The 138,466-nt window shown below is 44.9% G+C and overlaps 2 protein-coding genes and 2 pseudogenes across 4 annotated transcripts; 1 reads left to right on the top strand and 3 right to left on the bottom strand.

Annotated features, from left to right (window-relative positions):
- Window positions 1–19,805: 19,805 nt before the first annotated feature.
- On the bottom strand, window positions 19,806–36,699 carry Rbm17 (RNA binding motif protein 17). 2 transcript variants are annotated; one of them, NM_001013058.1, is made up of 12 exons: window positions 36,585–36,699; window positions 34,459–34,596; window positions 32,286–32,402; window positions 30,815–30,981; window positions 29,602–29,699; window positions 26,986–27,042; window positions 25,097–25,238; window positions 23,396–23,559; window positions 22,166–22,239; window positions 21,314–21,412; window positions 20,193–20,265; window positions 19,806–20,089 (listed from the first exon to the last, which is right to left on the bottom strand). In NM_001013058.1, exons 2-12 carry the CDS (start codon window positions 34,579–34,581, stop codon window positions 19,986–19,988), a joined length of 1,218 nt encoding a protein of 405 aa, NP_001013076.1. In that variant the 5' UTR covers window positions 34,582–34,596; window positions 36,585–36,699; the 3' UTR covers window positions 19,806–19,985. The 2 variants fall into 2 exon arrangements, with proteins under 2 accessions (NP_001013076.1, XP_006254267.1); XM_006254205.4 differs by having other exon boundaries at window positions 36,529–36,667.
- Window positions 36,525–42,030, bottom strand: Psmc6-ps1 (proteasome 26S subunit, ATPase 6, pseudogene 1; annotated as a pseudogene).
- Window positions 42,031–75,164: 33,134 nt separating this feature from the next.
- Il2ra (interleukin 2 receptor subunit alpha) lies at window positions 75,165–123,838 on the top strand. 2 transcript variants are annotated; one of them, NM_013163.2, is made up of 8 exons: window positions 75,165–75,345; window positions 107,033–107,209; window positions 109,608–109,718; window positions 112,646–112,861; window positions 114,550–114,621; window positions 115,316–115,387; window positions 117,092–117,158; window positions 121,635–122,318. In NM_013163.2, exons 1-8 carry the CDS (start codon window positions 75,282–75,284, stop codon window positions 121,657–121,659), a joined length of 804 nt encoding a protein of 267 aa, NP_037295.1. In that variant the 5' UTR covers window positions 75,165–75,281; the 3' UTR covers window positions 121,660–122,318. The 2 variants fall into 2 exon arrangements, with proteins under 2 accessions (NP_037295.1, XP_038951327.1); XM_039095399.2 differs by lacking the exons at window positions 75,165–75,345; window positions 107,033–107,209; window positions 109,608–109,718 and adding an exon at window positions 109,731–110,821 and having other exon boundaries at window positions 121,635–123,838.
- Window positions 123,839–136,108: 12,270 nt separating this feature from the next.
- Window positions 136,109–136,869, bottom strand: Arpc5l-ps2 (actin related protein 2/3 complex, subunit 5-like, pseudogene 2; annotated as a pseudogene).
- Window positions 136,870–138,466: the final 1,597 nt, after the last annotated feature.

Here is a 138,466-nt window from a genome sequence, read left to right as displayed (position 1 = left end):
GCCGGGGATGGAACCCAGGACTTTGTGCATGCTAGGAAGTACCCTGTCAACACAGCTACAAGCTACATCCCTAGCCCACTGTCAGACATTGTCCCCTCTTATCTCACTAGCCCTGGGCCTCAGACCACCCTAAAGTCAACTGCTTAGTGCTTTAATTATATCCGCAAAACTCTTAAGTCAGCTGCTTTGGGTGACTGTAATGGAGGATTGGGGATGTGGAGGTCATTAGAATCCTACCTTCTTCTGAGAGTGATTTATTCAAGCAATCAGCGATCAGTTGGCAGCTGTCCACACCGGGAGGGAATGGGCTTATGAGAGCTTGTGGGCTTCTCCACAATCATCTTCAGTCAGCCTGCCCAGGCCTAAGAACGCCTTGCATCGGGCACATCCTTTCTCCCTCAATTCCTCTGGTTTAACTCAAACCATATGCCGAGGTACATAGGGTTTCAGAGCAGCCTGGGCTACATAGCAAGTTAAGGTCTTTTTGGGATGCACTTCGAGATGCCGTGTCAGTAAATCAATTCATCCATATTATATCCACCCACCCATGACAACTTTGTACATCCTGGCTGGTGGGATGTGACTAATTATCCTTTCTCCTCCCCTCTGACGAAGTTGAAGAAGTCAGGATTGGTCTCTAGAGACAGTTTTAAACAGAATTACTTACGTGTATGTGTGTGTGTGTGTGTGTGTGTGTGTGTGTGTGTGTGCCTGTCATGAGTTACTGTGCTCGAGGTGGGTGCTGAGAGCTGACTGAATGCCGATCCTGGAGAGCTGTAGCCCAACCGTGTGCTGGTGGGAATGTGTGCCCCTGGACCACCACCCCTGCTTCAGAAAGAAAGAACACCTACAGACGGCTCTTGGGAACTCTTTACAGAGCTAACCTTCTCCAGACCACAGGACGGACCACTGTAAAGAAGGAGCCATCATGAGGAGTAGAACACACAGGTCTTACAGTGCACCCCTGACTATTCTTAGGAAGCCTGCCTTAGGTCAGAATGTACCATGGTTTCTCTTTCGTATGTTAATTATCATATACTGATTAATAACCATATTGATTATCAATTAACATTTAATTGGGACATAGAAGCTGCACACGGTAATGGGTCACCTGATGTCTTGACCCCACATACGGTGTGAGATGCTTACCTCAGGTTTGACACGAATGCCTCCTTTTCCATTTGCTGGTTCCTTGGGATTTTGTTTTCTTTTTGGAGAAAACGTTTCACTATGTAGCCCAGGCCATCTTGAAATTCCTGGCAGTCCTGCCTTGGCCTTCAGAGTGCTAAGATTACAGACATCCACTTCCACATCTGGGTCCGCCCCTCTCTTCCTTTCTTTTTTCCTTCCTTCCTTCCTTCCTTCCTTCCTTCCTTCCTTCCTTCCTTCCTTCCTTATTTTAAAAACAGGGTCTTGCTATGTACCCTTAGCTGGCCTGGAACTCACTATGTAGACCAGGCTGGCCTTGAATTCACAAAGTTCTACCTGCCCCTGCTTCCCCACTTGGATTAAAGGCATGGGACTGTATATCTAGCCACTTGTCATTTCTTTGTGGTGAAAACTTTTTTCCAGCTTTATGAAAGGTGTAGACACTGTCTTTGCATGGGTGTAATTACAGAGCAGAACCTCTTGGCTTCTAACTGGTATTGTCACATTGATGGACCTTCCCCATCCCCTCATTTGAGGCTGACAAGTATTCAATTGTGGACATGCACCCCCACATTTTTGTTATCTGCTCATCGGCTGGCAAGCTTAAATGTCTACAGGAAGTAGGACTGCAGAGAGCACAGGCGAGCGGGCGTGGTTATCTCGTCTACACCCTGAAAAGCAGGAGAGATGGCTCCGTGCTTAAGAGTATTTGCTGCTCTTCCAGAGGACCCAAGTTCTAGTTCCAGCTCACAACTATCTGTAACTCACAGACACAGGCAGACAATATACAAAAAATATAAATAAATAAATCTTAAAAGAAAGCAAACAAACCTAAAACATTGATTTCAACTAGCAGTAGTGGCATGTGCCTGTAACCAGAGCACTGGAGGTAGAGACAGGAAGATCAAGAGTTCAAGGCCATCCTTGGCTAGCCTGGGTTACATGAGACCCTGTCTCACCAAACCGTTACCAAGACCCTTGTGGGCTGGTACACGCCTTTAATCCCAGCCCTTGGGAGGCAGACAGGTGAGTTTATGACCAACATGGTCTACATAGTGAATTCTAGGCCAGCCCAGGCTACAGAGCAGGATCCTGTCTAAAAGGAAAATTACCAACAACGTAAAACAAGCACAAGAATACTGATTTCAACAGGGCACAGCACACCTGTGACGCTGACACGCTGATGCAGGGACAGCAGGAATCACTCGAGGTTAGTCTGTACTGCCTTGTTGAGTTCCGCCCCCGCTTGTACGTCACAGTGTGAGCCTGTCTCAAAAATAAATGGAGGTCTGGACGACAGCTTAGTTGGTAAAATGCTCGCCCTGGGTTTGACACCCCAATACCACATGAATGGAACATGGTAGCACTTGCCTGTAACCCAGCATTTGGGAGGTAGAGGCAGGAGGATCAGAAGTTCACAGTCATCTTCAGCTGCAGAGTAAGTTGTGTCCAGGCTGGGCAATAACAAACAAAAAAATACAAGGTACCTAAATACCACTTCCATTTTTATTGACTAGATATCACTGGTACTGGGAATGGCAGATCCTACGGTAGCTCTGTTTTAGTTTTTAGTAAACCTCTACATTATTTTCCATAATGGCTGACTCGTAACCCCACTGATAGCACACAGGGCTCTCCTTTTCTCTGTGTCCTCACCGACACAGATAGTTCATCTTTATGGGAACAGCCGTTGAGACTGGGGTGAGGTGGCGCCCCCTAGTGGCTTTGGATTTCATTCCCCAAGGTGATGTTGAACTTGTGGCATCTACTTACATTCTCTTTGGAGAAGTGTTTACTTAGCTCTGCTGTGCCTTGCTGGCTGACTGTGCTTGCTTTAGCGTTTGCTGTTGAAGTTTGGGGGCTCCTTAGACACACAATGCCTACTTCCTGATGACATGGCATTGGCACACATTTCCTTCCATTGTGTGGCCTCGAGTTTGCCTGTTTTCTTTGTTGTGCAATGTGCCACAGAGACTTGATAAACGGCTTCTTTCATAGAGTTACAACAACTTAAAAAATTATTATTGCTATTGTTGTTGTTGGTGGTGGTGGTGGTGGTGGTGGTGGTGTGTGGTGTGTGTGTGTGTGTGTGTGTGTGTGTGTGTGTGTACTTTGGAGCAATAACTAGGTTAAGAGGCAGTTTTAAGGGCAGACTTTCAAAAGGGGGCTTAACACCCTTAAGAGGAAAAAAACAACCAGTACCTGTCCACGCTCTCCATAGCCACACACTGAGGAATGATCACATTAGCACAAAATAGAAGATGGCTGTCACCTAGCCAGGGAGAAAGCTCATAGCTAAGAGGCAAATTTGTTGGCTTCTTGATCCTGGAGTGCAGACGAGAGCTGGTGTCTACAGAGATAAGAGAGTATCAGATCCCTGGAGCTGGAGTTACAAGCTGACTAATGTAGGTGCTGGGAACTCTGGCCCTATGCAGAAGTGAGTGCTCTTAACCTCTAAGCCATTTCTCCAGCACTTATTTTAAACACACACACACACACACACACACACACACACACACACACACACATACGGGCATACGTGTGTGTGTGTGTGTGTGTGTGTTTTCCAAGGTTCTAAGAACCCTGGGTCCTGAGTTCTACCATTTATTTGCAACCCCAGGATACACCGTCTATACTCTTTTCCTTTTTAAATTTTGAGACAGGCAGGCTTTGAACTCCCGACCCTTCTGCCTTAGCTCTCAAGTGCCTGAAATGACAGGTCTACCCCATGAAGCCTGGTCCTGACAGTTTTTGATTGAGAGACAAGACTTCATCCTGTTTTCAGAGCTGGCCACGGCTAGAGAAGTGACTTGACCTGAATATTCAGCCAGACAAGGTCATAGCAGAGTCCCACATCTAGGTCTCTTTGCTTGCTGTTACCACAGCGTCCTTCTCTGGGCCACTTTGTCCTCTCCTCCAGCCACATGCCAAGGTAAAGACGTCATGGTCCTTTGGGGTTAGCTCCCCTGGGAACCCAGGGCCTTCAGTCTTAGCAAATTGAGTCTTAATGACCTATTTACAGCTAAGGAGCCTGACTGCCTTCTCCCCAGAAATCAGGCTCACTATCTCTGGGGTGGAGCTGCTGATCCATTCTGCTGTGTGGCTTCCTAGAGGGATGGAGCCTGCTGGGGAGGAAAACAGCCCTGGAGCCTCACATGCATTGCTCACCACTTCCACGAGGAAAAGACATTCTTTATGATGAAGTCTCCCTCCACCAGAGATAAAGAGACTTCAGTGATCAAACTAAGTGACAGATAAAAAAACAGACCAATCAGGCATGCCCAGCTATGTATGTAATCTCAGGACTCCAGGGGCAGAACCGGGAGGATCAGGAGTTCAAGGCCAGCCTGAGCTACTCAAAAACAAAACAAAGGAACCAAGCCAGTAGAGGGAGAGATCTGACCGTGCTGGTTCCAGTAACAAGACCAGTATAACATACCCTCCGGCAGTGATTCTCAGCCTATGGGTCACTACCCCTTTGGGGTTGAAATATCCTTTGCCCAGGTGTGATCTAAGAGCATCAGAAAACTCATTACGATTCATAATTGTAGCAAAAGTATAGTTATAAAGTAGCAACAGAAAGAACTTCCTGGTTGGGAGGTCAGTACAATTGTATAAGAATCAGCATTATACTGGGTTCGGTCCCCAGCTCCAAAAAAAAGAAAAAAGAAAAAAAAAAGAATCAGCATTATAGGGTAGCAGCATCAGGGAGGCGTTGCTGGGACCACTGCTGTGGTCACCTCTTCCTGAATTTACCCGAGTGTCTTTCACTGAAAGGTGCAGAGAGCATTTGTCACTGGCCTTGTGTCAGGTTATTTTTACAACACTAAAATAGGTCAAATTACAATTTCCATTAGGATGGAGGGCGGCCTTTATGTAGGCAAGATTGCTCAGGATTCCTTTCATCCAATTAGTATTCACTTTATTCAATTTCAACGTAGAGATCATTTTAAGCCTTTAGATTTGACTTGGACACCACGTTTGTACCTATAATATGATTGGAAAATGGAGGCCTTTTGAGGCTCACTCAGAGGGAGTACCCTCACTAGGCATGTGTGAGGCACTGGGTTCCACCCCGGGACATTAAACAACTTTAGCGTCATTGTTAGAAAACGCTGGTGACTGATCCTATTCAGAAACGTAGTTACTTAGTCCTGTGTGGTAGTGCAAGCCTGAGGTCCAGCTTGTGGAAAAGGACAGTAGGAACGTCGGGAGCCCAAGGTCATCGTCAGCAACACAGCAAGTTCAGAAGTTCAGATCAGCCTGGGCTACAGAGAAAGATGGGGAGGGGGAGAGAGAGAGAGAGAGAGAGAGAGAGAGAGAGAGAGAGAGAGCGCCTCAGCACTCAGGAGGTGGAGGTAGGAGAATTGGGAGTTCAAGGTCACCCTCAGCTACAAAGGAAGTTCATATGAGCCTGGGCTACTGGGATAGATAGATGGATGGATGGATGGATGGATGGATGGATGGATGGATGGATAGATAGGTAGGTAAGTAGATAGATAGATAGATAGATAGATAGATAGATAGATAGATAGATCAACAAGCTTCCTTTAAGAATTTAGACCACATTTATAAAATTAATTTTTAAAATGCCTTTTTCTTGGGCTGGAGAGATGGCTCAGTGGTTAAGAACACTGACTGCTCTTCCAAAGGTCCTGAGTTCAATTCCCAGCAACCACATGGTGATGGAAATCATCTGTGATGAGATCTGATGCCTTCTTCTGGTGTGTCTAAAGACAGCTACAGTGTACTTACACATAATAAATAAATAAATAAATAAATAAATAAATAAATAAATAAATAAATAAATAAATCTTTTTTAAAAAGCCTTTTCTCAAAGCATTCTAAATATTTACAGAAATTTTAACTCCTTATTTTTCTATAGTATTGATCTGGACTTACCAGATTTGTCGAAAGTTTATGTCAGTTACACAGCTACACATTTTAAATTACAACCATAAGTCTTTCCACTGTATCCTCAAGTTCACTCTCCTGTCCAACAAAGTCTCTAGAGCCCATGCTCGCATCAAATCTATAGCAATCCTCCTGCATCAGCCTCCGAATTTCCAGGATTACAGGTGTGAACCAATATGTCTGGCTAAAATTACAACTTTTTAAAATCACACACACACACACACACACACACACACACACACACACACACTCTTTCTAAATCCAGCCCCTAAATATCAAAACAATGAGTTTCCTTCACTAAAGAAAATGTTTCCAAGGTCAAAAATCAACTCCTGGCCCAATTAAAAAAAAAAGTCTGAGATGGGGATTAGCTCACTGGTAGAACATGTGGCTAACATGGCTGGGCCCTGGGTTCAATCCTCAGTACATTAAAAAGAGGAGGAGGAAGGGGGAGGGGGAGGAGGAAGAGGAGGGGGAGGAGGAAGAGGAGGGGGAGGAGAGGGAGGAGGGGGAGGAGGGGGAAGAGGGGGAGGAGGGGGAGGAGGGGGAGGAGGGGGAGGATGGGGAAGAGGGGGAGGAGGGGGAGGAGGGGGAAGAGGGGGAGGAGGGGGAGGAGGGGGAGGAGGGGGAGGAGGGGGAGGAGGGGGAGGAGGGGGAGGAAGGGGAGGAGAAAGAAGAGGAGGAGGGGGAGGAGGGGGAGGAGGGGGAGGAGGGGGAGGATGGGGAAGAGGGGGAGGAGGGGGAGGAGGGGGAAGAGGGGGAGGAGGGGGAGGAGGGGGAGGAAGGGGAGGAGGGGGAGGAGGGGGAGGAGAAAGAAGAGGAGGAGGGGGAGGAGGGGGAGGAGGGGGAGGAGGGGGAGGAGGGGGAGGAAGGGGAGGAGGAAGAAAACAGGGAGGAGGAGGGGGAGGAGGGGGAGAAGGGGGAGGAGGGGGAGGAGGGGGAGGAGGAAGAAGAGGGGGAGGGGGAGGAGGGGGAGGAGGGGGAGGAGGGGGAGGAGGGGGAGGAAGGGGAGGAGGGGAGGAGGAAATTCAGGTGTGTGGCACACGGCAGCATTCTGGAGGTACTGGCAAATCACCCTAAATATTGAGAGTTCAAGGGCATCTGGAGTTGCCTCAACACAGCAACAAAGAAAAGAATCCTATTCTCACATGAAAGCTAGGGAGATGTCTCAAGGGCTGGATTTCTCCATATTAGAAAACCCTGCCTGGATCAGCCCGTTTAAGGAGTTCTTGTTACTCACTGCAGAGATCTCCAGCTACTTCCAGAGCCTCCTGACCTTCATCCATGTCCCGAGGCTGGCTGGCTTCGCCAGGCACCGGGTCAGGTCTGAGCCAGGGCGGGTTGAGTCTGGATACAGGTGGCAGGGGATGAGCTGCTAACAGCGGCTCTCTAGAAAGCACACGTTAGGGCTCATATTGAACCTTACTTACTACAGGACTGCTTCAGTGAGTGCACATCGGAAACCCAATACCCTCTCTGCAGTAGCTACAGGCCTGTAATCAAGTCTGGCATAATTAAGTCCTTGCCAAAATTCTAGGTAAGCCGAATTCTGTCTAAATAATATTCTCATGTTCTGATCTGGAATTAGGAGAGTACTCTTCTTCACTGACTGTACTGGAGTAGGGCTGCTGAGATTTTCCCATCCATACCCCCTTTTTACCTGAGAAATCTTCACATAATTCCAAATAAAATATGGCTATATATAAAGTATGGATATAAACCAAATGTTTACTGAGAATGAATATAAGAGACTTAATTTGAAACACCTATAAAACATTATATATGTATTTTTAACATAATATTAAATAACATATTTAATATATTATATAATTTAACATTTATTAAGGATGATAATAAATTTGCCTACTAACAAGACTAGGGTGCTAATTTCAATTTAATTTTACATGAAGAATTAAATATCTGAATATTTGATACTATAGAAATTGGAGCACCTTCAAGGCTTTTCAGAGTTAACCAATTTTGATTTGATTTTAGACATGTTGAGAAAACTACTCTGCATGAATGTGTACTACAAAAGGGCAGAGGAATGCTTAGGGCCTGGGAGAGGAGGCTCACAGAGTGAGAGCACCGGTCTGCTCCGGCAGAAGACCCAGCTGTAATGTAACAATTATGTTACTGTAAGGGGGGAACTTTCCCATGGACATTAAACACTGAACTCATACCATACAATAGTCTTAAATCTAAACTATAGTGTTTCAGGCAGCACTAGCTAGTTTGCATGGTGTGGGGGCCTATCCTGTACAAACTGAGCACACTGTGTGTTCAGAATCAAGCCTGCAGGGCAGCGTGTGCTGCAAAACCAGCGAGCCTCCTAGAAACCCCTGGAGTCATTACAAGTTTGACTCTGAATAAACTTTTGGTTGTGGCACGTTCAGCTGCCATTCATCACTGCTCCCTTTTACACTACTGTCATTCAGCTACACAAGCCCATGTATACTCAACAGTTTTGGAAGACAGGGATTAGGGCTGGAGAGATGGCTCAGCAGTTAAGAGCACTGACTGCTCTTCTGGACGTCCTGGACGTTCTGGAGTTCAATTCCCAGCCACCACATGATCACTCATAACCATCTATAATGAGATTTGGTGCCCTCTTCTGGCTTGCAGCCATATATGCAAGCAGAACCCCGAATACACAATAAATAATCTTTAAAAGAAAAGTAAAAATTAAAGGAAAAGAAAACAGGGATTCGACAGTGAGATGAGATAAAGTTGAGCATGAATATCAGAGCTAGAAGTGTGCAGGAGACCCTGGAGTGCCTTCACGCCTCTTGTAATCTTTCCTGTCATTGATAGGCCAAACAAGGAGCTAGTTTTCTCCTTAAAGAAACAGTAGGTTTAGTAGGGAGGGAGGGAGGGAGAGAGGGAGGGAGGGAGGGAGGGAGGGAGGGAGAAAGAGAGAGAGAGAGAGAGAGAGAGAGAGAGAGAGAGAGAGAGAGAGAGAGAGAGAGAGACTCCCTAACCCTCCTCTAGCACCTCAGATGCTAGAATATTCCTTCTCAGACAGACAGGATCTCGCTGTGTTGTTGCTCAGCCTGCCCTCGAACTTGTTGCCCTTTATCTTGGGCTCCTAAATAGCTGGGATTACAAGCATGAACCGCAAGCCCCAGCTTGGATTTCCTGTACAAGAAAAGAAGCTCCTTTGTGTTAAGTAACAGGAAACTGCAACTTTGTTACATCCTTAGCTGGTAACAGAACTTGGTGTCCAAGAATAGCGGAGCCCTGTGAGTGGGTAAAGGTGTTGCTACCAAGCCTCATTGACTGAGTTCAAACCCCAGACGCCACACATTATCTTCCCATGTACATAAAACACTGTTGTCCTTTGCATACCTGCATACCATAACACACAGGCACACCATGTCACACAAAGCAAGTGAATAAATGCAGTGAATGAGTGGCTCCAGAGAATAGACCCTAAAACGTGGAATTACTATGTAGAGGAGGTAGAGGGGAGGCAGTCAACTGGGAAATCAGGGATCCTGGGCACTCAATGGTAAGTCGTGACTTATCACCTGCTAAAAGACCCAGACGTCAAAGGCATTGCAGTTTAACAATAAAGATGGGGAAAACGTACACTGCTGTTTTACTGTATGTATATATATATTTATATATACATATATTTATTTATAAATGTATTATATATATATATATTTTATCAAACAGCATCTTGCTAGATAGCCCAGGCTAGCCTTCAGTACACAGTAATCTTGCATCGGCCTCCTATGGGCTGCCATCTGCCATCCGGTTGTACACCACCAAGCTTGCTTGTCTGCAATCTGATATGGAGACTTGCAGGGATGAGAAAAGCCACTTGAAATGCCCTACTCTGGGGCCAGTTGGGCAGAGTGAACGATAGGTCATCATTCTTTATTTGCTGCAATGGGGACAAACAGCCTCTCAGCTGTGACCGGCACAGACCCCAGACAGGCAGGAGTTTGGGTTGAGTGGCATCCTGTGCTGTGACTTTTTAAAGGTCTGTATGGATTTATGTCAGATACCCAAGGAGGCCAGGAGAGGATGTTGGATCCCCTGGAACAGGAGCTGTAGGCAATTATGAGCCTTCATGCCATTGCTGGGTCTTGAACCTGCCTCCTCTGAAAGAGCAGCCAGTGCTCCTAATAAGCTGAGCCATCTCTCCAGCCCTTGGATGTTATGTTTTTGTTGTTTGTTTCTTCTGTATTAGAGGAGACAATGTTCTACACAAAGATTTAGGTAAGAGTAGAGTTGTGAAACATCCAACTCAATTCCCATTTTAAACTTTGTTCAATTTTACTTTTTTGTCCTTTTGTTTATTAGTGTTTTGAGAGAGAGAGTTTCTTTTTTTTTTTTTAAGATTTATTATATATAAGTACACTGTAACTGTCTTCAGACACACCAGAAGAGGGCATTAGATCTCATTACAGATGGTTGTAAGCCACCATGTGGTTGCTGCGATTTGAACTCAGGACCTCTGGAAGAGCAGTCAATGCTCTTAACCACTGAGCCATCTCCCCAGCTTGAGAGAGTGGGTTTCATATAGCCTAGACTGACCTCGAACTCACCACATAAATGAGGATGACCTTGAATATCTGTATTTTGTAGATAGGCTGAGAGATACCATCTGTCTGTCTGTCTGTGCGGCTTATGTGCCTGTGTGCATTGAGTGACCCATCTGTCACTCTCTACCTTATTCCCTTGAGATATGGTCTCTCACTGAACCTAGAGTTAGGCTGGTTGGCATCAAGATGTAGTGACCATCCCCCCCCCCCTCCAGCATAAAGTTATAAGTGCACACACGTATGAGGCCTTGGGAGACTTTTTACTTGGGTGCTGGGGATTCAAACTCAGGTCCTCAAGATTTCACAGCAAGTGTTTTACTCACTAAGCACCAAAATTGAAATCTTTAGCTTTTCTTTTTTCTTCCCTATCCTTCCTAGACTTCTGAACCCAGGACTATACCCATGCTAGGCCATTGAAATATATCCTTGGTCCTGCATCTTCTAACATTAGATAAAGCAAATTACAAGACTACTCTCTCACCCGGTATTTTCAAGTTGGTCGAAAAACGGATTCAGGGTCTTTCTTTTTTTTTTAAAAGATTTATTTTATTTATTATATATAAGTACACTGTAGCTGTCAGACACACCAGAAGAGGGCATCAGATCCCATTACAGATGGTTATGAGTCACCATGTGGTTGCTGGGATTTGAACTCAGGACCTCTGGAAGAGCAGTCGGTGCTCTTAACCACTGAGCCATCTCTCCAGCTTGGATTCAGGGTCTTAATGGTGACCTCCTCTTCCCCTTTATACCCTGCAGAGATGGAATATTTCAGCACACATAAGCTTGCTCTGGGCCCTCAAACGACACAGCAAATGTGGTAACACTGCTCAATTAGAAATGCTGATGTTTCCGTCTTTGGATGCAGGATCTGGGTTGCCCTGAAGGTTGTTATTAGCAGGAAGAGACTTGCTATGCAGAATAAGGGGCTGTGTGGGTGACTGGTGGGAAGCCTGAAAGGACATGAGGAGGAAGGCTTACTTTAGTTTTAAAAGTGGGCTTTGTCCAAATGCTCACCGCAAAGTGTTGCTTCTTGCCTGCAGTCATTGTTATAAAAATAGTATGGTCGGTAAACTGCAGCAGAAGTGGAAATCATATACACCACCCAAACTGAGAATCACAAGCATCTGTCCATGAGATGCTTTTTAGCGAAAGGAGTTGAGACATGTTCTCATGACTAGCCCAGGCTGGTCTAATTCAAGCCTCCCATATCTGCCTCAGGTGTTGGGATGACAAGCATAAGACACCACCTGAGACTCTCTTTCTTCAGCTAAATCCATTATGGTGGACAAATCCTGTAGTCTAGATAACGTGGAGACTAAGTCAGCAATATCACAAGTTCAAGGCCAACTTGGGCTATGCCTTAAGGTTTCCACTGCTGGGAACAGACACCACGACCAAGGCAAGTCTGATAAAAGCAAACATTTAACTGGGGCTGGCTTACAGTTTCAGAGGTTTTGTCATTTATCATCACAGCAGCATGCGGGCAGACATGGTGCTAGAGGAGCTGAGAGTTCTACACCTTGACCCAAAGGCAGTCAGAACCCAGACTCTTCTGCCCTAGGTGGAGCTTAAGCAGAGGACCACAAAGCCCACCCCCGCCATGACACATTTCCTCCCATAAAGCCACACCTCCTAATAGTGTCACTCTCTGTGGGCCAATCATTGAAACACACTTATTCAATCCACTGCAGGCTATATGCTGAACCTTAAACAGAGGTTAATCAAAAGGTATACTGCTGGGCAGAGGCAGATTTCAATGCCTGAACTGTCATCAGGTTACTTCTGAAACGATTTTGTTTCTTGGTTCCCAGACTCTGACCCTTGGGGTTGCGGGTTACAGCGACGTGTGTCTTTGCTAGTTCAGTTTTCTCCCTGGCAGAAGGGGGCAGAGTATCAGAGCCTGATTGCGTTAGCTTCTTAGTTTTCTGAGAGAAAGCAGCAATACAGAGCTTATAGATTCCAGTCTTACTAGCCTAGTTGCTTTCAGGTAAGATGAGGTTTTAGCAATCCAGGGACCCATGAGGATTTACCACAACCCTATCCGTGGGTGGGTCCTATCTTAGCTTTTCTTGACATGGCAAGCATTCTCTGCTTGGAGAGGAGACTTAAGTATGTGAGGAAAATTTACTGTATCCTTAAAAGATACTAAGAGTCATAGCACAGTAACTTTTAGAGGGGCATGAATATGACAGTCTTTCTGTTCTTATAAGCCGCAGGGAAACAGGGTCACTTCCCTTAGTAGCATCATACCACACAGAATAGGGGGGCTGGGGGCCCACTCTGATTGGTAACTCACCCCAACCAATCGGCAGCTTTATGCTCATTCACCAAGATGGGGGACTGTACCAGAAGCTAAACAGTCACAAGTGTGGTGAAACCGGAGACACAATTCTCATGTCACAGTCCTCATGTCAGAGAGGGTCTGAATACCTTAGGACCTACTGGTCATCAGGAATGGGACCTTAAAAAACCCAAACCCCCCATTACAGTCAGGCATCACCAGTCTGGGCCCTCCTTGTTCGAGCGGTTTGTTTCCCTTGCCAGTAAACTCCTCTGTAATTCTGCCTTCTGCCCTGCCTTCCAGTTATTTAACTGATAGAGGAAAGAACTGGACTACAGCCAATTCAAGGCATCCACATTTTTTCTCTAGTCTCTCCCTGGCGCCAATAAATACTAGTTTCAGGGTAGGTCACCAGTAAGGCTCAGGACTCCATAGCACACACACAGCGCATGCACACTAGGTAGACCTGGCTGACCCGGAACTCGGAGATCCTCCTCCTGCCCACGTGTCTAACTGTGCACGACATGCATGCTTGCTGCCTAGGGAGGTTACACAGGGTGCTAGGTTGCCTAGAGCTGGAATTAGAGATGGTTGGGGACCACTGTGGGTGCAGCTGGGAACTGAACCTGGGGCTTCTGTAAGAACAAGTAATCTTAGCCACAGAACCATCTCTCCAGCTCAGAAATCTAACTTATAACAGGGTTTTAAAAAGTGAAAGGTTTTGGATGCTAGGAAGGCGGGTCAGGTGTTCAAAGGGACACCAGGCAGAGTGTTGGGAGTAAGATTGTTGGTGATAAGGAAGAGTTACTAATGAGCCCGGCACGGTGGCACATGCCTTTAATCTGAGCACTTAGGAAGCAGAGGCATTCAGATCTCCAACTTCCAGGACAACCAGAGCTAGAGTGAAAACCAGTCTCAAAACAGAACAAAACCAAACCAAACCAAAAAACCCCCAGCTGTTATTGTCACAGACAGACAGACAGACAAGTACAGAGGCACCTTCTAAGGAAAGAAGTCAGGGCCCCAAGGCCTGTAGGAGCCTGCAGCCAGGTTGATTCCCTGCAGGGGGCAGGACAGGGAGTGGGGAGGATGTGCGGCTGACCACCAGCACTCACATTGAGGTAAACTCATTTCCCAAGCGAGAGATCTTGGTCCTGGGAGGTCTGTCAGGTAGGGACTCAGGAGGGGATGCCTGTGGGTGTGGTGAAGGGGGAAAAAGCTGCTGTGGGTATGGTCTGAGCAGCAGCTAGATTCCAAAACTACAAAAATTAATGAGGTGGACTCGAGTGGGGCATCGCGTAGGTCCAAGAGACGGGAGGGCTATGACCTTAAGTGTAGGTATCATTTTGTTCCCAAGTAAACATAACTTACTGTGCTTGACGTCCGGAAAGGCATCATCTGTCCCCAAAGGAGCAGAAGTTATTGCCTTTCACAACTGCTTGGAAAACACATTGTCTCTATTGTGGCTATTGCATCTCCTGCTTTTCTCTGCCTAGGACTCCACTGGGACCTTCTGCTGGGCGTTTTGAGTGCTGAATTTGATGGTGTGTGTGTGTCTGTCTGTCTGTCTACTTATCGTGTATGTTTTTATGTTGGCCTAGTGTATACTCAACACAAAGTGTATACATTCAAAAAGACCGACTCTCATAGATCACTTTCCCAACTGAATAAATTAACTCGGTAATGCTGGGGGATTACCTTTTCTATTTGAGTCAATAATGTCTCTCTCTGGATTTGTTCTTTGGGTCACTGGGAGTTGAAGCATGAACGGCAATGAAAGGCCAGGTACAGACTGTCATCTGAGACATCTGCTGAGAAAGAGGCAGACCTCATAAGGACAGATTTAGAAACAGAGGCAGATATCAGAAGCAATCCAGCAGAAATTTAGAAGTGCTTACCAGGGGGGAAGTTTAGGGTGGGAGCTTTCTTCATTATACCAAAACCCTTGCCTGACTAGCGTCTCACTAGGCACAGGATGGAAGAACGTTAGGGACAATATCCTAGGTTGAGGGAAGGATAAACAAAAGTAGCCAGTGGTTTTCCTTGCCAGAAGTGAAGGTGAGATTTTAACTTTTTTTTTTTTTTTTCTTTTTTTTTCCGGAGCTGGGGACCGAACCCAGGACCTTGCGCTTCCTAGGCAAGCGCTCTACCACTGAGCTAAATCCCCAGCCCCGAGATTTTAACTTTTTTAAACCCTACATTTAATGATGGTCCTTAGATGCTTTAAGCTCCCTTTTAGCCCACCACCCAGCAGAGGTAATGGGAAAGAAGGGATACGAGGGAAGCAGACCTGTTTAGAAAGCTTCTTTAGAGCAGCTCCCATCCGTGTTGTCAGGAAATCGGCAGCTCAGATCACAGGTCAGCAGCTGCAGCTCCATCTGCGAGAAGACACTTCACCAGCAGTCCAGTTCGATGGAGTCGGGATGGCAAACAGGAATCAGCACTGGTGGCCCTACTTGGCATACAGCTAGGCCTCAGCAGAATTAACATGAGTCAGCAGGAGGGATTTGAACCTGCAGGGATTCCAGAAGTTCTCCACTGTGCCTTTCTCAGCAAAGATCTGCGAAGACGTGAGACCACAAAGCGTTTCACAGCTAGTTCAACCAGCAAGCCGAGCGCAGTCGCCGTCACTGTCCCCCGAGTTCTTTTTATACTCCCTCCAAACATTATGTGTACGCCATGTCTTGCCTCAGTCTGTGAGTCCGTTTGCTGACGTGACTCTGCCAGTTAGCAAGAAGCAGTGAGAAACTGTAGCACACTACCAGAAGTCCCCTGGTGCATTTCTCTCTATGGAGTCCCGACAAATAGAGCTCAACTATGCAGTTTAAGGTGGACCAATACATGTGCGTCGTTAGTGAAGTCCCTCACCATGTGTTTGCTTTAGTAGAACCTTTCACCTGTGTCTGCTTCAATGAAACGTTCCTTCACGTATTTATTTTAGCAAAAACACAACCCAACACAACTGACTTACCAAAGAACCCGTACGTTCCTTCATGAGGGTGTCCTAGAGCATCGATAAAAGCCAAAGGTACCAAAAACCACTCCTGTAAACCTGGGGTTGGCTATGGAGAACGAGAGATTTTTTATCTATGGGAGGGAGATCAAGGCCTGGCCAGAGAACAGAAATGAGGGGGTATACAATCCACTGGGCTAACAGGAAAGATGGAAAGAAAACCAATGTATCTTGACTGCTACTGGGACTGAGGTTAAAGGGGAATTCTGGGAAGATCCCTAGGTTTCTCAGAATAGATGCTTTTCTCAAATTAGAGCTTATCAGAAAACTTGGAGAAAACTTAGCCAAGTGTGAGGCATACAGCGGTAATGAGGGGTTGAGGTCTACCATGTAATGAGACCTCCTTTTGTAAGGAGGACTGGAAAAAATAGGTCTGAAGGTCAGGAGAGTAGGTTTAAGCTTGTTGTCTTCACTGATCTTCACTTTGCTGAGAGAGGCGCAGCCAAGAACTTCTCCTGGAGTCCCTGCTGGTCCAAATCCCTCCCGCTGCCTCATGCTGATTCTGCTGAGGCCTGGCTTTCTCTGCTAGGTAGTGCCACCACTGCTGACTCCTGTTTGCTGTCCTGACTCTGCTGGACTGGACTGCTGGTGTATCTGAAAAATATTTTCAAGTGGATTGAGCTACGGCTGCTGACCTGTGATCTGAGCTGCCGATTTCCAGACAGCACAGACGAGGGTTGCTCCCAAGAACCTTTCTAAACAGGTCCACTTCCCTTTCCCACTGCCTCTGGTGTGTGGTGGGATAAAAGGGAATGTTAAAGCGTTTAAGGAGCATCATTAAAGGTACACCTTGAAAAAAAAGATACAAGGGGTAAGAAAATGCAGAGATGGAGGCAGGGAATAGAGGATTCTGAGAAGTCGAGGAAGACACTAAGAGCTAAAGTTCAAGACTTTTCCCGTAAATGGGTTCTGCTAAAGATGAGTGACACTTGGGTATGTTTCTGTACCTGTGTGATGACAGATAAATAGTCTTTTTGTTTTTAAAGGTCTATTTGTTTACCATGCATACCGTGTTCTGCCTGCATACAGGCCTGCGAGTCAGGAGAGGGCACCAGATCTCATTACAGATGGTTGTGAGCCACCGTGTGGTTGCTGGGATTTGAACTCAGGACCTCTGGAGGAGCAGTCAGTGCTCTTAACCTCTGAGCCATCTCTCCAGTGACAGATAACGGTCTTAACCACACTGCCTGACAGTCAAAGTCCCAACAAACTACAGCCTTTTCTTTACTAACTGCCAAGAACTAGAAGAAACCAAGATGTCCTTCAACAGGTGAGTTCAGGGCAAGCTGCTCAAAGGAAAACTGCTCATGAGAAATTAGCTCTGAGCATGGAAAGAACTTAGTCCAGCACTGGAGGCAGAGGCAGGAGGATCAAGAGTTTGAGGACGTCTGAGACTCTCACAAAAAGCAAAACCAAAGCCACAAAAAGGCTGTCAAGCCACAAAAAGATATGGATGGTTCTTTAAAACAAGCAGAATCTCACCACAGAATCCAGGCTGTGCTCGAATGCTATGATGGGATGGATCACCGATGTGCAAAGCCCCACAATGCTAAGTGAAAAAGGCCAGTCTGGAAAAGAGGCACATACATGATTCCAATCACATGATACTCTAGAAAACATAAAACTCTTAATGCAAAACAGCCAGTCATTACCAGGATGGGAGTGGGGCTGGGTTTGAAAAGGTAGGGCAAGCAGAGACTTTTTTAGGGTAGTGAACTGATCCTGTAGGCCATGATGAATACACCACAAGATGAACAAGAACAGGGTCACACCTGGTGACAAGCTGCCGCCTTGACTTTATATCCCAACCTCATCATGAGGAAAAAAACCTTTAAAAACTGTTTAAACAGAAAACGGGTCACTTACTGAATTTCCCTAATAATTTTAAGTTGACATAACTATCATTTCAGATAGCTAGTCAGTCAGCAGATCTGAACCCTGCAGGCTTCGGTTGATACTCACCAACATTCTGGTCTCATTTCCCCAACGCCACTCTTCTGAACTCCTGACCAAAGTAAGTTTGCCTAAATGGTCTGGTTTGGTTTTTGAGACAGTTTCTCTGTGTAGCCCTGACTGTCCTGGAACTCGCTCTGTAGACCAGGCTAGCCTCGAACTCACAGAGACCCTCCTGCTCTGCTTCCTGTGTGTGGAATTAAAGGGGTGCCTCACCAGCACCTGGCTTGGCTAAATGTTTTTACCAAGTAACTGGGGTCACCAGATTTTCAGTCTAGGGAAGGTGAGTCCTTGCCAATCTCATCGCACCTTTCAGGATTTGTCATTTGAAAGTTTAGCTGTCAGTCACTTCTTAAGTCAAAGTCAGGAAAGACAAACTCCTCGGTGCTTTTCTCAGCACAAGTCCTAACCTAATGGGAAGATGCTCTCTTAGGACGGGGAAGTGAAAGAACCCCTTGCACACAGGAATGGTTTTGGAAAGATTACAAAGGGAGAGCAAGGTCAAATGTCAGGGCCAGTGAAATGCTCACCAAGTGAGGCACTTAAATGGAGCCTGAGTTTGATTCTTGGTACCCACATGGTAGGAAGGAGAGGCAACTTGTATAAATCGTCCTCTTGCCTTAAAGCTCCTGCTGTAGCATGTGAACCCCTCCACTGTAAACTGAAGAACGACAGATGTGCGTCACACTGAACCAACCTTATCTGTTGTACAAACTTTCAATCATTCCAGTCACTCATCACAATGCCTCCTGCTGACCATAGCAGAACCTAACTGCAATCCTGGCTCTTGGGAGCCGAGGGAGCTCAAGGCCATTTTCAGATATAGATGAGTTCAAGACTAGCCAGGTTTCATGTACCTATGAACCTGTCTTAAAAACACCAAAGTTAACCATCTAAACAAACATTCTTACAGGAATGCATTTGGTAATAGTTAGGGGTGATTTATACAATTATAGAGAAACAAGGGGAAAGATCATGAAGTTACGTCGTACTAATGAAGAGGAACCTCTTTTGTCATTGGCACCCTCTAGTTGCTGCTGCTGAGAATGCCAGGAAAAGCAACTTAGTACAAAGGATCAGTATCAGAAGGCACAGGGCAGGCGCTCAAGATGGGAGCCTGCACCTTCCGTGCATTAGAGACAGAATTAGCCGTCGCTCAGTAGCCGGGCAGTTGGAAGCCCACAGGGATATATATACACATATATATATCATACATATTACTATATATAGTATATATACATATTATTAATATGCATGCTGGATTTGAAGATAAAGCTGCCATAGACTTCACAGCTGCTTTTGACTGTCCCAATTACAAAATCACAAAAGGTCCCAATTACAGAATTCTTTCATCTTTATTCTTTAACTCAAACTCATACAGTAAGTACTTTGATCACAAAGCCCACCCTAATTGGTTTATTGTTTTGTACGCATTCTTCCACTCTGTGTGTGCACCAACAGTTTCAGCTTTTGTGAGTACCAACATAGCTGGTACTCACTCATAACGCACCTTCTGGGTTTGAGTTAACGATGTTTCTAATCCACCCTAAAGTGATTTCCACAGCCGTATTCCATAATCCCACAGTAAACCCTGTAGCCTGGCTTAAACAGCAAACAGCTCAAGCCAGATCACTTGGGCTCTTGATTCCTCAATCGTAATTCAGGCTGAGTTTTCCCCGCCCGGAGTCACTAGACTTCTCTACTAGAGAAAGCACGCATTTTCACCTCAAGCAGAGCGCCAAGATGACTTCATTACATGCTGGATGGAGCTAGAGCTCCACAGTGTGAGCTTATCAAGACGAGGAAGAGGATGATTTAATACACACTGCATTCTAAGCCTTTCTAGACCCTGTAGTGCCAGACACGCCGCACGGCCAGAAATTCCGGCGGAGACCATCAACAGAAGCAGTGGAGAGAAACAACCAGAGAGCACACAGATTTTTAAAGGATTTTTATACTATATTAAAAAAACACAAAATAAAAAAGGGATCCATCAACATATATCTTAGAAGTCCATCCAAGAGTTTCAGTGTCCAGCAGCCATGGAGGCTGACGCCTGTGCCATTGCTCAGTCTGCAGCTCGTGTAAGGATCAAGGAGGTGACTTTAAGTTACAATCACACTTGCTCTGCTAGATCCAAGACCCTGAATTTATCCAAATTGTAGAAACAGGCTTTAACCACCCGTCCACCAAAATACCTCCCATTCAGATCGACAACAGCTGGAAGGCAAACAAAGTGACAATTGGTCAATACAGGAATCTTGAAAGACATAGAAACAAATAGTAACTCATATATGTTAAGTTCTTCTACAGTACAACAAACCTTTAATTGCCGATTCGACTCTCTCAAATTCTAGAAATATCCGTACTGCTTCATCATCAGGGGCACCAGGAATCTAGAATGGAAAGGAACACAGTGGTAAAGATGTGTCTGTACACATACTCTAACTTCAAGTATTAATATACGTGTATATCCACGCACACATGACATAAGTGGTCAGCCATGAAGGAAATGAACTGTTCATATCAAAAGCTGTTCTAATGTGGTTTAGAGGGCATAGTGTTAAGGGTTGGGAACATAACTAAAGCTAAGTAGTGCAGTCTGATTTTCTGGAGGAAGCAACTAGGACATAATCAAGTGTCACACAGGCAGCAGCCAGCCTCGTGACGCAGCAGCAGCAGCATTAGCAGCAGCAGCATTAGCAGCAGCAGCATTAGCAGCAGCTGCAGCGAAAGCTATGGCTACACAGCTGTACTCAAACGGTTTGCATTTTCACTAGCTTTGTTCAGGGGTCCCAGCCTTCTACAATATAGCTTCATGTCATATTAGTCTAGCTAATTCCCAGGAGTCCTCGCCCAGCCTAAAGGCCCTTCCTCTGCCACGCCTCACACTCTATTCAAAGCCTGGCTCACATGAGACAGTAATAAGGCCTCCTCCATTGTTCTCAAGATCAGTACTCATAGCCAGTACTGTTAGGTCTACTATTTTGTATTTCCTGGTTGGTTGCTATGTGCTGTCTCTTCCTCTGAACATATCCTTGAAAGCACAACACATTTCTGGTATCTTAAATGTTCTCAGTACAGAATTGGCTCCAGAGGCACTAAATACTTACAATATGATGTAAGTTATACTACTAAATAAAATCTACTTTTGTTTTTACAGTTAAAACTAACACATAGCCAGGAGTGGTGATGCATTCCTTTAGTCCTGGCATTTAGGAGGCAGAGGCAGGAAATCTCTATGAGCTCTAGGTCAGCCTGCCTACAAAGAGAGACCTTGTCTTAAAAACAAAATATACAAACAAAAACCACCTAGCATTACGAGAAGTCTAACTGATATGCATTGGCTTTTATAGGGAGACAATTTCACTAGACCGATGCCACTTGTAGAGGGAGATTTAGAACCCTCCAATTATAAATTATATCAAGAGAAAATCTTCCTACCTCAAATATCACACATTTCCCAACTTTGCCATATTTTTCACATTCTTCCTTGGTTTCAACTTCCAAGTCTTCATCGACCTCTCCTGCACCGACCATGTTCTATATACAGAGAAACAAATACAAGCATAATTTACAAATGTCTTCAGAAATAACATTTTCTTTTATAAAGGCAAATGTCTCTCCCTTCTACCCTACCAGAACTAGAACCTTGCACATACTGGGAAGTGCTCCAACACTGAGCCCCATCCTAGAAGTGGAATATGTTCTACTCCCAAAAGACAGAATGGAAAATTCTGCCTCTAAAGTACTTAAGCTAGAATTTCTGTAAACAGTCAGGAAGCTCTGAAAAGATACAAGAGTATCTGTGCACCGAAGACCTAAGAGAGTGCTTCAGAAATCTCTAACCATTTTAACTAATTAGTCACTGCAGTTTCAATGTAATACTTTACTGGGAGGATAACCTAGAACCCGTCTGTAAGGATCTACCCAAAGGTATTACTTGCAAAAGTATCATTTCAGTATTCTTTCCAAAAATTAATTACTTATTTATTTTAATGTATGGGCGTTGCCTGAATGTATGTCTGTGTACCATTTGAGTGCCTGGTGCCCTCAAGAGGCCAGAGGAGGGTAAATCCCCAGGAACTGGAGTTATAGTCAGCAGTGGGCCACCATGTGGGTGCGGGAATCAAGCTCGGGTCCTCTGCAGGAGCACCCCAGGCCCTGAACCACGGAGCCACTGCTCCAGCCCATACCGTCAGTATTTTATAGGGTACCAGTAGGACTTTGTGAACGCCTGTAAAGACAGGTGGACAGGTGACACAGAATCAAGGGACAGGTTTTTTTACTTCTTACCCTCAGCAAGACCACTTTAGTAGGGCACTTAAGAATTTCAGTTAATGGATTTGAATCCGACTTCTTGGATGCATCTGTATCAAAACATGAGACACTATGATCGTTAGTTAAATATAGACATAAAAAAATCTAGACATAATTAAGCCTAGAAGTCCTGAAAGGTCTATGAGAGTATCTGTGAGATATTGTATCAGTCACATTCATTGAAGTGGATACCCACAGTTCAGGGGCCTAGACCATACAAGGATGGAAAAGTAAACTAAGAACTAGGTAGTGTGAATTCACTCATTACCCTCTGCTCACAACCAGGTCATGTGACCAGCTGCCCTGACTGCCCCTCGGGAACGAACTGTAGACTGGATTTGGATTGAGCCAAATAAACACCTCCTCTCGTGAGCTGCTTTTGTCAGGTTATTTTACCACAGCAATGGGAAGGAAATGGAACTAAGAAGTGTTACAGACTCCCAGTACAAGAGACTAAGTCAACTGCAATGCCAACTTCATCACTGCTGTCCTAGAGTCATTTACAAAAGCATCTATGCAAGCAGTCGCTGCGGTACAAACACGTTCTTCTTTGATAGATGCATCCACAGCATTTTCTCAACGTCTCTGCCCTCCATCTACCATCTGTTGCCCATTTCATCTCCTAGAGGGCTGGCAGAGCATTTATAATATCTGCTGATAACCCTTGTTATGTTGCTGGCCTAGACAATTAACTATCTAGCTACTAGCTGAGCTGACTTTAGACACTACTGTAAACTGGGATCACCTTCCCCTAGCAGCTAGCGCTCAGGCGACTGGCTGCTGCTGAGGCAGTACACCAACAGGACTGTTAGTGAGTTGTCACCAACAGGACTGTTAGTGAGTTGTCGCCATACTTTAGAAAAGGGAATTCAGATGACCTGCTGATGGGCCTCACCAAATGAACAGTAAGTGAACCAAAACCACGTCTGTACTGAAAGGCAATGAAGATGTAGGGAAAGCGAACATAGTCACTAAGTACTTTATCAAGCTATAAAGAGTCTTTGCCCAATCAAAGCAGCTGGCACGTTTGTTCCCACAAGCTTATCTCACGTCTTTCTTGGTTCTGAAACATAAAGACAAGTCTCAGGGCTTCTTGGTGTCCTAAGACAGAAGTGGAACCCATGTTATAACTGGAAGTCACTGCCTCCCGAGGGAGGATGCACCTGCCCTCTGGAATGAAGGACCCATAGTGCTCTGTGAACGTACCCTGAGACTCGCCCTTCTCTGTGGCGTCACCAACAATGATCTTGCCGCCACGCTTGCTGGTCTTCTCCACGGACAATGCAGTGCTTAGCCCTTGCTCATGTTTCCCCAGCCCCTGACCTTCCCGGAAGCCATACTTCTGCATGATCTTATGAGCCACGGTGCCACTGCAAGGAAAGGAAAGGATCCGTATAGTTGATGCCACCGACCCCAGAACATGCTCATCTATGCTGCTTTCTGCAAGAGGGCAACGATTTACTCCTGATGTCCAAAGGTCTCAAGGGTGTCCCCAGAGGCACCATCTGGTTGGCTTTGGATCACGAAGCCCAGCTTCCATTAGATCTGTACCTGCTTATGTTCTGTAATTCCTGTCAGGTTTCCTTTAGAACAAACTATTCCAGAGCAAAGCAAATGACTACAAATGCTAAGCTATACTATATTGGAACTTTCTTAAGTACAAATTAAAAATCCAATTCTTGTTTAAATGAAAATCAAACAAAGTGACAACTTTTATGGTGAGCAGGAAGGACAAGAACCAGAAGCACTTCCTCTGCCCTCTTCCCCTCCAGTGCAGCGCTGTCACTGACACGACACCGCTCTCTAGACAGTGTGGTGGAACTGCGCCAACATTTGCACTGGTAAATGCAACTTCCACTAGCAACCTGTTTGGCAGCAGCTGAAACAGTATGACTGAAGAAAGAGCTTCCATTATTTGAAAAGTCATCCTGCTGTTCATGAGGTCTACTCCAGCTCTTTCTTTAGAACCTCTTGAGGGTCCTCAAGACCCACACTGCAAGCAGCAGTCTGTTCAACAGCATGGGATAAAAAATGTAGGGCAATGCCACCCAAGCGGCCTTTCACAGCATCAGAATACAAATATTGTGGCCCTCACTCCTGCAATCCTAACGTCAGCACCCCAGTGAGTGAGGCAGGTGGCTAAAGAACAGTGAGTCAGCCTGGGCTATAAGGAGATACTACCTCAGAACAAAACAACACCCACTAGTCTTACTCAAATGGCAATCTTGATTTTTTTTTCCAAACCATGGCAAATACTATAATTAGGATGACAAACGATGTTTCTTGTTTTGAGGGGAGTGGTTAGGGACAAAGCCCAGGGCTAATGCACAGCAGACAAACCTTTCACACTGAGCTGCATCTCCAGTCTACACGGTTTCTTAAAACCAAAGGTGTATGACCATAGTCTAAGGCAAATGACCCATTTCTTCAGGAAAACCCAGTGCCCTTCACCCTTTGGAGAGAACACGAACCATCTCTAATTCCTATGAGTTATTTTATTTGCATGTTAGGAGAAATGACGTAATTATCAGAAACTTCTACATAGCAAAATGTGTCTAAACCATCCATGACTTGTACTAAAAGGCTGCTTTGTACAAACTTGCACTGGTTTGGAAAACACTCAGCACGGTATGAACACTAATCCTTATAGAGCAACATGTGACCAAACAAGCATGTCTCTAGAAATCCAAGTGCCTTCATTTTCAAATGAGTTCTGCCTGTGGGAAAAACAGCCAACACTCACATTGTATCCTAGTCTCACTGTGTAGCCCAGGCTAGCCTGAAACTTTGACCCTTTCTGCCTCCATCTTCAAGGTGCTGGGACTGCAGGGCTGAGTCACACCCCCAACCTCTGAGTCTTAAACCACTTCAACCTTCTCTCCGCTAGATAGGACACTCAGCACTTACCCCATGTTAGCGAGGAAGGAGTTGCTGGGGCCGGTTGGAGACCTTGGTCTGTCCGGCTCCTCATACACTGGGGGAGGAATAGCAGCTTTGGAAGACTGTGATCGAGGTCTTGAGTCCTCTTCATAGGGAAAATCTCGGGGTACTGTTGAAGAAAAGTAAAGCAGGCTCAGCACAGCTCTGTCAAAAACCCCAGAAGCTTCACTAGCTTCCACTCTTGACCCTGAACGGACTTAACCTACATTTTTGTTATGTTCTCTCTTCCCTAAAGAACACTGCCCACATCTGCTCGGTCTCCACAGCTACCACAAAATGTTCTGACATCAGTGTTTAGATCCTGTCACTTAGGTCGTGTGGACGCCTGAGGGTATGCTGGACAGGTGGTTGATGCTGGAAACGTAACCATGGCCTCTGGGAAGCATTAAGCTCTCTCCATAGGTGAGCTGTCCATCTCTTCACTCCCAGCATTTTTTTTTCCCCTTTTTCTTTTTTTCGGAGCTGGGGACCGAACCCAGGACCCCACTGAGCTAAATCCCCAACCCCCACTCCCAGCATTTTAACAATTAAATAATAAAAGTTATAAAATCAGCATTCAGGACAGTGGGCTACCTTATTAACACACATGCACTTTGCTGCCCTTCCGTCCCTGTAATGTTTTTGGTTTAAGTGGAAGAGGATTCTTAGTTCTACTGGCCATATCCTCCCAGCATCCTTTTTCACATCTTTCTGAAATGCTGCTCACCTGTCAAAGCACTCACTTAAATGACAACTCTTGCCTGACTGTAAGATTTCTGTGTGCTCCAAGGAGATGCAATGTAAGTCTCAGGCGTACTTGCTGTGGACACTAACTTAGCTGCACATACCATTAAAAACCCACTTGTGCATTAGCATCAACAGGAAGGTTTAAAGGTATCGGATAGGGGTTGGGGATTTAGCTCAGTGGTAGAGCGCTTGCCTAGCAAGCGCAAGGCCCTGGGTTCCGTCCCCAGCACCATGTGGTGGCTCATAACCTTCATAGATCCTGTTCCAGGATATACAATGCCCCTATTCTAACCTCCACATGTGCCAGGTATAATGCAGACAAAACACTTACATACATAAAATTAGAATATAATAAATATTTTCAAAAGATTATTGATGGCTTTTAGTTTTCATTTACTTATTTTTGTTTTATGTGTAAGTGTATTGCCTGCATAAATCCCTCTAGCACAAGCTGGCCTGGAAAACCACTGTATAGCATAGGCTATCCTTGAATTTGAGTTCTTTCTGCTGTTCCTTCATGCTGGGCACGTGCTACTCTTTACTATTGCTTGTACTTACTTCAAATGAACCTATCGCAAACAGGAAACCTTATGAAAAGAATAATAAAAATCTCCACTTCAGGCTGGGCACTTAATCCCAGGACTCAGGAGGCAGAGGAGGCAGATCTCTAAGTTCTATGCCAGCCTGGTGTACAAACTAAGTTCCAGGACAGACAGGGCTACACAGAGAAACCCTGTCTTGAACCTTACCCTGAAAAGGAAAAAACAAAACAAAACAAAACAAACAAACAAAAAAACACCCAACAACAACAACAAAAACAAAAACCCCAAGCCAGCTCTGTATTTCCGAGTCTGGTATTAGTCCCACTCGTGGGGTGGGCACGGTGGCTGCATGCTCCGACCCCAGCATTCAGAGGCAGAGGTCACAGCCAGGCCAGCTGAGCCCTTGCTGCAGAACAGAGGAAAGCAAAGCATCGAGAGTGCAGCAGGCAGCCAGGCCACTGTGAAGTCAGTGGGGACAGCCAGGCTACTTTGCTCTAAACTCAAGGACGCTAAGAGAGTTGAGCTGAGGGTCTTCACTGTCCATAAACACCCGTATGAGAATAGGTAATAAAAGAAAGGTGTACATACACTCTTTGTCTTTCTCTACCAGAGAGGTCGGTGGGGCGATGGCAGCTCCCCCCATACCTGTGAAGACATAAGGACCATGGTTAGCAGTACAGTTTAAGGAAGAAAGCCAAATCAGCACACTCAATTTGCCCCTGTGTAGTTATGGCTTTATCCTGGCTTCAAAAACCTTGGGGAGTAATTCAGCTTCCTGTTTCCAATTGAGAAAACAATCAGAGAATGAATCTGAAGAAAAGGAATAAATCGAGTTCTGATGCCAAAGCCACTGTTCCACCAAGCACGTGCCTGACACCTCTCCGGAGTATGAGTCCCTAGGGGCTCTTAGGAACATGCTAGGCAGTGCCTCTGTTCCTGCTGTGTCTGCTGGCCAGGTAATATGGACAGAAACTGAAAGACAAGACAACTAGAACATCGTGAGCAGACTAAGGAATTCTTTATTCTATGAATCCCCAAATACAGAGTGTCCTGGCCATACCCCTAGCATAAGCCCTCCGGGAGTCGCACCAGGAAACCCTGTGTCAAGTGTCCCACCCAGATGTATTGTGACTTTACCAGTGGAACAGTAAGATCAATTGAAATTGGTTATAAAACCATGCTGTATCAGCCCAACATGTTTCACAAAAGAAATTAAAGCCAGTAGAGATGAATTATGATGAACAGATTGGGTGACACACATCAACAAGAAATATAAACCTAGAGAGAACCTCAACAGACATCAAAAACGTCATTTTCTGTTTTGTATGTTCAGACTGGCCTTGAGCTTGTGGTCCTGCTTCCACTTACAAAGTGCGAGGACTACAGGCACCAGCACTGTGTCTATCGATGAGAGTCCACGTCATAGATTAAGCACAGTAAGAGAATGACGACAATCACTAGTAATCATATCAATCTGCCAATAAGAAGTCAGCAGATGTGGCTCCTCTCAGAATATTCTATTGGTCTATTCTGCATTTTCAGACTTCAGTAGAATATGAGCAACTAAAACCTTGAAAAGTTTAAAGCTATTGAGAGAAGGTAGGATCACTGTGTACATCACAGGTTGAATACTGCTGGTTCTCTGGCAGTTACAAGTTCAAACACAAAGCCTCTCACTGAAGTTGCATACTTCCTGTGATTATTTAAGGGAGGAAATTTTCTTGCTATACAGAAAGCACACCTTACAAAAAAGAGAGCAGTCACTTTATGGGCTAGGAAGATGAGACTTGAAAGTATTCAACAAAGAAAAAATGTTAATCAAAATCAACAAGTGGCTGATATCACGTATCAAGTATACAACACTGCCAGACCCTTGGTGCATTCAATGAACATTAACATTATTTTAAGTAAGAAAAGCAATGGAACTGTGATGGTGTACTGTAATCTTAGCATTCAGAGGGCTGAGGCAGGATGAGGGTCGTGAGTTTAAGGTATGACTGGGTTAGTTTCAGGGCTCTATAAGAAGATTGTCTCAAACACCACCCCTACCAACTCCACCACCAAACTAAAAAGCCAACAACCAAAAAATAACAATACAACTACATTTAACTCCCTCGTCCACCTAAGTACTAAGATTTTTAAATCAACATTCTTTCCCACTTAGCAGATATTTTCAAAATTTAAATTACACCCTACACAGACTTTAGCACATAGCTGGGAGACTATTACTGTCATAAAACACAGTTACACATACAGCAGTTACCAAGTATTACAGCACATAATCTTTAGTTTTTGTGTTTGAGACAACAAATTACAATGAGGGCTTTAGGCAAGTAAAAATCAAGGGTAAGACCAACGTGGGCCTGTAATACCCAGAATGTACTGTCTGTGAGACTCACTGTAAGCTAACAGATTCTGTCAGAGCTGTGAAGGTCTGAGATGCTCAGTCAGTGGCCAATTGGTAGGAGACAAGTAGAGGATCCTGCCAATTAAGCCAGCCAAGTAACCCCAGCAACCACACCACAATGAAGCCAAAAGATTATTCTGTTCTTTCAGTGTCATTAGCTACTGCTTCTAATTGCTGCTAAGAATGTATTTTAAGGGGTTGGGGATTTGGCTCAGTGGTAGAGTGCTTGCCTAGCAAGCGCAAGGCCCTGGGTTCGGTCCCCAGCTCCAAAAAAAAAAAAAAAAAAAAAAAAGAATGTATTTTAAACACAACTAAACCCCTTCTCCTAAAACTGTAGGTAGGCAGGATGGTCCAAAGCCCCCAGTGCAGACTTTGATCTCCCTGCTCTCTCAGGTAGCAGGTGAACAGGAAAGGCCTGATGGATACTCAGATGCAGCCGAGTTAGTGGCAAATGTGCTCTGGATGTGGTGTCTCCCCCTCCACCCAGGGCTGACCGGAAATGCCCTGCGTTTGTGAAGAGGCAAGATAAACAGGCCAAGTAAGGAAAAGGGCAGAAGTAGAACTAATGCTGCTTTCAAGTGGACAGCAGTTGTCTTGCTGTGTTTATAAAGTTCAGAGTGGGGATATATTAAACAGCATAAACCAAAGCAGCTATGGAATGTAGACTGGAAGGAAGCTAGGGTGCCAGCCCAGGCCCCCAATTACCCAAACCAACATGAAATGAACCCTGTTCAAAGCAAAGGGAGTGCAAAGCTTGCGCTGAGTTTAGGGCAAGCTAGTCTCTGCTCACGCCTTACTTCTTTTCCTCCGCTCTCGCTCATAATCTTCATCCTCATCCGAGTCCGGGTCTGGGCGTCTTGAAAACCCACTGGCTTCATGTCTGTCTTTACGCCTCCTATAAACAAAATAATAAATGCTCGTCACAGACAGATTAGGATAGACTGTAAGCTTAAATGTCCCTGTGGTTGCCTCTTGGCAAAACAAACATGCAAACAAAGAAACAAACCCAAAGAGGAGAAAAAGAAAAGTGTTCTTAGAGTATGAACTGTTAATTTTTATATATATTCCAGGAATGGATACAACAGAAAAATTTAAAAGAAAAAAATTAACAGCTTTAACTGATACATGGGTATAATTCATAGGAAAAAAATTTGACATCTAACTTTTGATATTACAGCATACGATTTCAGGAACTGGGAGGGGAGAGGGAGAAAAAACTAGAGTCAGGATCTAATAAATGAGAGTATAAATTAAATTAAATAAAAAATTAATTAAGTCCTATTACCTATAGTTTTAAATTATAAGTATTATAAGTCAATTATAAGTAAATTAAAAAACACATGTAACTTCACTTGGCTCAAAAATAGGAAAGGAAGCCAGGTGTAGTGGCCCAAGCCTTTAATCCTAGCACTCAGGAGACAGAGGCAGGTGGATCTCTACATTTGAGGTCTACAGAATGATTTCCAGAACAGCCAGTTACAGAGCAGCCCTGTCTCAAAAAACCAAAACCAAAATATAGTAAAGGAACAGCACTGAAATACTGTAAATATTGTGATTCTAGCAGTCACGAACCCTGCAAAACTTTCAACAATGGTTTCTGTTGTTTTGATTTTGAAACAGGCTGGCCTTGAACACTATGTGGGTGGGATTACAGCCATGAACCACCACACCTGGATACCAGTGGGCTTTCTAAGTTCTTTTTCTAATCCACACAAAGTCTACGCTTTAGGTCTTCAGAGTCTACACATACATTTCCTCAAGTGTGCTATCAATGTGGGATGGAACGAAAACAAGGAAACTCTTGGTGACTGAAGCCATAACCTCAGGCCCAGAGACCATACTAAAACTCACTCAGATTCTAATGCACACTTGTTTCCACATCAAGATGAAGCCTGGGTTGGGGATTTAGCTCAGTGGTAGAGCACTTGCCTAGGAAGCTCGAGGCCCTGGGTTCGGTCCCCAGCTCCGAAAAAAAGACCGCCCCTCCCCCCCAAAAAAGATGAAGCTTACTTTTCTCTTTCCTCTATTTCCTTCTGTCTTTCCAGCTCCCGCTGCCTCTGCCGCTCTTCTCTCTGGCGCTTCACCACTTTCTCATAGTCGTTAGGAAACATTGGGTCATATTCATCAGCCAAGGGGATCAGGACTTCCCCTGCAGAGAACCCACTGGGCACAGGGTCCTGGGGAACAAGAACACCTGAGTGAGTGCCGTATCACATCCTGCAGGGTTATCAGAGAAGCAAAGGTCCCAGGATGAGGCAAGAGAGGCCTTCCAGATTATCTAAGGATCCTTTATTTCCTGGTGAGTTGAGGCCTCCCCTCACCAGATGGCAGCACAACCTGGCAGTTAGGCAAAAGCTTATGTTGGGAAAAGCACTGACAATCACGGTAAGTCTTAAGTGAGGTTTAAACTGGCATCTGAGTGACATCTGTACATGTGAAAATGGATTACCATTTTCCAGACTTCCCGTGCTCCCTCCAGAGTCTCACAGTGCTACAGACACATAGCCAAGGATGACATGAACAACTCCCAAGCCTTCGGCTTCATAATAGGAGCCCGTTCTATTAACAACATGCAGCATTACGCCCCCCCCCCCCCTTTTGCCTTTCTTTAAAATGACTTCTAACACTGGTAACAGACAGTTAGAAATAACCTTACGGTTTACATTAGAAGAATGAAGTTATAGCTAATCCACTGGAGGCAATCCACTGAAACTATTAACACTGGCCATACAGGGACTGGAGATAGGCATTAATAAAGTCACTGACTGGCTTTCCAGAGGACTCAGGTCTCACTCCCATCACACATACAGTGGCCCCCAACTGTCCCACCACCATCCTAGGGATGCATCCGCACAGGCAAGAGGAACACATGCAGTGTACTGAAACATGAGGACAACACACTCACACACTCATAAAAGTATGTTTAAATGACCGTGTAGTTCTATTGTTTTGAAAAGGAGAAATGGACAATCACTAAACACAAATTAGAGAGCAGAAGGCCGAGAAGTTACAGAAAGATATTCTAAAATTATGTAATTTTGTAATGCATAGAAGGTATGTATGATTAAAAAGATAGACTTTTCATTTTTACCCATCTTTCATTCCTGAAGTTTCCATAATAAACTATTTTAGGTAATAATACTAGCTTTCAGTGGCCTACTGAAGAGACCCTTGTGGGGGCTGGAGATGGACAGAGGTTTACAGTGCTTACTGCTCTATCAGAGGATGGCTGGGAACTCGGTTATCAGCACCCACACAAGGTTCACAAATGCCTAACTCCAGCCCTAAGAGATCTAAGGCCTCCTCTGGCCTCCATGGGTGTGTGCATGAGTGAGCAAGCACGCTCAAGCACTCGCGCGCGCACACGCACACACACGCGCACACACACACACACATGAGATAAATCTCATAAAGAGAGGAACATACATGTAAAATAAAGAAACGTGGAAAATGCTTCAAACCACAGGTGGGTACGGCTTACCTTCAGCCCAGCTGCCACATGAGGTGGCGTGTCTACGATCTGTCGGTCATCTGAGGAGCCTCCTCGCTTCAGGTCGATGACTGGAGCGAGGACTGTACTTTGCTTTGTCCTTTGGCTCTGACACCAGAAACAAGAAAAATGCACCAAACATCCAAATTAAAATTCATGGTACTTGCAACAAAGACACCTTTTCTGGTCTCTGTAACAAACCTTTGGCTGAGATAAAATCATCCTTAAAGCAGTTAAGAGTCTAACACAATCAGTGTGCTTACTGTTTGCTGAGGGGTCTTAGGGAGCCCAGGCTGCCTCCAGTGCCCTCTGCAGCCGATGATGAACCTGGACTCCTGTTCTCCTCCCTCCACCGCTGAGTGCTGACTGAGCAGCAGACCCAGTTTATACACAGGGGCTTCAACACAGGCCTTCCTGGAAACTAGGCAAACACTCCCAACTGAGCTACAGCTTCATTCCCTTTTGCTCTTTTTTAAAAGCAGATTTCCTCTATCTATACAGTTTATAGTAAGTGTGGCCACTTTATGGCTGGCCTTAAACTTACAGACCTACCTGTCTGTCTCCAGAGGGCAAGCCCTATCCTACTTCTTTTAGAATGACTACCCCAACCAGACAACAATTATTCAATCTGTCTGTCTGCCTGTCTATATGTATGTTTGTATGCATGCATACTTGGGTGTGCATGCATGTGTGAGGGCCGGGTCTCTTCTTACACTATAGGGTTCTAGGGATCCAACTTGGGTCATCAGGCGTTGTCACTCACCGAGCCGCCTCACCACCCCTCCCTGTTTCCTAAACGTGCTTTTGATTTCCAAATCTTCAGCACACACCACCTCCATCTTCTTTGTTTTTCTCTGGGACACTGTTATTACAAGTGCTGCTACATATGTCTCCCTAACTTACAGCTCTAAGTTCTAGCAGATCTAAAACCTGTTTAGGTTGAGGTTAAAGGTAGTAGACAAGAATATCGTACAGCAAGCTGGTGAACACCACCAAATCCTCAGGTTGCCAGGATGCCATGGCAGATCATGCGGACGGACTGACGGTGATCACCAAAGTTTAACTTCTCGGTTTTAAAATTTAAAGTGGTACAAACTTTCATTCTTATCAGGAAGTCTGAGCTCTCTGGATTTTAATGGTGCTCTAGGCAAACAGCATATCATCAAGGTATTATATACAAAACCACAATATAAACCCTAACTTTCCATAATGGGCATTATGTCAATCACTTATTTAGTCATTTTAAAATTTAATTTTTCAAAAATGAAATACAAATGAAATCAAACCTTCACCTTTCAGATACAGGTAAATTTTTCCATACCAAGTATTTTTAAAAGTTTGGTTAGTACTCTGAGAAATTCACCAAAGAGCCCAAGAGAAACAATACAATGTAACTTCACTTCCTCATAAGAAATCAACCACACAGATGATAGTCCTCAAAACTCATGTCAGAAGGTTAGCAGATGGTTTAAAGTAATGTTCCATTCTGACTGATTAAAATCTATGTGCAATCTCAAGACAATTGCTAATAGCTGACATTAAAATATCTGCACAGCTGGGTGTGGTGGTACACACCTTTGATCCCAGAGTTTGGGAGGCAGAGGCAGGCACATCTCTGAATTTGAGGCCACCTTGGTCTACACAGACAGCTCAAGGACAAATATTGAGATCTTGTGTCAAAAAGAAACATAGAAACAAAGAAATTTTAAAGACAATGCCATGTCTAACACAGATGAGCAATTCCCACCTATGACTACACATGCTGGGTATGTTCACAAACACCAGAGCCTTTCGTGGTGCACACTGTGGCGCTGATTATCGTGCAAAGCTCAATTCCAAGCTTCCTACAACAAACTAGGGGGACCCAGCCTAGACCAGAAGTGCCAGAGGATATTAGGACCACGGTATGAAAGCATCATCTGAAAACAGTTCAAAGTCAGTCTCCGACATCCTCCGGTCTAAAGCCAGTCTTGCGACTGAGTTTCATTCCTACTCCATGAAACTGTCCTGTTAGTTCCAAGAGCCAAGAGAAGTAAAGTAATCAACTCTCCACCCCTCTCCCCATCCACTATTTTGCATTTATCCAACAAGGGGGCAAGCTTAAACTAAGCTGTTCTCAAGGAGCTCAGTGGACTTTCCCACTCCTGCTTGGGCCTGCTTTTACCTTGGCTTGAGTGAGAGCTGCCTTCTTCACCTGGAGCTGGGACTGCAGAAGCTTGAAGTTTTTGGACCAGCCTTCAGTTTTTGAGTCACTGGTCTCCACTCCCAGGTCATCATATAGGGACATCTTTTTGGTTTAATACTGAAAGACAAGCAAGGGCAGAGACTAAATAATGCAAAACAGAAGCAAGTTATGAACATCTCTGTTAAAATAGCTGTACCACGGTCCCTGCTGTCACAAGTGCAAGGTTCTTTCTAACCTGCAAAACTATTCCTAGGCACTATTTTAAAAACAGTCCTCTAGAGTAAAACCTTCAGTTACAAAATAGATAATGAAGTAAGATGGACAATCTCTGTTTGGGGCATTATTAATGGTTATTAACCAGGTGGTAGAGAGATGGCTCCGTGGTTAAGAGTACTGGTTGCTTTTCCAGAGGTGCTGAGTTCAGTTCCCAACAACTGAACTGTAATGGTGGCTCAGAACCATTTCTGAGTCCCATGAGGGCCAAGATTGTTACAAAAAGAAACCTTGTCTCAAAACAAACAAACAAACAAACAAACCACACAAAAAAATCCCTCACCAGTGTGGCCAGCCACTGGGTTTTAGTAAATTCTGGAGGTAGCCACAATCACAAGTCTACCCCTGTTAGCTTGATCCACAACACAATTTCTATCTTATACTTAGGGCTTAAAAAAAGGATGACATTTTACAGAATCATTTATTCCCCTCCACATGTAACTATCTCCAACAGTTTAAATTTCCCATCCACATTACCAAGATACCATAGGCCACAGCCTATCAAAAGCAGAGCAATTCGTAACTGAAGCCAACGGCAGAGCAGATTTCTGTACTGTTCTGACTTGTAGAATTACCTACTAGAGTGAACTGTTCCCTGTTGGAAGGATATGTGAAAAATTCATGTTGGGGGGAGGGGAGGTTTGTAATAACAAATGGGGGGGGGTGTCAATGAGAACCCATACGGTAGGAGAAAAATGACTCCTGTATTTTCCACATGTGACTTGTCCTAAAACTCCTGATCTGCCTGCACCTTCTAAGCACTGGAGTTCCAGGCATATGCTACCCTGGGCTAGGTTACTTTATTTACTAAACTTTGTTATCTCGAAATGCTTACAGCTTATCCCAGTATAAATGTGCTCACGTGATCTAAAAAAGACACCTGTTGCAGAGAGACAGGCCTCACCTATGCTGAGAACAAGCGGAATCATCTAGAAAACCATACTTTCCACCCTTATATACCCTTACCAATAAGAATTTATGTCAACGGTCCTCCCTTCCTGACTTCTCAATGGATGGTCACCCCTCTAAACCCCTCTTCATCCCTTGTCACCGTCTAAAACTGCAGAATACTCTACAGCGCTCCTCGGCTGTTGCTTCCCCACTCCCTCATTGGTGCAGCCTTTCCCGATCTGCCCTTGTAAGAAAACTCCTCTAAACTGAATAAACATCGGCTCCTCTTCCAGGTCTTTCCAGCTTGTACTCTGGTTCTTCGGATCAATCCAGCCCTGGGTTTTCGAACACGCTTCTTAAGAGATCTAACCCCTGGAGAAGCATTGAGCTTGAAGCACGCAGTCATAGTGCAACTGGTCCAAGTAGAAGAAGCTCAAAAGCTAGCGGAGGGACATGAACTTCCCTTAACACAGACCTGAGCATGCCGGGGGTTACAACTGTCTCTCTCTAGCCAGGTGAGACAACGTCCTCTACCCTCACTTAAGGTGCTCTGGAGGAAACAAGTTTGGGGGTTTGTTTTTGTTTTTGGCCTCTCCGTTCATGAGGCCCGAGGCACCTTGGGTTACTGGGGTCTAGCGACTCAACACCTTGGTCTGGACATGGGCCATGAAGAGGAGAAAGGAACGTTCTTCCTGTCAAGAGGACCGCGACAGGTGGAGGGGAGATCTAGGCGGCCCAGGGGAGCATGGCAGGCTGAAGGAGCCTACCGTGGAGGGCTGGGAACCCCCGGGTAGCTCGGGGTGCCGCGCCCGCATCCCCGCGCCCCTTACGGCGCGGCCTAGAGCCGCGGCCTCGCGTCCAGCGCATCCGTGAAGGCGCGCTCACCCGAGTCTCCGTTCCAGATCGGAACCGCCTGCCAGGGCCGCCGCGGCGCCACTCACCCGGCCTTCCGAGACGACTGTGCCCATGGGCCACGGCGGCGGCAGCGCCGAGCCCGGCCGCCCTGCGCGGAAGCCCGCCCACCGCCGGAGCCCGCCGCAGCACCGAGCCTCCACCGAGTCCGCAAAGTGATGCACCGCGCGGGGTAGGAGAGCGGGGGCTGCCGGGAGTACACGTCTGCGCCTGCGTGCGACTCGCGGAAGCAAAGCTGCACTGCCCAGGTCGCACTGCACCCTGCTGACCGGAGGACTACACTGCATCCCGTCTCTGCCGGCCAAGAGATGGCGCCGTTGGCACAAGGTTTCGAGATTCATGTGCCTTCAGACCTTGAGTTCAGGAGCCAAGAGAATCCCTTCCTAAGCTCTAGTTATTCATTCTCAACCACTCTTTTATATACTAAACGGTGGAAATACAACTCTGAAGGCGAGATATTGCAGAATAGCATTGAAGCTGGGTCTTCAGAGAAAGAATGTAAACACTATAGAAAAACCAGGGCTCTGTGTAAACGTGTTTTTTTCCCATGGGTAAATTTTATTTCAACCTATAACTGGGTGGTCGTGACCTACGCCTTTAGTCTCGCACTCGGGAGGCAGAGGCAGACAGACTGGTCTCTAAGTTCGAAGACAGGCTGGTGTCTACACAGTGAGTTCCAGAGCAGCCAGGACTACACAGAAACCCTATTTTGAAAAATAACAACAACCACAAAGAAAAAGAAGGAGAAGGAGGAGAAGGAGAAGGAGAAGGAGAAGAAGAAAAGAAAGAAAGAAAGAAAGAAAGAAAGAAAGAAAGAAAGAAAGGAAGAAAGATCAAGCTAATAAAACTGTATTAGTCAGGGTTTTCAATAATCAGAGAGTTTATGGAATATCTCTATGTATTAAATGAATTTATTGCAATGACAGACAGTCTGTAGTCAACTAACCAAACAACGGGCAGCTGTGAATGGGAAATCCAAGAGTCTAGTAGTTGCTCAGTCCCACAAGGTAGGTCGTTTAAGCCGCTCTTCTCTATAAGCTGCAATCTGAAGAAGGAGGTCCCAACAGAGGTACTGGCAAGTAAGTGCAAGCAGGCAAAGAAGAAGAAGACTGAGTCTTCCTTCTTCCATTGTCTTATGTCCTCAAGCTCTACACCTGGATCTAAAACTTGCTTTGTCCCAGACTGGCCTTGAACTCAGGACTGCTTGCCTCAGTCTCCTGGGATTAAAGGCATGTACTATCTTGCCTGGGCCTAAGCTTTTCATAGACACTGTCTCATGATCTCCATGCCAAGATCCAAGTCAGAAGCCTGTGTCTTCCAGTCTCAAGATCCAGATCACAGGTGTGTCCTCCATTTCTGGGTTGTGGTTCATTCCAGATGTAGTCAAGTTGACAACCTGGAACAGCCATCACAGAAACTGTGGAGGATTAGGTGAATCCTGGCACGAGTGAACACGCCAACATTATAATCTGATTTATAAGAATGCATTTAAGTAATTCTGAAAGTCTGAAAATGCAAGACTGGGGAAATGCACCTGTTTATGGCAGATAAACACAAAGAAATCAAATAGCAACAATGTGTGCGGGTTGATTTCTGGACAAAAGTTTAAAATGACATTTTATAACACAGTCCCGATTGCAGGAAAAAAAAATAAGAGGGGGCTGGAGAGATGGCTCAGTGGTTTAGAGCACTGACTGCTCTTCCAGAGGTCCTGAGTTCAAATCCCAGCAACCACATGGTGGCTCACAACCATCTGTAATGGGATCTGATGCCCTCTTCTGGTGTGCATGAAGACAGCTACAGTGTACTTAATGTAATAAATAAAATAAATTAAAAAAAAATAAGAGAAGTCTATGCATCAAATAACACAATCTTATTATTCATAGTAAACACTATAAGGAATAATAAATAGGGAAGAGGAATACACACACACACACACACACACACACACACACACACACACACACACTGGGATTTTGTTTTTGTGAGACAGAAGGGAATAGCTAAGATCACTGCCTGCTCTTTCCGAGGACCTGAGGACCTTTGTTCACTATCCAGCATCCAAGACTTATATGCAGACCAAGCACCTGTACTCGAAAAATAAAACACATTAAGAAAAAGAAAACTGGGGTTTTAAAATAAAATCAATTTGGTAGGTCTACTATTATAGGCGTCCTTTTGTGTTTTTGTTTTGTTTGTTTTTTACTGGTTTCTGTGGGGTGTTGCTTGGATTTGGTTTTGGTTTCTTGAGACAGGGTTTCTCTGTGTAGCCCTGGCCATCTTGAAACTCACTCGGTAGACCCGGGTGGCCTCAAACTCAGAGATCCCCTTGCTTCTGCCTCTTGAGTGTTGGGATAAAGGAATGTGCCTGGCTTAAAAAAAAAAACCTTTTGTTTGTTCTATTTCTAGTTTCATAATATTTAATATTTCTAGTTACATAACTTCTTAGCTCAATGCACTTGTTCTAAACTTTCAGCGAACACAATGTTTATATACGAGAATTTTCTTCTTCCTGCTAGGAAGAGGAACAGTATGAGAAAGGGGAGCTACAGAACCAGCATACATGGGAACCCCAACACAAGTAAGTTCTGTGAATTTTCCCAGCAATATCAGCAGCCTGGAGTGGGGACAGCAGGAAGCAAAAATACGACATTGGTTAATCATAGCCAGAATATTAGGAGGGCAGATGTTCTAGAAGAAAGCAAGAGGAAGGGACATTTGAAGCCAGGTAGCTCAAATACCCTGGCAAGAACAATGGACAGAAACTGGGGGCTGGCATGAAGAGTGCTGGGTGCTCTCAGAGGAAAACAAATCGGTTTTCAATTAGCATGATTTGCATAACTTGTAATTTGATTGCAACTGTGTGTAGTGTGTATAGCAATGCTTTTGCTGTTGTTTTGAGACAGGGTTTTTCTATGTAATCCTGGCTGTCCCAGAACTCACTACCTAGACCAGGCTGGCCTTGAACTCACGGAGATCCTCTTGCCTGTTTCCCAAGAGCTGGGATTAAGCTGGGATTAAAGGTGTGTGTTGTGGGGTTGGGGATTTAGCTCAGTAGTAGAGCGCTTACCTAGGAAGCGCAAGGTCCTGGGTTCGGTCCCCAGCTCCAAAAAAAAAAAAAAAAAAAAAGAACTAAAGGTGTGTGTCGTATACACTGTCACTGTCTTCAGACACACCAGAAGAGGGCACCAGATCTCATTACAGATGGTTGAGAGCCACCATGTGGTTGCTGAGAATTGAACTCAGGACCTCTGGAAGAACAGTCAGTGCTCTTAACCACTCAGCCATCTCTCCAGCCCCCTTATCCCACTTTTTTTTTTTTTTTTTTTTTGGTTCTTTTTTTCAGAGCTGGGGACTGAACCCAGGGCCTTGCGCTTCCTAGGCAAGCGCTCTACCACTGAGCTAAATCCCCAACCCCCCACTTTTTTTTTTTAATGACAAAGAAAACAAAATATAAAATAAGTCCTAAGAAATACTATTATCTCAAACTGTCTTGAATGATGTACAAAATGCTCACAAAGCGTATGAAAAGCATTTTCAAAATATAAGAAGTGCTGTGGTTTGCCCTGGAGTTATCCGTATTTTGATGCTAATTCCACTGCGGCAAGGACAGCTGCCTAGTCACATACTCAGGAATCAGGTGACTTCACCAGAACCTCCCCTTTGAATTTGTAAAATACAGGTGAGGGGCAGGTACAGGAAAGAAGGAGGCCTATCATTGGAGGGAGGAGAAGGAAGGATGGGCGGGAGAGAAGTTTGAAGGAAGAGGAGGAGACTGGAAAGGAAAGGAAAGGAAAGGAAAGGAAAGGAAAGAAGAGAGAGAGAGAGAGAGAGAGAGAGAGAGAGAGAGAGAGAGAGAGAGAGAGAGAGAGAGAATTTACAGGTTATTAATGTTTTTAAGGGAAGGATGGTACTGGGCTTTATATGTTTATGTGGGCAATTATATCTTACCAATTGGGCCAAAGATTATTGTGTTGTGTGTCCTTTTACGTAATGGTTTGAGTGTAGGTAAATGTGCGGCGGCTGGAGACACTGAACCGCTGTTGGGATGTGTTTCCACCAATATATCTAGCAGATATCTTGGGACACCACGGTGCTATACCTAACGAGGTAAAAGACAACAATACTTTTTTTATTTTTTGTATTTTTACAACAACAATGAAGAGCTTCAACGTGTCTTTTATAAATTCTGTTGCAGCAAACGCAACATTAGCAAACGTACTACTTTCTTCTGAATCAACATTATTGAATTATATACTATTGTGTATATAATAAACATAATGTGTTGCTGCTCATACATATCAGCCCCCTTTCTGACTGCTTCCTAAACTTCTGGTCTTCCTGAACTCCAAAATCATGATCCGCAGGAATTGCAAACATACCCGAGGCTGTGCACAGGTTTCTCTGGTATGCTCTGCAGAACCATCTGAAAGCTTTCCAATTACCTCGGAATCTACCTCGCCGTGCTTTGTAACAGGGCGTGGATTATTTTCAATATATCTAATTGTGCTTGTTCATTTGGAAAATCAATATGTATTTTTCTACCCAGTCTTCCTGGACGCAGCAAAGTAGGATCTGGTCTGTTTGTAGCCATGACCATTTTAACTCTATGCAGCATACCAAATCCACCCATTGGATTTAGGAACTTCACCAAACTTCTCTAAATCGCTGTCAGCTGATGTACCCTCAGAAAACCAACAGCCACCAACAGCCCCGATTTCATCCATAAAAACTGTACATGGCTGCCGATCCCTGGCATGATTAACCATTTCTCTAGTCAAACAGGCATTTTCACCAATTCACTAGTCTGCAACAGAACTAGATGCAACAGCTGGCAGGCAACAGGTCAAGCCAAGAGTGTTTCCCCAGTGCCTGGGGGTCTATCCAGCCCTTTGGAGTATTATGTCCTGGAGTAATACTTTGGATTACTTCTATTAATTCCCAAATCTGTTCTGACAGCCCTCCAATCTTGGAATAAGAAACATTTCCGGTATTCTCATGAGACATATACATCAACGAAGCCACCTCTTCCCCCCCCCCCCCCCCCCCGATGGTTAGGGTAGTCATGTTCAAAGCCACTCTCCTTCCTGGCATCAGCCGGCTTCTATCAATGCCGCCCACGACAACCGGCAACAGGTCTTGGCCCATTGCTCTAACAATGAGGTTTTCTTCTGCTAACTGTTTAAGCACTTCATCCACAATCTGCCCTACCTTTGCTAGTGCCTTCAGATGGCTTTCAGACTTCCATGCTGCTTGCTAAATTCTAATTGTTCCTTAGCTCGCTAAGCCGGTCATCGATCTCCTTGTGCTCTGGCCTCTTCTTGCTGGAGTCCTGAAGCGCCTTGAGTTTCTGGTCCGCCGTGATGAGAAGCCATCGCCCCTCCTGTTCTGTATTTTTTTAAATTATTTTTTACATCGGGACCGTAGTTTCCCCTCCCTCCTCTCTTCCCAGCATCCCCCCCCCTCACTCCCCATCTAGCCCCCTCCCAGTACATTTCTTTTTAGAAAAGGGAAGACGTCCTGCTTTTATTTTGAGACAGGGTCTCTCACTGAACCCGGAGCTCACGGTTTGGCTAAGTCAGATGGCCAGTTCCTGGACTAGGGTTGGACATGTGTGGTCACGCCCAGATTTTCTCATGAGGACCTGGATCCAAACCTAGGTCCCGAGGCTTGCGCATCAAGTGTTCTACCCACAGATCCACCTCCCCAGCCCCTTCTCTCCGATTCCTTCAAACACCTTTGTCCATTTTCCAGCATTTTTCTTTCTTTTTTTTTTCTTCTTTTTTTTCCGGAGCTGGGGACAGAACCCAGGGCCTTGCGCTTGCTAGGCAAGCGCTCTACCACTGAGCTAAATCCCCAACCCCTCCAGCATTTTTCAAAGTGCTTTTGCTATACTATTTTTCGTGTGTGTGTGTGTGTGTGTGTGTGTGTGTGTGTGTGTATTTTTAGACTTTATGTGTATGAGTGTTTTGCTGGTGTGCGTGTCTGTGTACCTTGCGGAGGCCTAGTGACCAGGGAAGCCAGAAGAGGGCAACAGAATTTCTGGGATGAGATGGAGCCCAGGTCCTCTAGAAGGGCAACCAGTGCTCTTAACCACCCAGCCACTTCCCCAGCCCCCTTCCAAGTCAGTTTATACACTCACTACCCATCTGTGATGTTTATAATAGCCAAAAAAAAAAAAAAAAGTAAAAGCTAACCGATACCCCACAATGAAGACTCACAAAATCTAATTTTGTTGGATAAAAATAATTTAATTGAGGGATCCTGCTTTGGTTCTAAAACTACAGAAAATATAGCTAAAATATATTTGCCAATTTTATTTCTTTTCTAGCTAGATGACTTTATCAGGTTTTTTTTAAACTTTTTACTTGCCTTTATTATTTTCAAACAAAAATAATGAAATGATCAACTTTTAAAGATGTAGGACTCTCTGGAATTAAACTTATCTGTTCGTTAATGCCTCTTTTGCTTGTTTAACAATATTGCCATCAGGTTGGAGAGATGGTTCAGTGGTTAAGCACACTGACTGCTCTTGTTGAGGTCCTGAGTTCAATTCCCAGCAACCACATGGTGGCTCACAACCATCTGTAATGGGATCCGATGCCCTCTTCTGGTGTGTCTGAAGACAGCGACAGTGTACTCATATACATAAAGTAAATAAATCTTTTTTAAAAAATTTCCATCAATTTTTAATTACACGGATTGGTTGAAATTTAGTCTTCTCAAGTCTCCCGCTCTAGCTGCAGTTTTCCCCTTATGGTTTTGAAGCTGAGAGCCTAGGAGAGCCCACCACCTATACCAGAGCCAAAGACATGCGGCTAGCAGAGGGCATTGCTCAGTGATAGCACATCTGCTCAGGAGGAGCCGGTCTCTGGATCTCCCCTGCAACACCCGGAAACAAAAATGTAATTCCTGCGCAGGCTTGATGGCTTTCCTGTGCTATTTTTCTTTTCTTTCCCTTTAAAAAAAAAGATTACTATTCTCTCATAAATTACATCCTGACCACAGTTTCCCTTCCAAGTCCCTTCCCTCCAGCCCCTCTCTCCCTCAGATCCACACCACCTCAGCTTCCCTTTAGACAGGAAGAAGCCTCCCAGGTTTATCAACTGAACACCTCATAACGAGTAGTAAGACTAAGCACATACCCTCACATCAAGGCTCGATGTGGTAACCCAGTAGGAGGAAAAGGGTCCCCCAAAACAGGCAAAACAGTCAGAGACAGCCCCCATCTCACTGTTAGGAGTCCCACAAGAACACCAAGCCACCCAACCATAATATGTATGTAGAGGACCTAGCTCAGTCCTCTAACCCATGCAGGCTTCCTGATTGGTGCTTCAGTCTCTGTGAGCACCTGGGAGCCCCGCTTAGTTGATTCTGTGGGCTGTGTTCTTGTGGCACTCTCGACCCTTCCTTCCTCTCTTCTGTAGGATTCTGTGAGGTCTGCCTAATGTTTGACTGTGGATCCCTGCATCGGCTCTCATCTCTTGCTGGGCAATGCCTCTCTGAGAACGATTGTGCTAGGTTCAGGTCTAGGAGTACAGTAGAACGCCAATCCTTTCGTTCTCTCTCTCTCTCTCTCTCTCTCTCTCTCTCTCTCTCTCTCTCTTTCTCTCTCTCTCTCCTATGTTTACTTCTATCCTAGGTCTCTGGGTTATCCAGCCTCTGGGTTCTGGCCATACAGACGGTGTCAGGGTTGGGCTTCCTCTCATGGTATGGGTCTTAAACTGGACCAGTCATTGTTTGGCCAGCCCTACACGTTCTGTACCTTATGTGAAGCTATCTTTGATTCTAAGTTTCTGTATGCATACACCCAAAGTGACACAATAAATGTCTTTATCCTTCCAATCAGGAGGTTCCCGCCCCTCAAACAGCCTGAGAAAGCACTTGGCCTATCATTCTTCCCATAGTGTCCTTTACTTCATCCACCATGCACATGAGCAGAAGCGAGTCTTTGATGGGGAGTACAGCTCTGAGTGTTGACCTTCATGTGGTCCCCAGAGCATGTGATCAGGTCATCAAAGTCATGTAAGCCAAGATGGGGCACGGTCGGGAAATGGGTTTATCTGTAATCTGAGGGTTTCGAGGGATTAGTAACCCTTTGAGTCACACACTTCTCACTCTTTGAGGTGATGCAAGGTGGCATGGCTTGGCTCAGACGTTAAAACACGGTTAGGATGGTGGCAGGGGATTGCAGCTAGAAACCTTAGCATCAGCCGCCATATTTATTCCCAATCGCATGGGAATTAGGCCCACTTTTCATAATGGAGAAGTAAGGCTCACAGAAGTTAGAGAACTCCCTGAAGTTATACAAATGGTGAGTACTTAGTTGTAATGAGAGCTGAGCTCTGCCTGGCAGAAGTCAGTGTGCTCTGTTTGTACATTCAGCGGCTTCATGGGAAGACAGTTTAACGAGGAACACGGCAGTGTTGCTCTCTCAGGCATGTTTCTGACCTTACAAGGTTAGTTTTCAGTTTAGGGTCTCACTGAAACTCTCTCCTTATCCCCTGTTTAACAAATGAGGTAATCTCTCAAGCCCAAAGCTCAGAGGAAATGAGTTTCTTATTTACTCTAATTTCTTCCAAGAACTGTTACTCACTCACAAATGAAGAAAGGACAACTTTGGGAAGTTTTGGTCAAAGTTCATAAATGACCAAACCCACAGGTCTTGAGTTTGTTTGACTCCCCACCAATGAGAGATGGTGATGTCTGCTTTTCTGTTACTATAAGCAAATACCTGAGGTGACAAGCGATAAAAGACAAAAGGTTTGCTTTGGTTTAGTGCCGAAGATCTTGGTTCACGGCTGGCAGGCTCTAGCGCTGTGGAGGTGTAGTGAGACATTGGTGGGCCCTTGGCAGAGGAGGTCTGTTCACTTCCTGGTGGGGGAGTGGCGAGGGACATGGATGTCTTCCTCTGTCACTCTTCGCCTTTGTTCTTTCTTTTTTGGGACAGGATCCCTCACTGACCTGGAACTACCAATTCAGCTAGACTTGACTAACCACTGAGCCCCTCCTAGCAGAGGCCTGATAGGCACAGACTGCCACACTAGTCTTTTTATTGGGGTCTAGGGATTTAGAGTAATGCTGTTCTGCCTGTGCAGTAAGCACTCTACCTGCACAGTCATCTCCTAGCTCTACGTATCTTTATTACTAACGATGTCCAAGTATGGGTCTAAAAGACTGATATATTGGGCTCAGAGGAGATGGCTCGATGATGTAGCACTTACTATGAAAGCATGACGACCAGACCTTACCCAGGTAGAGGCCCACGGAGTGTGGTGGTCTTCCTATAGTCCTAGCACTGGGGAGGAGATGGGGCATCTGTAGGATAAGCCAGCTAGCTGGACTATACTGATCAACAGCATCAGGCTCAGTGAAAGACTTAATAATTAAAAAGGATTACAATCGTGCAATACAGTCAACCTCTCGAAACCACATTCCACCCACGCAGCTACCCACCATCAATCACATGCTCATATCACACACACACACACACACACACACACACACACACACACACACACACACACACGCCAGCAAAAAAAGGATGATTTCTTAGGTTCTTATTGAATTCTTAGAGTTCTTAGGAACCCAAAATAGACTAGAATTAAAATTTGGAAATTAAAAACTTGGTTTAGCTTTTCATATCCAAAGCTTTGCAATTAACTAAGGCGGTTGTGGTGATTGATTGATTGATTGATTGATTGATTGATTGATTGATTTTGGCCTAAGGTCTCTCTTTGTAATCATGGTTCTTCTGGAGCTCACTCCATAGACCAGGCTGGCTTTGAACTCACAGAGATCCACCTGCCTCTGCTACCCAGGTGCTGGGGTTAAAGGTGTGCACCGCCATGCCCAGATAATTCTACATACCATTTGAAATCATTCCTCACAATCACTTCTTTTCCCTTCTATGATGCTTCCATCAGGCGGGTTGTCATGGCAACAGGAAAATGAGCTAACGCTGTCTGTCCTTTTGCCACGATTCCCGGTAGGCGACTAAGGGATCCTTTAGCTTCAGAGGAGGAAACGACCCAGCTTCCCCCAGAGAAGCAAGCTTGCTATGTGGATGCTTGCTGGAAATAGACAGCAGGGGTCCTTACAGCTGCACCCAGGACGGCCTTGCAGGGCAATGAAGGAAGTCCTTCACGAGGGTAGATCGAAAGAAACTGCACTTCTCAGACATGGCCTGAGGCTAGAACAGACGCCTACTCTTCAGTGTAGAAGACTCGACTGACTGGTTAGGGATACGAAAAAAAATTATTGGAAGACTGGGGATGAATAGGTCTCGTGGACAGGAAGCGTGAACACCTTTGTGGCTCATGCCTTTGATTCCAGAAAGCTTCCACCACGAAAGAGATACTAAAAAAATTGAGCAGAAAACACATCAGTCAGTCATGGCTGTGAATCCCCAAAGTGTAGTCACTGAGGGAAAGATAAGCAAGGAGGACATGAAGGTCACCCAGGAGCCAGGGACACAGTCCCACCTATGGAGGCTGAGTGTGCCTCATCCCATACCACTTAGCAGCCCCCGGACAAAGGGAACGAGAATGGTTTGCCAGAGATGTCATTACAATGCCCACTGAGAAGTGACCCTGTGTAGTATTGTCTTATGGTTTCTGCAGGTGACAGGGTCACAGGGGCATGGCTACCCAAGCCTGATGTATTCTAGAGACTAGACACAGAGCTTTGCATTTGGTATCTGCCTGTGGTTTCAGTCTTGCTTTAGCTAACCGTTCCGTGATCGACCTCATTCCTCCCTTTTAGAATAAATTGGGTTTTTTTATTTTTGCCCTCTGTGTTGTTTCATATTGGCAGCATGATACTTTAAACTTTTGCATTTGTCTAGCTAGTTATTATGTGGAGTGTGTGCCTGTGTGTATGTGTTTGCATATGTGTGTTTGTGTGTGTGCACGTGCTTGTGTGTACATGTGCGTTTGTATGTGTATGTGTGTGTTTGTGGGTGTGTGCATGTGTGTATGTATGTGTGTGTGTGTATGTGCTCTCTGAGTCAGCTAGTCTGGCTATCCCATGGCTCTAGAGTCACCTGTCACTGCCTCCCAAGCACTGGTATCACAGGGACACACTACGACTCCCAGCTTTTTATGTGAATGCTGGGGACCCAAACTCAGGTCTGCATGCTTATGCAAATGTGTTACTAACTGAACTCCAACCCCAGCCTCATTAGCAAGCCTGGGATTTTTTGTTGTTTTTGTTTTGTTTTGTTTTTTGTTTTTTTAATGCCAAAGGTAGAGGATTTGAAAATAAATAAGACTGAAGAGAAGAGAGATGGGGGCTCTCATTTTCTGCACTATCCTGGTAGTCAGGTACAAGTCGTTAAATTGCTACGGTTTTTTAGTACAAAATGGTCTATGCAAATGGGCACGAGGCACACAAAGGACTCTGTGGGCTGCAGGAACCCCGAATAAGTGATTGAAGTGGGTATGTCTAGCACACTGAGAGACACCAAAGCTTACACCACAAATATCTTCAGGGATGGCCACCAGCTGCAATTTTACTTCTTTTTCTTTTTTATTCTAAAAAATCAATCGCTATATGAAGATCATTTAGAATGAAAATATGAACATAACTTTTATTCTTCTCTCATATTTTACATCCTGATGGCAGTTTCCCCTCCCTCTTCTACTCCCAGTTCCTTCCCCACCTTCCTACTCCCTCAGATCCACTTCCCTCCTCCGTTTCCCTGATTGAACCTAACTGTAATAGAAATCTTTTTTTTTTAAGATTTATTTATTTATTGTATGTGAGTACACTGTCGATGTCTTCAGACACACCAGAAAAGGGCATCAGATCTCACTTCAGATGGTTGTGAGCCACCATGCGGTTGCTGGGATTTGAACTCAGGACCTCAGGAAGAGCAGTTAGTGCTCTTAACCGCTGAGCTATCTCTCCAGCCCCAATAGAAATCTTTTTAAATTTAACTAATATTTGTATCCATAAAGATGTGTGATTTGGGGCTGGAGAGATGGCTCAGAGGTTGGGAGCACCCGACTGCTCTTCCAGAGGTCCTGAGTTCAAGTCCCAGCAACCACATGGTGGCTCACAACCATCTGTGGTGGGATCTGATGCCCTCTTCTGGTGTGTCTGAGGACAGCTACAGTGTACTTATATTTAATAAATGAATAAATCTTAAAAAAAAAAGATGTGTGATTTGGGAACTGATGTAGAGGCCTGCTTGCTCAGTGAGGTCATTTTATCTTCTTTACTATTTACAAAGTATCTGTTTACAAGCCTGATTTGCAGCTGATCTTTTTATCTGTGAGCTAGTCTAGCTTTTTCTTGAGCTCCTCCAAACTCAGGAGGGCTCCTCTTTCCCAGAATTCCGTTTCACCTGCGTCCTGCCAGCTGCTTCTCTGTGGTTCCTGGAAGCAGAGAGAGAGAGAGAGAGAGAGAGAGAGAGAGAGAGAGAGAGAGAGAGAGAGAATCCCTCTCTCTTATCTGGAGCTTCTTTAATGAAGTTCTTCCAAGCCAAAAGAACACCCAGCGTGAGAGCCAGTCCTAAGAGTGATCCAAAGAGAGCTCTCAAAGGTCCAGTTGCTATAGAAGGAGTGTCTAGCTCCTCCCCTATACCCTTAGGAGACTGAGCCAGGTCACCATCATGGTGGAGGTCCCCAAGCCAAGTTAGTAGACTTTCCCTCCACCAACCATTTCACCTTTACAGTAGGACAGCTCAAATCCATCCAGCTGACTTAGCTTTGGTCATAGAGCAAAGCCCACAAGACGTCTCGCAAGCAGTTTACCTTAAAATGGGCAAGAACATCCCATTCTTTAGCCTTCTTATCGAAGGAGACCTTTAGAGGCACACCCAAATCAAAATCCTTCTAGGCTTTCCTGTTTTGCTAACAGGTTTTCCACGAATCAGAACCAAATGTCATGCAACGCATAACTTTGTCTTAAATTGTGAAACTGGCCAATGCTAGGACACTTGTGACTAAAACTTGCCACATCTGTCAATCCTGGTAAAGACCCCTCAGTGGTCCAGCATAGACCCTTTCATCGTGGGCTAGGTTCCCTAAGAACCTGTCTACTTTTGGGCTCCCGATTTACAAAGGAACGAGGCCCAAGAGGAGGGTTTAGGAGAGAATCACTAGGCATCTAGGAGTGTAAGACAAGGTCAGTCTGTAGTCAAATTATCTTGTGCTGATCACAAGACGTTTGTATCAAGCCTCATTCAGCAACAAAACACTGGTGACCCCATGTTGGATGGGCAGGGCATTCTCTCCTTTGGATAGCTGACTTGACCTTGAAAACGCCTTCCATCTGGAGGTAGCTGTCCTTTCAGCCTTCTTTTTTCTCACAAGCTACAGACAATCATGGGTTTTAACTTTTAGCTCTGTCCCTCGCTCACACACATCATCTTCACTGGGCACGCGTCCGAAGGTTTCCTCTAGCACTCATGTCAACATTGAACATGTCTTATTTCGCTGCTTTGGAAGCTCATTTTCCACTCTGCATTTTTATTGCAGAAAGTCATTTATGTCCAAGGTATAGAATTGTGTGTGTCGGACACATGCACGCGTTGAGTTTAGACTCTTACAAAAATGTCTTCTGTATAACAGACTGACTGAAGTCATCGCTTGTTATTTGCCGTAGGCCAGTTACAGGTTCGTTGCTGAGAAATTTTTATGATGTCGTGGAAATGCAGAATGCAATCTCAGTCCTTTTGTCTAGGCTACATTTTCTAAACGACTATTCCTTGCAGGGCACTTTCATATTTGAAAACATATTTTCTTCCAGTTTTGAAAAAGGTTCCATTTTAATTTTAGAGGTTTTAAAGTTTCTTAAACTATATCAGTTATGTATATGACAGACCTCTTTATATGTTCATATGTATATAGCATATATTTTGATCTCACATCCTATTCCTCTTAGGCTAACACCCTTTGTCTCCCCCCCCCCGCCCATCTCTACCTTCATATCTTTTTGTGTGTGATGTCGTGAGTTTCATTAGTATGTTCTCAGGAGAATGGGTGAATGGCTATCTACATATCTACAGGAGCACATATACCTTACACTACTGAAGAAAATGCTTCTTAATTCCGCAGCAACGATGAACGGCCTATATATGCCCATAAAGAGCCAGAGCCCCAAGGGCCCCTCTCCATGACAGGATGTTGACTCTTCTAATCTTACATAGGAAAATATAGCTGCTATGAATTCAAGGCTAGAACATCCAGGTCACGCACAGAAGGCAGAATTCCACAACACCCTCCTTCCAGCTCTCACATTCTTCCTGCTGTCCCGTTTCCCACAGGCTGATTTTCCCTGTGCTTTACAGGAAGTGACATAGCTATTCCATTTTTGGCTGGGCACCCAACAGTCATTTATTCTCAGGGCTTTGACAGGCTGAGTCTCTGGAGTTAACATTTCCTACTACAGAGGAAAAGCGCCTCTCCTCTGAGCAAATATAAATACAAATACAATATTTAGAAGTCGCTTGATATCCACCTAAGGAGAAGCAGTAGCTTCCACACCAGGGTTCTGTAACTTCTCCAACCATGGGCTTTGAAACACTTTATAAAACCAGACTGTTCTGTAGTGTGAGCTGAGAGTCAGGATGAAGAGCCCCCAGTCCAGAAAAATTGATGTCTGGAAAAGTGGTATCATCAGGACAAAGGGAAAGGCTTTGTTTTGGTTTCTCTCACCTCCTCTTGCCAGTGAAGTACAAGGCAGGAGAGCGAAGGCCTTACTGACAGCAACATCTACCCATCATGCACCAGAGAGGACGGCCTTATCAGAGCATCTGTCAGTGTGACCTTCAGAGACACAGTGAGCACGGGTGAATTTCTCGACTTTTCCCCTTAACAGATATTTTCTTTCCCCTTCTTGACTTCCTACCTCTCATTTCCTTTCTATTGAGAGATTTTCCTTGAACAAAAATAAAGGTCACTTCTATTACAAAGAAAAGTCAAAGATCAGAATTTAATATTTGTCTCTCTTGGAGTGTTGGTTTTTCTGTGTTCCAGAGAGGACATTTTGTTTCTCAAGACATAAACATTGTTGCAGAAAAGAAAGGGAGCCTGAAGCATCTTCTTCACAATCTGATGCTGGCTGTCTGAAATGGTGGCTTGACTCTATGCCCTTGAGAAGAAAAGGTCTTTGAATGGAGCAGCCCCCATAGAGTCATGCAGTGTTATGGTGGGAAGCGACTGTAGGCCCTACTGTCTTATTCAGTGTGAGATCATGTCTATTATACCCATGGTACTGGAACTTCACTGTGCTTTTCTTTAATGTGGTTTGTCCTCCCCAAAACTCAAGTCGAAATTTGGTTGTCATCTTGGTGGTGGTGGTGGTGGTGGTGCTGGGAGATGGGAACCTTTAAGAGGTGGTTAGACCGTTAATTGTGACTAATGCCATTCTCATGGGAACAGGTTGTCATAAAGCAGGCCGCCCCTCTCTTTGTGCCAGTTCCAAAAGTATCTGCTTGCCCTCCCCTTTTCTTCCATGAGTTGAAGCAACATGAAGTGTTCATGAGAAGCTTAAAACACACTGCCATCACTGTTTGGAATTTTCCCGTCTCCTAAATCTAAAACGATTTGGAAAAGATTTAGAAAAGATTTTCATTGTGGGGTGGTGGAGAGCAGGATGTTGAGACAGGGTCTCAAGTAGCATAGGCAACCTTCTGCCTACGGCTCTTAAGTGCTAGAATAACAGGCATGCACCATGACTCATGGTGTAACCTCTGCTCTATTTTCAGGGATTTTGATGTTGTTGTTGTTATAGCAACAGAAAATTGGAGAAGACAGGGTGCTCGTTAATTTCATCTCACTAGTTAATTTCTTCTCACTCCTTTCTGACTTCTGAGCCTTTTGGGAAATAAAAAGAACATGAGGATTAAAGTATCGTCCATACTGGTGGTAAATATAGATTGGAATGCATGGTAGATCTGATGCATAAATAACTAGAGGCTGTGATTTACATGTGGGTAGTTGGGGGTAGGGAAGGGACTCTTGTCCAGCTACTCTATAGAGGAAGAGGCTTGTCTTGACCCACTTCAGAGTGGAGAGCCCACACCACCCTCTGTAAATTCATTCTCTCGAGAGCAGAAATATAGGCCAGTGTCCGCTAGACTTGGCCCATCAACTGCTTCTTCTTGGAGGGAGACTAGAAAGAGAGTAGAGAAGATGACAATTTCTATTTAATATTCCCAGCAGCTAGAATTCAGCATGCAGATGTTATCTATACCTAGATTTACATTTCTTGCTTGAAATAGTTGCTTGCTAGGAACGTGGCTTTAAAGAATTGTGCTTGAAGAGCTGAGATGATAAAATTGCTACAAACGATTCCTCGGAATCTAGAAGTAGGCGTTGTTGAGGACTGTGGACATGGATCAGCTCTGGAAGAACACTTGCCAAGCATTTACAAGGCCCTGAGTTCTACATCAGCTTGGGGCTAGGCCTATGCTTGTAATTCTACAATTAGAGAGCCTGAGACAGGAGGGATCTTGAGTTCAATACCAGCTCGGGCTTTCTGTCATGATCCTACCACAACAAAAACAGGAGAAGGGCAGCCACATATTCTAATTGTTGTTTTTTTTTCTTTTCCTTGGTACTGGGAGAGGGAGGCCTCCCTAGGCAGTCCTGGTCAGCCTGGTGTTTACTATGTAGACCAAGCTAGCTACAAAGTTGCTATGGTCCTCCTGACTGTGACTCCTAGATGTTAGGATTATGGGCATACAGCAACATGCATGGTTTCATTCTTTAAATCCATTCTGAATTTTACATTAATATCTTTATATTTTATTTTATTATTTTTAATGTGTATTGGTGTTTTGCCCGTGCATAACTGCGCACCATGTGTGTGCAGTCCCCATGGAGATCCGAAGAGGGATTCAATCCTCTGGGATTAGAGCCTCAAATGATTGTGAGCTTCTATGTGGGTGCTGGAAATTAAACCTGGGTCCTTTAGGGGAGAGGTCGGTGCTTTTGGCGTTGCTGACTGCTTGGGTATATTCAGGATGGCACGGTGGCAATTTCGACTGCACCAGAAAGCAACAGCAATGGGGCTCTGGTTTGGGGAAATCCAGATTCATTGGCCAATTGCACACTCATTGAGAACATGAATGAGTAAGAGTAGGAGTTACGGGTAGAGCCTTGGAATGTTGATTCATTAAAAGCCTCTACTTCGGGGTTGGGGATTTAGCTCAGTGGTAGAGTGCTTGCCTAGCAAGCGCAAGGCCCTGGGTTTGGTCCCCAGCTCCGAAAAAAAGAAAAAGAAGAAAAAGAAGAAGAAGAAGAAGAAGGAGGAGGAGGAGGAAGAGGAGGAGGAGGAGGAGGAGGAGGAGGAGGAGGAGAAGGAGAAGAAGAAGAAGAAGTAGAAGAAGTAGAAGAAGAAGAAGTAGAAGAAGAAGAAGAGGAAGAGGAAGAGGAAGAGGAAGAAGAAGAAAAAGAAGCCTCTACTTTTTTTTTCCTTTTTTTAAAAATTTATTTAATACTTAATAATAATTCTTTGGTTTCCGGGCAAACATCCCCCTCCCCCCTCCCCTTCCTTATGGGTGTTCCCCTCCCAACCCTCCCCCCATTGCCGCCCTCCCCCCAACAGTCTAGTTCACTGGGGGTTCAGTCTTAGCAGGACCCAGGGCTTCCCAAGCCTCTACTTCTTATCCTGCAACTCATTTAAGCTACCATACCTAATGATTTCCTTGGGTCGTATGAAAAACTCCTATATCCTTCCATAAATCTCCCCCTCCTTTAAGTGGATCTGTGTTAAATAGAACAGCATAATTTAACATGTCTTGTCTTTAAGAAGGCTTAATTAGCAGCTCCAACTTGATGTTCTAAAAGTCAAACCATATGTGTCCGCTACTCTCACATTCTGGGGGGGGGCAGTGTGTGTGTGTGTGGGTCTGTATGTGTGTGTGTCTGTATGTGTATGTGTGTCTTTGTGTGTGTGTATACATGCCCGTAGAGACCAGAAGACAATCTCAGGTACCATCCTCTGGGATGTGTCATCCACCTTGATTTTTAATACGGGGTCTCTCGTTGACCTGAAGCTCACCGAGGAGGTTAGGTTGGCAGGTCACACAGATTCTGGCGACCCAACTCAGGTCCTCGTGAACCTGTACATCGAGAACTTTACCAACTGAGCCATTTCTCTACTCTTGTTTCTTCACTGCAAATGTCAGTTGCTAAGTAAGACTCGAGCCATCCATCCAATGTAGACTCATCTTAAAATTATCTACAACTTAATGGTGACCCAGCTCTGGGTCATGTGGATTGAGTCAGAAACTCCGTGTACAGAGCTTCGTGTAAAAAGAAACTAAGGTAACCCAGAAAAATTCTAAGAATTACCCACAACTGAAAAGAAAAGAAAAAAAAAAACCCAGCACGTGACACACTTCATGCCCTGGAATACTCAATCACGTAAGGCAAAATCCATCCTTTGCCATATACCTTCCCTGCCAATGGTTTCAGCTTCAGGAATATCGAAGAAACGTGATGATGTGGTGGTGATGATGTCCCACTCTAATGGGGAAGGCTGTGATATATATGATTATATGTATACATACATATCTGTCTATCTGTCTGTCTATCTATGTGATAGCTGTGTAATCTCTACCTCAAGTTTGCTGTTCATCAGAATCTGCTCTGAAAAGTACATTTTTTTTCCCTCCTGAGACAGGGTTTCTCCGTATAGCTTTGGCTGTCCTGGAACTTGCTCTATAGACTAGGCTGGTCTTGAACTCAAGAGATTCACACTTTGCTGCGTCCCAAGTGCTGGGATTAGAAGTGTGAGCGAGACCCACCTGACTATATACTCTAGCTTTAAAAGCCTCTCTAGTTCTTTCACTCCTTTCTCTTCCCGTTTATATAGTCTCTGCTCCACCATAGACACAATGTCTCCTCTGAGGTAGTCAGTCAATACATACAACATCTCCATTCAGATGCTGTGGCCCCAAACAGAAATCCTGGTTCTGTAGCCCCCTCACAACCAGAGACCAGTTTCTACTCAGCTCCAACTCGGGAAGTAGCAGTCATTCAAAAAAAAAAAATCCTCATGGGCTGGGGAGATGGCTCAGCACTTAAGAACACTGGCTGTTTTCCGGAGGATGCAGGTTCCATTCCCAGCACCCACTTGGCAGCTCCCAATCTCTGTAGCTCCAGTTCCAGGGAATCCACACCATTTTTCAGCCTCTGAAGACATGTGGTTTAGAGACATACACGCAGGGAAAACACTCGTACACATGAAACATGCAAAAAAGTATTTTAATTATGTGCATGCATGTGGGATGTGCCTTTGAGTTTCGGTACCCATGGAAACCAGTGGTGTCAGGTCTCCATGGAGCTTGAGTTACAGGCAGTTGTGAGCTTCCCTACATGAGTACTGGAATCTGAACTTGGGTCCTATGGAAGAGCAGAAAGCGCTCCAGCCCCACAGCATCTTTCATTTATAAGTCAGGCAAAGAAACTGAGTCACAATTGGTTCTTCTATTTTCCTTACACAAACACCCCATCTGATCAGCAAAGCAAGCATCTGTGGAATATAGTGTGTATAGTGTGTGTGTGTGTGTGTGTGTGTGTGTGTGTGTGTGTGTGTAAGGGGGAACAAAAATATCCATAGGAGGAAATCCGGAGACAAAGTTTGGAGCAGAGACTGCCCCACCTGGGGATCCAGCCCATGTACATACAGCCACCAAATCCAGACACTATTGCTGATGCCAAGAAGTGCATGCTGACAGGAGTGTGATACAACTGTCCCCTGAGAGTCTCAGCCAGAGCATGAAAAATACAGAGGTGAATGCTAGCAGCAAACTGTTGAACTGAGAACGGGGTTTCCCAATGGAGAAGTTAGAGAAAGGATTGAAGGAGCTGAAGGGGTTTGCAATCCAATAAGAACAACAATATCAACCAACCAGAGCTCCCAGGGACTAAACCACCATTCATGGCTCCAATTGCATATGTAGCAAAGGATGGCCTTGTTGGCATCAATGGGAGGAGAAGCTCTTGGTCCTGCCACGGCTTGATGCCCCAGTGTAGGGAATGTCAGAGGTGGCTCAGGAAGGGGTGGGTGGATGGAGAAACATCCTCATAGAAATGGGGTGCGGGGAATGGTATAGGGGGATTATGGACTGGTGAAATGTAAATTATAAAATAGCCAATAAAAAAAGGAAGAAAGAAAAACCAAAAGAGTCTGGGCCTCCAAAACGCTAGGTAAGCACTCCATCACTGAGCTGTATCCCCAACCCTTACTGGTTGTACTGTAAAAACAGAGCCTCAAACGGCTTCCACTTAGCATCTCCCAGCTGTCAGACTCTATGTGACCCTTGTAGTTAGGCAACGGCAATAGCTGGACTGCATTCTCTCAGGGCTTTCTTTTACCTGCAGCTTCTCAACACAGAGTAAAACCCAGACTCCTGACCTGCCTGTGAGCCTTAAGACAGTGTAGTCCTATGTGAATTCCCAACCCGTGTCTCTCACCCTCGTGCCTGGCTTCTCTTCCCCACTGGCCTGTTCTTGCAACATTAGTTGCAGTGATCTCTTTGGCTTGGAGCTGCTCTTCCCTCAGAGAAGAATATTCTTTGTTCTATCTCAGAGTACAATGTCTCCAGTGAGTGTCCAGCATACACACAGTATTTCCATTTTGTTTTTAAGAAGGGTCTTGCGTATCCCAGGCTGGCCTTGAACTCATTATGCACAGGAGGACAGACTGGGTCAACATTGTCTTCATAATCCTAGACCTAGGCCAGCTTTTACTCAGGTCTCTCTCAAAGAGTTTCTATCTCCAGATTGCTGGGATTACAGGACTGTCCTACCATGCCTAGTTTGATTTTTATTTTTTATTTTTTGTGTGTCGCTGTCTTCAGACACACCAGAAGAGGGCATAGGATGCCATTACAGATAGTTGTGAGCCACCGTGTGGTTGCTGGGAATTGAATTCAGGACCTCTGGAAGAGTAGTCAGTGCTCTTAACCGCTGAGCCATCTCTCCAGCCCTTCGTGCCTAGTTTTACCAAGTGCTGGCGATGGAATCCAGGGCTTTAGTCCCAGAATGCCAAGCGCCAATACCAAAAACAGAACCTCTTGGTTGCATGTCTTTCTCATAAACCCAGCCCAGCATCCACTGAAGAAATAAAGTTTCATAGTTTCACAGATATGAGAAACAAAGTTGTAAAAACAAGGTTTTGAGAAATACATCTGGTGGTCAGGATGTCCAGTGATATGAAATAAGTTTTGGTGATCAAGATTCTGACTAAGCTAATTAAGACAAAACAATAACAACTGTTCTTGGAAAGACGCCCCCCCCCCGCCCCTCCCTGTGGTAAATTCAGAGAACAACCGCAAGATGTCATTCCTGACCCTGCCTGACCACCCAGTTCAACACCCCTCCCCACAAGGGTTGTGCCAACTTAGCCCTTTCCCAGAGATTCTCCAAGGCCAGGTGCAGGGCTGGACGAGGAAAGTGACTAATTGAGCCAAGAACAGCCCATTGAGCAGGCCAGCCAATACCTGACCAGATCCTTTGTCCTGTGTACCACCAATGAGAATGGGCCAGCTAACCCTGTTGCTGAAGTCTGCCCTTTGTAACCAATAAAAGTTGTGTGCTTTTTGGGTTCAGGGTTGCCTCTCCCTGCATGGATGAACAACCCCACTTACGTGGATTAAAAACCTTACACCCTCTCCCTATTGCAGCGGTCACTTTGTCAATCTGTGCTCTGTGGGTTGCGGTCCTGAGGTGAGGCCACTATGGGGTCTTACAACACCACTACCCTCCAGCTTAACAATCAGTAATGTCTTTTGTCTCTCTACCCTGACACCTTCTCTGAGTGACATCTCCACTTACAAGGGTGTCCTCTCCACCCTGTCTCTGGCATGGTTTGCCTACTTTCATTACATTTTTTGTGATCTGTATCACCACGGAAACATTATGCTGCCCATTCGTTTCATTTTGTCTTGTCTGTTAGCCTCCCACCAACTGAAACGCCACAGTGATAACATCAAGGAGTTGGTGTGCATTTCCCCCCTCTTTTGCCAGCACATAATGTGCACCTGTCACATAGTAGCTACTTGATAAATAGTAGGGTGTCACAAGTTTCTAAAAACTGAGCAGAAAATATTCTGTATAAAACAGGGGAAATGGAGGTCGGGAAAACAGGGATTAATTTCAGTAAATGACAGATGGGACGATTAATTACTTGTGTCCTTTCAGCCAAGTGTGGTGGCACACACCTTTAATACCAGCACTCAGGAGACAGAGGAAGGGGGATCTCTGAGAGTAGGAGGCCAGCCTGATCTACAATACGAGTTCCAGGGCAGCCAGGGCTCTGTTAAACAGGGAAACCCTGTCTCAAAAAAAGAAAGAAAGAAAGAAAGAAAGAGAGAGAGAGAGAGAGAGAGAGAGAGAGAGAGAGAGAGAGAGAAAGAAAGAAAGAAAGAAAGAAAGAAAGAAAGAAAGAAAGAAAGAAAGAAAGAAAGGTGTTCTTTCTGAGCTCTAATGCGGAGAGACCAGATCTTGGGTTCAGACGCCATCTTAGAAAACCTGACCTAAGGTTGAACTTGAGTTAGCCAACAAATCAGCACCCGCATCCATTTCCAGGTCACTCTCCAACAAACCTGGATCTAGCACTGGTTTCCAGGTCACTCTCTAAACAAGTCTGATCCTGGCTCTTCACTTCCTAACACCCTCCAATCAGGAGGAAAGAAGAAGTTAAGTTTATGGTTTGGCTCCCATCACCAGCCAATTATTTTAAAGGGCAACAAAGTTTTATAACAGCCCCTCCACCAATCAGATGTCTACAAGTCTAGAACCCCCACCCCCTTTGCTTGTTTGCTTGCCTCTATAAATGCTTGCTTGAAGCTGGCCTCTGGCCTTCACCTTTCCGTCTTGCTGCATCAGGGTGGGTGGTGAGCCTAAACTTGAGCTTGAGTTAAAAGACCCTAGTGTGATTGCATCATCACAATCGGCTCCTTGGTGGGTGGTCTTTTGGGGTTCAAGAGGATCAAGAATTCAAGGTTATCTGCAGCTAGGTAGCAAGTTCAAGGCTAGCCTATTGTATTGGCTGGTTTTGTGTGTCAACTTGACACAAGCTGGGGTTATCATAGAGAAAGGAGCCTCCCTTGAGGAAATGCCTCCATGAGATCCAGCTGTAAGGCATTTTCTCCATTAGTGATCCAGGTGGGAGGGCCCAGCCGATTGTGGGTGGTGCTGTCCCTGGGCTGGTGGTCCTGGGTTCTATAAAAGAGCAAACTGAACAAGCCAGGGGAAGCAAGCCAGTAAGTAACATCCCTCCATGGCCTCTGCATCAGCTCCTGCTTCCTGACCTGCTTGAGTTCCAGTCCTGACTTCCTTTGGTGATGAACTTTCCATGTGGAAGTGTAAGCTGAATAAACCCTTTCCTCCCCAACTTGCTTCTTGGTCCTGATTTTTTGTGAAGGAATAGAAACCCTGACTAAGACACCTATCCACATTAAAATCTACCATGAAAGAAAACAAACAAAAAAGAAAGATAGAAAGAAAGGAAAAGAGAAAGGAGAGGAGGGAAGAAGCAGTCTTTTCTTTACCATAGATAAATTCACCCAGGCTCAGTCTTTTATGTATTTTTTTTTACAAATATTTATTTATTTTAGGTATATGAAACACTGTAGTTGTCCTCAGACGCACCAGAAGAAGGCATTGGATCCCATTACAGATGGTTGTGAGCCACCATGTGGTTGCTGGGAATTGAACTCAGGACCTCTGGAAGAGCAGTCAGTGCTCTTAACCACTGAGCCATCTCTCCAGCCCAGTCTTTTGTGTATTAAATTAAAAAAATATCTCATAGTGGGTTGGGCAGGGAAAATGCGGTTATCCAACCATAAAGTTTTCAGTTTCTCAGAAAAAAAAATGAGTGTCATCGATCGAGGATATTTTTAATATGCTATCCTGCCATGAGAGATGAAAGATAGGCGATTCTGAGAACTGAACCCTGTGCCCGTCCATGTTGCCACTGGGCTTAGCAGAGTTTCTGAGAGATGGCTTCTCCTCTGCCTTTAATCTTCTAGGTGTTGTTAGGAGGCAATCCTCTGGCATTACTGAGAAAAACTCCATGGTTTGTTCTTGATTTTGGCTTGTTTCCTCAAGATTTAACATCAGAAATAGGAGGAACATTGGGGGAACAGACACAGACCAACAGAGAGGGACAAAGTTGCTTAGAACCTAGAAAGAACAAGAGATTCTGTGACTGCCCTCTCCTGTCCCCCCTTTTCAGGAAGTTGTCTCGTGTGTTCAGAACACAAGGCCAGTGTGCTCCACTGCTGTAGCCCCATCTGCTCTGCAGGAGAGGAAGGTCCAGAGGCAACTGGAGCCATTTCCCTATAAGAAGAACTTACATCAGCAGGCCCAACTGCTGATTTATGGTTGAGCCTACACCTATCCAACTCGATTGAAGTTTTCTACCAAATCTTTGTTTTGTTTTTAATTTAAAAAAAAAGAGCATTGATTTCCTTTAAAACTTCACATATTTGGGTGTTTTGTCTGCAAGTATATCTGTATATGACATGAGTACCTTGTGCCTATGCTAGCCAGAAGAGGGATACCTTTTGAGTCAGGATACAGATGGTTGTGAGCCAAATGAATCATTCTTTTATGATGATTTTATCATAGTGACAGAAAGTTGTCTAACACATCTTGTGAAGAAACCAAACGTTTATACAGAAGCCCTTTTAAGTGGTTCTCCAAAGAATCATTAATTCAACAGATACCATGTGCTAGATCCTACGCTCAGAACTGAGACTAAAATGGTAACAATAGAAGTCAGATTCTTTTTCTAAAGACAGAGTGCAGCCGGAATTCTTGGGCATGCACAGATTGATGGAGGGCACAGTGTTAAGTTGGTAAATGTCATGAGAGTGATGACATGATAGCCTGTTTGAGGGTGATGTTTGCAGACACCACTCCTCACAAGCTGGGTGAGAGTGGACATTCCACAACCACAGTAAAATGTAATGTCTTAGAAATCGTGACAATGTGTCAGCCAGACAGGGTTGCTGTGTAAAAGTCAGTTAAGGTAACACATTCAAAATGCATGGCACAGAGCCTGCTACATAATAACCATTTATTCAATGCTAGGGGTTATTTCAGTACTGAAGATATGCTAATGCAACAGCTCAGAGAAGAGAACACCTTTAGATAATGGGATTTATATATATATTTAAATCTAGTATATGGATTGGTCATCAAAGATTAATAGGGGAGTTGATCCTCATACCATATAAAGACCCAGTAAAGAAAGAGAATTACAGACCAATTTCCCTTCTGAACATAAATGCAAAAATTCTCAGTAAAATAATTGCAATCTGAAGCCAAGAACACATTGAAATATCACCCCCCATGATCAAGTAGGCTTCTTCTCAGAGGTGCACAGGTGGTTTAACATACATAAATTGTTAAGCGTAATCTACCATATATAAACAAACTGAAAGAAAAAGAAAGACTATTTCAGCATCTTATTAGATACAGAAAAAGTTTTTTTTTTTTACAAAATTCAACACCCCTTCATGATAAAAGTCCTGGAGGGATTGGGGATACAAGGAAACTACCTCATCATGGTAAAGCAGTTTACATCAAGCCCATAGCCAATGCCAGCTTTAATGAGGAGGAACTCAAAGAAATTCCGTAAAATCAGAAACAAAGAAGGCAACATTCCCTTCTTCCATACCCATTCAATATAGTTAAGTCTTAGCTAGAGCAAGAAGACAACAAAAGGAGATCAAGAGGATATAGATTGGAAGGGAAGAAAGAAGTCAAATCATCTTTATCTGTAGATGGTGTGACTCCAAAGAGACAATCTACTGGGGACTTCTATAGCTGATAAACACTTTCAGCAAGATAGCTGGATACAAAATTATCTCACAAAACCCAGCAGCCCTAGTATATACAAATGGACCGAGAAAGAAATCAGGGAAATACTACCTTTCACAATAGCTTCAAATAACATAAACTATCTCGGGATAGCTCTCACCAAGTACATGAAAGACTTACACAGTACAAACTTTAAGGCACTAGAGAAAGAAATTGAAGGTATCAGAATATGGAAGGATCTCTGAGGGTCAGACCAGTAGGAATAATATAGTAAAGGTGTCTATTCTGCCAAAAGTAATCTACAGATTCAGTGCAACCCCCACCAAACATCCAACACAATTATTCACAGATCTTAAAAGGATAATTTCCAGCTTAATATGGAAATACATGCATGCCAAAAGTATAGTAAAAACCACCCTGAATAATAAGAGAAATACTGAGGTGTATGTACTGCTGAAGAACTATAGTGATAAAGTACAACATGGTATTGGCCCAAAAATCAGACATATTGATCGATGAAATTGAAGACCTGGACACAAATCTACACACCTAATAGATACCAGATTTTGTGATAAAGAAACAACAACAAAAAAAAACACTGGGGAAAAAAGACTTTCCTCAACAAATGGTGCTGGTCAAATTGGATATCTGGATGTAGAAGAATTCATATAGACTCATACTTTTGACCCTGTTCAGTATTCAAGTCCAAATGAATCAAAGACAGTAACATAAAACCAGATACACTGAACCTGATAGATGGGAAAGTGGGCAATGGCCTTGAATGAATTGACACAGGATAAGACTTTCTGAAGGGAACACAGAGAGCAGAGGCACCAAGGTCAGATTAATAAATGGAACCTTGTGATGGTTTGTATATGCTCGGCCCAGGGAGTGGCGCTAGTAGGAGGTATGGCCATGTTGGAGAAGGTATGGCCGTGTTGGAGTAAGTGTGTCACTGTGGGCTTGGGCTTTAATACCCTTGTCCTACTCTAGAAGCCAGTCTCCTCCTGGCTGCCTTCAGAACAAGAGATGAAACTCTTAGCTCTTTCAGTGCCATATCTGCCTGGACGCTGCCATGTTCCCACCTTGATGATAATGAACTGAACCTCTGAACCTGTCAGCCAGCCCTAATTAACTGTCGTCCTTATAAGAGTTGCCTTGGTCATGGTGTCTGTTCATGGCAGTAAAACCCTAACTAAGACACTACCCAAAGGCAAATACCAACTCAGCCACAAACCCTTGGATAGACAACGCTGCCCTGCCTGCAAGACATGACAGTGCAATGGTGTCACAAAGCTTGTGGGAGTGACCAACCAACGTCCCATTTGTCTCAATGCCCACCCCACGAGATGGAACCCATGCACAACACTGCTTGGGTGACCAAGAGTATAAGACGAGACTGCACAGGGTAAAGCCAAATACTACTGTTCTAAAACAAGACAAAACAACAACCACAAACGCAACAATGTGTTGATGAAACAACTCCAAACGTCATGCCTGCTGTACTAATAGATCAGTGCCTCGCTCAGCCATCACCAGAGAGGCTTCCTCCTGCAGCAGGGGGGAATAAATACAGAGACCCACAGTCAGACATTATGCAGAGAGTGGGAGACCTTGGATCCTTAGGAGGGGCGGTTTCTGGATGGCCTTTCCTTCAGTATCTGTTCCATTTTCTTGTCTCTGTTCATCCCATCTGCAGACACCAACCCCCTACACTATTGCTGATGCCAAGAAGCGCTTGCTGACAGGAGCCTGGTATGGCTTTTCCCTGAGAGGTTCTACCAGCACCTGACCAATAAAGATACAGATACTTGCAGCCAACCATTGTACTGAGCCCAGGGACCCCAATGGAAGGTCTAGGGGAAGGACTGAAGGGGCTGAAGGGGTGGCGACCCCACAGGAAGAAGAATATCAACTAACTGGACCCCCAAGAGCTCCCAGGGACTAAACCATCAACCAAAGAAAATACATGGAGGGAGCCATGACTCCAGATACATATGGAGCAGAGGATAGGCTTATCTGATATCAATGGGAGGGAAGGGAGGCTTGATGCCCCAATATAGGGGAATGCTAGAGGGGTGAGGTGGGAGTGGGTAAGTGGGTGGAGGAACTCCATCATAGAGGCAAAGGGGAGGGAGGAGAGAGAGGATGGGATGTGATAGGGGGTTTGTGGAGGGGTGATCAGGAAGGGGGGGATGTCATGTGAAATGTTAACAAATATAATGATTAATAATAATAGTAGTAGTAATAAAAAAAAAGAATGAGAGACCTTGGAACACTCAGCCCTAAATGGGATATTTTCCATCAAGTCCGTTCCCTTGGAGCTCAGGGAACCCAGTAGAAGAGGCAGAAAGAGTATAGGAGCCAGAGGGGATGGAGGTCACCAAGACAACAAGATCGTCTAAATTGGCATGAGCAAAGCACATATGAAGAGTGAAACAACATGCACAGGCCTGCATGGGTCTGCACTAGGTCCTTTGCAGGTATATTATGGCTTCCAGTTGCGTGTTTTTATAGGATTCCAGAAAGCACAAATGAGACAGACTCTGATTCTTTTTTTTTTTTTTCTTTTCTCTTTTTCGGAGCTGGGGACCGAACCCAGGGCCTTGCCAGGGCCAGCGCTCTACCACTGAGCTAAATCCCCAACCCCCCAGACTCTGATTCTTGTACCTTCTCTTGGACTCTTTTCCTTCCATTGTTTTGTCCAAATCCAATGTGTTAGTTTTTGCTATAGTATAGTATATAGTATAGCATAGCATAGCATAGCATAGCATAGCATAGCATAGCATAGCATAGATGGCATGGCATGGCATGGCATGGCATAGCATAGCATAGCACGGCACAGCAGAGCACAGCAGAGCCTAGCACACACTGTCATCTTTCAGACAACTGTTTTCTAATGAGAGACAGAAAAGGAGTGGATGTGGAAGGGATGGGAAGGTAAGGGGAACTGGGAGGAGTAGAGGGAGGGAAAACCATAATCAGGAAATATTACATGATGGAAAAGTCTATTTTCAATAAAAGGAAAATTTTTTGAAGGAAAAGTAATTGGAGTAAATATGATCAAGTATATTATATGAATGTCTGAAAAAGTCATAGTTAAATACAATTCTTTGTATCGTTACTGCACACTAACTTTAAAAAAAAAAAAAAGCGTGATCTTGGGATTACTTCAAAGACAACCAATAAAGGAGGAGGCCATCGTGGGGAATAGCGATAGAGCAGGAAGTGTAGAGGAGGGAATAGCGATAGAGCAGAAAGTGTAGAGGAGGGAATACTGATAGAGCAGAAAGTGTAGAGGAGGGAATAGTGATAGAGCAGGAAGTGTAGAGGAGGGAATAGTGATAGAGCAGGAAGTGTAGAGGAGGGAATAGCGATAGAGCAGGAAGTGTAGAGGAGGGAATAGCGATAGAGCAGGAAGTGTAGAGGAGGGAATAGTGATAGAACAGGAAGTGTAGAGGAAAGAATGGGGAAGCAGTGCTGAAGAGGGAGGGCTGAGGCATGAAAACTTGTAAATGTCAAGCCAAAGAAGCCAGGATTAATTCCAGTGCGATTTTGGCCATTTCTAAGATTAACCTGGGAAACAAGGGAAAATCATGTTCTTTGGGAAGACTTGCCTGGAGGTAATGGATGAGACTAGAGAGGATGTTAGGGCAAACCCAGTGGCTAGGCACTTGCTTAGCATGTGCCAGGCCCTGCTTTTGATTGTCAGCACTGGAAAAAACCATAGAGGGTGCAGAATGTTTGAGTCAATGAAGTCAGTCGGGAAGCTATAGTTACATAGATGTCTAGACAAAAGGTGACCCAGACATGACTTCACCTTCCTCCTCAAACCCACAGCCCAGTGCTGCAGAACCTCACGATCTTTGCCTCCAGAAGTCCCCAGAGTTCAACAGTGCTGAATTGAGAGACTGAGCTATACGGTTGTCCGCCATTGAGCTAGACCCAGGTCAGCGGAGGTCAGGGAGCCTTTCCCGATACGTACGTGGCAAAGACTCAATAGAAAGTGGGGCCATGGATTGGGAGGTGCATTAGCCAGTCCAGTACTTGCAGCGGAAGCGGGAAGACCTAGGTTTGATGACCGGCCCCAACATTAGTGGTGCCCTACAATCTTAGTACAAAAAGGCAGACAGGACTGGATAGCCAAGTCATTGAGCAAAGCTTGGCAGGTTCCAGGCTCAGTAAGGGATCGTGTCTCAAACTCTGATGAAGAGTGATGAGGAAGAAACTCAATAGCAACTTCCTCTGGTCCACAGACACCTGCAAACACCCACACTCGTGCACACCCACACACACACACACACACACACACCACACAGAGTCATACATACACATACATACACAGTCACACATGCACACAGTCACACATGTTGATACACACAGACACACATGCACACATACGCATGTACAGGTACATGTATGCACACACACAAGTACATGCATATGCTCATATATATACACACATAACCATACATACACACATACATACATATACATACACACAAAAGCAGTCACACATACACACATGCAAGGCACTCGCACGCTCACACACATACATGTACACACACATGCACACACAGTCACACACACATACACACATACACACATGCACAAACACATACACACAGTCTCACACACACATGCACACATACACACACAGTCACACACACATACACAGTCATGTACACACACACATACACATGCACACATTAGGAATCTATCTACTAGTTAACAAAAGCTGCAAATGACAGCCAAGTTGGGGCTTGGTTTTCAGCGTGGGGACTGAGTTTGTGAGTCTGACAAGCTATTGGTCTCCCAGTTCGTTATTAGGGCAGTAACTCACCAGTCCAATAGCCCCCTCTGGAGCTTAGCATTTAATGCACAAAGGACAGTTCCTTTGTGCACAGTGGATTCTGGTTTTCCACAGGACCCTGTCTGGTAAAACCTAGTGGAAATTACAAGCTAAGAAAGTCAGCCCTGGGCCACAATAACAGGATGCACCTGCAGATTTCACAGAATTAGCTGCTGTCTTCTCTTCACACCAGTTTGAGAGAAAGAAGCCTGTTTGTCTGCTGCCAAATAGGGCAGAATCTAAAGTGTTCCTATATATCTGCAAATGGTGGAAGCCATCAACCACAGTGGCACGGTCTTCCTAGGTCACCTGACAAAGACTGAGACTTGCTTGCCTTCCTCCTCCACCACGCTCCCTCTCGTTGGCTCCTGGGGACTTACCCATTTGGAATGTGTTACCGTTAACAGGGACCTGTCTGGCCCTGCCTTCCCATCTCCATGGTGAGACTGCCAGCGCTTTGAGTGCAGGGATCCTATTCTATTCATGTTTGGCTACACACTCTGGCATAGGGCCCACTTTCCAGATCCTCAACTAGCATTTTATGGAATTGAATTAAAAAAGAAAAAGATGTACCCACGAGCACATGAGCTGTGTAAAGGTGGCACTGTGGGCACCTAAATAGACCCCCAAACCTGTGTCCAAGCAGTAAAGACTCAGTGCCCCATAGGATGAAAACCACTTCTAATTTACCCAGAAACACAATGAATATATAAATTATGGGTTCCCTGAGCTACTAGCCATCCTCCAAGAAAATGAAGGCCCCTTCCTCCTCAGGTCTCTCCTTTTCAACTTTCTTCTCCTCCCCTCCATTTTCCTCTCCTCTCTTCGTACCTACCCTTTCCAGTCCTTTCTCCTACCCCTCCCCTCCCTATTTTTCCTCCCTTTCTCCTCTCTCTTCTCCCTCCTCTTCTTTCTTCTCCTCTCTTCTCCCCTTCCCTCCTTTCTGTTCCTCTTCCTTCCCCTCTCTGGTTTCTTCCCCTCCTCTCTGCTTTCCCTCTCTCCCCCTCCACACCAACCCCCTTCTCTCCTCTCCCCTCTCCTTGCCTAATTCCGAGACCACAAATGAGCGAGCACGGGACCCTTCAGAGAGGGGAGTGAAATGACAGAGTGAGGGAGCTTTCATGTGGTGTCACTCAGGTAGGACAGGCAAGTCCAATAGTGCCAAGGGATCTGTAAGCCACTGCCTCCCTTTTCAAGGGCTGCTTTCTTTTTCTCCTTGAGTAGGTTATGGACAGTGATGAGGCCTTAACTTCTTTACTTCAGAACCCAATGTAACCACTTGTTCAGTTGCAGGTACTCAGTCCACACGAGCTCGTGGCCTGCTTGACAGAAATGAAATGCTTTGACCTGCGTTTCAGTTCTTCCTTTCTTTAGACTTCTTCTCAAGACATCAATGATTAATAGATGGGAGTAATGGGGAGGAGAGAGGAGAGGGAGAGGGAGAGATGGGGGAGGGGGAGGGGAGGGGGAGGGGGAGGGGGAGGTATCATGAGACTCTGAGCTACACATCTCCCTCTTATGCCTGGTACACAAAGAGAGCTGTGCTCAGAATTCTAATTTACCCTCAGAAACCGACTCAACTCCAGAATGTATAAGAAAAAGTAATTTAATTTAAAAAGAACATCTTCCAAGTGTCAAGGAAAAGGGTTACTACCACAAAAGGAACTATAAACAATTACTGTCAAATGATTTTTTATGATTATTTATTTACTTATTTACTTTATTGAGACACGGTTTCTTTGTGTATGTGTAGCCTTGGCTGCCCTGGAACTCATTCTGTAGACCAGGCTAGCCTTGAACACACAACTCAGAGATCCACCTGCCTCTGCCCCTGGGATTAAAGGCACATGTCACCACCAACCCATTTTTTTTTTTTAGGATTTCTTTTACTCTCTTGATTGTGCCCCCAAAATTGCCCTAGGCTTTCTACTCCATCTCAACACTGTCCACCCACCACATTTCTTTTTCTTTTTCTTAATTGACTTTCTATGCAGATCTATATCTATATCTATATCTATATCTATATCTATCTATCTATCTATCTATCTATCTATCTATCTATCTATCTGGAGTGCACAAATGTATATATTGCTCCGTGTGTGTGTATCTGAGTTTCTAAGAGTGCACACACATGCACATGCATGTTTAATATCGAGTATCCTCCTTGGTCACTCTCTACTTCATTTTCTGAGCCAAGTCTCTTGCTGAACCCAGAGTTCCTCTGATGCATAGAGTCTAGCTAGCCTGCTTGTTCTGGGGATCCCTTTCCCATCCACCAAGTGTTGGAGTTACAAGCAGCCACTGTGCTGCCTTTTCCCTTGGGTGTCAGAGGTTTGTGGTCCAGTCTTCATACTTCTGTGGCCAGTGCTTTATCCGTTGAGCCACCTCCCAGCCCTTCAGCACCTTTTCTGTAACAGAAATATTCTTACTCTTGAAAAAAGAAATGGGTTCCAGGACAGCCAAGGCTGCACAGAGAAACCCATATTTCTAATTGGTGAAGCCTTCCCTGACAGGTTACACATGTGAGCAAGGCAAAGAGACAGAGAAACGCTGAGCGTCAGAGGCTCATCCGTGCTAACCAAGTACGTACGCTACTACTGACCGATGCCCCATCCTGAACCTAATCTGAACAACTGAAAGCAACGATAAAGTAATCCCACTGATGCCTGTTTTAAAAAGTAATTCTTTATTCTGACCTACTTATTTTTATTTTATGACCTATGGTTTTTTGCCTGTATGTGCGTCTGAGTGAGTGTGTCAGAACCGCTGGGACTGAAATTACGGATATTTGCAGATATTTGTCAGTTGCCATGTAGGTGCTGGGGATTGAACCTTGGTCCTCTGGAAGAGCAGCCAGTGCTTTTAACCACTGAGCCATCTCTCCAGCCATCTCTCCATATATATAGGCAGTGTGTGCACGCACACTATCCTTGGTGGAAAGAGGAGGGAGACAGATGCCCCAGAACTACAGTTAGGGCTGTAAGCTGCGACATGGGTACTGGAAACCGAACACAAATCCCCAAGAAGAGCCACTAGTGTTCTTAGCTCCTGAGCCATCCTTCCAGCCCTCAGGAGATGCCTTTGAATGGTGGATAATGGGTACCAAAACATAGCTGGGGGAGGAAAGTAGTTCTACCCTTCTGTGTAGGAATAACTGTCGTCTACCTCAGCTGACCAGGGAAAGAACTGAGTGCTCCCAATTAGCAGGAATGAAAAACTAAAGAAGATGGAGATGCGATCACCAGACTACCGCATGACATACTGCACACACGTACTGAAGTGTGACGCTGCCCCTCATAAGTGAGTGTAAACGTCTTTCAATTTAAAAAAAACAACAACAAAAACCCAAGAGTGCTTTGGGTCTGGAGGTGTTTGGCTTAGTGATGGAGCAGGGACCTAACATTGATGGGACATGTGAGACCCTAGGTTCCAACCCCAGCCCAAACAAACAGGAACAAAAGGACCAACTTTTTGAAAATGTTAAAGAAAAATATTAGAACAGTTTTCAGCTTTTTAAAAATGGGATACTGGGCCTCCCAGAACCAGAGGAAGATGACAAGTCTACCAAATACCTGTGTCAAAACTGTTTGTATGAATATTTCACACACACACACACACACACACACACACACACACACACACACACACACAGAGAGAGAGAGAGAGAGAGAGAGAGAGAGAGAGAGAGAGAGAGAGAGAGAGAGAGAGATGTAATCTGGGCATGGCAGTTCATGCCTTTAGTCCCAGCACACTTGGGAGGCAGAGGCAGTAGATCTCTGTGAGTTCACGGGCCAGCCTGGTCTACATAAGAAGTTCTGGGGGCTGGAGAGATGGCTCAGCGGTTAAGAGCACCAACTGCTCTTCCAGAGGTCCTGAGTTCAATTCCCAGCAACCACATGGTGGCTCACAACCATCTGTAATGGAATCCTCTTCTGAATGGTCTGAAGACGGCTACAGTGTACTCATGTATGTAAAGAAAATAAATATTAAAAAAAAAAAGAAGCTCTGGACAAGCTGGAGAGATGGCTCAGCAGTTAAGAACACTAAATGCTCTTCTAGAGGTCCTGAGTAATTCCCAGGAACCACACTCGGTGGCTCACAATCATCTGTAATGAGATCTGATGCCCTCTTCTGGTGTGTCTGAAGACAGCGACAGAGTACGCATATAAATAAAATAAATAAATCTTAAAAAAAAAGAAAAAAACAAAAGAAGTTCTGAGACAACCAAGGCTTCATAGAGAAACCCTGACTCAAAAATATATTAATTGAAACATTAAAAAATGCTTCAAATGTGAAGGAAAAGGGATATCCAGTAGAGTTCTCATCTCAGTAACATTTTGTGTGAAGGATGAAACCATCTGCAACAGAAAAGAATGAATGAGAGGGGTCTTCACCAGCAAGGAGAACCTGCCACCAACTGAGCTCTCTTCCTTAGCCCATGAGTGCCTTCAGGCTTCCTTTGAGCCTTCATACACATTTGTTTCTTCCTTTCCTGGGCTCCTCTGTGCTCTCTGGGACTGGTAGTCTTTCTGAAGTTACCTTGACAAAGCAGGAGGGCCAGGAAATGGAAGTGAAAGGAGATCTGACTTCTCTCCTCACCTTTCTCCCTCAGTTCACATCTGTCTTCCTTCCCAGTCTTGACTCCGATCAACATAACCCTTATGTTAAAAGTTATCTTTATCCAGTTGTTACTTTATATGAGATGGTTCTAGAATGCTCAGCCCATTACTCCCATGTTCTTATTATGGAGGGCTGAAAGCACTACTGGATGACCTTGAAAAAGGGCTATTTTCAGATGGCCTGGATGGACAGCAAAGAAATCAAACCAACCCCTTAAATAAAAATTTATTGACAATAAATAATTTTATACATTAAAAAAGAACCCTTAGGGCTGGAGAGATGGCTCAGCGGTTAAGAGCACTGACTGCTCTTCCCAAGGTCCTGGGTTCAAATCCCAGCAACCACATGGTGGCTCACAACCATCTGTAATGAGATCTGATGCCCTCTTCTGGTGTGTCTTATATATAATTAATAAATCTTTAAAAAAAAAAGAATCCTTAAAAAAAGTTAGTGATGTGAGGATGGGGAGTGGGGGATGGGGCTGAGAATCAAATGTTAGTGTAGATTGTAAAATGATCATCTTCAAAGACTATCCCATAGGTGAGGACAATGGGGGTGCCTACAGAGACCATTAACTCCTTCCTGTAAGTGGAGCTAATCTATTTCTCTACCATTCATTTAATAACCACGTGGTTAACTCAAGCTAGAGGAATTGACCTCTGCTAGTGCCCATAACCTCAGGTCTCTGGTCCCACATTCACTTTTCCCTGTGCAAATACTCTGCCAGGAAGCCCCCTCTATGTAATTTGTATTTATAATAACCCTATTTAGGTGTTTATTATTTCATGCCTTGGAGAGTGTTTTAACATCTCTCAGCCTTCCCTTCTCTTGAAATGTTACTCTTCCCAGCAGACCATACCAGTTTTGGCATTCCTGGGAGTCTTAGTTAGGGTTACTACTATTGCCATGATGAAGCACCATGATCGAAAGCAACTTGGGGAGGACAGGATATATTTCACTCACAGTTCCATATAACAGTTCATCCTCAAGTGCAACGAGGGCGGAGTGGGGTGGGGGACTCAACCAGGGCAGGAACCTGGAGGCAGGAGTTGACACAGAGGCCATGGAGGAGTGTTTCCTGGCTTGCTTGCTATGGTTACCTTGGTCTGCTTTTTTTTTTTGTAAAGCACTCAAGACCACCAGCCCAAGGATGACAACACCCATAATAGGCTAGGCCCTCCCCCATCAGCCACTAATTAAGAAAATGCCCTACAGCCCAATCTTTTTTTTTTTTTTTTGTTCTTTTTTTTTTTTTTCCGGAGCTGGGGACCGAACCCAGGGCCTTGCGCTTCCTAGGTAAGCGCTCTACCACTGAGCTAAATCCCCAGCCCCCCTACAGCCCAATCTTAGGGAGGCATTTTCTCAATTGAGGTTCTCCCCTTTCCACTAACTCCAGCGTGTATCAGATCGACACAAAACCGCCTGGCACATTGTTCCACCCTGTTTGGACATGTCTCAGATTCTATCCTTCGATGTCCTCTTTCCCATCAACCCAACCGACATTTCTAGCCTCACATTCTCTAGCCTCCCACTCAGCTGCACTTCTGGTTAGCTGTTGGGCACAGCTTGTACCTACAGGACCGACCTATAAAGGCTACATTCGCCCTTCAAGAAGAGTACTGATGTCTTTCCTGAACATAGCCATCCATAATGTTCCCCTAGCTAAGCGTCTCCTGCTCTTCTTCATCGTGGTTACTGGGCAACCACTACCTTCTACTGTCAGAAAGAGCAAAGGCTCACCTCTAACCTAAGAAGAGGCCACGTGGGTCAGATATCTGATGCCTGATATGACGTGCAGTTTCTTCTGAGAAGAACCAACCATTTCTGATAAGAGAGTTGAGCAACTTCCTGATATGCTAGACTCAGCTTTGTAGACCAACCAACCAACTGCCTGTCCTGAAGGGATCTAGTGACACTTAGAGTTAGGCAGATGTTTCTTAAATTAATCTGTTGGGGTCACCTGGACTACTGTTTCTTCCTTAAAAGTCTTTGCCAGGGAAGAAATATTTGAAACGGACTTAGTGGAAACTACCTATTTCCAGCAGGTTTGAAACAAAGCTTGGACATGTGCTCACAAGCATTTGCCTGAAACGGCGAGAAATGTGTGCTTGTTATAGAATCATGTTGGCACATCTTGATGTGTCGTGATTGAATACCTGTGCGTGCTATGAAATCAGTGCTGATTTCGAAAATATATCGGATGTTGCCTGTCTCCAGAGCCCACAGGGAGGAGGTACCTTCATCCTACAATCCTCAGACTCTTAAGAGTTCAGAGTGCCTGTGACACTCCTGTAAATGGTCTGTAGATTGACTGATTATATGGGGGTGTGCATTTTTCCCCTGGAGGGAGGAAATTAAGATCTCACCAGATGGGCAGGAGAGATGGTTCAGTGGTTAAGAGCACTGACTGCTCTTCCAGAGGTCCTGAGTTCAATTCCCAGCAACCACATGGTGGCTCACAACCATCTGTAATGGGATCTGATGCCCTCTTCTGCTGTGTCTGAAGACAGCTACAGTGTACTTATATAATAAGTGATCTGCAACTAGGCTAGAGGTAAAAAGTCTTGGAAATAGTGGGTGACGAGACAGCTTGGTGACACTCTACAAGTGACTACAAAGGGCTCTGAAAGGCCTCTGGGAGAAATTATACTCAAAATCCTCCATTGCAACTGCAGACACATCTGGGCAACAGTCTGTCTTCTGCATTTGTGGAACCCACACCCGAGGAACAATGAACCGTGCATCAGAACTATTCAAAACCACCATGCGTGCACTGAACCAATACAGATGTGTTTGATTACTGACATCCTCTAAGCATACAGCACAGCCTTGAACCCAGTTACACTTCTAAGAGGGCTCTAGGGTCAGGCCACTTTAGATGAAATGCCTGTGTCTGCTAAAGCTGCCCTTCCACACCCATGCATGACCTTGCTTCTCAGTCTTTGGTGAGTCTTCTAGGGGGAGTCTCCCCCAGAGGACTCAGTTTACAAAACCCTAAGCGAGACCACTGCCAAGAACTGCTTGCTCACCCCTCCTGCCACGGTAGGGAATCCCCCCTTTCCTTGTACAGGCAAAGCACAGAGAAGTACTCATAAGTAGAGCCTGATCCTTCTCACCAAACACTGCCCACACCTCCCAGTAATTGAACTTGAAAAAAGAAGAAAAAAAAAAGAGCTAGTTTGAAAAATTACCGCAAACTATATTGTCATCAAAAAACACTTCCTATATGAGATCACAGAACAGAGTAGGTACAACTTCCTGCTGAGCAGATCAGCCTAATGCTTAAATAGAACAAGTCCTGACTGTCATTGACATTGTATAAAAGCCAAGATGACAGCCTGAGAGGACCGAGCCCTTGTTCTGGCATTCTCCCAGGAGGATGCAGAAAAGGGGCTGACCCAACATTCTGCAGAGAATTTCATCCAGTTCCTTCCTGCATCCTGATCCCACGTGCCAGGGAGATGGAGCCACACTTGCTGATGTTGGGGTTTCTCTCATTCACCATAGTACCCGGCTGTTGGGCAGGTAAGAGGCCAGGGGCTGCCCTGGGAATCTTGGGAAGACTAATGGAGTCTTGGTAAGTCTACATCTCCTCAGCTATACAACCAGAGGGAGCAATGAGGTGGAAAACTGGGAAGAGGGTGTTGAATCATGGGCTCTACCTCTTATCTGTGGTCCAGCAGGACCTCTTTTTGTGCCTCAGTGGTTCCTAATCTATCAACCATTCTTAAAATAGCAGGAAGGAGTTTCTCATTCATAGTCCTTTTTAAGTTTCATCCCCAGAGATGGTTTGGTTTTGCTGTCTTGGGAAGTTTCTTGTAAATGTCATTTTATTCAGAATATAAATATACTCATTTTCAGAGCATGGCTTTCCTTTGCTCCTCTGGGTGTAGCTTCTGTGTGTGTACATGTGGACAAGTATGTAAATTGTGAATTCTATCACGGAGGACCTTGTCAGGTATTATTTTAAGAAATAAAACCATCACCATCTCAGACATCAAACAACTCTCTTTAATTGAGTATAAATTTCCTAATACTGTTTTTTTTTCTTGCTAATCCAGAAAGAGGAATAAGGTTTGTGAAAATATATATATTTCAGGTCTATTAGATAATGGATAATAAATATAGAGGTAGATAGATATAATAGATAAGTAGATTAGATAGATGATAGATAGATAGATAGATAGATAGATAGATAGATAGATAGATAGATAGAAGAATCTCACTATGTGGTTTTGGGTTGCCTGGAATATGTCATGTAAACTGGTTTGGCCTCAAATTCATAAAGATCCACCTGCTTCTGTGCATACCTCCACACTAGGCTGAATACATATTTTTTGGAAGGCCTACAATTTCATATTCTTAATTTCTAGGAATTTATGCTTAAATGACTCCAGCAAAAAACATATTGAGAAGAGGAAAATTATGACCTATACCCAAAGCATGGTTGCTGACTTGGGGGCAAATGATCACAGTGTGTTGGGCCACTTAGGAGCACCTTGGCTTTGGAGTTAAGATGTTTATAATTTTAGAAAGCCTTTAATGTGATTTCTCCTTCAATAGCATCTTTCCCTCAACGGTGTCTTTGCCAGGGCAGTCCTAGTCAGAACAAACAAGTCTTTACAGTTATGTAAAGTTATTCTGTCTCTGAGGGAAAGCCTTTCAATGAAATTTGTCTTATGAACTGTGGTTGACTTTTATAGGGCTCCTTTACTTGGTTTTGAAAAATGTCTCTCCATGACTTCTTGGGAATATGTACATGGAAAAATGACAGTTAAACAGGTGGGAGTGTGCCTAGAACTACAGGGGTGTGGGGCTGTCAGAGAAGACTTCTGGGACATAGTGTGTCCAGGGAGCCCTGGAGACTGGCAAATTTTGATAAGAGAAGATTTTTAGATGAGAAGGCACCTGGATAAAGACATAGAAATGACTGAGGAGTCCATAAGTATATTCTCTGAATGTGGGCTATTGGATAAAGAACAGAAGGATAGGGATGGGGCTGAAGGAATTAAAGCTCTGGACAGGAAGCTCTATCTTTTCCTTTTCCTGTGTCGTTGTGGGTAGAAATCCAAGGCCTTGAGCACACCAGGCAAGCACTCCAACCCTGAGCTGCATTCCCAGCCCACAACTTAAAATGCTTTTAGTTGCATTTGGTAGGCAACAGAAACTGCTTGAGAATGCCAGGGAACGGCATTGATAGAGTAGACTTGATGAACCAGATGTATAAATTTTATTACAACTTCTAACCACTTTATAGTGTGGGTGTCATGAATCACCCCCCAAATCAGAGTATCAATGTTGCAAGGTTCACATCCCGACTGTCTTTTCTATTGGAATCAAGACCAGAGGTGACTCTGGCTGAGATTAGAAAGAGAACAGGTGCAAGGAGGTGTGTCACAAGGCAACTTGGTTCCCAGTGGGAAAGAGAAAGAAATGGTCCAGCTTGTTGAGGTCAGCAAGTAGCTCAGAAACTACCCCAGGGCAAGAGATAATCTCATCTCACCCTTGTTTTATTCTCCAGGAAGGATCCAGTTTAAGCAATAAATGGGGCTCAGAGATGGCTCATTATTGGTTTAGAGCACTCCTTACTCTTTCAAAGGACCCCAGGACCCAACAGCATGGTGGCTCTGAGCCATCTGTAACTTCAGTTCCAGGGGATCTGACAACCTCTTCTGACCTCCACAGACACCACACACATGGCAAACAGACATAGATGTGGGTCAAACACCTATACATATAAAAATAAATAAATACTAAATTTTAAGAAAGTCTAAAAAAAAAATAAACAAGTCTTTCTACTCCTTGGGGGCAAGAGGACTTTCATGAAGCAAGACAGACTGTCAACTGATGTGATTTCTAGCTGATTCATACGGCAGATTTTAGTTCTGAAAGTTTCCAAAGCCACTTGAAGTTGTGATGTAGTACAAGGGATGTATTAGTCAACCCGGGTGTTTTTAGTCTCGGTATCACTGGGTCTTGGGATGTGGTTAGAAGGGAATTCTCCCCGATGTTGTCAACACAGCAGCAGCCAACCGGTCACCTTTCTCAGAACCGTGGAAATTCTGAGCCGCCTCCTGATCGGTTTTCATTCTAGGAATTCTGTAATCAAATCCTTATCCCTCTAGGGTCAAAAGACAAAAAGGTGTGGAAACACATCGAGGCGATAGACTCGTCTAATTATCCTTTCTGGTAAAGGCTACTTCCCACACTAGAATTTCCCATCTTTGGCTCTGCTATTAAGATGCACACTTCACAGGGCTTCCTTCAGGTTCTTCACAGTATTGTAGCCACTCTGGCTTTGCTCATCATCCGAATTAGACCTTGGAGATACGGGGTTTTGCTAAGCACTGGGGATTCCAAAGGCAGTCATGACGTTTGTTTCTAAGGGTCTTAAATAGGCGGCTTGATCTGTAACCCCATGTCTGTGCTCCATTTAGCTTTCAACATTGAAAAAACAATGATTCATATTTCATCCACTCGCGTGTCATCTGGCCAGGCTCTGAAAGAACAGCTTCTCCTGTTCAACACCTTGGTCACTCGGTCCCTCCCAAAGGCAAGGATTTCTGCGTTCATGCATGCACACATGTGTGAGTACGTGTGCAGGTGAATGTGTGTGGAGACCAAAAGTCAACTTTGGTATTAATCCTTCAGGTGCCATTCACATGAGTTGGTTTTCTTATTGTTTGAAGTTTTTATTGTCATTGTCTAGAGATAGAGTTTCTTGCTGGTCTAGGGGACTACATGATTAGGCTAAGCTGGCTGGTCAGAGTTTCACGAATCTGCCTATTTCTGCTTTCCTAGGCTGATACTAAAGGTATGCAAAAGAATATATATATTATATATGTATATATATAATATATATATATGATGTATCAGTGTTTTGCCTACATATATACACGCACACGCACACACACATGCACATGCACATACACATACACATACGTATACACACATATACATATGCACCACATGCCTCCCTGGTGCCCTCAGAGGTCAAAAGAGGACATTGGATCACCTCAGACTGGAACTACAGATAGTTTTCAACTCACATGTGGGTGCTGGGGAGTGAACCTGGGTCCTCTGCCAAAGCAACAAGTGTTCTTAACCTCCCAGCTGTCTCTCCAGCTGCATACTGATTTATGTGGGTGCTAGGGTTCAGAACTGAGATCCTCATACTTACACAGCAAGCACTTTCCTACTGAGCCATCTCCCTAGCCCTGAACACCACACACACACACACACACACACACACACACACACACACACACACACACACGCTCAATAACTTTGAGAACTCCAGACACTTTTGGGTAATTTTTTTTGTGGAAACCATTCCTGTGGTAGCAATGAGAGCCCCGAGGCTAGGCTGCACCCCAACGCAGTGGCTGTTCATGTTAACTCTGTTTTCCTTATTGTCTGATGACAGCCATACATTTTACAGATAAGATTGAATTCCCGGGGTTGGGGATTTAGCTCAGTGGTAGAGCGCTTGCCTAGGAAGCGCAAGGCCCTGGGTTCGGTCCCCAGCTCCGAAAAAAAAAAAAAAAAAAAAAAAAAAAAAAGAAAAAAGAAAAAAAAAAGATTGAATTCCCTCCAGAAATACAGCATGCCACCGGTGGTCAGTGAGAGACAGAGATAGGAGGCAAATAAACTTTTAAAGAGTACTATGGAACAAGAAACCTAATGGTGTTAGAAAAAAAACAAAGGCAAGACCTAGCAAGCCACAGTTTTTGGCTAATTTCTCTCTCCAACAGGAGAAGGTTGTTGCAGATATCTTGAAATCCCCGTCCAATTCCATCATTATAGGAACTCTGGAAATACTAAAAAAAAAAAAAAAAAAAAAAAGACTTGCACACACACACACACACACACACACACACACACACACACACACACAATCCTTTTTATGTTTTTATGCTGGAGTACTTTTGGAAGCAAGAAACGTTCCCAACCAAAGACATGGCCCATACCATGTGGACTGAAAGGTCACCCAGTATCAGCAGACCAAAGCCTGATAGCTGGGCTCTAGGTTATTTTCCCACTCTCGAGAGTGCAGTGCTCTGCACTACAGCATGATCACTAATTCTGAACTGCTTGAGTTGTGGGTGTAGGGTAAAAACACCACTGTGTTTTGGTGAAGGCTTCTCCTGATAGTTTGCTTGCTATGGGGATTTCTTCCATCAAACTACATCCATGCTTTGCAAAAGGAATGGGAATCTGTCTCTTTCTTCTCTTTATCTCAAGCCATTCCTTTTGAGGAAAAAAAGAGAGCCTTTATTCAATGCGTTATTTCAAAAGGTTATAAATCCCAGACCTGGGATGCCTCTGTGGTTAACAGTGCATACTACTTTTGTGGAGGTTGGTTCCTAGTACTCATGCTGGGAGTCTTACAACTGCCTATTTGGATCCAGTGACCTCTTCTGGCTTGCATGTACATATGGACACATACCTAAATGAGAATGATTCCTTTTAAAGATGCTATAAGCACTTTCTCTTTAAATGGGTTTCAAATAAATGCTGGACTTGAACTCAGGCTTCTCTGTTGTTGCTGCTGCTTTTGTTGTTGTTGTTGTTGTTGTTCTCCTGGCTATCCTGGAACTCACCCTGTAGACCAGGCTGGCCACCACCTCAGAGATCCAGCTGTATCTGTTTCCCAAGTGCTGGACTGAAAGGCATGTACCATTCCCGCCTGGTAAACCCAGGCCTCTTGATGACTTGATTACAGTATCTCTCCTATGCCTTTATCCTGATTCTCAGAAGTGATATTTCTCTACCCATGCAGCCATCCACTCATGCATTAGAATTATAGGGATGGAAAAAGGTACAGCCCTTGTTCTCCAACATGAAGATTAAGCATCTGCTGTGTGATTCTGAACAGGAAGACTGCCAAGGGAAAGCTGACATCTGCCAATGAGTCAACATTGCGTTCCCTTCCAGAATCTCCGTCACATTGTCAAGGAAATCACCCATCTGCAGGGAAAACAACCATTTAGTGATCTCTGAAGATGTTGGGTGCTTTCTACTCTAATGTTGCTCAAATTGTTTTTGGCTACTTGACTTTATGGTCATCCTGGGCCTTGCCTTCATCAATGAGAAAACACAGGTCTCACGGGGGACTCTCTGTGGAACCATGTTTCCCAAGGCCAGCTGCAATTACAATGTACATCTGGAATGCCTGTTAAATCGATGGCTGGGACTTCTTCAGACTAGTGAAGTCAGACTCAGGGGAGAAGAACCAGACATACCAAATGACATTGTTTTTATGTCCCTCCAAACAATGACGATGCGGTGAGGAGTGAAACACAATGACTACTGTAGAGAAGTAAATTAATGGAGTAACCCAATCCTGCAGCCAGGCATGGTGTGCACAGCTGTGACCCTGGCACTTGGGAGATTGGCACAGGAGGATTGTGAGTTTGAGGCCAGCACAGAGCTTCACAGTGAGACTATTTTAAAAGAATAAACAAGGGGCTGGGGATTTAGCTCAGTGGTAGAGCGCTTACCTAGGAAGCGCAAGGCCCTGGGTTCGGTCCCCAGCTCCGAAAAAAAGAACCAAAAAAAAAAAAAAAAGAATAAACAAGGAGAGAAGGAAGTGGGGAAGGGAGAAGGGGAGGAGGAAGAGGAAGGCAAATGGTTCCCATGTTGGTCTAGTTCCTTTGCTTCATTTTTACTCTTTGAGAGCAGAGGAGCACTTCTCAAACTTTACAAGACCCCTGGAGATTTCACTATAAAGCATTCTGTTTGGAGAGGGATTTGGCAGCTTGAAATTCTAGTTCAAACAGGATCCAATATGAGAGTTGCGTTGTCAGTGCATGGACCCAGTTCTCATATTGGATCCTGTAACAACAAAAAGTACACACTATGTATCCACACAGAGCTTATGACTAAAATGGGAAGCAACTCCAGGGAAGATCAAATATTGGTCAAAGGTTGCACAGTCTATGAATGTCAGAAGTGGTCAGAATATAGAGAGCAGCCTACTGCCTGGGTAATTGAGGAAGATGCTCTGAGAAGGGCTGTTGGAGAACCTAGCTTGAAGGGTGCTTAAGAATAACAGAGGATGTTATTGAATATTGTGAGGATTCTGCTGAAGCTGTACACACAGACTGTTATCCATTTGTGGTCAACTGAAGACTGGGGAGCTAAACAGAACAACCAAGCCGATGAACTATATCTGTCATATTCATATGTGTATATATATGTATGTATGTATATATATATATTGCATAGTGTTTCTCTGATAAAAGTTAATGCTTTTCCCACATAAAACAGCTGACCATGGTGGCACCTGTTTGTAATCCCATTGCTAGGAAAGCAGAGATGAGCAGATTGCTGGGGCTTACTGGTCTACCAGCCAAATAGGTGAGCTCAAAGATGATGGGAAACTATCTCAAGAGGATAGATGGATCTCACACACACACACACACACACACACACACACACACACACACACACACACTATGTACCCACATGGACATGTGCAATAACAACAACATTTTTGCTCAGACATAAGACTTTGCATGTTTCTCATCCTTCTTAAATCCTCCAGTGCCTACAGGCATCAGTTGTTTCTAGTAGATTTCTTTGACATGGTGGGTTACTGAGTACTATTGCCACCACCACATGACACTCTGGATATAGTCAAAGAATTTTTAGTTTTCTTCTACCCCTATATCTATGCTTTTAACTCTGATGCAGCCCTGTCAGCCTTATACCACAAGGTCAGAATCCCATGGCTTCTAACATGACAGCCTACTTCTACCCTGCCAGTTCACTAGGCTCAGACCAGCAACTCTTAAGGTAGCACCAGGCATCCCACATGCAGGAGGCTTAGACTCACACAACTAGGCTACCAACGGTAAATGGTTTCACCCGAAAGAAGCACTGTTATATTTATTTATTTAAAAGTTTTTAAGTTATTTTTTCATGTGTGCGTGCGTGCATGTGTGTATTTTGGCGCGCGCGCGCGTGTGTGTGTGTGTGTGTGTGTATGTGTGTGTGTGTGTGTGTGTGTGTGTGTGTGTGTGTATACTCTGGGTATGCTTGATGTTCAATGAGACCAGAAAAAGGCATTGAATGCCCTGAAACTGGAATTATGGAAGGTTGTGAGCTACTATGTGGGTGTGGGACTGGGTCCTCTGCAAGAGCAACAAGTGCTCTTACCTGCTGAGGTCTCCCTCCCATTCTAGAGAAAGCATTTTAAACAGGGATGATAACAAGAGCTTATGCTCACATTCTATGTGCAATCTCCTGGGATTGTGTTAAATCAGTGTCTCTCTATTCAATTTTCAAAACAAGGTGGTTGTGTTGGGCACTGTGGTCTATACCTTTATGTTCAACAAGGCAGCAGCTTTCTAAGTTTCGTGTCAACCTCCTCTACACAGAGTACTGTTCTCAACCCGCCTAACGCTGTGGCCCTCTAATACAGTTCCTTCCGCTGTGGTGACCCCCAACCATAAAATTATCTTTGTTGCTACCTCATAGCTGCAAATTTGCTACTTTTATGACTTGTGATGTAAATATCTGCGTTTCCTGATTGCCTTAGGCGACCCACAGATTGAGAACCACAGACCCAGAGAGTTTCCAAGCCAGTTAGGGCCACGCCATGAGTCCGGAAATAAAACAAAAATAAAAAGCAGTTCTTGTTATTTCCACTTTGTAGTTGACCAACGGAGTCTTTGGTCAGTTAAATCTGTAGCTGCTGTAACACGACTAGGAAGTCACTAGAAGCTAAGCTTACAGTATCTCTACCCACCATCCTAACCCATGGCCACCTTATAGAGCAGCCAGAATGCCCTATCTATTGAATCTCTTGTATTTGTGTGTGTGTGTGTGTGTGTGTGTGTGTGTGTGTGTGTGCGCGCGCACATGCATGTTTATATACGTGTGTGGAGGTCAGAGTTCATATTCCATCTTCTTTTATCTCTTCATCTTATCTTTGTTGAGACAGAGTCTCTCACTGAACCTGGAGCTCACCAATTCAGCTAGACAGCCTGCTCAGAAAGCTGGAGTGGTCCCGACTTCCCCAGCCCCACTGCTAGGGCTACAAACATATATCATTCTGCTCTGATTTTTACCTGGATGTAGAGATCCAAACATGAGTCCTCCTGCTCTCACAGGATGGTACGCTCCAGCATAGCCTCAGCTTCTTTTTTCCCCCCTCCTTTCTGAAACATGGTCTTATGTAGCCCAGGGTAGCTTAGACATTCATGATGTGAATGAGGCCAGCCCCAAACTCCTGATCCCTCTGGCCTCACCTGCACGTGTCTGGAATTCAAGTGTGTGCCTCTCTCTCAGTCTGGTAGGAGCTCCTCAGAACCCTGATAGTCTTAGATCCTGTATTCTCTGAATCCTTCTGCTACCTCCAAAGAGTAGCCTGGGGTGTTTTCCTTGCATCTGATAGCATTTCAAAGAAGCCACTGCAGTCGAGTTCATGCTGGCAGCTGGCAAAGCAAAGGAAATTCTGAGCACCTTTGGTCGTGAGTCACCACACCTCATTCAGGAATTGCCATCTCTGCCCACAGGGTCACCCACTGTTTTCTGTGTGGGACTAAAATAGATACCTCCCTCAGAAATTGGTTCGTGTGTGTGTGCGTGTGTGCTCTCGGTAATAAAAACAACAGACCAAGATGGGTATGTGCTTCTGAGGGCAGACTAAGAAGCCGCTCACAAGTATATGTGACAGGTGAGAGGAGCTGTGGTAAGGGACATCTGACCCTTGTGGCAGGACTTCCTGTTTCTTCTGTCTGCTTCTTTGTTGACTTGTCTTCTCATCAATTTGTCCACGATCTGTTCAGCAACTTCTCACAAGGTGGGAGAGGTGGAGATGAGGAAGACCTAACTCTTGGCCTCTAGAGTCTTATTGTTCAAGGGAAAGAAATACTGCCTGGGCTCTTGCCACCCAAGCCAAGGGCTGAGATTCAAGGAAGGATACAGAGCTGGTGGACACCTAGGCCATGGTCCACCACTCTGTAAGCTAGGAACGGCCTCCCACTACACGTGCCTTTAGAAGAGAGAGAAGGGCTCAGAGCACTGTTCTGTCAGCGTGAATAGCTGGAATTATTAGAAACCAACACTTTCCATTTTGAATTTAGAACAATTGCACAGAGGCTGTGTGCTTCGTTTGGCTCAAGAAATACCTTGCAGGGACATTTCAGGTAGGATATATTTGGAGTCCTTCAGGAGCTGACTGTCGCCACGGTCTCAGGAATCTTAGCGGCATGACTTACAGGCCAACTACTCCATGTTTGAGTTCGTGTGATGTTTCCTCAGGTCTTCAACGTCTATGACCTCTTCAAGGAAGAAAAGAAAAAGGGGAGAGAAGGAGGGCAGGAGGGAAGGAACCTCATTAATCCAATTCACACCATTAGTGAATCTCCTTCTCTTTCCCTCCCTTCCCCTCTCCTCCCTTCGCCTGTCCTCCTCTCCCTTCCCCTGTCCTCCTTTCCCTTTCCCTTCCCTGCCCTCCCTTCTTTTCCCTCCTCTCCCTTCCCCTCCCTTCCCCTGCTCTCTCTTCCCCTTCCCTACTTCCCCTTCCCTCCCTTCCTCTCCCATGACTTCCCTCCCCTTCCCTCCCTTCCCCTGCCCTCCTCTTTTTCTTTTTCATCTCCTATAGTTCTAAGGATCTAACCCAGGACCTTACCACGTTAAGCTAGATAAGGACTCTAATTGAGGCTGACCTTGAACTTCCCACACAGTCCAGGATGGCCTTAAGTGCATTATCTTCCTTCCTCAGCATCCCGGCAGGTATCGGAATTACAAAGCAAATTAATCACACTAGTCTCTGGTTTTTATTTTCCATGGTGATGTGGAGGATTGAGCCCAGGGTTCAATTCATGATAGATGAGCGCTTTACCTCTGAGGTGGGTCCCCAGTTCTTACTATAGTGTATAAAGCCAAAAATAAAATAAAAAATAAATAAAAAATAAATAAAGCAGTGCTTTAAAGATGTATTAATGAACTATAACAGTAATATGTAATAGAATAATATATATTTTTTTAAAAAAACCCACATTGTATATATGTAAGTGAAAGTAGCCCTAAAATCAAACAGGCCCATGTCCCCAGGGAAAAGGTCAGTTCATCCTGTTACGGGTAATGGCAAAAGAAACGTTTCTAAAAGTTTCTTTTGAAGTCCCCGACTTGTACGCTGACGTCAACCTCTTCCTGCCCAGCACCCTGAGAGTTTCCAGGGAGTTTTGGGGCCAGTGACTTGACACTGGGTTGTATGTTTGACACTTGCTGACTGTGGGCAGGCTGCGGTGGCTTTCCCTGCCAAGCCCGTCACTCAGCTGAGTATCAGCGTGGTATGTGCTTCCTGTCCTTGTGGTAGTAACACTTCTGTTCAGAGCTTGATTTAGAACAAAAGAAAAAAAAAGAACCTTAGTAAAGAGAAAACTCCTTATTTGAAGGAAAGTAAACCAGACTTTTAATGAGGTCTCTTCAGAACAAAAGGGCCCTGTGTTCAGGAGGGGTACCCGGCTGGTACCCCTGAGGGGAGGTGCGCCTTGAGGGCTCACTTCCAGTTTCCCTGTCTGGTCTCAGGCATCACTTTCCCTTTCTCACGTCTCCTCAGAGGCTGCTTCTCTGAGGCAATTTTTAGCTGCAGATGCTGAGCAGGCCGTCCCACTCCTCAGAGAATACAACCGCCCCCATTGATAACTTAGACTGGATAGTCAGCGAGCACAGGGGGTCTGTCTGTCTCCGCCCCCGTATCCTCCCACGACAGGGTTTGAGCACGCACAGCCAAATCGAGTTTATGGAGTACCAGGGAAGTGAACTCGGGTTCTCACGCTTGCGTGGCAAACCCACAGAACCATCTCCCAGCCTTGGTTTCACATATTTCAATACACATTCATATTATAATATACAGTATAAGTGCTTATACCAAGGAATCGGCGGTGCTCGGCGTAATTGCTCCTGGGTGCCTCAGATTGGCGTGACTTTTTCTCTGTTTCCTGTTTCTCTTCTAATCTTAAATAGCTGTCCCACACCACGGTTACTTCTCTGGGGTTTTATTGTGTTTTATTTATGTGTTTGTTTATTTTAGCGATTTCTCAATTTTATGTACGTGCATGTTCTATGTGCAGGTATGCGTGTAGGAGAGAAGAGGGTCTCAGCTCCCATTACAGATGGTTGTGAGCCACCGTGTGGTCGCTGGGAACTGACTTCAGGGCCTCTCTGGAAGAGAGGCCAGGGCTCCTAACTGTTGGACTTTCTCTCTGGCCTGTATTTGTTTGTTTACATATATATATATATATATATATATATATATATATATATATATATATATTTATAGAGTCCAGCTATGTATCCTGAACTGACTCACCATATAGGTAGGCCAGCCTCGAACTCACGGTACTCACGTCCCTCAGCCTCCTGAGTGCTGGGACTGCAAACACAGGGGAAATCCCACAGATATCCATTTGAAACTAGCCCTCATGATTACAACTTACTTCTCGGAAGTCTCTGTGTCTTTTCAGAAGACTGTGGGTGGGATTTACCAATTTAGCAGAGCTCTGTCAAAAATATGGCTCCTTCCCAAGAAATCAGTTTCTAAGATTTGAGGGGAAAACTGTCTTTAGTTTTCAAAGAACAGGAATATTTCTTCCCTGCCTGTTTTTTTTCCCCCCCCCTCTCTTTCTGTTTTAATCTGATAACACTTTAATTCAAATCAAGTTGACATTCTGTGGTAAGGCTGTGGTTAACTCTTTCAAGTGCCGAAGAGTGTTTCAGTGAGGAGACTGGAGAGTTAGAAAAAGGCCAACCGCTCACTGTGCCGCTGAAGCTCTACAGACTCCCAGATGAGACCTGTAGAAGCGGCTCTGTGTGACAGAGGGCAGGCCTCAGCTCCCTGCCTGTTTCTCTTTCTAAGAGCAAACTCCTAGTTCCTCTAGACCCACTGTTTGTCTTTTGTGTAATTACCACCAAGAAGGCACAGGGTATTCTCCAAAACGATCATACTGGTGAGTCACACGTTCCTGCCTGGTGGAAACTGCCTCTTTGGTGAGGCCTGAGAGAGCTGAGCCTCAGAAGTGGTGGGTCGCTCAAATCACACCAGGACTCACAGACAGAAGGCTAATCACCATTCTGCAAATATTGTTATTTCAGTATGTTCCCTTTAATTTTAAGAAACTTTTCTTTAATAATGACCACCTTGAAAGATTTTTTAAACACACACACATACACAACACACACACACACACACACACACACACACACACACACACGTATTTTTGACAGGGTCTCACTGTGTAGCTCTAGTTGTCCTGGAACTTGCTATGGAGACGAGGCTGGTCTAGAACTCAGAGATCCACCTGCCTCTGCCTCCTGAGTGCTGGGATTAAAGGAATGTGCCACTGTGTCTGGCTTTAATGAATATTCTTTTAATCATCTTTGGATTCGTTTCCTGCTATTGGCATGACCATATCATTTTCTACCTTTAAAGAGAGTCATATCAGGAGACATTCCACTAGTTTACCACCCATAACTGCTGAGATACATTCTAATTGATCGGAATATTAGTTTTTGTCATACCTGGCTAAAACTAAGTACAAATGTTGTAGCCGATATTCTGACATCTGTTTTTTTTGTTTGTTTGTTTGTTTGTTTTTGTTTTGTTTTTTTGTTTTGTTTTGGTTTTTTGGTTTTTTGGTTTTTCTTTTTTTTTTTCCGGAGCTGGGGGCCGAACCCAGGGCCTTGTGCTTGCTAGGCAAGTGCTCTACCTCTGAGCTAAATCCCCAACCCCTGTCTTTTTTAATAAGCAAGAGGGTCCTATGGCCATTTTCTCTGCAGTTCATTCCAAGTTTAATAGGAAGACTAAAATAACTCTGTAAAAGGAATTAGAAACAATTGTTTAAGGACCTGTGGTGGTTCGAATGAGAACTGCTCCCATCAGCTCATATATGAATACTTAGTCCCCCAGTGGGTGGGATTTCCGGTTTGGGAAGGATTAGGAGGGGCGACCTTTGAGGTGTCAAAAGATTCATGTGATACCCCAAGGTTCTCTCTCTGCCTCGTGGCTGTGGACAAAGATATGACTCTGCCATCATGGATTCAAACTCTCTGAAACCTAAGCTTGCGTAAATGTTTTCTTTGTAAGTCTCGGTGGCCTATCGCAGAAATAGAAAAGTGACCAAGACGCCCTCTGAAATAGTTTGCATTAAATGTCTACTGCCTGTTCCATATATTGGTTCATGAGTTGACTTTTCCAAATGATTGGTTTATTAGGTATAGTTCTCTTTCTTCAGCTTCTTCCTCTCTTTCTAAGACAAGGTGTTGCCATGTACCTTAAGGCTGGACTTGAACTTGCGATCCTGCTCATTTTTGAGTTTTCAGTGGATCAGTAGTTACACATGCCTTTTCTTCATAGCATTATTCTGTTCTTGCTCCTTCTAGTCTTGGTATTTTCAGAATCTACATAAATGAATAGCTTTTAATTTGGCTGACATTCCCTGCTGGTCCCCCCCCCCCCCCCGCCTCGATCAATCTTTCCTTTATAGTTTTCATCTCCTTTCCCTAACATTAGCCACTGGTTTTAACTCCCTCCAGTAAATATTTAATGCGACAATGCCTGTTCTTTAAACACGTATTTTCCTTTGGGGTTGTAAGCAACCCTGGAGATACGGTGCTGGCTGAGTGCTGCAGGGGTTCATGGTTACCATTTTCATTACCATTCAGTGCAGAGTATTTTGCAGAATGAGTTCTGAGTCTCCCTTTGATCCATGGATTCATTTGGAAGTTTAAAGCTTTCTTTTTTTAAAAACGTGTGAAGTTTTATTGTTGTTCGTGGTTTTGCTCTCTGTTCTTAACTTCTGATTTCATTACACTGTGGTTAGACAATGAGTCTGTGTGATGCTTAGTCTTTGATATCTGTAGAAACCACCTCTGATGCCTAGCAGGAGTCCAGCTTTTGTGACAGTTCCATGCATGGTAAAGGGAATGTGTATTTCCTGTGTATGGGGCACATAGCTACATAAGTATGCACAAATCGAGTTACTGACAATTAACAGAGCTTCTTATAGAATAACCTTATCTAATAGTGGTCCTCGGAACACCAGTTTGTTTTGTAGCGAGTGTTGGGCTTAATTCTAGTTGGGTTACTTTTTGTGGTTTCTCTTGGCTTCCTGGGCTGTACTTGGTAGCATCTGATTGGTTGACCTGCTTTTACTATAGGAGTCCCATGAGTGTGGTCTCTTTGATAGCTCAGGAGTTGTGTTATAGGCATTGCAGCATGTGATATGCATTTTCTCTGGTTGTTGCTGTAGACTCTGTGTTGTGTAACTTGGACGGGCGTGCGGGTGATTTACAGCAGTGCCTCTCCTGTGTGGAGAAAACGCAACGTGGTACTTCTCTCTGTTGTTATATCCAGTGTTGAGTCTTCAGCCCTGATCCCAATCCCACTCCTCTGCATCTTGGGTCTTTTATCTCCTTCATTATTCATGTTGAGATGTTGCCTACGTTTGAGCAGGACTAAGTAATGAATGGAAGATCGTGTAAGTTCTCTCACGTGGGATGGAAGTGTATCTCACCTCCTACCTTGTATGTTCTCTGTGCTGGGCTTGATCTCCATCACTACCAACAACACCAATGGCTCAGTGGCAAATACGTTCTACAATGTTTATATACAATACAATAAAATACTATTGAAATAATGTCTACAACACCAATGATCATAAGAGAGCGAAGAGCTAACATCAAACACACAGAAAAGATATACAATAGTGAAAGTAGAATTAATGTAAGAATACGATAAGGAATTTATTGTAAAGGTGAAAAGTAGATGGGAAAGGCCTGAGTTAGATAATTAATAAACATAACTAGATAAAGGAGTGAGAAAAGATTAGTGAGGGGAAACAAGGCAAACTTAACAAGCAAAGTTAAGCAGCTTGAAGCTTCCCTCTAGCCTAGGTGATGGACATGCTCCTTTTCCCAGCTTCTGGTTTCAGAGTTCACTGTGCATGTGCATGTGCATGTGCGTGTGCATGTACATGTGTGTGTGTGAGTGAGTGTGTGTGGTGTGTGTGCATACGGTGGTGTCTTTATGTGTGATATGTGCCTGTGGTGTGTGTGTGCTTGTATATGTATGTATGCGCATGTGGTACGTGTGCGTGGTGTATGTGGTGTGTGATGTATGTGGTGTGTGTGGTACATATGGTATATGTAGTGTGTATGTTTGTACATGTATCGTGTGTGTGCGTGTGTGTGTGTGTGTGTGTCTGTGTGTGTTGGGGATGGACTTTGTCTTCTACTCAAACAGGTCAAACCAGACAGGACAGCACAGACTGAGTTCCAGCTGCCTTGACAATGATACTGCAAGGCTGTGTTCACACCCCTGAGCTACCCTAGCAAACCCCAGGACTCGGTGAGATAGGAGCCACAGGGATGCTCTTCTTGCTATGTTTTATAATGCAGTGGGAGGGGGTGTCTTAGCAGGCCCATGCTGAGACATCTGTCACTCCCACCCCCACTCCCCACCCCCAGTATAGGACAGGTCTAGTATAAAATGGAGCTTATTTGGGACATGGGAAGGAGGTCTGGGGAAGGGAGTAGAGGCAGAGGAAAGAAGGGGACAGAGAAAGACAGAGAGGAGAGGAGGAAAGAGAAAGAAAGGATGAGGCCTTCCAGGAACACACTGAGGGGGAGAGAGAGAGAGAGAGAGAGAGAGAGAGAGAGAGAGAGAGAAAACAAGCAAAGAGAAAATAGGGAGAGAGTGAGAACAGGGAGGGGGAGAGAAAAGGAGGGGAGGGGAGAAAGGGGAGGAAGAAAGAGAGGAAGAGGGAGGCCAAACAATACTTTTATAGCAATCCAGGCTAGTACCTGGCGGTTGCTAGGTAACTGTCGGGCAGAGCCTAGAGGAAAGGCTAAGAATTATCACTGACCAGTCTTGTCCCTGGGCCTGCAGGAGTGGAAAATGCCCAAGTCATTGGTTAATCCTCTAACTGTCTCAGAACCTCAGAACAGGAGACATGACCAAGCCACTTAGTGCTGAGGTGCAAGTGAGGTGTCAGCACTGACTGACTCGCTGCCTCCTCCAAATGCCGGACGACTGCCCTTCCCTGCTTATTAACAGAGTGCCTTCGACTTCCCTTTGACTGTGACACGCACACACTTTATAGATAAGCGTCTGTATGGTAGAAAGCATAGTCTACATTGCGGTTTCCTAGGTCTACATGGAATCTTGGCGTGGCTACTCACTGAGTCAACCAAGAGGGACGAGACTTGACACAGAGCCTGGGACCCACATAGGATAAAGAGAGAACTGATGCCTGGAGGTTTTTCTCTGACCTCTACACATGGACCATGGCATATGAACATTCGTGTGTGTATATACACACACTGTAAACAAACAAATGTATCAACAATAAAAAGAACACATGGCTAGGCACAGTGGCACATGCCTTTAATCCCAGTACTTAGGCAGAGGTGTGTGAATCTCTGAGTTAGAGGCCAGCCTGGTCTACATAGAGAGTTCTAGGACAGACAGGGCTACATTCAGAGACCATTTCTCAACACACACACACACACACACACACACACACACACACACACACATGCATGTGCAACAAACAAACCCAAACCACATATAAGACATTCAATGGGCTATATTTTAAAAAGGAAAAAACAAACAGTAGCTTACGATCTCTCAGAAGGTAAGATCGCATTACAACCACAGTCGGAAAAGACAACATTTGATTGTATGCATGTTAGTGTTCAACTTGCTCTCCCTATTTTGTCCAGTCAAGGACCCCTGCCCAGGGAGTAGCCAGCCCACAATTAAGACGAGTCTTCTGACATCAACTAAGCACTCAAGATAATCCCTCACAGATGCTCTTAGAGGTTTCATTCCTGTGAAGAAACACCATGACCACAGCAACTCTTATAAAGGAAGGCATCGGGGTTGGGGATTTAGCTCAGTGGTAGAGCGCTTGCCTAGGAAGCACAAGGCCCTGGGTTCGGTCCCCAGCTCCAAAAAAAAAAAAAAAAAAAAAAATAAAATAAAATAAAATAATAAAGGAAGGCATCTAATTGGGGCTGGCTTACAGTTTCAGAGGTTTAGTCCAATATCATCATGGTGGGAAACATGGCAGCACGTAGCTAACCATGCTAGAGAAGGAGTTTGACATCTTGATCTGCAGGCAGCAAAAAGAAATGTGTGACAGACACACTGGTCATAGCTCAGGCATATGTGACCTCAAAGCCGAGGCCAAAGTGACACACTTCCTCCAGTAAGGCCACATCTATATAGTGCCGCTACCTATGAGCCCTTGGGGGCTAGTTACATTCAAACTAACACAGTGTCTTAGACAGGTTTTTTAATTCCTGCACAAAACACCGTGACCAAGAAGCAAGTTGGGGAGGAAAGGGTTTATTCAGCTTACACTTCCACATCGCTGTTCAACACCAAAGGAAGTCAGGACTGGAACTCAAGCAGGTCAGGAAGCAGGAGCTAATGCAGAGGACACAGAGGGGTGTTACTTACTGGCTTGCTTCCCCTGGCTTGCTCAGCTTGCTTTCTTGTAGAACCCAAGACCATCAGCCCAGGGATGGCCCCACCCACAATGGGCTGGGCCCTCCCTCCTTGACCACTAATGGAGAAAAATGCCTTACAGCTGGATCTCATGGAGGCATTTCCTCAAGGGAGGCTCCTTTCTCTGTGGTAACTCCAGCTTGCGTCAAGTTGACACACAGAACCAGCCAGTACACACAGTCACCCTTAATATCCAGACAAGTTCTCACTGCTGTGCCTCCTGTGTGACAAGTAATAAGGACCACCGCGCTAGCCTACCATATGCAAGGGGGTGCAGTAAAGAAACTGCTAACGTGATTCCTCCCATGGTGTGGTTTTTACTGTAGATTCAAGAGAAAGCAGAGAAGAAAAGAAGCAGACAGGCCATGGCCAGGCCAAGGGGAGCAGGAGAAAATAGCAGTGACTGGGAGAGACCAACAGACAGAGACTAGAGCCTAGTAAGAGAGGGTAAGCCAAGAGAAAGGACAGGAATGGTGAAGAGTGGGTTATATGGAGGATGAGTAGCTGGGGAGAGGGACCGGTCTGGAGACTGAAACGTACAACAGGTTGTTGAAATAATCATTTAAGTAATAAATTAACCCTGGCACGGGTTATTTCCCACCTCAATGGTTTATGTTCCCGAACAAAAGACCCACACACTGCCTTTATATTCTAATGTGCCCGAAACAGCACAGTGCCTGGGCCACTGCCAGACCTCCATGCAGTTAATCCCTAGTTGTTACTTACTAATTCTATGTTCTGTCTTGGCTGCTCTAGACCCAGTTGGGCAGCCCTCTTGGCCATGCCCTCCCGGTTTCTTCACTCGGGGGCCACGCCTCTCTGTCCTCCATTCTTCTCAGACATGGCATCTCTTCTCCTCCCCAGGGTCCCAAACCTGGGAATCCTAAAATAAATCCTGCCTCTGTCTGTTCTCCCCAGCGATTGGCTGTTGGCATCTTTATTTACCAATCGGAACCAACTAGGGACAGGCTTCCAGAAGCTAGTGCAGATCCTCTGAGTAAGCAGGGTTTTGGGGGAACATAATTAGCATTCACAATAGGAGCAGCTACAATTGGTACTCAAGATACTGAAGGCGCCTAGAGGCCAGCATGGGCTTTCATATGCTGATGGACACCACATGTCCCTCCTAGCAGAAGTCAAGGCTATGACTCCTTTTGGCTGAAAGGAACTGGTTTCATATGTCCCTGAAGAATGCTGGCTTTTCTCTAACTGCCACTGAGACCTACCATCTTCCTTCTCCCTGTTGATGATATTTAAAGTAAGTCCTGTGGGAGGTGATTGCATGTGAGAGGTCATGGGAGTCGGGCCCTATTGGTAGCATTTGTGGCTTTACAAGAAGAGACAGCCACGCTCCATCTCCTCATGTGACACTCTTTACCTTGCTGTTACGTAACAAGAAACCGCTCACCAGATGTCTAGAGGAGACCACGGTATCTCTTAGGATCTAAGACTTAGTCTGTCCAATCACTAGATCTAGGCCAAATAAACTTTTGTACTTCATAAACTTACCTAGTCTGGGGCAATAAAAAAAAAGTAACATAAATGGATTCAAAGCTGTGATAACTTATTAATTAAAAAAAAATCTCTGAAAATGCCGTAATGTGACTAGCCGGTTCAAGCCCCCCATTTATGAACCGTAACCAGGAATTTTGAGCTGAAATAAACGCTTTCTCCCATAAGGTGTCTTTGTCAATGTCTTAGCGTTTCTACAGCGGTGGTAAAGACCATGACCAAAAGCAAGTTGGGGAGGAAAGAGTTTGTTTTGTCTTATTCTTCCAAGTCATCGTGAGAGAAGGCAAGGCAGGAACTCAAGAAAGAAACCTACAGGCAAAACTAAGGCAGAAGCCACGAGGACCAGTGCTCGCTCCATGTGCTACTTCCTTATCACTCCCAAGAATGCCTTACAAAGCTGTCTACAGGTCGTTGGGATGGAGGCATTTTCACAACTGAGGTTCTCTCTTCTCAGGTAACTCTAGCTTCTGTCAATTGGTAAAAACAAAACAAATAAAACAACACCCCCCCCAAAAAAAAACCCAACTAACCAAACAAACAAATAAAAACCCACAAGGACGGTTGGGACATTTTATCAGAGCAACAGGAAACAAAAATAAGAAATTTACCGTGTTTTAAGAGACACTGATGGTTCAAAAACTATTATGTATTTCAGTGAATGCACATTGGAGGGAGGGAATGAGTTCAAAGTTCTCTTACTGTTCTAAGAAAACTAATTCAAAAGAAACCCTGTTTCCTGGCCCTGTGACTTTACCTACCAGTTACTTCTAAAACAACAGCAGAACAAGATTGGGAAGTAATCTAAGCAGCCTTTAGGACTCATGGAGGATTTTGTTGATAATATGGCAAGGAGCTATTATTTCAAGGGATTCTTATCCTCCTATCCTTTCTAGCAAAAGAGCCTCCTTGTAGTCTACTGAACACAGCAGTGCCTTTGTGAGGATTAACCTCCTGGTCTACGTGAGGGGATTTAGAATCATCATGATAGCAAATCCCAATCGTATCTGAGGGATTTTCCAGATAAGGTTAGTAAGTATGAAGACCAAAAAAGTGTGGTGTCATTTCCAATGGCCGTAGTCCTGGTCCTCCTTAAGAGGAGAAAGCTAACTGGTCACTAGCATTCCTCACTCTCTGCTTCCTGATTGTGGATGTAACATGGTCAGCTTTCTAGCTCAGGAAGCTGCTGAGACCTCCCGCCATGATGAACTGCAGTCACTGAGCGAGATAAACCCTTCGTTCCTTTGGTTGCTTCTGTTGAGTATTCTGTTACAATAAAGAAGAAGATAGTATACTGTGTTTCACAGTTGCTAGGATAGCTTGTTTGTTGGAGCTGAATGGGATCCAGTTGAAGGTAACCTCAAAGCTGGCTTTGAGGCAGGGACCAGGATTCTTCCCAATAGGCACCAATATAAAAACCTCAGAAGGACAAGTCCGTGGGGAGAAAGGCGATGTCTTAAGGCATTTGGGATGCTGTTTTCATCATATTGCTGATTGACAGTTCAAGGAAGCTGCCACCTGCTATTTGATTGGCACCTGGATGCTTAAAATAAACCGAGAATGAAGTCAACCTTCCTTGCCAAGAACTTAGCATATTTAGGTGAAAGAGAGGAAAGAGAGGGCTTGTATCCGCAGTAAATCACAAAGTTGGGCTTCCCTTCAGGTTAGTTCTTTGTTTCCATGGTATTAGGGATGCCATTGGAAGGGTAGAGAGAGGTGGTACAGAGGGAAATGGTAGGGTGCTGTTGCCACAGAGGTGGGCAATTGCTGGGTTATATGAGACTCTTGAAAGTCAATGGAGAGGGAGTCAGAGTGTTGTGGCTCTTGAGAGCTGAGCTGATGTGAAGATCAGGAATATATGGAAATTGGCTCGGATGGTTAACAGTCACTAAGAGAAGCAGGTCAGAAGGGGAAACGGGGTGGTTTGTGTGTGTTTATTTCTAACTTTGGAGATTCATACTGTCCTCACCCTCTTTGTAACATCTCTCCTAACACACATGAGTTTTCTTATTTGAAGCAATTTCCTGAGGTAAAAGGGAAAAAAAATTTAAGGATAAACATAAAGGCAGCCATTAGACTCCTGGCTTTCAGTTCCCACCACCATGAGAGTGTGGCTTGGGTAGCCTGAGCTCCTGGGACCTCCGTCTCCAGCTGTGTGAAGCCGGGTGAGACTGTCTCCCTTGTGTGGCTGCACAGAGTACTGGAGGTAATATACACAAAGCGGAGCTTGGAAATTAGATCTGTTATTACATATTTAAAAAAAAAACCCAAGTGGGGGGGGGCTGGGTGCTCTGACTTCATAGATAATGATCTAAACTGAACCACAACATCAATAAACATCACCTGGTACCCAGATAGCTTAGACGGATGAGACATCTCCCTGCAAATGATGGCTGCCAGAAAGGGGGAAGGGCATCCCGTCTCCTGGAGGTTACATCTCTCTGACACAGAAGCAGGATCTCTGAACTTGGGGAGCTCAGGTCTTCCCTTAGGGTTTGCCACAATTCACAGACAGGGCACAGAAAGGACAGTTTCTTCCTTATGAGTCTCCCACGCTGAGCATTTGATCGTGTTAAATGATGTCCACCGTGTTCTGTGGCTTAGCTTTCACCCATAAAACACCGACTGTTAAAGCCAACCATTGATTTGGGCTGGAGAAATCTGTGACATTGGCTTTCTTATCGGATTTGATGCCGAAGGGGATGTTTCAGGCAAAAGCCAGATTGTTCATCAGGTGACTCACACTCTTGATACATTTGTGAGTCGACTACAAAGCTCAGTCAATGCCTGACCAGCAGAAATCATGCTTGGTGAGTGATTTCTAATCTCAGTCCTCACTCCCCATAGAAGGAGAAGCGAGAGGCACCAAGGAGAAGGCTTTCTCAGTGCTGGCTGCACTACAGACAAAACAATGTTTCCTTGAATCTCCCAGGTAGCAACGAATCCTATCTCAAACTCTGTTCACTTTCTCTTTGGGAGCCCTTCTGCTTTTCTGTACCTCTCGTGTCATTTACCTTGGGAACAAGGGTCCAATAAGTTCTCATCTTAGACATCATAGATAAACAATGCTACTGTCTCCCAGCCCACAGTGTTTCCCACTCGCCCACCTTTCCTCCGGAGTCAAAATACAAACCACCTTGAAGGCACACCCCAAAGTGCCAAGGCTCTGCTCAGTGTGCACTGGAGGGCAAGAGTAGTGCTCAGTCCCTACAGTTTAGCCACCCCTGTGTGGCTGTTTCTTCAGGTGGTTTGAATGTTCACCATTGTGAGCTCTCTTGTGGTCCTCCATTAGGGGCGCTGTCTGACTGATAAAAGAACCATTTGTCTTCCGAGTCCGCTCCAACTGTCAGTATTGCCGTTTAATTCAAGGGACACAGAAGTATGTCAAGGCGCAATTATTTCTAGTTTTATTCTCTTTCTAAAAAAAAAAAATCTGCTAAAAAAACAAAGGGGACGCTTTTCTGTTTGAGGAGTGGAGGCGAGGCAATAAAACCACGCAAAGAGGATGGCAGTTAGGGTAAGAAGTACTGAGCCAAGTCTGTGTTCCGTGATCTGGTTACTCTATGTAGATGTCTCTTCCTGGGAGCAGAGGGGGTTGGTGAGAAAAGCACAAATGACCTCATTCCACAGCAAGGAGCTACCCCTAAAAGTTCCGCAATCGTCTCAAACAGCGCCACCTGCTGGGGACGAAGTGTTCAAGCATAGACGCCTAAGGACCGACTTTCCACATTCAAACCTCAGCAAACGCCATTCTCTCTCTACCTGTTCTGTGCTGCCATCCGCAGGGAGGAGGCTTTGTGATCTGCACGACCACAGGATCAGCACGAGTACTTTATAGAGTATTAGCTGAAGGAGTCAAACGTTCCTAGAACGTCTTGTATTCCATTTGTTCAGGAAATTCCCGAAGACACTAGATCCCCAGATAATCACTGCATTATGGTCTTATTTCAGGGAGAGTGACGGGGGAAAGAGATTTGGAGAGAATGGGACTACCCCTCGTGGTGAATCTGACATAAGATGGGCAACATGTTCAACCCTGGAAGAGTTTGGCATAACTTCCCCAGTGTAGATCTCTGATCCGAACCCTTGTATTGGGTTGGTTAACAACTGCTGGCTGCTTCTTTGACCCTGTGCCTACATGAAAGGCAAAACCACATCCATATACCTCAGAGTCTAAGATAGGCTCTCCTGGGAATCCCGTATCCCAAGAATTAAAGCGGAAAAGGCCTGGGAGGTGAATTTGGGAAAAATGATTTTGTGGTGTTCAGGAGGTAAAAGTAGAGAGCGAAGACACCTGTCCCCTGGTGTTATTTTGGACAATAAATTAGGGTTCCTTTTTTGAGTTGTGTACATGAAATTCTCCTTTGTGACCTCTCTTGTAAAAAATTATTTTTTACTCCATTTTTGGCTGTTGTGATGATGTTTCTTTTATGACAACAGAGTGAGAAGAGATAAGAATAACCCAGATTTTCTCTTAAGGGATTAAAAAGAAAACGTCTCCAGGGTTGCATTTCCCACGGGCTCTTCTGCATCAGAGTCTTTGAATAAATTTTAGAACACATTTGGCAAGGCCTTTCAGGAGGAGAAAATTATAAGCAATTCAGAGGAAGGGTCTTTTAGAAATGGAAAATCTATGAGAGTACAAAGTTCTACCACTATCTCTATGTCCCCACATGACCTCCTTGGACATCCATGTCCCCACATGACCTCCTTGGACACTGGACTAGTGTCTGATGACTGTGGAAATTTCCATTCCCAGAAAAACACCACCACACACTGGAGAATGCCTAGGGGTGCAAAGTTATGCCAAAGATAACTTATCGGAACTTTTTCAAAGTTACGCACTTGGAAGATTTCTTGGCCTGTGGTTTGGTACCAGAGTCCAAATATGATTTAGATGAATCCTTGACGACTCGCAATTATTCTTAAAAGGCTTTATTTACTATGTTAGCTTACTTAACGTGTGTGTACCTGTGCCTGTGTGAGTGTACGCACACGCGTGTGTATAAGAGCACATGCCTGAGTGTTATTAAAGTCCACAATACATTTCAGTTCTCCCGCTTGCCAGTCCCTGCCTATTCCTTTGAGGCAGAGTCTCTCCCTGAACCCGAGGCTCATACTTTCTCAGCTAAGTCTGGAAGCTAGCATGTCCAAGCTGTCTTCCTGTCTGCACTGCCGCTCGGGGCTAGCGTTACGGGCATTTGCAGGAGTATCCTGCCTGCTGCGTAGGTGCTGGGATCCAAAAACTGGTCCTTGTGATGGTGGGGCATGATTAAGAACAACAGCTGAGCCATCTCTCCAGACCCCAAGCACGCAGGCTTTGTTTTAGTTTACTAAGTATTATGTGTGCGGTATGTAAGACAGACTGTTTATAGGGAAGCCGTATGACTCTGAAGCCACTTGATGAGTTTTGGCAACTGTGTGCACAAGCATTTGAATAACACCGAGCTCTTTTTGCTGTCTCCTTCAGGTTGATCCTGCCTACCACAAGAAACCACTGGTCTAATTTCTCTATGTTTTCTCCCTCTCCCTCTCCCTCTCCCTCTCCCTCTCCCTCTCCCTCTCCCTCTCCCTCTCCCTCTCCCTCTCCCTCTCCCTCTCCCTCTCCCTCTCCCTCTCCCTCTCCCTCTCCCTCTCCCTCTCCCTCTCCCTCTCCCCCCCCCTCCTCTCTAAAACTTTCCTCCCGCCCCATCCTTCCTTCTCATCCAATGACAGGCCTTGTTCTAGCATGGACCTGCCTTCACCTGCATAATGACATCATCCTACACCTTGGTTTTTGTTTTTCATTTTGCCCATCCTAATGGGCAATATTCATGGTGGTTTTCAATTTGTGTTCTATTTTTTTTTAAGTTATTTATTATTTGTGTGTGTGTGTGTGTGTGTGTGTGTGTGTGTGTGTGTATGAAGTGCATAAGCACACATGTGTGGAGGTCAGGAAACAACTTTCAGGAGTGGGTTTTCTCCTTCCTCTATGGGTTCTGCTGATTGGACCCAGGCCGTCAGGTTTGAGTGTCAAGTATATTAACCTGCCAAGTTCTCTCTCCACCCCCAGTATTTTCTTAACGGCTTGGTGAGCGCCACTTCAGTTGTGTGTTTTTGATAATCATGTTTTCTGTGGAAACGTGGCTATTCAAGTGTTTGTTCATCTGTGGAGTCATTTGCCTTTTGGTGCTGCTGTGGAGGTCTTTACGTATTCTGGGAAGAAATATTGTCATCTATACATAATAAGTGGTTTTCTCACAGTTTGCCATAGCCTCTCTATTTTCTTGTGGTCTTCGGATTAGCTGATGCTTTTGTGGGTTTTTTCTTTATAATAATTTTAATCTGGAGGAGGGGGTGGGAGGGGGTCAGACCCTCTGAAGCTAGGGTTACAGGTGTTTGTGAGCTGCTTGGTTCAGGTGGCTGGGAACAAAACACAGGTCCTCTGTGAAGGGCAGCACTGAGCCATCTTCCAGCTCTGTTTTTCTTTTATATTCAGTGGATGTTGGGTCCTAAGAAATCCTTTACCTATGCACAACTTCTAAAGCTGTCAGCCTTTATTTCCTTTTAGAAGCATTACAGCTTTAATCCTATGGTTACATGCAGTATGTGCGTGTGTGTGTGTGTGTGTGTGTGTGTGTGTGTGTTTGTGTATATATATTCTTAATATGAAAGAAAAATAAGTTCTATCCGTGGAAGGAAACTCTTTTCCATTTACACACTTATCCACGCGACTCAAGAGTATCTGTTGAGAACGATTTCCTCTTTTCGTGGAATTGCTTTGGCAAATTGGTGGCGGGGTGGCTAATTAAGTGTTCATGAGCTTCTAGGACTCATGTTCCATTGCTGTACATGTTTTTGTCTCAGTTGCTTGCTGTCTCCATGACTAGCTTTATTGATACTGTTGGTGACAGATGTTACGAGTCTCCGAGCATAGACTTTATTTTACAATCTTAGACACTTCCAAGGATGTTTGAAAACAACTTTCCAATTTTACTAAAATGTACATCGAACCGATGAATTGAAGGTAAACTGACATGTCTTTTTAAGACCCAATCCTCCAATGTATAAATATTGTGTGTTTCCCTATTTACTGCTCTTAAAAATTTTTTTCTCAGCAGAAATTCTTTTGCCATTTTCAAGTCCAGTCTTCTTGTAGGTGTGGCTGAACTTTTTCTTGAGTAGTTTATGGTTCTGCTGTGTAAATGCAACTAACTTTGTATCTTGTTTAATTAACTTAGTATAAACATATGACAAGTGATTTGAGACGGTCTCACTGACTTACATACGCCATTATGTGGAATTCTTGGTACTTTCATGGAAAGTGGCATTTTAGCTGTGTAAAATGCCCCTTTCCACGAAACTACTTTCTGATGGTTACATAACTATATCAGCTTTCCTGTGCTTATCTCTGCGTATCTTTTTTCTGTACTTTCACTCAATTTATTTTGGTTTTCATATTTAAGCATTTTCTTCACTTAAACAGCACTCAGTTGAACCCTGCTGCTTGTTGTAGTCTGAAAGCTTCTGTGTTAGAAAAATTTGTTCGTTTATGTTTAATGTAATCACTGGTAATAGTTTGACCTTGACATCTGCCTTCTTGCTTTTTTCTAGATGCCCCATTTGTATTTTTCTATCTTTGTGCTTCTCCATTTTGGTTTAACCAGATATATATTTAATACATATTGGAATGTTCTGTTTAATTTATTCTGTTACATTTTTATTCCTGTACTATTTCATTATTAAATGCCTTCTCTGTAATATTTACTAACATTCTTAATTTCCTATGTTCTATTTAGTTAGCACTGTACCATTTCAGACATGCTAGAAGAATTTAAAAAGCTAAAGGCTGATCAACCTCTCAACTTTCTTGCCAAAGTTGTCACGTGTTTGACATGTACATAGGTGTTAAGATCTGTCCTGTATGGACTAGCAAGATGGCTCAGTGGTTAAGAAATGCATTCTGCTCTTCCTGAAGATCTGACTTTAGTTCCAGGCACCCACATTGTGCAGCTCACAATCACCTCTGTCTCTGGAGATCTGACGCCCTCTTCTGGTCTCTAGGAGAACTGCACACATGTGCTCACCCCCTCCCCCAACACGCACAATTAAATTAAAATAAACAAAAGACTTACCACACCATGTAATTGTTTTATTTTGGAAATTCTTTCAAGGAAAAAAACTGGGATTTTCTCATGAATATATGCTTACTCATACCCCGCATTGTTCCCAGTAGATTCCTACTTCTGACTAATATAATTTCCCTGAGGCTTGACATTTTGTCCTTAGCTTTATTCTCACTTTTAATATGCAATATAAGTGTGCTGGTGGGATTTTTATAAACTTTCTCTTTACCTGAAAATGTGCTAACCCCACCTTCATTTTTGAAAGGATTCATATCTAATCAGGATTGACCTGACAGCCTGTCTGTGTGTCTGTTTGGAGGCTGGCTTTGTTCCAGTGTTTTCTGGCTCCCTTTGTTTCTGTGGTGAAGTCAGTTGTCATCCAACACTTTCCCCGCTAGTGTGTGTAACTGTTTCCTCTGGCTGCTCTAAGACATTTTCTTTAGTTTTTTGGCATATTGGCAATGGATGCCTGACACTTTGCTTTTTTAAAATCTATTCTGTCTGGTGTGGTGAACTTCTTCGATCTGTAAGTTAACGTCTGTCTTCCAAGGTCAGGAGTAGGCTGGCAAGACAGGTAAGTGTGTAAAGGTGCGTTCTATGAGGTGACCCTCCCATGAATCATCCTTCCCAAACAGTTCCACCAAACGGGACCAAGCATTCAAATATTATGAGGGCCGTTTTCATTCAAACTACACAGAGGCCTAGAAGAGAGGGAGGGGGGTTGGAGGGAAGGGGAGGGAAGGAGGAGGAAGGGGCAGGAGAGAGAGAGAGAGAGAGAGAGAGAGAGAGAGAGAGAGAGAGAGAATGAGAGAGAATGAGAGAGAGAGAGAGAGAATGAGAGAGAGAGAGAATGAGAGAGAGAGAGAATGAGAGAGAGAGAGAGAGAGAGAGAGAGAGAGAGAGAGAGAGAGAGAAAAGAGAAGAGGGAGAAGGAGAAGGGGACTGGGTGAAGGGGAGGGGATGATAGAGAGGACATACTTCTTTGCCTTCTGCTTCCTGTCCCGGCTACATCCCAGCTGACTGTTGTGTGCCTGCCCACACTGAAGGTGGGTTTTTTCCCTATTATTTTGATGACCTGTAGTCAGTCTTCTCAGGCAATGTGCTTACAGATACACCCAGAAGTGTGTTTCGATTTCTCTAGGCAACTGTCCAGCCAACCGTCATGATACAGGACAGTCCCGTGTATAAACAGGTGCTGGTGTCGGCCTCAGTGTGCCGTCCCAGATGGAGCAGGTGGGATGGCAGTTTGATGACTAGCACCTTTACACACTCAGCCCTCACGCCATAATGCACCCCTGCTTTCCCGCCGCCATTCCCATTCCTTGCCATCTCTTAACTCTGGCTGTGGTATTTCCCTAGTCACCCGATGTCTTGAAGAGCAAGAACTTGTTGCAATGGAAGGGTTTTCACTTAGATCAGGGTTGCTTTCCCCTTCAAGAGTGGGGCGTAGAGAGCTGGCTGTGGTGGTGTGCACCTGTAATCCCAGCAATTGGGATTGGAAGCAGGATGGTAGGAGTTCAAGGTCATCCTCAGCTACATGACAAGCTTGAGTTCAGTTTGGGCTACACAGGAAAACCTCCTCTTAAATAGATTACATGGAGTGGGGGGTGTGGGGGGTAGAGAGATGACTCAGCAGTTAAGAGCACCAACTGCTCTTCCAGAGGTCCTGAGTTCAATTCCCAGCAACCACATGGTGGCTCACAACCATCTGTAATGGGATCTGGTTGTTGCAGTAACCTCTCCAACCCGAACATGCCCGTACACAGAAAACACAATTCAATTAATATGAATACAAGCTCACTCCTAGATTGGGCAGATCTTGAAGAAATAAAGTTTCAAAGTTTCATAGCTATGAGAAACAAAGTTATAAAAACGAGGTTTTGAGAAATACATTTGGTGGTCAGGATGCCTATGACAAACTTGTGACCTTTCTGAGAGATACGTCTGACATCATGATGCCCAGTGATATGATAAAACTTTGGTGATCAAGATTCTGACTAAGCTAATTAAGACAAAACAAAAAACAACTGTTTTCGGAAAGACCCCCTACCCCTCCCTGTGGTAAATTCCAAGAACAACTGCAAGATGTCATCCTGACCCTGCCTGACCACTCAGTTCACCCCCCTCTAAGGGACGTGCCAACTTAGCCCTTTCCCAGTGATTCTCCAAGGCCAGGTGTAGGGATGGACAAGGAAAGTAACCAACTGAGCCAAGAACGGCCCCTTGAGCAGGCCAGCCAATACCTGACCAGATCCTTTGTCCTGTGTACCACCAATGAGAATAGGCCAGCTAACCCTGTTGCTGAACTCTGCCCTTTGTAATGAACAAAAGTTGTGTGCTTTTTGGGTTCGGGGTTGCCTCTCCCTGCATGGATGAGCAACCCCACGTACATGGATTAAAAACCTTACACCCTCATGCTATTGCAGCGGTCACTTTGTCAATCTGTGCTCTGTGGGTTGTGCTCCTGAGGGGAGGCCACTATGGGGACTTACAACAATCTACCACTGCGCTATTCTGTTCCCCAGCTGTGAAATCCCTCATAACTTGCGGTTTCTCCATGCCACGTGCTTCAGCTCCCTCTTCCTCCTTCTCCTCTGACCTGCGCCCCCCCCATTCTCTCCCCCTCTCCTCCAACTTCCCTTCCCCTGACCAATCACCAGCTCTCGCCTTTATTTTACAAATTAAATGGTGATGAAGTCACCTGAGTCCTGAGTATGTGATTAGGCAGCTGTCCTTGGGGCAGCAGAATTAGCATCAAAATACAGATAACTCCAGGGTAAACTGAAACATCTGGTGCCCTCTTCTGGTGTGTCTGACAGGTCAGTGTACTCACATAAATAAATAAATAAATAAATAAATAAATAAATAAATAAATAAATAAATAAATATCTTTATTTTAAAAGATTACAGGGGACCCTCTAGTTCTGGTGATCATCCTAGGACACCTGATCTGTCTCAGAAGTTTTGACCTGCCTTGGCCCACCCACCCTCTCTCCTGTGTATGCTAGATATGGAATATCTTCGGAATAAAATTCTACTTATTTGTACTCTACTTCTACGGTTTGTAGAGGAAAGTGGGTGAACGCTGCTATACCATCTCTGACACAGCTGTTTATCTTTTCCTATATTAATTATGTGATGGGTTCATTATTGGCATTCCCCTAGATGCGCGGATAACGTAGTTCGGTCATATTCGCACACACCCAGCACCCTCTGGGCTCCCACTCCTACCGATGCCCTGCCTCTTCCCAACTAGCTGTTCTTATGTGTTCGTGTCTTTGTAGCAAACCAATGAGTTTATAGAGCCACTTGCAGGAACAGGGGTGCAGGGTTATTTACAGGTATATAAGCAACGCACCAGTGGCTACACAGACTGATTTTCCTGAGGAAACTGTCTCTCCCTCTCTCAGCAACCATCACTTGCCTATATACTCAGTAAAGGGACCTCATGATATCCTCCTGCCCAGCAACAGTTAACTGTAAGTCATCATCAGGTAGGGGTGGAACGCCATGAGCCCTTCCTCTCTGCATGATAAGATGCTGACAGGCACAATATTGCTTCTAGGAGTTCAAGAGTGTGGCATCCAAGTCGTTCTCAGCAAACAGCGCCATAACCAAAAGCAACTTGGGAGGAGTTTATTTAGCTTACACCTCTACTTCATTGCTGAAAGAAGTCAGGGCAGGGTCCTGGAGGCAGAGGTTGATCCATAGGCCATGGAGGAGTGCTGCTTACTGGCTTGCTAAGCCTGCTTTCTTATAGCACCCAGACCACCAGCCCAGGGTGGCACCACCCACAGTGGGGTGGGCCCTATCCTATCAACCACCAATTAAGAAAACACACTACTGGCCTCCAGGTTATGGAGGCATTTTCTCACTTGGGGTTTCCTTGTCTCAAATAACTATCTTGTATCCAGTTGACCTAAAACCCAGCCAGGACAGGAACTGCAGTGTGAGCCTCCGAGGAGGTGGAGTACGTACCAATCCTGTAAATCGGAAGAAAAGGGAATGCATGAGCAAACTACTGCAAAATCAAACTCATGTCTCACCAGCGTTCTTCTTGCCTTTGCAGAGCTGTGTCTGTATGACCCACCGGAGGTCCCCAATGCCACGTTCAAAGCCCTCTCCTACAAGAACGGCACCATCCTAAACTGTGAATGCAAGAGAGGTTTCCGAAGACTGAATGAGCTGGTCTATATGGCTTGTCTAGGAAACTCCTGGAGCAACAACTGTCAGTGCACAAGCAACTGTGAGTGTCCCCTTTGTAACCTGGATGGGAAAGGAACTAGGGATAAAAGGGGACAGACTCCAGCTCCCAAAAAATGGCGGACGACTCTATGAACAACAGATTTTAAAGGCTTCTGTAATATCCACTCGTCTAACGTTATTTGATGAAGTCTACTTGGTCTAGGAACTTAGGCTTGCTAAGTTCTTGACTAAGCCTGAGTCAATCTGATAGGTTCCGTGACTTTGCTGTTGACTTTTCCTCTTCCTTGATTCAGAACGCTCCGTCACACAGCCTGTTTCTGGACTCAGTTTCTTCTCCATTCTGGGGTGTGCATACACATTTTTTCATTGTATATTTCATTGTATATATTTCGTGTATAATTATTATACATAGTAGTGTATTACATAAGGATATTATCATACACTGTAGAATGAGCATATTTTTCCCCCATCTGAAGAAACCCCTGCTCTCTCCTCTATTCCCGCTCCCCTCCATTACTAACTTTTGGATTCCTTAGACAGTTTCCTTGTACTTTCAGGTCATATAGATACAATTACTTTTAGTTACCTGTAGAAAGTCTAGGAGCTACACATGGAAGAAAACATATTTCTCTTTCTGCAGCTGGCTTAATTTGCTTAATATTGTTACCTTTAGGTGTATTTATTTTCTTCTTTATGGCTGAAAAAAAATCTCATCCTAGCTGAGCTGAGGGTAGTGTTTTAAAACCCAGCACTCAGCAGCCAGAGGCAGGTGGATGTCTGTGAGTTTGAAGCCAGCCTGGTTTATAGAGTGAGCTCCAGGCCAATCAGGATCAAATAGTGGGATCGTGACTCGTGTGTGTGTGTGTGTGTGTGTGTGCGCGCGCGCGCGCGCGCAAATACTAAAGAAAAAATCCATATATCCCACATTTGCTTTAATCATTCCTCCGTTGTTAGACACCTAGGTGGGTCCCATTACTGATCTGTTGTTCTAGTCACCTTTATTTTTTAACCATGAAGATGGAGTGAGCCAACCATGGCTGGAGGGCAGAGTTTGAAGATGACTGCTCTGTCGAAGTGCCTGGTTTACTCATTTCCCCAACATCTCCCTTTATTACAAAGCTGAATCTCTGTTGTCCCCTCACCGAGTTGCTCACCTGTCACCTCTCTGCCAGCTCTTCACAGGTGCAGGAGTTTTCTGACCATTGCCTTAAGAGCTCATTTCTCTGACTGGAATTGCTTTGAACCATTAAAGGGGGTGAGGGAGTTAAATAAACGTTGTGGAGATAGATTACTCCCGCCTGCCGTATGTGACACTGGCAGCCTTGGTGACAAGGAACGAAGCCACTTGAGTTTGATCCACATGTACATAGGATTTTCCAGAAGAATCTTGCATTTCTTTTAGGAATATGGTGTGCCCAAAGCCAATATGCGTATGAGTATGGAGAGGTTAATGCTAAGCTAAGTGTGCTGGCCCCATCCAAGCTGCCCTACTGAGCCCTGCCTGGCTGGGGTGCCTGAGCAGAGCTGACATGCTGCTCAGGGGAGGCAGAAGGAAAGGCAGAATGGGGGTCCACAGTCCGTGTTTTCCCGGAAGGGGAAAAGGCTGGAGTTTGGCGTGAATGCTGTTTCTCAGCCTCCTGTGTATACCTGGGCGCCACAAGTGAATTGCTGAACTGCTGTGAGTTAGGAACGGGGTCCGCGGGGGTCCCCCAGTCCACACTTCTCCTTAGGGTGACCACACGCCAGGCAGGAGGGGAAGGCAGAGCCCAAGACAGGCAGAACCTGGTTTGATTCAGAGTGCCAAGAGTAGGGAGGGGCTGGAAGAGAGGCCTTTTTTCGGGAGATTTGGGTGCTGCTCTTTAAGTCCAGGGAGATGATCCTTGCTTGTTCAAACTGGTTTATTTGATGGTAGATGTGACTTCGTATACTTTATTCAGGGTGAGCCAGTGGGGCTTCCTCCTTTTGCGGAAGGGATACCCAGGAAGGGAAGTTCATTGGCTCATGGCTCAGGGATGCCTAGAAACCTCATGAGCAAGGAGAACTGCAGGTGTTTATGCCGTGTGACCCACGGTCCTCAGTGGAGTGTCACGGTTACGTATTCCAGAGCAGGTAGAGGCAGGCAGGGAATGGCTCCACTCCTGCCGCTCTCAGTTCTGAGATCCCTGGGGTTTGAGCTCACTCGAGCTTACCATTTCTCGTGCCTGTCTGGTAGCAAGGTCCCAGGTGCCCTACGTGAGGGAGGTCTCGTTTGTTTATCTTTGCACACTCAACACAGACAGTGCCCAGGCACCAGAGAGATGTCCCAGGGTGAATGACTGCATAGGCAGACAATCCCTGGGCACCACAGAGATGTCCCAGGGTGAATGACTGCGTAGATAGCCTTTTCTATTCTGAGCGTTTGGGAAATTTTCTTGCCTCGTTTCTCTCATATGCTCTAGCCCATGACAACTCAAGAGAGCAAGTTACACCTCAACCTGAAGGACAGAAAGAGCAACAGACCACGGACACGCAGAAATCAACACAGTCTGTGTACCAGGAGAACCTTGCAGGTAAGACATGCATCTCCACAACCATCCTCTCTCTCCGGCTCCTGACCTTTGGTTACACAGAAAGGATGAGCCCAAGGAGGGAGATTAGTCCTGTTCTAGACAGGCAATTACAATTCGCTCTCTTCGTCTCAGAACTCCATGCAGATGATGACATTGCCTAAGATTGGCAGACTCACTGCTTAGCAATTCAAGCCACACTTTCTGATAGTAACACAGGCTACGGTTTGGGAGCATAAGAATTCAGCTCCTGGGGTTGGGGATTTAGCTCAGTGGTAGAGCGCTTGCCTAGCAAACGAAAGGCCCTGGGTTCGGTCCCCAGCTCCAGAAAAAAAGAAAAGAAAAAAAAAGAAAAAAGAAAAAAAAAAGAAAGAGGAAAAAAAATAATTCAGCTCCTACAGATTCAATTCAAAAGCATGTGCTGGGAATATCTGCGATCTAGGCGCCACCCATGGAACAAAGTGTTTGAATAGACAAAGGTCCCTGCCCTTACGAATCCCCCCAATTTTCTCTTAAGCACAAACCAATGATCTTCAAGCAAAACAATTGATAAATAGTTTGCCTTTTACAGAACACAGCTGTAAAATGAAAACCCCAGACACTCGCTCACTACGTAGTGAGGTGTGAATGGAGTAGGCTCTGTGTCTGCCCCACACTCTCCCAGACGAAATGGTAATACTTAAATTAAACCGTGATGTCAGAGGGAGAGAGAGAGAGAGAGAGAGAGAGATCGCTAGTGTTAGGCCTGAGATTTGCAGGGACCAGTGAGCCATTAGAAGACCCCATAGTCTTATAATAAAGTTATAACCTTACAAAGAACTTTATTACATCGTGTATAATCCCATTAGAATGCCCCCTCCCCTGGCTGAGTGAGTCAGGGAGCAAGAAGTTCTTGGTTACCAAGGAAACAAAGACACAGAGCCATGGAATGATTTAGCTGAAGTCACAACACAGAGTGGAAGCAAGACCTCCAGTCCCTTTCTTCTGAGAGTTTATTTTTAGCTGTTTAAAATCACTCACAGTGTCCAATATTGTGAAGCGTTATTGCAATGCGATGTTTTCAGCCCCTTTCCTCTCAAAGCTCTGTCCTGGAATCATGTTCTCTGGTACATTTAATGTTTTCTCTGCTCTCCTGATAATTGGTGCCCACCTCTGCAGTTACTGAAAGGTCTCCGTTCGTGGGGTGTCAATATTTGTCCTTACTCAAGAGACAATCAGATGAACTGGGCATACTTGTACATGTCTGTCTCTAGCATTTGGGGAGCAGAAGCAGGAGAATGATAAGTTCAAAGCCATCCTGATCTGTATGATACCCTCCTTGCCCCCCAAATAACGATAGAGAGAGACAGAGAGAGACAGAAAGGAGGGGGAGGGGGAGGGAAGGAATGGGAAGGGGGAAGGGGGGAGGGGGAGGGGAAAGGGGGAGGGAGAGGGATGGGGAAGGGAAAGGGAGGGGGAGGGGGAGAGGACAAGCAGTTTCTAGCTGAAGGATGTTTCATAAATTGCCATAGTTTTGGGTTTACACCTTAAAGGAAAAAAAAATCAAATTTAAACAGGTTCTATCAACTATAATGTTTCTTGATCTAAAAATTTGTTCTGAGACTAAAACTCAGTCCCAATGCTGTTACACAAAGTGTAATGTAACAGAAAATGGCTCAGATCAGCGACACCCAGCTCCCTGTGGGGGCAGAGAGCTTGTATGTGGTTCTTTGGGGGATTGTTTCAGGTCCTCAGGTGTTTTGAAAACCTGGGAGGCTCTAAACTTGTGTGTAATTTATGATCCAGAGTTCGACAGCATGTATAGTTCTGTCTGATTAGATGGAGGGCCATTGGTTGGGAATTCCAAGATTAATTCAGAACAGGCCATGATCTCTGGGGGCCAACGTTCAGCCAAGCCTGGGTTCACTCCAGTGAGTGTGAAGTTGCTGGGTATAGGAGCTTGACAGGGTCCATGTGGGTCATGCTTCAGCTGTGGTTAAATCAAAGGTCACAATGCATTTCTCTGAGATTCTCTCAGTGTTCCCTCCTCCAGACATTAGCTTTATCCTTGGCCAGCTTCCCCAAGTCCCAGGCTGACCACTAACTGCCACTCAGAAGTGTTCCACCTCAGGCATCCAGTGGCTTACAGAGACGTCTGTCCATCTGCTCCATCCTGCTGCTGACTCTCGGCGAAGAGCCTCGCTCATTCGCTTTTCAAAAAACCCCCAGGGTCTTTGCAGCACGGGTCAAATGAAAAGCACATCACCCCGTGCTCTGGGCAAGCATACCCTCTTCACCTGCCGGTCCACCATCTATGTCTTTCTCAGCTGATCAACTTCCAACCTTGCAGGAGTGACCACCATGTGACTTTTCCTGGGGAGACCTGAACAGACAATGATAGAGCTCTACCCTCAAACTAAAGAAACGATTCCACCCAAGTGTCATGTAATGAGCCAATGGGCTCACCCTTGGGAGCATGGGTAACTCCAATACAGCTGCATCGTCAGAAACCCCACCCCAGCATGGATGAGAACCCTTGACAGTTGCAATGCTGGAGCTCCCTGCAGGGCTGGCACAGGGCCCCCCTGATAGTTTGAGTCTCCTTTCCCTCAGATATCGTAACTGCTTATGTAATAATAAGGGAAGAGGGGCGATGAGTTGCCAGAACATGCTGACGTCTGTGGGGTTTGTTTATTTCTCTTACTCTCAAGGAGCCCTCCTCCAAGAGGCGATATTCCAACTCAGAGGAAATAGCTGCACGACTCCGCGTTCCATGCCTTCCTACAATGCCTGCGTTTCTGACAGCTGGAGTCTGTCAGCTCTTGTAGGTTCGGGGAAAGAGTGAAACCAATAAAGAAGCACCGAGGTCCAGTTTTAGCCACCAGAGTTGCTAACCTAGAGGCACTCGCTGTGCTTTCCCAAACTCGCCCTCAGCATTCTTTTCCTTTCAGGTCACTGCAGGGAGCCCCCTCCTTGGAGACATGAAGACACCAAGAGAATCTACCACTTCGTGGAAGGACAGATAGTTCTCTACACGTGTATTCAAGGATACAAGGCTCTACAGAGAGGTCCTGCTATCAGCATCTGCAAGACAGTGTGTGGGGAGATAAGGTGGACGCATCCCCAGCTCACGTGTGTAGATGAAAAAGAACACCATCAATTTCTGGGTAAGTTGGTCCTTTCTTGTGTCTATCCATCCTTTTCTTGTCTGGACCAAGGTGAGACTCCATGATGCCACGGGGCCTTGGGAAAAAGCCACTTGACACTCTAGGTCTCACCTTTTAAAACACAGTTCACATGAAATGCTGAGGTCCCCTTAACTCTCTACATAGAGATGGGTAGGGGAATGAGGATCTCTCCAGTGCTCTGAATCATACAGGATGCTGTCTCTTGGTAACAGTGCTATCCTGCGTCTATCTGAGCCCGAGCTCCCACAACTTCTGCCCAATGGCCAAGATATCCCATAGTTCACCAGGGAAAGTTCAGCGTCACGCCCACATGTCTCTTCTTTGTACTTATTTGTCATTCGTACTGTGTTCCACTGTCATTACAGTCCCTTGTAAAGGTCTCCCCTGACCTTTGGTAAAAAGTATGTGGGAAGTAGTTTGCTTCAGCCTGTGTTTTCCCATACCCAGTCCTGATCACATACAACCTGCCTGTGTTGAGGTCTTCAACCATTTTTGTTTGAAATCTTACTCCTTCAATAAGCTACCCATATACAAAAGCTACCCATATTCTCTCCTATGAATTTTCCTAGTTTCTTTGCTTACTGCCATCTGTCATATTTCAGGACTCCCTCCATGGTTCTCTCAGGATGCGCATTGCTTCTCAGAATTTGCCTCCAGTGAGCCACCCCCATGGCCAGGGCATGCCAATAATCTTCCTTGAAAGACACGGAATGGCAAGACCCTGGGTGTCTGACTTAGGGTCACTATTGCTGTGAGGAAACGCCATAATCAAAAGCAACTTGGGGAGGAAAGGGTTTATTTGGCTTACATTTACACATTGTTATTTGTGATGGAAGGAAGTCAGGAAACAGGACAGGAGCCTGGAGGCAGGAATCGATACCTGGGCCATGGGGGGGGGGGTGCTGCTTATTGGCTTGCTCCTCATGATTTGCTCACCCTGCTTTCTTACAGAACCCAGGACCAGCAGCCCAAGGATGGCCCCACCCACAGTGGGCTGAGCCCTCCCACAGCAATCACTTATTAAGAAAATGCCCCACACGCTTGCCTACAGCTCAGTGTTATGATAGCATTTTCTCAACTCAAGTTCCCTCTTCTTCAATGACTCTAGCCTATGTCACGTTGATGTAAAAACTAGCCAGCACACTGGGTCACGGATCACAAAAGAAACTGTCAAAATTCCATTTGTCTCCATTTGGTGGTGGTGGTTGCGCTCTCTTCCTTTCTCCCTTTCTCCCTTTCTCCCTTTCTCTGTCTCTGTCTCTCTCTGTCTCTGTCTCTCTCTCTTTCTCTCTCTCTCTCTCTCTCTCTCTCTCTCTCTGTGTGTGTGTGTGTGTGTGTGTGTGTGTGTGTGTGTGTTATTCTGACACATTTCCAAGTCAAGGGTGGAATTCGGGGCTGAGTACAAAGCCTAAAGAGAAAGACTTGTCCACAGTTCCATAGACAGTCACTATCCAGCTTAGAATTCCCATTTACGTGCTTTTCTATGGCTCCTTAACTGCTTTTAGTATCCCTGATATGGAACTGTATCCCAGAGACATGCCCCAAAAAGGTGCCATGCCTTAACAGGTATAACTAGAGCCAGGAGCCCCAGAGGGTGGGTGGAGGAAGGCATTAGAATTCCCCATCACCATCTTTGGCTCCAAATAATTGCTTTCTTTCTTCTGCAGCTAGTGAAGAATCTCAAGGAAGCAGAAATTCTTTCCCAGAGAGTGAGGCTTCCTGTCCCACCCCCAACACAGGTATGGAGCAAACTTCCCCAAACAGATATTTGGCCATCAGGCAACGGCAGACAGTGGCTATGCAAGCCTCTAAGGCGATGAATGCGAAGAGGAGGGGAAGACAACCCTCGTCTCTTCCTTCTTCTCCAAAGCCAGAATTTGACCATAGCAATCAGCCCCAGTCAGTCAGGGAAGATGGCTTAGTTGGTAAGGTGCTTGTCGTGCAACGCTTGAGGACCTGAGATTGATCTCTGAAAAACCATACTCAGTTTTTTAAAAAAGCTACGTAAGGCAGTTATCACCTATACTCCTAGCACTGGGGAGGCAGAGATGTGATGATCTCCAAAGCTTGCTGGCCATCAGCTAGTGTAGCTGAGCCAATGAGCTCCAGGTTCTGTAAGAGATGTCAAAAAATAAGGTAATCAATTAAGAAAGGCATCTGATGTTGACCTCTGACCTCCATAGACACATGTGCATGGGCACTTGCAGACACATGTGTACACACACACACACACACACACACACACACACACACACACGAACAATCTGAAGAAGGAGAAACCACAGGACAGAGGTTGAGGTCTCCAGACAGACTCTGCTCTCCTGGCCCCTCACATCCCTTCCCCCAACCTAGTGAGAAGCTCTTCCTCTCCCAGCCTCATGCAGTCCTACGCTTACCATAAACTAAGTGTCCCCTCATCTCTCTTTTCCACAGACTTCTCACAACTCACAGAAGCAACTACAACTATGGAGACATTCGTGTTCACAAAGGAGTATCAGGTAGCAGGTGGGTCAGATCGTTTTGTTCATGGACAAGTGGTGCTACATGCCAAGAGATGGTAGCTTGGCTGGTTGAAATGGCCCTTCTTTCACTGATGTTTCTAAGGGGAGAAGATGACTTTAATGGCTATTGTTGCTCACAATCCCATGGGTCAGCTGTAGTACGACGGGAGTCGCACCAGCTACCTTTTGCATTGCTGTGACCAAACATCTGATCAACAAACCGAAGGAAAGGAGGGTTTGTTCTGATTCACAGTTCTGGAATTCAGTCCAACACGACGGGGAACCCATGTCAGCAGGAGACTGAGCAGCTGGTCACAGAGCATCTGTGGTTAAGAAACAGAGAAGAGGGGCTGGAGAGATGGCTCAGTGGTTAAGAGCACTGGCTGCTCTTCCAGAGGTCCTGAGTTCAAATCCCAGCAACCACATGGTGGCTCACAACCATCTGTAAATGGGATCCAGTGCCCTTTTCTGGTGTGTCTGAAGACAGACAGCTACAGTGTACTCATATAAATAAGTAAATCTTTTTAAAAATCCAGTAAGGGCTGGAGAGCTGGCTCGGTGGTTAAGAGTACTGGATGCTCTCCCAAAGGACCTTAGTTTGATTCTCAGCACTTAAATAGTAGCTCACAGCCACCTGTAACTCCAGCTCCAGGGCGACCTAATGCCCCCTCCTTGCCTACAAAAGCACCAAGCACATGCATGATGCACAGCTACACATGTAGGTGAAATACCCATGCATGTAAAATAAAAATAAATCTTTTTTAAAAATCCATTAAAAAAAGAAAAGAAAAGAAACAGAGACAAGCTAGCCATCCTGGTGTCCGCCTCTAATCCCAGTACTTGGAAGGCAGAGGCCAGCCTGGTCTGCACAGTGAATTCCAGGACAGCCAGACTGGCACAGTGGGATCCTGATTTAATAAAAAATAAAAATAAAAAACAATTTTAAGAAGAGAAAGATAAAAGCTTGTGTTCAGTTCACTCTTCTTTTTAGGGAGCCCAGGGGATGGGGCCCCACTTTTAGAGCAGGCCTTCCTACCTCCATTTAACCTAATCTGGATACCCTCTCACGGACGTGCCCAGAGTTTTATCTCTGATGTGATTCTAGAACCTGCCAATCAGCATAAACCAAGAGCTAAACCTTAAATCGCCCTGAACCAGTTCCTCTCACATACATCTTCAAGAACAACCCACACCCCTCAACTTTAGTGAGGGACACAACAGGGACCAAAGGAGAGAAAAAATATTGTCCATAAGCACTTCAGTTATCCCTGGTAGGAGGGGCAAAAACAGGCCTCGGAGCTCCACCTTCCTGGACCGATGAATAAATGGCGGGTTCTGGAAGCTTCGAGAGTCGGCCTTTGGGAAGTGCGAGCACTTCCAGGGGATATCAGCGTGTTTAGGATCTTGTTTCAATGTTTCCTTCATGAGAGATGCAGTTAGCGAGGACTGTCCTCTGGGCCTTCCTCAGGTTGAGCTGTTCTGTCCGGAGGACAAACACCAGCCTCCTTTAAGGGGTGCCCAGGGAGAGGAGGAAAGAAAGATGAAGAAACTGAAACCATAGGCCTCTGCTGTTTGGGAGGTCCTTGGTCACCTAGAGAATTTTCTCACCTGAGCTATGGATCCAGCAGCCCCTCCCCTCCCCACACCTCCCCACCGCCTGCACCTCCTCAAAGCATAGCCCCAACCTGAACTCCCTCTCTCTTGACAGTGGCCAGCTGCATCTTCCTGCTCCTCAGCATCCTCCTCCTGAGTGGGTTCACCTGGCAACATAGATGGTAAGTCCAACCCTGGGAAGACCTAGAGCCCCGACGTCAGTCCCTGACGTGGCAGCGTGAACATTACTTAGAACTTGACCTTAGCCGACAGGAGGGAAGATGGCTTCCATGCAAGCATGAGACTTACGTTCAATCCCTAAAAGCTTTGTTTAAACAAACTAAATGTGATGGCGTTTACCTATAATTCTATAATTCCAGAGCGGTCAGGGGCAGGCAGAGGTGGATTCTGTTCTACTCTCAGGCCAGCCAGCCTAGCGAATCTGGTGAACGCCCAGTTCATTAGGAGACTCTAATGAGAACAGAATCCCAAGGAACAATGCTCTAGTTAGCCTCTAGCCTCCACATACATTTGCTCCACGGCACACGTACTCTTACTGAATATGCGTGCCCAGTACTGTGTGGGTTACATGAGCAAACATCAGCCCTGCTCTCAGAGATCTGTGCTGTTCAGAGATTAGGAAAACATAGACTATCCGAATGTGCAGATAGAAGAGTTTTAATCCTGTTTAGATATTTTCAACCTTGCAGCCCATCCACCAGGGTTTACCAATGATGCTGGAACAGACCATGCCACCCCACCCTCCCTCCAACTCTGCCACTTCTCTGCTAGAAATCAGCATGGGTAGAAGGGACGGAGAGGGGAGACAGGACCGTGGCTACACCAGTCTTGATGACATGGGTGGAGGTTGCTGGGCATCCACAAGGCTTTAAAAACAGTTCTTAGCATTTAGCATTAAATACAGAGAAAGGCCCCTGCTAGCAAGAGCAGGGGAGGCTCTGTATTCTGGCTGTGTCTGTGTGTCTGCCTGTCTTGGAGTGCCCTCGATTTTTAGGCCCTAAGTATCTTGGTCAGTGATATCTACCATGGCTCATATAATGTCTTCTTAAGGATAAACGCATTTTCAAGCCATGACTGAGTAGAGTTTTGTGTGAGATAGAAACTAGAAATCTAGGTGAGCACATGTACTTACACACACACACACGTGCACACGCACACATGCACACATGCACACACTCACACACGTGCACAAACATACACATGTGCACACACACACTCACACATGCATGTGCACATGCATACACATGCACCTGCACACATACACACACACATGTGCACACACGTGCGCGCGCACACACACATCCTCACACACACACGCACACACACACATGCATGTACACATGCATACACATGCACCTGCACACACGCATGCGTGCACACACACACACACACACACGAGCACACACTCACACATACAATGGGGGTTGCGGGAGGGCCGTGCACGGCAGTACATTGCTATCAGCACTCAAGAGCTGAAGGCAGGGAGATCATGAGTTTGAGTTTGAGAGCAGTCGGGCTGCATAGAAAATCGCATGCCGGCTTCAGCTACATAGTGAGACCTGTCTCAAAATTAAACGGATCCATAACGTGCCGAGGGATGTAGTTCAGTTGGTACAGTGAGTCCTGCTCACCAAGCCCAGGCTGGATCTCAGCACCATAAGACACCAGGTACAGCGGCATACACCTCTAATCCTAGTACTCAGGAGGCAGAAGCAGGGAAATCCAAAATTCAAGGTCATCCTGGGTTACATGAGCTCTCATACCAAAACAAACAAACAAACAAAAGGAAACAAAACAAAACAAAAGCTAAACACACTATTTAAAGACAAAAATAGAGTTAGGAATGTAAAACCATCTTGAGAAAAGCCAAATCCATCCTCGTTAGAGTCAACTGTGCGAGATGTTCTGTCTTCGTGTTGTTTCCTGTGGATATGATAAAAACGCCCCAACAGAAGCAACCTAAGAGGGAAGGGGTTCATGTGACTCCCGCATCCGGGATGCAGTCCGTTCTTGTGTGGTAGCTAAGGTGGCCGCAACCGAAGCTGTTCCTCCCATCTCACCCTCAGTCAATAGCAGGGAGCGCTGAATAAGCAAGCAAGAAAACACACTTACGCCAGCTCACTTCCTCTTTCCGTACAGTCTAGGACCCCAACCCGTTTAGACCGGGTCTTCCCACATCAGTTGCAGTAATGAAGACACTGCCAGCAGACACATCCCCAGACAACCTAACCCAGGTCACCCCCCAGTGAGATTCCCTTCCAGTAACTTTAGGTTGCGTTAAATTGGCAATTAACACCAAAGCATCACAGTGCCAGATGTCAAGGGTGTGCCCCTCCTGTCAGAGCGGGTTCTGGCCAGCCCTGATGCTCTTAAATCTTTAATAGCACAGTCATGGGGCAGGTGGGTGGGTAGGAATCCATTTCTTCCACTCTTGTGCTGCTCATGCGGCCTACTCCTCATTTTCCTCAAGCGAAGCAAGAAGAAGTCGTTGAGGTCCAAATGAGGATGCCCCATAGCTGCTGAACTAAGAATTACTCATAGCCTGACCATCTACCCGCTTCCTTAAGGTGTTCTTTTAGAGTTCTGGGAGATGAAACATGATGTAACATCCCTGTCAGTCTAGGCCCTCAGTACTTGTGAGACCATCTTCCTCTCAGGCTGAGCATCTACCAAGCACAGACCTTTCCGCTTGGCATCTTGAAGCTGCAAACACCCAGAAACAGAGGACGGGGCTCTTCGTGAGCGATGAGAGCTTAGACCTTACAGTGTGAAGTCGGGAACTGTCTAAGATTGTGTGGGTTTCACCTGAACCTCCCCGTACCAGGGTCATCAGGGAGACTGAAATATAATCTCAAAAGGACCCCTTTGGTCTCTCACCCGAGAAAACAAAACAAAACGCTTCTGAAATCCCAGCCCCAAGGAGTCCAGCCTAACAAGACCATGTTGCAGACACATAGGTACCTGTGTTCACATTTGCACACATACGCATCTGGACGCATAATTAAAAGTAAGATTATATATAAAGTCTACTTTCTAGAGCTATGTCATGTAGTGCTGCTCTCTTGTGGCCAATTGGAAATCCTACCTCTGGATTCTGGAAATTTTGGTCCTTGCCAGAGGTGGTCTGGCTGTTTTGGAACACTTGCTAGGAGTTAGGGGTGTGAACGGGCCGGCTCACGTTGGTTACACTCTTGGAAATTTTGTTTTGCTTTAAATTTTAGTCCTGGGAATTGAATCTGAGGCCTTAAGCATGCTAGACACGTGTTCTACTCAGCTACAACCCAGCCCTTTGAACTGTTTTGTTAATCCTTTTCTCTCCTTTTTCTGTTTCTTAACGTTGATTTTTGGGTGGGATTAGGACACTTGCATGCATCTGGAAGTCAGAGGGCAACTTCTGAGAGTCGGTTCTCTCCTTCAGTCACCAGGCTTGGTACCAAACTCCTTTACCTCTCTGAGACATCTTTCTTCCCCCTGTCAGATCGTTGGGTTTTATGTGTCAGTAGTAGGATGTTTTCTCTGGCCTGGGTTCAATCCTAAGTATAGAGGAAAAATAAGAAAGGGAGATTCGGAGGGAGAAAGGGAGAAAGGAAGGGAGGGAGATTTGTTAAAAGTTTCAGATGAAGATATGTAAACAGAAAGGACTTTTAATCTATGTGGGATCCAAAGACAGCTTATTGTGCCTCTGAAGTGTCAGGTAAAACAAGGCAGGAAACAGCTTCTGGAAGAGGAAGCTGGGGTGACTATGGAGGTGTGAAACCGAGTAGTGATGTCTGGGAGAAAGTTGGGTTGTAGGATGTAAAATGAATGGGAACCATGGCCACAACGAGGCTACACTGCCCACATGGACACAAACACTGTCGTGGAAGATGAGGTCACATTGAGGAGCTGGGACAAGACACCAATGGGGACAGTCCCTCAGATCACCTCACCTAGAAGAGAAACAGCAACCCCGGGCTTCTGGGTGATCTGCACACCACATAGAGACCAGGTTTACCATGGGCAATGTGCCAGCCATTTGATTGCATCCCGATGGAATAAATCTACATAGAAGTTGGTGATTGTGATATTGTGGATCTGTGGATCTGGCTGAATGGAGGAAACAAACCAAGGGGTACAGAAAAGAACTGAGCAGATTAGTATGGTTGGTAAGCTGTATAAAAATGGGGAGTACGGAAGAGGGGCAACTCAGAGAGGGGCCCTGGGTTTCTCAGGTAGAGAGCCTCTGCGACCACTAGATCCTACCATGAAATATAAAGTGGGGGTCTCAAGCAACACACCCCCTGGAGGTTAGCCACAAGCACGGCCCAGTATGACATCCACTTGCTCACACCCAATCAGCCTCTACATCTCTACGGTCAAGCCTGGAGTTAGCTGCCCTGTGAGATGACTGGGTTGGCTTACCGATGCACAGAGCAGAGGCTGAGTGGACAGCCAGTTCTAGGCCTCTGGAGGAACGCAAAAGCCTTGAGGCTGGTTTTCGTTAGGTAGGAAAGTAACAAGATTCTGGGGTAGAATTCAAAGTTAGAAGAATCTCCATTAGGGTTCAAAGGGACTGTTCAGTTCACACGGGTCTGGGTGGGGACCGTATGGTTCTTAGTATACCATGGCATGCTCTGACGGGGTTAATCTTCTTCCAGGAGGAAGAGCAGAAGAACCATCTAGCAAGCTAGAACAGTTGGAGCCCAAGGGAAGATGATGGGACTCATGAAGCTCAAGAAACACCTGAGGGGTCAAACGTGCACTCGACGGGTGCCTGTCTCCTTTTGATCCCTCGGGTCCTGGAAAGTTATGAAGTCCCGAGACACAATGGCACATCGGGAAATAGCAACTTCATCACTAAACCGAACTTTCCATTGAAGAATAGGATCTGACCATTTCAGTGCAGCAGTTCTAAAGCTTTAACGGGAGGGAGGGCCCAACGGTGCCCTGTGTGTTTTGTTTTGTGTACATGTGTTGATGGGAGCTGCGATGGTGTGGTCACTTTTCGTGGAACACACAATATAGAAAAGTTGCTTTATGTTGACTTCTTTTGGAGAGCCCAGCACTAATGTAAATACTCCCTCCTCGTCTTCCTCCTCTTCCTCTTTCTCTTCCTCCTTCCTCCTCCCCTGGGTCCACCCACCTCCACCCATCCACTTTTCTTCTTCCTTTCTGCTCTCACAAGGTCATCCTAGGCACATGTATGGCTGGCTCCTTTCTCAACCTCTGTTTGCCTAACTGGTTCTTGTGATTTCATCACTTACTGATCAGTTTTTTAAAACTCTGGGCTGACAATGAGGACTCCATGTTTTTAGAAGGAAACCCCCTTTCCACTGAAGCTTCGATTTTGACGTTCTGAAGAACAGACAAGGTGGCAGAACCACTTAGGGATCACATCAAGACAAAGTGGGGAAGCTGTGGGGTCTGTGGGGCTTCAATATTCAGAAGCCTCTGTCTAGGGTCAGTGCCTGGAGCGGAAGGCTAAACGAAGTCCCAGGACATGAACTCTGTGAATCAGGTGCTTTACTGGTAGGCCACGCTAAGAGCTGGTTTCTTTGGGACTGCTGTCCACTGTACTCTCAGGTTGGCCTACACTAATCTGATGCTTGCAGGTGAACACACGAGGTGCGGGTATGGACTTGAAAACACTGAAAAGAAACTAATGCTTTCAAGTTTACGGAAGGGAGGAAGAAAGAAGCAAACAGAGAAGGTGATTATACAGAAGATTAACTATAGACTGGATATCCCGGGCATCCTCAGATAATGTCCCCTCCAACCGAGTCCCCCAATCCAGATCACCAGGAAGCCTTGTGAAAACAGACTGCAGAGCCAGCCCGTCTCTCAGTCAGTAATATACAATTTGGATTTCTCACAAGTCCTGAGTGGTGTTTCTATGCTAATCTCTTGACCACACTTTGTGGGGCACTGGGCTATCCCTGTGTGCTCTCCTTTCCCACTAGTACCAAAAGCAACTGGTTTTGATGCCCAGGCTCCCGAGAGCGTTCTTGTCCAATCTCTTGCGTAAGATTTCCTTTCAGATGAGTCAAGTCAGATGTTCATGCTTAACAGTATTTTAGGGGATTCACAAGAAGCCTAAACCCTCAGTTTTCGTTTCTGAAAAGGCCGGAAAGTGTTATGAAAAAAATTTCAAAGGTCAGACAGCCATTTTGAATCTTTTAGGTGACCAAGTACGAACCAGACTTCCCCTGTCTATGTTCTCCCTTTCCGTGTGGGGGCGTGACAGGAAGGAAAGTTAAGCAGAATCTCAAAAAAAGAAAAAATATGTTAAAATCTTACTAAGGAGCTGTGGGTAGTGGTACACACCTGTAAGCCCAGCAGCACTCAGGAGACTGAGGCAGAAGGATCGCAGTGAGTCTGAGGTCAGTTTTACTTACCTAGCAAAACCCTGCCTTGCCCCTCACCCTTTCCATAAAAGCAGTCTTACTTGTATAAAATTAATTTTTACTGTATATCTATCTGGGCACCGTGTGTGTGACTGTTGCTCAGGGAGGCCAGAAGAATATGTTGGATTTCCCTGGACGGGTGGTTATGAGCTACATATAGGTGCTGGGACTTAAACCCCTGTCCTCCAAAAAGGAGCTAGTTAGTGCTCTTAACCCCTGAGCCATCTCTACAGACCCATTAAATTGAATTTTATTGCCATTACTCATTATGGGAGATAGGATTATGATAACATTTTTTTAATATAATACTAAGATGTTTAAACTATTTTACTCTCCTTCACAAGTGTAGAGTGGGATTTTCTAGAAGCTACATGCATGATATCATCAGTCTGGTGTTAACATATAATGGATTTTATCTTGCTGTTTATAAAAGAATTAATAAATAATATTTAAGCTTTTCTTGGTTTTAGTCTTTAAGATGATTAATATCGAGAGATACCAGTTTACATTAGGAAAGCTTTTGGGGGATCCTCTTCAATAGCTTTGGATTGTTTTAATTATTTTGATAACATAAAGAAGGTCTGACAGGGGCTGGGGATTTAGCTCAGTGGTAGAGCGCTTACCTAGGAAGCGCAAGGCCCTGGGTTCGGTCCCAAGAAAAGAACCACAAAAAAAAAGAAGGTCTGACAAATTATGCTAAAAGGCTGTTGCTGTTCGGAGCCTCCACAGGCTCCTGTGTTCAAACACCAGCTAGCCGTGCTGCCTTGGGGTTTGGAACCTTTAAGAGCTGGGGCCTTGCTTATGGAGGTCAACTGGTGCTGAACCTTTGAGGGTGAGAGCCCAGCCTTGCTTCCTGTCTCCCTCTCTGCTGTCCCAGGAAGCCACCATATGAGGAGTTCCACAACATACATCTGCTGTCACATAGCACCCGCTCTATGCCCTTCCCTCCAAAACTGAGCTAGAGCTCACCTCTCCTCCCTGCGTTATCTCTGCTGATGGAAAGCATAACTTAAGACAAAGGCAAGGCATGGTTTGGAGACTCATGTGAGCATCCCGGCCAGACTCAGGTGTGGCGAGATGTGGGAATTATCAAGCATGAGATGTTAAGCAATGGAAAACAAACCCTTATGACACAAACTTCTATGGCGCCCTACGTCCACTCTTCCCTTCTTTCCATCGGTAATAAAAGCTCTGTGTTTCAGAAGAACACATCTCATTGGTGTTCTAGGTAGCTCATATCGCCAACGTGGCACAACATAGAGACGTCTGGGATGAGGGAACCTCAGTTAAAGACTCCCCTTGATCAGAAGGTCCTCCCTGATGATTAATACGAGAAGGCCCAGCCCACTGTGAATAGCGCCACCCATTGGCAGGAGGACTTGGGTTATATAAGCAAACAGGCTGAGCACGAGCCTCTGAGTAAGCCAAGAAGCAGTGCTCTTCCATGACTTCCGCTTCAGTTTCTGCTTGATTTTCCTCGATGATAGATTGTGACCTAGAAGTAGAAGCTGAAGTAAACCATTTCTTACCCATAGTTCCATTGGTCACAATGAAACAGAAACAGAAAGCTAATGACGTTTCCCAGCCTCTTTGCAGCTACACGTGGCCGGGTCATTAAGTTTTGAATGAGATAGGAGCAGAAGCAGTGCACACGATGTTCCGGGTGTGTCTTGAAGAGAATGTAAGCTGCGTTTCCTGTCTTAGCTCTTCTTAACAGCAGGCACATGCATGGCCTTGTGGTGGGAGCTAGAACTCCCAACGACAGGAAGCCCATTTTAAGTTTGACAAGGAGACAAAGTTGAAGAAGTCTAGACATTTGTCCGATGCCGGGGAGGAGTTGCAACATGGCTGATTGTATTGGACTGTACTTTGGTCAGAAAAGCCACCTCAGTTGAGGTCACTATGACTTTTACCTTGTTAGGATGAAATGAACGGTCACTAACACCTGTACAATTGTCAGCTATACATATACCCTCTTCCCGTACCAAAATTTTTCTTATGGTAATGTTAGCATCAAAATATTTTATGAGAGAGAGAGGGGGAGAGGGAGAAGGAGAAAGAAGTAGAGAGGAGGGAGAGGGAGAGGAAGGGAGAGGGAGGGAGAGGGAGAGGGAGAAAAAAGTAGAGAGGAGGGAGAGGGAGAGGAAGGGGGAGGGAGAGGGAGAGGGAGAAAGAAGTAGAGAGGAGGGAGAGGGAGAGGAAGGGAGAGGGAGGGAGAGGGAGAGGGGGAGGGGGAGGGGGAGAGGGAGAGGGAGAGGGAGAGGGAGAGGGAGAGGGAGAGGGAGAGGGAGAGGGAGAGGGAGAGGGAGAGGGAGAGGGAGAGGGAGAGGGAGAGGGAGAGGGAGAGGGAGAGGGAGAGAATTAACATTTGATGAAGCACTGACTCAAGTAACTAACTACTTGTTTTGTGTTGCCTGGCTCTCTACCTGAGAGTTTCCCCTCCAGCAGATAAGTTCCTGAGACGAGATGCATGAGTTGCTATGGAGACGTTCCCATTGAATGGGGTTTCCGGCTAAGTCACGAATGGGAACGTGAAAGTTACTGGGATTTCTAAAGCCCTTCCTTCCTCTTACTCCCATTCTGTTCTTCAGGGGTGAAGGATAACATGCATTTCCTCTTCGACTGTAATATTAAGGATTTGGATTTTTTTAGTCCGGTCCCTTACCCATATATCAAAAAACGTATAGAAAGGGGCCAGTGAGATGGATCAGTGGACAAGGGTGCTCGATGCCAAGATTGATGACTGAATTCAATCCCTGGAAACCACATGTTTAGAAATAGAGACCTGGGGTTGGGGATTTAGCTCAGTGGTAGAGCACTTGCCTAGCAAACGCAAGGCCCTGGGTTCGGTCCCCAGCTCCGAAAAAAAGAAAAAGAAAAAGAAAAAAAAAGAAATAAAGACCTGACTTCATTAACTTATCCTATGAACTCCACATGCAGACCATTGTACAGGTTTTTTTCCCCAACACTTACATACTACAGGCAGAACTTGGGGAAACAAGCTTCATAAAGCTAAATTGGTCTTTGGAGAAACCTAACACTACTGGTGACCTAGAAGAGGAAAAAAACCTACAAATTTGACGATTTTGTTATTGAGACAGTGTCTCACCATGTAGCCCTAGCTAGTCTCGAGCTTGCAATCTCCCTACTTCCTGGCATTTCAGATATGCATTGGCTTACCCGGCTGTAAACTTGTTTTTCTTGGGCCTTGAACTTCCTATGTATGGAAGAATATCCTTGAACTACTGGTCCTCCTGTCTCTACCTCATGAGTGCTGGGATCAGAGGCACACATCACCACACTCCAGTTACACAGTGTTGGAAATAAGTCACAGGGCCTAGTGGAGGTTAGGCAAGCACTCTGACAAATCAGACTTTAAAAAAAAAAATCTGATGGGCCTGGGGATTTAGCTCAGTGGTAGAGCGCTTACCTAGGAAGCGCAAGGCCCTGGGTTCGGTCCCCAGCTCCGAAAAAAAAAAGAACCAAAAAAAAAAAAAAATCTGAGACAGACACCAGTATACACCAGTATATTAGGAAACTCTCGAATCTTCCCTCTTTTCTTCCCCTCCAGAATTGCAACTAGAGTTGTAAGTTCTGCCCCCTGTGCTGAGCAAACAGCCCAGATAAACCTGAACTCTAGTGGTAAATATAGATGAGGAGAACCTCTGTCCCACATACATCAAGATGGTGGTTTGGGAACACTACATGTAGAAACTGTACATCCATAGCTGGGGTGACAGGATGATGGGTGACATTCTGTACTCTAGCTAACAAATGAAGGAACTGGACTGTGTGCACGTCCCTTGTAACCACCTACGCATGAACTGGGGAACTTAAAATCCCTAGATGTTAATCTGCTAGGTTGAAAAATCACCCCGCCTCCAGTATGACCAGGAAGGTGGGGAAGCAAGGAACAACAGAACTCATTTCCTTCCTACCCACTCATGGCCCTACTGCAATGGGGCAGCGGAAAGATGCAGAGGGAGTGGTTTGGGTCACAGCTTCTGTCTTCTTGATGTTTTGTGATTTGTGGAGGAGAGGCAGTTCTAATCCCCGAGTTTCTGTGAAACCGAGGTGCCTGAGAACATAGAACTGTCTAGCTGTGTTTTGAGACCAACCAGCCCTGCAGACTGGATGCAGGAAAAAAAGGGAGAATTAAAGACATCCCTCTGAATGTTCCTTTAATAAATGTGGTCCAAACAAGATCCAAGCATTCCTACCGGCCCAAATTTTGAGGGATGGTTAGCTGAGGGCAGGAGCAGGCATAGCTCTGGGGGTGGGGGGAGTGCTGAGGGATTCTGTCACAGGCCCACAGCAAAGTGAGTCTCCAGGTGGGCACTGTCCCAGGAATCAAGTGGACACACAGACTTCAGGCTGCTGCCCGCTACACTCCCTTTCCATCATAGGACATCTTTGACCCTGAGGTCAAATTTTAAACCAAATTCTAATTGAGTTAATAATTAATCTAGGAAATCACTGAAGTGGATAAAGGAAATAAGCATGGGGTGAAAAGAGTTCAAACCGAGTGCTTAGAATCAGACATCAATGACTATGACTCTGAACGATGATTCTTACCCTAGGTTCTGAGGCCAGTTTGTTCCCTCCTTGTCTTAGAAAAAAAAAAAGATATTTTTGCTCCACAAAGGACACATATGGGAGTCGTGGCTACGTCCTTTCCTCTCCAACAATTCCCATCCCTGAAGATCTCTTGGGGTTGACAAGAACCATCTACTATAATTCTGTATTAGTTACTGTGATCAAACACTCAACAGGAAGCAACTTAAGGGAAGAAGGGCTTGTCTGGGATGGCTGCCCTAAGGAATGCAGCCCATCCTGGCAGGAGAGGTATGACAAGCGATGCAAAAGGAACAGGTCACATCTAAAATCCAGAAGCAGAAATAGATGAGTTGGTGGTGGTCAGTTTGCCCATGAAATGGCACCACCCACATTCGGGGTGCCCCCCCCCCAGAAGCATCTTCATAGACCCACATGGAGATGCGTTTCCATGGTGATCCTAAATCCAATCAGGTGGGCGATCATGATCATGGTTAACAATTACAAATTCAAAGAAATCCTAAAAGGCACATGATGGGAGACATTGGCTACAAGGAGACCCCATCATATTACCTCAGAGTAGGTACAAATGTCCATACGTATTTGGTGGTCCACTTGGGGGAAATACCTGTCACCACACTCTTAAGATCAAGCAAGGCTATACGATTTGACTTAGACAAAAAAAAAAAATATGATAGTAGCATGCACATATGCATTCCCCAAGCTGAAGCTTAAAGAGACAGCACCTGCCTCACCAACTACTCTTTCTGTTTCCTTGCTTGGTAAGTTTAAAGATAAGGTTGGTTTTTTTTTTCTATCAGTGTATCAGGGTGCAAAGACCAATTAGAATATACTCTTAGCCAATATTTGATACAATATAGCTCGAATACAAGACACATTTGTGTGGTTACAAACCATAAAGAAGTGAGAAGTCTTTGTTACTGAAGCCCGCCTGTTGTTTGACTGACACAGACTTCTGGACCCAGGTGGAAAGAAGAGCTGCTTCTCCCTTCTTGCTGGCTTAGCTGGCCTAGTGTTAGAAGGCGCTAGGTAGGCTGTGGGGGAGAATTCTCAACAACAGTCTTACTCAGTTATGAATCCTGTATGTCATACTACTGACCTGGTAGGCAAGATATGTCCACTGGTTCAACAGGGGTATGATTACTATGGGATGACCAACTACTTTATGATCATATTTGAAGCCTGTTCCACTCAGCTCATGCCTGGTACAGTAAACTTGATCAGAAGTCAGAGACCAGGAAGGTCAAAGGCTCTACTGGAGAAGCATCTGCTGCTGTTTTGCCAAATGGACAGGATGTCCAGTCGAATTGCCTTCTGATTATTTATGTTTTACCTATAGAATTCTATTTGGTCACCTTTGGTCATAGAAGCTTCCTTCTGCCGTGACAAGTAGTTATGGTAGAGACATAACTAATCGAAGCTCTGGTGATCAGACAATGTTGAGCTGGGTGGTGGGGGTACAGATCTTTACTTTCAGCACTTGGGAGGCAGAGGCAGGAAGAACTCTGTGAGTTTGAGGCCAGCTTGCTGTGTAGAGTAAATTCCAGGATGGTCACAGTTACATAGTGAAATCCATCAAGAGAGTGAAAGACAGAGACAGAGACAGACAGGGAGGGAGACAGAGACAGAGAGTCAGAGACACAGAGACAGAGACAGAGACAGAGATACAGAGACAGACAGAGAGACAGAGAGACAGAGACAGTGAGAGATGAGATAGGCATACAGGTAGATACAGAGATGCTGTTAAATGTTCAGCTGTACATGTTATCCCACCTCCTCCAAGGTTCATGTAAGAGCAAAGAACAGATGAAGGAAGAATATAAAGGCCAGAGGATGGAGTTGGGTAGGGTTGAGGAACACTTTCTTCTTACCAGCGTTACAACACTGGAGAAAACCTCTCTCCCTCCTCCAGCGATCAATAGCTGTCTGTAAATGCTCAGAGAGCCCCTTACCTCTATGATGGAGTGTTGGCGGGTCCTTTGCAGGTTATGAACATGTATGTAATCACAGCTTCTGAATGCAACACACACACACACACATGTACGCACATGCACACACATGCACACACATACACACATACACACATACACATGTACACACACTCACATACACACACATGTACGCACACATACATATACATACACACATACACATGTACACACACTCACATGCATACACACACATGAATGCACATGCACACACATGCACACACATACACACATACACATACACACATACACATGTACACACACTCACATGCATACACACATGTATGCACATGCACACACATGCACACACACACACACACACACACACACACTCACATACACACACAAACACAATGTGGAAATACAAGGGGAACTATCTGTAGTGAGAAAAGGGATCAGTGGTAGAGGGACAGGAGTGTAATGAGGATGAGTATGACCCAAGTGCACCCTATGTACATGTGTATCTGAGATAAGAAAAGAGACCATCAGCAGGAGGGAGAGGGGTAAAGAGGGTGCATATGACCCAAATGCATTTTATAGACATGTATTAAAATGAAACGCATCATTATGTACAATGAACATTTATATCAACTTAAAACTTTTCAAAACAAGAAATTATAGCTTCCTCATTGGATCTAGAGAAAATATGGCCCCATCCACTAGTTGGCAGGAAAGCAAAAAGTCTTGTCTAGTGTACACAACTCTATTAGGCATTGCTAGCTTTCCACTTCACAGAAATTCTTCTTCCAGATCAGCCAAATGGCTCACCAACGAAGGGACTTGCCACCAAACTTGACAACTAGAATTTGATCCCTGGGATCCATGTGGCAGGAGGAGAGAAACAGTTCCCACACATTGCCCTTTGACCTGCTTCTTCCGAGCAACATGGAGACAGCTGGGGAGAAAAACTGGCTCCTTCCACCTTCACAGTAAAAAGTCAGAGTCCACAGAGGTGGCGGTCCACAAGGCAAAGGTCCACCCCTTTGTCCAGATGCAGACGCTGATTCACCAGCCGGAGAAGAAAGGGTTTATTCACCCTTACAGCTTACAGTTCATCATGAAGGGAAGTCAGGGCAAAGGCTCAAGGCAGGAACTGATGGGGAGTCCTTGAAGTGGTACTGCTTCTTCTTTGCTTGCTCCCCATGAATCCATCACCTCTCCACCTCTCTCTCTGTCTCTCTCTGTCTGTCTGCCTCTGTCTCTCTGTCTGTCTGCCTCTGTCTCTCTGTCTGTCTGTCTCTGTCTGTCTGTCTCTGTCTCTCTGTCTCTCTGTCTCTGTCTCTCTGTCTCTCTGTCTGTCTGTCTGTCTCTCTCTCCCTCTGATTCAGTTATTTATTTTATGCATATGAATACACTAGCTGTCTTCAGACTCACCAGAAGAGGGCATCAGATCCCATTACAGATGGTTGTGAGCCACCATGTGGTTGCTGGGATTTGAACTCAGGACCTGGAAGAGCAGTCAGTGCTCTTAACCACTGAGCCGCCTCTCCAGCCCCCAGTCTACTCTCTTATAGCACCCAGGACTATCTGTGTAGGGATGATATTGCCCACAGTGAATTCAGTCCTCCCACATCAATCATCAATCAAGAAATGCTGGGCTGGAGAGATGGCTCAGTGGTTAAGAACACCCGACTGTTCTTCCAGAGGTCATGAGTTCAATTCCCAGCAACCGCATGGTGGCTCACAACCATCTGTAAAGAGATCCGATGCCCTCTTCTGGTGTATCTGAAGACAGCTACAGTGTACTTATATATAATAAAATAAATCTAAAAAAAAAAAAAAAAAAGAAATGCTTCAGAGGCTCGTACTTCCTTAGCCGAGGTTCTCTCTTCCCAGTGATTCCAGCTTTCGTCAAATTGACACAGATGAACTAGCACAAATGCCATTCAGAGGATTTAATCCTGAAACTGAGAAAAGAGTTCCTCACATGAAGGAAGTTGTGGTGGTTTAAATAAGAATGGACCCCGCAGGCTTACATATTTGAATGCTTAGTCATGGGAATGGCACTATTTGAAAGGATTGAAAGGATTAGGAAGTGTGACCTTGTCGAAGTAGGTGTGGCCTTGTCGAAGGAGGTATGGCCTTGTTGAAGGAGGTGTGGCTTTGTTGAAGGAGGTGTGGCCTTGTTGAAGGAGGTGTGGCCTTGTTGAAGGAGGTGTGGCCTTGTTGAAGGAGGTGTGACCTTGTTGAAGGAGGTGTGGCTTTATAAAAGAAGTGTGTCCTTGGGGGTTGGGTTTTGAGATTTCAAAAGTCCAAACCAGGCCCAGTGCTGCTTTTTGGCCTATGGATCAGAACTTCAGCATATGCTCCAGCCCCACACATACCACCACGTCTGTGCCATGATGATAGTGGGCTAAGCCTCTGAAACTGTAAGCAAGGCCCCGATTCAGTGCTTTCCTTTTTGAGAGTTGCCTTGATCACACTGCCTCGTCACAGCGATAGAACAGTGACTAAGGCAAAAGCACAAGAAGACGAAGCTAAAACCTGATGTGTCGGGGCTGGGGATTTAGCTCAGTGGTAGAGCGCTTACCTAGGAAGTGCAAGGCCCTGGGTTCGGTCCCCAGCTCCGAAAAAAAGAACCAAACAAACAAACAAACAAACAAACAAACAAACCTGATGTGTCAGAGGAAGAAATGGCAAGAAGATATGAGACCCTGGTGGGAACAGCAGGAAAATAGCATGTCAAGCAGGTGACAGTGCCAGTTAAAAAGAATAAAAAAATGGAATCAAAATTAATTAAAGCAAGAACATTCTTAGAACCTCGTGATTAAAAGATATGCCTTAAAATGTGATTCAAAGACAACTTCAAATACAGCACAATTTTGAACTCATCCCGACAGTGTCTTTGTTATTTTGTCTTTTTTTTTTTTTTTTTTTTTTGGAGCTGAGGACCAAACCCAGGGCCTTGCACTTGCTAGGCAAGCGCTCTACCACTGAGCTAAATTCCCAACCCCAATAGTGTCTTCATAGTAGTTTATACTCTTTGTTGTATAGAAATGAATAATTATTCAAAAAAAAAAAACCCTGGCCCATGCTTAGCCTCTCATGGTTTATAGCCCTCAAACAAACAAACATGGCAGTCTCTCTGTGTGTCTCTCTGTGTGTCTCTGTCTCTTTCTGTCTCTGTCTGTCTCTGTCTCTCTGTCTCTTTTTGTGTCTCTCTCTGTGTGTCTTTCTGTCAGTCTCTGTCTCTGTGTCTATCTGTCTGTCTCTCTGTCTCTGCCTCTGTCTCTCTGCCTCTGTCTGTCCGTCTCTGTCTCTGTCTCTTGTGTCTCTCTGTGTCTCTCTGTCTCTGTCTCTGTCTCTCTCTCTCTCTCTCTCTCTCTCTCTCTCCCAACATCTATAATTGTACCAGGCATGGATTTTAATTTGTGGAGTAGGCTTTAACTACAACCAGAAAGTAGTTGGTTGTTTCTTTAACCATTGTTATACCTTGAGCCTTGGGGCTATTATACCCAGCAAAACTGTTATTAAAATTGAAGGAGAAATAAAAACTTCCTATGATTAAAAACACATTAAATACATTTATAACATAAAACACCAGAAGGAATATTTTGATCTGAAGATAACGATAAACACACTCAAGAGATCACAGGAAATAAACAATACCAGAATGGTTAATCAAAAGAGGGTCAAGAAAACACCACAAAAATAACACAAATTAATGCACATCACTTGATCTCAGAATTATTTAATTCACAGTGTCTATCCCTAGCAACGGCCAACTGTAGGACAAAAAAGGAAACTTTTGAACTTTATTTTTTTTGACTCTCCCTTCTGTCCTATAGCTACCCCATCTTGTTAGTCAGTTAGCAGCTTTGAGTCTTACAAAGACCACCTCTGTAGCTTTTCTCCCAAATAAACCCCCGTCCTGCCTTAAGTCACCCACTCCCTTTTCTGATTCTTCTTCTCACTAACCTTTTACAAATATAATACACACACACACACACACACACACACACACACACACACACACACGTAGAGGGAAAGTCACTATAAAAGCATCAGAAAACGAAGCTGGTTCTCATGAGGAATTTACACAAGAGAGGTGATAGGTCTTATAAACTGGAGTGTTAGGTAGCCCTAAACCCTATTGACACATACCCTTCAACTGGAACTCTCCTTACTTTCCTAATTCAGGTTTGCATGTCAGAGGGTCCACAACCGAAAGGTATAGGCGTTCATGCCAACCTTCCAGAAGTGCATACCAGCCAACTAGGACTGTTCTCTACAGGTGTACCCTGGTTGTTGCCTGCCATTTCCTTACAATGTGTTTAATAAATGCTTTTCAATCATGATCTAAAGGGCAGTTTCATGGTTTGCCTACCTACTGCTATCATAGACTTTTGGTTCTTTTTTTTTTTTTTTCCCCCCGGAGCTGGGGACCGAACCCAGGGCCTTGCGCTTCCTAGGTAAGCGCTCTACCACTGAGCTAAATCCCCAGCCCCTGAGCTAAATCCCCAGCCCCTTATCATAGACTTTTAAAAATTATATAGTTCCCCAGTTCATGAGCTTGGGTTGGAGCCTATAAATTAATGCTATCGCTTAGATTGTTCTTGTATTTACATTCTGTATATTCAAGTTATAAATCATATCAAGCCATGTTTGCTAAAATAACTTATAATGTGTATCTTAGCTAGGGTTTCTATTGCTGTGTAGAGACACTGTGACCATAACAACTCTTACAAAGGGAAATATTACACTAGGACTGGCTTACAGTTCAGTGGTTTGGTCCATTATTGTCATGGCAGGAAGCGTGGTGGCACACAGGCAGACATGGTGCTGGAGAAGCCAAGAGTTCTACATCTGGATCCCAGGCAGCAGGAAGAGAGAGACCCTGAGCCTGGCTTGAGCACTTGAAACCTCAAAGCCCACCCTCAGTGACATACTTTGTCCAACATGGCCACACCCACTCCAGCACGGCCACACCCACTCCACACCTCCTAATAGTGCCACTCCCTATGATTCTATGGGGGCCATTTTCTTTTTTCTTTTTTTCTTTTTTTCGGAGCTGGGGACCGAATGGGGGCCATTTTCTTTCTTTCCTTTTTTTTTTTTTTTTCAAAACTGACATTTTATTTTCTGAAGTTTATCATGATTTTGCAAAACAGAACAAAACAAAAAGCAGGTATCAAAAACAGCAGTTTTTAGTTTCTGTCCTGGTTCTCACCTCAATCAGAGACTCTGGAATTGGCATCTTAGGGAAAGCCAGGCTGATTCCCTCTTGGCCACACAAATTTCAGGTGATTGGTTTCAGAACTACTTTGTAATAACTTTTTACAGGCACCGGTCATTTTTTGAGAACCAATTTGGTGGGGCTGGGGATTTAGCTCAATGGTAGAGCGCTTACCTAGGAAGCGCAAGGCCCTGGGTTCGGTCCCCAGCTCCAAAAAAAAAAAAAAAAAAAAAAAAAAAAGAAGCTAAAAAGAGAACCAATTTGGTTTGTCCAACAAAGTAAACACTTTTCTTTTACTATGTGGCATTTTTCTTTCTTATAAAACACTGAGCTGAAACACACACTATGTATTTGGATCAGAACCACATTTTCTGAGATCCCCGTTACCTGAAGAACACTGAGGACATCATCCAGCATATGAAGTGTTACAGTGAACCCTTGCGTAAATGTCTAAGGCAGCTAACTTATTTCTGACGAAACCATCCATTCAGAGGCTGCTGGAGTCCATTCTCCGACTTGGGATAGTTTCCCCAGGCAGCCTTATTATCAGAAGGAAATGGGATGTTTGTGCCAAAGAAGCGCTTATATTGTGTAAATACATTTATATAGAGCAAGACTTCTTGCTCTGGACCCTGGTCACCACAAAGAGATTGAGAGGCCATGATAATTGCATGCACACATAACAGGAAGTGCACACTTACACTCATCATCTGGAGGCAAGAGGAAAGAAAGCTGGAAACTGGTAGTGGGGCTCACCTCCTCACTCTGGAAACACATTTTGCTTAAATAAGGGAAGTTTTGCAATGTTACTAGCTGCCAGTCATTTTTAAAAATAAAGATCACTTCCTGACCAGCAGTGAGTTAGGAAATTGGCCTCAACTTTGATCACATCTCTCGGTATTGGTTAAAAAGAAAGTAAAACCCTCAAACCAGTCAGCAGAGTTAGAAATTGCACAATCAAACTTGAATGTAAAGTACAAAATGGGATACACATTATTGACATGGTTATGAAAGGATCAAACACCCCCACTGAGACAAAATTTTCCCCGCATTACTTCAATTTTCATTAAAGGAAACTGATATGTAATTTTCTTCTTTATAGATATGAAAAAGGAAGCAAGAAGGCAAAGCTGAGGGAAACAGATGCTATCCCCAGGGCAGAGGTTCCATTTGGTTGCCTTGGTCTTTGTACCAGCATCTCCCATGCCTGCAAACAGTTTCCAGTTCCAGCTGGACTGCACGGTTTTTCTTGCAATCAAAACACGAACAATGGACCCTACTCCTCCAGGAGCAAGTGCCCTTTCATGCCATGTAGTAACATAGCACTGCTATTGTCAGATGGGTTCCCAAAGCCTTTATAAATACTTCATTAGGAGGTCCACGCCATTCTTGTTCAGAGACTGAACAGCCTTTTCAATATCATTAGCTTTAAAGGAGATAAGCAGCTTCAAGACGAGCTTTCAGAGCGGTGTGGAGGGCAGCTCTCCCGTTTCCTTGCAGGCATGAGTCTACCTCACCCTTGTCGGGCCCGGCCTGGCCATTGCTGCCATCCTCCTTATCCACAGACTTATCATCATATTCATCCACATCCACCTCTTCCGGAAGAGGACTGATGACACCGTGTTCTTCGACATCCTGGATCGGGACACGACTCCGCGGCCATTTTCATTCAAACCACCACAATGTGTACATGAATAAGAAACAAGCATGTCTTTCCTGAGGTATTTACATGCTACTAGATTTATAGTAACATGGAGTTTTTGTTTGTTTAAAGTGGCTAGTGTTTTCATTTTAATGCTCTATAATAAATATTTGTTTTCACATAAAAAGAAGATCTAATTGTAAATACACAAGTCCAAACACTGGTCCATCCAATCTTATAAAACCAATACTACCAGACATAAAAGGACAGATAGCACTAGATACTACAGAAGTAGATTATAATACCCAACTCTTATTAACAGATTATCCAGACCAAAAAAAAAAAAAAAAAAAAAAAACTAATGAGTGAGCGTCAGGGTTAGCCTACACCATAGGTCAAATGGCTATCTGACATCTTCAGAACATCTTGTCCAAAAGCTGTGGGTACACACTCATCTTACTGGCCTCTGGAACTTTCTCCAAGATGGATCACAAAGAAAACACAACTAGTAACTTGGATTTCATCAGATCATAATGAACTAAAGTAAAAAGAAAAAAGTCAACAGCCAAAGAAATTGGACCGACATTTTGAGGCAACACAGCATACTTTGAGTGGTTAGCAAGTACTTGGAGAAATCAGTGATGGAGTCATATGTTTTCCTGTTCTGGGAGTATTGGCGACAGAGCCCTGGACTCTTGTGGATGCCAGTCAAGCGCTCCCCACTGGGCTACAGTCTCCAGCCCAAAGATGAAGTTCAACACTGTAAAAGCTGTGGCCTTGCTCACAAGTGCACTTCTGCCCACTGGGATCTACGGAAAGAAAATCAAGTTTAAAGAATCTTAAATTCACAAAGTGCGGTTTATAAAGATACTTTTTAAGGTTGCGTGTGTGTGTGTGTGTGTGTGTGTGTGTGTGTGTGTGTGTACATGTGTGCTTGCCCCTGCTAGTGCACATGTCAGAGGTTGATGCTAGACTGTCCTCTCTCAATCACTTTCCCACTTCATTTATTTGAGACACTGTGCCTCATTGAACCAGAACTTACCGTTTTAGCTACACTAGCTGGCTAGCCAGCCCCAGGGATCTACCTCCCTTTGTCTCCCAGTGCGGTCTTTACAGACGTGGGCCACACCATGCCTAGCTTTTACCTGAGTCTTGAGGATCTGAACTCAAATCTCATGTTTTTGCAGCAAACACTCTACCCAGGGAGGCATGTCCTTAGCCCTAAAGGACTCTTTTTAATGTTGAAATGACAGGGGAGGGGCAATTATAAATTATGTTGGTTCAGTCACACTGACACTTTGGTTTTGGACTACTAGCCTGTAGGCCAAGACGATATTTCTCTTGTTTTATGCTGTACAGTTTCACATCCTAGCAGACTTCTAGCCACTGACGGTAGACCTCTCCTTCACAATCATCATCTTGAAAACTAGGAAGTTCGGGTTGGGGATTTAGCTCAGTGGTGTAGTGCTTGCCTAGCAAGCACAAGGCCCTGGGTTCAGTCATCAGCTTTGGGAGGGGGGTGGAGCACGGGGAGAGAAAATAACAAAAAGAAAACTGGAAGTGAAGTTTCAGCCTCTTAATTACTGGTTGGAAGAATGGAATCTGAGTCCTCTTTTTAGCCTTGGATGGGAACATGATGTTTTAAACTGCCCAAGACACCATAATATTACTTGCAAAAGACAAAAATATACCTTCATCCTCTCCT

This window comes from Rattus norvegicus, chromosome 17, assembly GCF_036323735.1.
Source record: "Rattus norvegicus strain BN/NHsdMcwi chromosome 17, GRCr8, whole genome shotgun sequence".
In the NCBI taxonomy this organism is placed as follows: domain Eukaryota; kingdom Metazoa; phylum Chordata; class Mammalia; order Rodentia; family Muridae; genus Rattus; species Rattus norvegicus.
The sequence above is the reverse complement of the archived record's forward strand: the minus strand, read 5'-3'. Positions and strand labels throughout refer to the sequence as shown.

What these genes read in the sequence shown, in the direction of transcription:
- Rbm17 (NM_001013058.1), bottom strand. Translation starts at nt 34,581, where the DNA reads ATGTCCCTATATGATGACCTGGGAGTGGAGACCAGTGACTCAAAAACT. An exon ending in GAAATAGAGGAAAGAGAAAA is followed by an intron (nt 29,700 to 30,814) that starts GTAAGCTTCATC and finishes TTTTGTTTATAG; the next exon opens with GAGGCGTAAAGACAGACATG. An exon ending in GGTAGAGAAAGACAAAGAGT is followed by an intron (nt 25,239 to 26,985) that starts GTATGTACACCT and finishes TTTCTTCAACAG; the next exon opens with TACCCCGAGATTTTCCCTAT.
- Il2ra (NM_013163.2), top strand. Translation starts at nt 75,282, where the DNA reads ATGGAGCCACACTTGCTGATGTTGGGGTTTCTCTCATTCACCATAGTA. An exon ending in AGTACCCGGCTGTTGGGCAG is followed by an intron (nt 75,346 to 107,032) that starts GTAAGAGGCCAG and finishes TTGCCTTTGCAG; the next exon opens with AGCTGTGTCTGTATGACCCA. An exon ending in CTGTCAGTGCACAAGCAACT is followed by an intron (nt 107,210 to 109,607) that starts GTGAGTGTCCCC and finishes CATATGCTCTAG; the next exon opens with CCCATGACAACTCAAGAGAG.